At 38.1% G+C, this 132,803-nt stretch overlaps 5 protein-coding genes across 5 annotated transcripts; 3 read left to right on the top strand and 2 right to left on the bottom strand.

The window, feature by feature from the left end:
- Positions 1-50,069: 50,069 nt before the first annotated feature.
- Positions 50,070-62,314, bottom strand: zgc:63863 (uncharacterized protein LOC393372 homolog). Its single transcript, XM_033975045.2, has 10 exons — positions 62,111-62,314; positions 61,520-61,574; positions 60,893-61,023; positions 60,434-60,514; positions 60,164-60,350; positions 59,994-60,095; positions 58,946-59,087; positions 56,582-56,766; positions 55,788-55,894; positions 50,070-53,101 (listed from the first exon to the last, which is right to left on the bottom strand). Exons 1-10 carry the CDS (start codon positions 62,172-62,174, stop codon positions 52,923-52,925), a joined length of 1,233 nt encoding a protein of 410 aa, XP_033830936.1. The 5' UTR covers positions 62,175-62,314; the 3' UTR covers positions 50,070-52,922.
- A 396-nt stretch (positions 62,315-62,710) lies between these two features.
- Positions 62,711-70,854, top strand: dgat1a (diacylglycerol O-acyltransferase 1a). The gene is made up of 17 exons (XM_033975044.2): positions 62,711-63,174; positions 64,242-64,329; positions 65,948-65,988; positions 66,220-66,305; positions 66,714-66,766; positions 67,024-67,129; positions 67,224-67,352; positions 67,705-67,779; positions 67,855-67,958; positions 68,033-68,071; positions 68,140-68,181; positions 68,267-68,311; positions 68,378-68,490; positions 68,844-68,909; positions 68,988-69,075; positions 69,350-69,412; positions 69,486-70,854. Exons 1-17 carry the CDS (start codon positions 62,882-62,884, stop codon positions 69,630-69,632), a joined length of 1,578 nt encoding a protein of 525 aa, XP_033830935.1. The 5' UTR covers positions 62,711-62,881; the 3' UTR covers positions 69,633-70,854.
- Positions 70,855-70,880: 26 nt separating this feature from the next.
- Positions 70,881-72,455, bottom strand: cfap20 (cilia and flagella associated protein 20). Its single transcript, XM_033975047.2, has 6 exons — positions 72,318-72,455; positions 71,692-71,771; positions 71,504-71,615; positions 71,220-71,408; positions 71,038-71,151; positions 70,881-70,945 (listed from the first exon to the last, which is right to left on the bottom strand). The coding sequence occupies exons 1-6, from the start codon at positions 72,399-72,401 to the stop codon at positions 70,940-70,942; spliced, it is 585 nt and encodes a 194-aa protein (XP_033830938.1). The 5' UTR covers positions 72,402-72,455; the 3' UTR covers positions 70,881-70,939.
- Positions 72,456-75,345: 2,890 nt separating this feature from the next.
- Positions 75,346-79,365, top strand: LOC117379074 (G-protein coupled receptor 20). The gene is made up of 5 exons (XM_033975786.2): positions 75,346-75,433; positions 76,692-76,876; positions 77,292-77,548; positions 77,629-77,761; positions 78,778-79,365. The coding sequence occupies exons 1-5, from the start codon at positions 75,346-75,348 to the stop codon at positions 79,363-79,365; spliced, it is 1,251 nt and encodes a 416-aa protein (XP_033831677.2).
- A 1,752-nt stretch (positions 79,366-81,117) lies between these two features.
- On the top strand, positions 81,118-131,773 carry LOC117378444 (solute carrier family 45 member 4). The gene is made up of 15 exons (XM_033975043.2): positions 81,118-81,253; positions 82,097-82,185; positions 95,731-96,813; positions 119,294-119,482; positions 123,237-123,416; positions 123,795-123,985; positions 124,528-124,711; positions 125,051-125,530; positions 125,813-126,084; positions 126,774-126,935; positions 127,028-127,127; positions 127,237-127,317; positions 127,393-127,523; positions 127,964-128,032; positions 128,134-131,773. The coding sequence occupies exons 3-15, from the start codon at positions 96,504-96,506 to the stop codon at positions 128,467-128,469; spliced, it is 2,685 nt and encodes an 894-aa protein (XP_033830934.1). The 5' UTR covers positions 81,118-81,253; positions 82,097-82,185; positions 95,731-96,503; the 3' UTR covers positions 128,470-131,773.
- The last annotated feature ends 1,030 nt before the right edge of the window (positions 131,774-132,803 follow it).

The raw sequence follows: 132,803 nt of genomic DNA, 5'->3' as shown, positions 1-132,803 counted from the left end.
ACCTTCTATTATAAGGTGATTGATTTTCTCCTATTGCTACTAAAACTATTGATTTCCTTACATAGCCCCTGGCTTGCTAATGATACTAATTCTAACATTCAGTGGAGCTGAAAAAAGGCTTCCTGGCTTTTATAACCAACTGTCAATGTGCGCTTTAGTGGGACCCCAGTAAGTGTCTGTGAGTAGGTTAGCCAATAGGTGCTTTGATAAATGATCCTGGGCAAAGCAAAAGTATGGACAACATATAAAGTGAAGTTTTATTGTGATTATTCCAAACTAGAGCTAATAAGACCTTATAAGCTATTGAGACCAAGGCAGATACTCTAAAGGATTAGATCAAAATGCAAGAACTTACTGGCCAGCCATAGAGCCTACGGACTTAAATCATTCACATGCATGACATATAGGTTTCTGACACTTTCCAATTGAAGTTATAATCAGATAAACATCTATTTTGATTTGGTCTTATTGGTTACACACTTTTATTCTGTCTGTCAATGTGGTAAGAGTTTGGAAAGTGTACAGCAAATTGACATTTACTGAATACTGAAAAAGGTTCTTTATCATTTTTTCTGATTATTGAAAAAGTTATTCATCCAATGCTATAAACCAAGATCCCTACAAATCAAAATTTTATCTTACCCTTTACCCTCACTTTAAAGCAAAGAATTTCAATTTGTCTTAAATCAAACCCATTTGATCTGTATTCAAAGAGAGAGTACGAGCAAAGAGATTCTATTATTTATTGGCCCGTAGCATTTAAATATGTTAATTTGTGTTTCCCATGGTGCTTGGCCTTGTGACCTACAGCAGGTGGAGCCTTTAATAGTTTATACTGAGTCCACATGTAGCTTTCTGACCCTAAATCATTGATGAAGTAAGAAGCCTGTTAAACTTAGACCTACACAGTGAGCTCTGCCTTGACTTTCATAGACGTTAAAAAATATCGTAGACTGTGGATATCTCTACGATATGAATGATTATTATTAATGCAATTTTAATATGTCTAAAATACAGAGAAATAATTCAGCATCTTCTTTTTTGTAATGCATTAGTTATATATTGTGTTTTTCATTATCATGTTCTACAATTTTACTCTTTCAACCCCTCCTTATCATACTTAGTGCCAGGCTTTCTTTCTGATTCACCCCTTTAACCATCCTACACCTGACTCATCTATTCAAGAAAGATAGGTGAAGTGTTTTACCCAAAGGTACAACTACAGTGCCAATAGCAACGATCAAACTTCCAACCTTATTTTAGTCTTAAAATGACTAATATTTCAGACATGCCTTTGTGAAATGCCAATTGACTGAAATAGTACAGAGTCTGATAACATCCTGGCGACCCCTGAAGCTAAAAGAAACCGTTTTCACCTATGATAATAATGTGCTATAATTACAGTGTTTGGTCATTAAACTGAAATATTTTTAGCATTTTCCTATATCACCTTGTGCCCCTGGACATGTTTAGGCCTGAGAGAAAAAAAAATCAAATTTAGAATAAGTGTATTCATGCTGATGGTATCATTTTAATGGGCCCTTGAGGCCAAGTGACTTCTGTGTCTGTGCTTCGTGTGAGCACTGCATATGTATATAAGCTATAGGCCAATATCACGGTTCACAAATCTGATAGAGAATGTATAGGGCTTATGTGTAGGTCCAATACGAGAGCACCAGGCCTCTATAATATGCAAACACCTGCAGCTATGAGATTGTAGGTAAATCTCCCTCAGAAATAGAATCTCCTTCACTTAAACACAAACATAGAAAATTGCGTTTAAATCCGTTCAGTCACACTCCTGGGACACAAAAGCATCTGCTGTTTTTTAAAATTATGATTAGTGCTTATAAAATACATATGTAAGAAAGAAAAAAAAGAGAAAATTGGAAAGGAGCCGTAGAAAGAGTGTGTGATTTAATGGCTACATGTGGAGACGGAAAGTAAAGGGATAGAGAGGAGAAGACTTGGACTCCGTAGAAAGCCACATCCCTCTCACGGTATGAGATGGATCGCCGCTGCTTTTTGAAAACACTCAAGTGTCACAAACCAAAACAGGAATTTGTCAATATCAAAACACAAGTGCTATATTTGTTCACTCTATCACTTACAGTACACCAACTTATCCAAAGTATTTTTTCAAGGTAGTTCTATATAGTCTTCTTTCACCAACAAGTCTATCAATCCCAAGGTTCACAACAAACAGATCAATGTACCTCATGCAATTCTGCTAGAAAGAGTGCGAATTCTATTGAGTTATAGGAAAACACCTAACAGCAGTAACCTATGCTGCTCATTCTTGAGTTTATTCATGATCTTTCTAATGTATTTTGTTTTTGACATATACAATACACCTACATTTAATTTTATATTTAAAGTAATAGTCAATCTCGACACATTGCCATACCATATTAGCTCAGAATAGCCATTAGTTAGGTTTGCTTTGAATGAGGGAATCCGTAGAAAACAGGTTAACTCCACAAAAGGCCTGCTTTCTGACTTTTATGGTGAAAATCAATGAGAGCTGACCTTCACTACGGTAAAACCTTCTTTACAGGCGGCAGATCCTATTTGAACCTTTCTCCCATCTACAATCATCCGTTTACAGGAGGTTACAAAGGGTTAACCAGCCACAGGTATCTACTAGCAAGGGACCAACCCAATCTCAAGGTGTGACAGGCTTCCTCCAGTCTGTCAAATCACTAAATCGTCTACCTATTCACTCCACTAGACAAATTGAGTCTACCTACATGCATGTCTTGTATACTTCTTCTCATATGCGACTTCGATTTCCAATATGCCGCATGCAAACAAGTCTGTGTCCCCACTTCATTGTCTCTGAATAGACTTGATATGCATTGCACACGCTCACACAAGAACGCAGCTCCCCAAACACACATTTAGCCTGAGACGCCGTGATAGGTCTTTTAAGGAGCGTTTCACACCTCATCGCATTTCAATTAGTAGGTGGGACCCACACACACGCACACACACATAGCCTGACAGTCTGTCCGCTGGGTGAGGGAGATTCATTTGGATTCTCATCTTCCTGCAGACGGTGCCCTTTCTCCTGCCTGTTCCTCTACTTATCTCTGCACCTGTATATGCACCCGTCTTTCTCTCCACATAAGAGTGACTGACAGTGGGTTGACCTCCGGAGCTGTCAGGGGAGGCTGCGGTGAGCACAGCCTGAATAGAACAGCTCATCCCTGGGTAGGAGTCCGCCGAGCTCCTGGGAGTAGAGGGAATTCTCCAGCCACTACTGAAGCTGCTCCACTAGACAAGAACTGGACGCTATTGAGAGCAGCAACTATTGAAAATTCCATGTTTGATGCAAGTGACGCTTTGTGTGATGTTGTGTGCATGAAAGTTGGGAGAATAGGCAAGAGAATTTTATTTTAGAGCCCAATTTGTACACAAAGTAATTTAAAGTGCTTTATGGAACAAGAAGGGGTCTAAATTGTGGCCATACTTTGACAATTTCACCTGGTCAAGGAAGCTAAGCAGGGTTTGGCATGGGTGGTACTTGGACAGGAGACTGTGAATACCAGGTGGTGTAGTAGGGCAGCAGTGTCTCTCATCCAAACTGTTGCTGTGTCCTTTGGCAAGACACTTCACTCACTTGGCCTAGTTTGTTGTGTGATTGAGTGATTGTTGGTATTGCATTCTACTCCAGAGCAGCTGTGGCTATGATAGTATCTCATCACTGTTAAGGGGAATTAATGAATAATGCTCAAAATTGTAATACAACTTTGAGCATCTAAAGAGCTAAGACAAATACATTATTGTTAGTGTTAGGATGGGGGTCAGGCATCTTAATAGCATGCACTTTCCTCACCTTTGGAGTTATAAACTGTCAGGGCCCCAAATTTCAGTCATCCCCAATCTGGACCTGAAGTAATCTACACAGGCCCAGAATTCTTCACTTTACTTCCAACATTTAGGACTAACACCAACAACCAACTTGCCTAGAGCTATGGCCAGCATTGCTCCTCTATAATTGTTTCAGCCGTGTGTAATATTTTTCCAGTCACCACCCCCAACTCCCCCCTTTTGCATTGGGACAGTAACATGAGTGACTGACAAACAGGAGATCAGAGGAGGCAGAGGTCGCGCGGAGGTCATGCTGAGCTGTCGTACGGCCAGAGTGTAAGAGGCGAGGAAGAGATTAGCTATAAATTGGATCCGTCGATTTGAGGCCAGATGTCTGTTCGTCACCTGTAAGACGCACTGCGGATCACACTGGAGGGGACAGGTGTTTGGGACCAACAGGAAATGGATTCAACTATTGGGGTTTTCTGACTGGTGCCTGGAATCATTTGTACTCTATAGCGAACCAAAACATCAAGTGCTCTGGACTTTTTACATGCTGCCACAGGAAATGACTGGTATCTGCATTGCATGAACGTTTACTTAATTACATTTAAATTACTCTATTACTATTACTCCATTCTTACAGATCTGATTTGTTGTGATAACTGAAGCGGAAGAGGAATGCTTTCATTTTCAATCATCTATCATCAATCATGTTTATTTAAAAAAAAAAACAAGATAAAGTTACACATTAAGACAAGGGTTATTATTGCTCCACAGAGAAAAGCAAAAGGAGACCACCCAAAGTTTGTTATAAAAATGTGAAGAAAAATTAGAACATGTAAATTTAGATGTACACTCATGACATGTTAGTACCCTATGAACCATCTCATACTCTGAGGACCTCAGGGACCGGCCTCCTGCTGGTGCCCAGAGTCAGGACTAATTAGGAGTCAGCGTTTCAGTTTTATGCAGCTAAAAGCTGAAACAGTCTTCTGGAGAATGTAAGAGAGGCCTCTACTTTGGCAATGTTGAAATCCAGGGTCTAAAAGGTTCCGTTTAGCTGTGCGTATGACTGAAAGGTTCTTCTCTTTTAATGTTCAAATTATGATGATTGTTTATGTTTAGATTGGTTTTATTATCTTTCTTATTCTATAAAACACTTTGAATTACTTTGTGTGCAAATTGTGCTATACAAATAAACTTGCCTTGCCGCTAAAAATACACAAAAATGAAATATTATCAGGTGACATATGATATTAGTTTTATCTTCTTTTTTTAGTCATCTGTTCACCATCATCACTTACACCCCCATCCCTTCCTCACTCACACTCTTGCTCTCTCCCCTCCTCCCTCTGATCACATCACATCATCTTTTACAGGACTCTGAGTGCTCCTCTACATTACTCCCTCGTCTGGATGCAGTCAATGCAGACTTCCTCTAAGCTGTTTCTCAGACCAGGATCTCATCTCCTGAATCTTGAGTCCAATGTTTCATGTGAACTCATCCTCTGTTGCTTCTCACACCCACACAGATTTATTGTTTTCTAGCTAGAGTAAAAAAATAAAAAAAATAATAGCCTTTATGATTTTTCCTCTGTAATCTCTCTCTTTCTCTAATGTGTCTTTTATTGCAACACAGCAAACCCCTTAGGCAGTGTACTCAGGTTTTCCACTATCTCCCATACAACAGCACAATATAACCACATGCATACAGTTAAGGAGACCTCCGACGCCAACAACTAAAAGCGATAATTTTGTGTCATTTGTCAGTTCCCACACAAAACAATAACTATACCCATTGTTTATTAGATAGAAACTGTACTTGTGTGCTATAGCCTATGGCAAAGGATTTACAATATATAAAAAAGTAAAGCTAGACATACAAACAAGAAAAAAGACATGGCTAGGAGAGTGTGTATGTGTACCCTGTTGCCAGTCCCATTAAAGTTGTATAGAGAAAGGCTTTTAGGATGGCGACCAACATACGCAGAGCAACTTTAGCTAATAATTTTTTCAGAAGCTAGGGCTTTGTGCATGTCAGGCAGGCGTCCCTAATGTGTCTTTGAGCTAGAGAGGGACTGACTGTGGGAGGTCCTCGCTACTTAGGACACAAGCAAGTACATAAGCTACAGAGTCTCAGTTAATCATCAATTAGTATTTATTTATGGTGCATTTGATCCACCTCAAAGTTCAGAAAAATCACAACTGAAATTTACGTCAAAATAGGAAAAAAGTTGCAGATGTTATCAATAGACCAATTACGATCAATTAGAAATTCAGTGCTGATTTACAATTTTAGTAATGTAATGCATTTCACTGGAAAATCTTCACCACCAGTCAGATACAGGTTACCTTTGTTATGTTATTTAGTTTCTTCATTAAAGGTGCACTATGTAACTTTTCTGGTGAAGAGTCTACCACATCCATAGACATTGTATTTGATTTTCCGAGAGTGTATCATAGTATGGCGTTAAACTCATCTAAATCCATGGAGATAAGAATGTGATATCACAAGGCCAAGTCATAGGTTACATCTAGTAAGGTGAGTAGGAAGTAGTACAAGTGGGTTTGTCAAGGTATTTTTAAACAGTATAAACATCTGTAATTGAATAATTGTAAGATAGGTAAGTTTACTGGTATCCTGTTCATTCATTCATCAACAACAACATTCAGGTAAAGTAAAAACACCCCCCTCCTCCAGTTTTCATAGTGACCACTGACCCTTGCAGATCAGAAAAAACAAATACAAGCTCTAGTTTCTATGAAAAGAGCTGACGCAGTTGTTTAATCACAAATGCATCCACTATTATAAATAACATTTGATTTTGCGAGTATAGAAAGAGCACAGTGCAACAGTTCAAATTTAAGTTTTTTTTTTTCAGTGAACTTGTCTGCACATTCATTTTTTTTTACAAGAATCAACGCTCACCATCAAATAATACATATATTTAAATGAACAAACTCGGCATAATGATTTAAAAATCAATTTAAAATACTATTGAAGGTGACTTTGTCCAAAATCCTTGTCAGAGAGATAAAGAGAAAGACAAAACAGAGGAAAGAGAGGAGAGAGAGATTAGCAGTGCAGCCGACAGAGGACAGACTGAAGTCATTCAAGCTTTTCTTCTCTACAATAATCCCCGTTTGTCCAAATGCAGCTGAAGGAGAGACACGAAAGTCCAGTCCTCCACAAGCACAAAGTTATGGAGCAGAAGAGAATTCAAAATAACAAAGATACAATTGTAGTATATTGTAGTATGCCCAAGTTTACCTCTGGGCTGTGAGGAATGTGTATTTCTGAAAAAAAAAAAAAAAAAAAAAAAAAAAAAATCCAACAGACTCACCATCTTTGGCAGGCATGGGCCTCTTCGGTTCCATCAGGCCCCAGGAACCATCATGTAAGAGATTTACAGACATTTTTTTTCTACTAGGGAGAAACACTTTCAATTAGATTATGAATGATTTCACCTTTTATTTCCTAAAGATAGTTTGGGGACGTTTATGCTTTTGGGTTAGTGATTTCAGCACCGGTTTCTACGGCCCTCTATGAGGTTGGCGTGTTGCTGTTTGTTCTGCTTGGCCGGCTCATCAGGTTCATCTTTCTGTTGTTACTTTGTTTTTGGGCATGGGAGTTGTTTGTTTTTTTTTTGTTTGTTTGTTTGGGGGTTTTTTTGTGTCATTTTAAAGTAAATTAAAACTTAAAAAATAAAACCACTTGTATTTTGTAATCCTTTTGACTCCTGTGTCCTCTTTAACATATTTGATCCACCTGGGTCATAATAAATGAGAACTTCACACATCAATAATTATTAAGAGATATTTGTGATTTTGCAAATAAGACTGTGTGGGGTTTTTTCTGTGAAAAATTGGATTGTAAAACTCTTAATGGAGCCAGCTTTTGTAGGACAAGACAATGGTCTGAATGAATTCAGACAAGAAAACTGCAGACAGGCAAAAAAAAAATTGATTAAACAATCTCAGCTAATGAAATACTTTCTCCACAGCATGAAGAGTCTATGTGAATTGTCAATATTGCTTACACATTGATCTGTAAATGTCTGGTCAATATCTTTAATTTGTGCAAACTATGGTTCACATAATGTGAAGTGGAGAAGCTAAACAAACAAAAGTTAGATTTTTGTTCCGCTGTTGTGAAGCTTTGACCAATCAAATTCAAGTTATTGTTATGACGTTCTCCATTTTCCGATCACTTTCAGCAAGAGCCATCCCAGACTGATCTGTAGAACTCAATTCAGAGTGACACACATATCAATCTGCCATGAGCCAGGTTACCCCAGATCCACCTACCCTGGAATAAGTGTACAGATACAGACAAATTGTTACATTTACTTTACAGTGGACTAATAGTGGCAAACGGTTAACTCTTTTGAATTAATTTTGTCACCCCTGGTTTGTTTTAACAACCCAGATGCTCACCCTTGGTTTATAAAACTGTGCATACATGAAACTGTACATTGGAAACACATCTTTATCAACAGATGTGAAAACTGTGCTGTGTTGCTGGAGGTTGTAATTGCTCCAGTGCAGAATGGCTTGGTACACAGCTGTCTCAGTTTTCACGCTTCATTGTCCTCAATGAAACTGATCAGTCCCTGCACTGTTGGAACTCATCGCAGACCACACCTCCTCAAAGTGACTCAGGATGAACCACCGAGTCCCTTGTTTTGGTTGAAACAACTACATCCTGTCAGCAGCCAGCAGTAGCTCCTGGATGGTCTTCCTGCTCAGGGTGATGGATTTGGTGTAGATCCATTCAAGCATCAGGGACATGATCTTGGGAGAGAGTCCACCAAGTGTAAAGTCTCTGTCATCGTGAGACCCCCAGTGTTCAAATATGGCTCTAAAAAAACTGAAACTTGTGTTTGAAAACATTTTGTTTGCCTGATATACTCAGATTTTATAGCATGTGTTTACAGAAACAAGGGTTGTGAACTGTCCAAGCCATCTTATGTGCTTCACTATATCGGGAGAGCATTGAACATGGTCAAATTGTGACAGGGTCAGAGTGTTAATAGTTGCAGTCCTTAGAGGAATCTCAGTCAGAACAGTGAACTTGCAGCAGGCCATAATGTTATGCCTGATTGGTCTATGCAGTGTACATGCAGTTACTGTTGTACTCCAGTTGAACTAATATAGAATACAGATTACATTCCCATGGTAAACTTGGGCTCCTGAATGCCACGTTACCAATTACATCGTCAGTGATGACTACTGGCTCTAGGCGCAACAGCACACAGCTAGTTCCGGTCAGAGGGACAGTCAGCTTGGCCATTTCTGCTTTAATGTAATCCTGAAATCAAAAATTACTTAGATATCAGGCAGTGGACAAGGAGCTGTGGGTGAATGTTACAATGTGTTAAACACTTTACAAATATGGCGAAAACTTCACTGGAGGACACTGTTTTTAAGAAGGCATGACTTTGTTTGTTGGTGCTGATGCTAATTTTGGCGCCTAATAAATAGTTAAATAACACCACAAACTGAAATCATCTACACCTATAAATAATCATGGTCTTTACTACATTTTTTTTTGTTTGTTATTGTATTACATTTAACATTTTAAGAACAGCATTATTAAGATGTGAATAAAATTGCATTGTGTTCAGTTGAAAGGCTTTAAATATTTTAAATGATCTGTAAGGTAAACCTTAAAAAATCTAAGTATTCAGTAATATTATCTAAATTTCTGAGGGCCCTATTTGTCACCCTGACTGTGATGAAAGCAGCACTACCACACACAGTCGAGTAACTTTAAAACATTTTAATATTTAGGACAAACAATGTAGAAGTTCTTGCTGGAAAAGCTGGAAATGTCAACTCCGTCAGTTCATTCTGATACTGGGATGATTCGTTCAAACAATACTGGAGTCTGAGCCTGGAGTGAGGTCATCGTGGCAGCTCACAGATGTCATGTGAAGTTCAAATAAATAAATAGATAATATTTATACTGACTATTTTAATTCAGATCATGTAGTAAGCACTACCAATAAGCGCTGTTGCCAAATTGATGTTAATTGTTACAAATTGAATTTGACAATTTGTAAAAAACAAAATCACTGATATACATATTTGTGTACAGTATTCATTCAATTCACTGTATTTGTACCTACCCCATATAACTTCATAAATTCATCATTTTTCTTGTTGATAATATTTTACAGAATGTCAAATTCTGTTCAAATAATAAATGACTCTAATTTTAGAAACCAATAATTTTTAAGAAATCAAAGCTTCTTTGAAATATCTTATTGTACTTTATCTTAATCGAAGTAAGAGGCACATCTACATCTAAGCACTGCTCTTGTGCTCTTACAGATACCATCCTTCCTTTGCTTGAGGCCGTTCACAGTGGGGAGCCCTAGATCTAATTACCTTGTCGACTGAGTAAAAACCCTATCCAAAAATCTCTCTCTACTACTTTCAGAGTGCTAAAGAGAGAAACCTGCAACTGTTGAGCCACTAAACAGCAGGAAAATACATTCTGTTGATGAATGGCGGCTAAATCCAGCTCCCTGTGATTAACTCAATGTGATGAGGTGCTCATTTAAAAAACAACAGAGGAAAAAGAATGACTGTAATCAAAAGGATTTCAGCAAACTATTCAAAAAGTCAGTGCAATGAGGTTCATCTGGTCTTATGATAATTTATTTTAATAGATTCTTTTTTCAGACCAAGGTTTAGTTTGTTTTCATACCTGACAGTTTGGACTATGCACTGGCGCTCATCCTCAGAGTGGTCATGTGATGTTGCTGTAAGTGTCCGGTCATCTGATTTAAACCGGTTCTGGTCTTCCTACAGGTGGAGGGAGGACAACAGCGCCATCTGCAGTCTGACTTCTTGAGGACAGTGTCTCAGGTGTGTGAGAGTAAAAAGGCCCCCTTGTCCTGGTTTATAGGAAGAGGATTAAGGAGGCAATCGAAATACGGTACAGGCCCATGGGAAGACAGTGCCAAAAATCAGCTGACCAAACACGTCACAGCAACAATGGTTTAAAAAAAAATCTATTAATTGAGGTCAGTGTTGCAAAATGTTGAAAATTGTGGCCTCTGCTCTTTCTCCAGGGCAAAACAAAGCAGGTTCATCAAAATGCTGAGTTGAACATTAAAAAAGTGGATAATACAATGGATATATATGCTTTTTTGTCTAAAAGTCAGTTTTAAGTCAGTTAGCTTTTTAAAGAGCATCACCATATCTGTGGTCCTCAAATGATGGGGACCCAAAATTAAGATGTGGGTCTTTTTTTTAGAATTCACCGTCGACAGTTTGTTTCAATAGTTGGTCTAATGATGAATGTTTGAATCAACCGTGATTAAGCGTCTTGTACCTGATTTTTTCCCCATGTATTTGAGAAAAACATGGATCGCCCCAAAAAGATGTTGCTGCTCCTACACGTTGAGAGGAACCAGCTGAGGTGGCTCGGGCATCTGCTCAGGATGCCTCCTGGACGCCTCCCTAGGGAGGTGTTCTGGGCATGTCCCACCGGGAGGAGGCCCCGGGGAAGACCCAGGACACGCTGGAGGGACTATGTCTTTCGGCTGGCCTGGGAACGCCTTGGGGTCCCACCGGAGGAGCTGGAGGACGTGTCCGGGGTGAGGGAAGTCTGGGAGTCCCTGCTTAGACTGCTGCCCCCGCAACCCGGCCCCGGATAAGTGGAAGAAAATGGATGGATGGATGGATGGATCGCCCCAGTACAGATATATTGTAAAGGTAAAAATAACTAATCTGCGTGCCGCGTCTGCATCTAATTAAAAAGCCTTTTATTGTCTGATAATTGCAAAGTGTGTTGTGAAAAAGTTGTGAAAAGTACTTATAAGATGCAATTAAAGACTCTCTATCTGTAAGTTAAAAAAGAAAAAAATGTGTGTTTTGCCACATCTACATTAAACATCAGTATCATTCAGCTTGTTCTCATGTACTGTTCATCCTGTTTTATGACTATGCTCACACTTAAAAAACTGAAAAAAAATTCACAAAAATAACCAGTACAGCCACAAAAATGATTGGCCTCCCAACTCCCAACCTCTCGCAGCTAAACCTTTAACCTTAATACTTTTGTCCTGATATTATGCCTGTAATGTGATGACTGGAACCAGATTTCATTTTTTTTTAAAGAACCAAATCTTTTTCTTTCTGATTTGTATGCATTTTATACTGATTAACCCTGAACCATCACAAGAATCAGCACAGAAGCAGAGCAAGCAACACGAGTGAGAGCTTTGTGAACCAAAAACATATTTGGCATCATAATAACAGTTAGATTTTTGAATTATTATTATTGTAGTGTAGTGTTTTATTTAGATTATTCATAATTTCACAGGGTAAACACTCTCCCAATCTCAATTTGAACCATTTTAAACACCTCTGAGCCTTGGTCGTTTCTCTCTGTGATTAGTCTGTATTTAAAATTAGTTCTCACATTGGCTTCTATCATATAAATATACAGTAAAAGAGCCAGTATTTTGAATGGCTCTTTGAAATTAACAGATCCAAAAGATTCAGATCCCCTAAAAAAAACAAAAGTCCCATCAAAAGCTAAAAGGTAAGAACTATTGATGGTTTAAAGCCTTTTTCCATTTTTTTCCATATGGGTTCAAGAATCAACTTTCTCCAAATATTTTATCAGAGCAAATGCAAATTCACTGTGACATATTTGGCACATAATAATCACACTGTAATCTTCAGCCTGATTTTTAATGTTCTGTGTAATAAAATACAAACTGCCTCATAATGTAAAGCCTTCACCTGTTGCACGGTTCACAACACGCTACAATAGATTCATTATTACAGACCTTATTGTTACACACTGAGCAAATTAAAAAGCCCATTTTGAATAATATTGGCCTTTTAGATTGCACCAAGCGAAAATTATAATTACTTCAGCAGCAGGCAGAGGAGGACGGACAGAAATGACTTTCCCAGAGTGACCTCAGTGGGATTTGGTGCACCCACTCTTTCAGTTTGGGATTTGGTTTTCGGGGATTTGAGCTGAAGTTCATCTCTGCCGCTAACGGGATATTCAGACAGATTATAGCGCTGGTATTTCACTTTAACACTTCCCAGTACACATGGATGAATGGAGTGTAATGCTATTTATATTACAGAGCAAATTTAAAACTATTGACATATGCAAAATAGGCTTGGCTTTTACCTTAACCGTGTTAAAATAGTTTCACCTTCTCATTTACCCTCTCAAGTTGTATTAAGAGTGATTCATATTTGAGTCATCTTTGTTCTTCTGCATTCAAGATGCCACTTTTCAATTTCACAGGAGTCGTATTACATGTTTTTAGTGCTAGCTGTTTTTGACAACTTTGCAGCAATCAACCCCATACTGGATCTATCTTGACGACTTTACATAGCTTTTTCACTGACAAGCAGAGACGGGTATGAAGTGAACACACAAAATCACCTAAAAATTATGTAATATTGATCATTTAGGAGGTTTATTCTTTATTCCCTTGTTTACATAGCAACTAGAACCAATATGAAAGGTTTCTATTCTGCACTCCTCTCTTTTAATGTTGTTGCGTTGTGATTTTAATGTATTTCTTATTCTGTAAAGTACTTTGAATTACTGACCCACAGGTTGGTGGTGTAATTCCAGCTCCCACAGACGAATGCTGTCGTTGTGTCCTTGGCCAAGACACTTAACCCACCTCGCCCTCAGTGTCTGTGTACACTGCTGTATGAATGTGTGTGGGAATGGGGGAGTGGTTCTTTGATGTAAAGCGCTTTGAGTGCTTTGAAGGTGGAAAATCTGTCTAAAAAGGTGACCATTTACCACTTACTTTGTATATGAATTGCGCTATCCAAATAAGCTTGCTTTACCTTGCCTTGCCAATATGTGCTATGTGTCAATAGGAGAAATAGAACAGAACATGACAACACAGAGAGGTGTAGCCGTGCAGCCCAGAAAGTAAACAACCAACATTAACTCAAAAAACATAATAATAAGAAACAATATTAAACTTGAAATACACTTTACATCCAGGTTGCTGATTTATTTATGCAGTCAATAGCCTAGGTTAGTGCATATAGAGACTTAAACATTTGTGTGGCAATGAAAGACTCCATAAAACATACATAGTTGAGTTGATGTAGTGTACGATTTTAATAACTGTATTTACTGGTGGCACGTTTTTGATAGTAGTAGAAATGCAGTCATAGCAATAAAGCGTAAATTGAGTCATCCGTCTTTTGTCTCAGCCTCGTGGGACCGTGCGGGGTTAAAGCAAGCGTATCAATGATTAACTCGAAATTTGACTAAACAACCTTCACTGTAGTGCTCAGTCATTTTGCCTAAATATGACAGACAATCAGCAATGCGTTTCAACATTTGTGAGAGAGAAACAAAGAAACTGGCAGGCACAAAGCCGAGCTCAGATACGGACACTAATGAAGACGTATGCTGCCAATACAAACTGTGGGCTTCTACTGTCTGGTGATAATATCTTTGACAATAGACGTCAGGGGATTCAAATTGGCTCTAAAATATGACTTGATAAATGCAAGACCAAAAAAATAAATCAAATGTGCCAGTTACAATTTATTCAAACGGTAAATGCTTTATTGCGCAATCCGTCATGTCTATCAATCTATCAGCCATCGCGTCCGACTGGTTCATAACTTATAGATGAGAATGTTTTTAAAGCAGTCAATGATCGGATAATGGTCAGTTATGTACTCCTATGCAAAATGGGACTATAAAAAACTAATGCTTAAATGTAGCCCTCATTCTTTGTTATAGAATTACTTACCTTTCTCTGAATTTGAAGTGATTTGCATTTAAATTCCTCTTGCATTTTTTCAAGCATGGAACGGAAGGATGAAATTAATTTTACATAAAAGTGCATGATCATAAACTAAATTTTTCATGGCAAAAAATATTCATAATGGTTTGTTATCACATGTCTTCTATGCAACGATCCATATACAGAATTACAATATGAAGCAAAAATAGAAATGAATTTATAGATAATCCCTTTCCCATTTTAGTTACAGTTGTACTTGGTCAGATGTTGCACAGGAGTGTTGTTTTTGGTTGCGTTGGTGACAAACACAAACTGTTCTTGTATCCTTGAGCAAGACACTTTCAAATTGGCATAAAACTTTCCATATCACCACAGACTGTATAAAGAAGTGGACTACGTGAGCATAACATCACCCATCAAATTAAGCTGATCGAGGCTAGCAATGATAAAGGCAAATTTGGAGCTAACTTCCACATATGGAATTCCAACTCCGAGTGTCATAGCAACCAAAGAGCCAATCAGGAGCGAGGCTGTTGAAGTTAATGGCCTTTCCTGCCCGCACCGCTTGTTTAGTGCTTAGCAACGCTGTCAATCAAAACCATTGCTAAAGCTAGCGGGAGTAGCTTCAAGGAAAGAAAGTGCCTGATTTGTCTGTTGTTACTGTCCATATCTTGATTCACGGACAAAAAAGTGAAATAAAAACACTAGGATCATGCAATGTGAACATTTTAAGACCAAAATGACAAGTGTCGCTGCAGCAGTTACGGAAACACAGGCAACAATTTTTCAGTATAAAGTGAATTAGAGCCAAAGTCAATGGAGCAGGAAGTGCACCCATGACCACTTCTTATTTGAAACTCAGCGGCTAGCAGGTTAGCTTTGTACTTTTATATATACAGTCTATGCATACCACATATATTTTGAAAGACAAATTGCCAAGGAGGTTCCCAATCATTTTCAGAAAGCTAAAAATAACGGTATTTGTAATTTTTTTATGTAATTCACCCATTCACCAAAAGGCTTCGTGTTCCCTTTTACATAAAACACTGTGAACATCATGTGTAAGCAAAAACCACCAGAAAAGTGCTGTTAAAGCTGTTATCATTGAAAGCTGCAGGTGCGTAATTGTCCTTTGTGTTACATCAGACGCTGTGACATTGAACATTAATACTGCCTGACTTACACCTGCTATTCCTGTCTGCAGCTGACGGCAGGTTCACCAGCCCAAACCCCAATTTAGATGCTAATATTTGATCCACACTTAACCCCCATAACCTCCACTCTTTCAAAACACTGCATAAAGAACAGGAGCTAAAAGGCTTGAAATCACAATATTAATGTATTTTTTAATAGTTCTGACTAGTTTAGTTAACTACAAACCCAACCTTTTCTCTTTAAAATGCTTGAATAAAATGAATAATAATGTATGTTTTCCAAGGTGTTTTTGAACAGTTAGAACATTCATAATTTCTTCAGTTACAGATGTTTTGACTGTTCAAGATGGATTTGTATGACTTTATAATACATGTACAGAAAGCATACTAGAAATGTATTTAACCTGCATAACACGGGGGTGGGAATAAATAAGTATTACTTCATCCCACTCCCTTTCGAGCAAAGAGACTTTAGTCTAAGGACATTTTGTACATGTGATACATTCAAAGTGTATTCATGCATTATGAATTGTTATTATTGATAGTAATAATAATAATAATAATAATAATAATAATAATAATAATAATAATAATAATAATGTATTTTTCTTGGACAAGTATGGAAATGGAGCATGGAGCCAATGCTCGAAATAAACAAATCACCACCATCATGGATACATTTATTGCCATACAGTGGAAGATTCCAGGCAAAGTAATAACACTCATATAGAAAAAAGCAGGTGACAGACACTGCACTAGAAAAAGTTACATGCACTTTAGTTTTTGGAGTGAATGGTAAATGTTTACTTTTATTCTGTTCAAGGACTTTCTAGTACTTGTATATAAATGGGCTATGGTACAAAATGAAGGTAGGAGGAGTGTGAAAAGTAGGTCTGTGTTGGTGCATTGCCTCTTCAGAAAAGCTGATAAGGCAGAACGCAGTGTGCTTTATACATATTCACATTTTCTATTCACATCAGTGGGAACTCTCCACAACTGTTGATTCACTTTGAAGAATCGCCCATTGGTTTTTCACATGTGCATTCCCTTAGCTGCATAATTAGACTTTTGTACACTTTATTTCCTGTAGCGCTTCTGGTAAAAGTAATGGTAGAAGTGTGCATGCAATCGTAGTAAGATGCTTGAGCGGCGCCCAATAGAAAATTACATGTTGAGTTTGCAGGGCTTGTTTTTCATTAACCTTTATTTGTCCGGGTGTAACTGCGTGCTGTTTTTCATTATGTGTCTTTTCACACCTTCGGCGCTCTTGGAAACGAGATAAGAACCGCATTTCAAATGTTCATTTACTGTTTTGGTTGGTGGGTTCTGAAGAGCTCAAGTTGAATCCTCTGACTTGTAAACAGGACACTTGGAGCTTTAATTGAAGCTTCTCACAAAATAATGAAGAAAATTTAGGAAACTTACTGTAACACATTTTTTTTTTTTTTTTTTTTTTTTTTTAGAATTTTAGAATTAGTAGTAATTGTGGTTCAATTACAGAGCAGCAGCAACAGGAGTAGCTGTTACTTGCTTACTTGGATAAAGATTCTGAAAAAATTTAAATTATTTCAGTGTTTTTGTTGTTTGTCTAAAATTTTGATATTTCATTTTTGTCACAAGAGGGCTTCATAAATATATACTGATTGATGATTTTTATTATTTTTTTCACTACTACTCCACTGCATTTTATTGTTGGGTGTAATAATCACAAATGAAATTCAATAAATTGCACAGTCCTAGTGTATACAAATAAAACAAATATACTGGCTCGAAATCTTGCTAGCTTTCATAATAATCATGTGGTAAGGTAAAACTTTGCACAAATGCAGAAATAATGTATTAAATCCACATTGCCCTTTTATTCTGCTGTACAGCTGTTATTTATATGCACAGTAGGCTCTATGGGCAATTCTAATGTGATTAATTCACTGGTCTGTAAGTCCCGCCCACAGACTTACTGTTGCTAAGCATAAAAGTCACTATTCCTAAAGGTATCTACAAAGAGGAGACAACAGGAAAAAAACTGCACATATGATTTATACAGTTATTGTATTATTAAATGATGGTTTAGTATGTTATCGGGAACTCCAGTCCATAATATTACTCTATTTAATGTTTTCACCAGATTTGTTGTGACCAAAAATGTGTTAAAAGTCATCTCAATTTTTGATATTTCTACACATATTCAAGTAATTTACAGCTCAACAACAGTATTAACATTACAATTACACAAAGTCATGTGTTTAGTTGTCACCACATTTTATATAATTTTATATTTTTCATCCATCAGGTATAAGGGGCCTTTCTGAGTCTTATCTTACAGCACAATATGGCAGATTCCAGCTAAAGATGATCACATGCATGTCAACTTTTCTTTATAGCCTCATATAAAAACCTGCTGAGTCATATTAAAACATAGCTGTACCTCAAAGGAAACAGTCACAGTTATGGTTTGATCAATAAAATATAAAATGAAGCCATGTCATTTTTTTTTTATCATGCTTTCTCTGTGTTACATTTAATATTTTAAAAAGCTACATACAAGAAGAGCACGCAAGAGACATTTTCAAAGATGGTCTCTGCTGATTTGACTGCGGCTCAGGGCTAAAGCATTGCAGTAAGTGACAGTGTTGTGCAGATTCAGCAGAGTGCATAGTGCTAGTGTATGAGTATAGATATAGGCCCATAGCAGGTGCACTCTTTCTTCCCCTCTCTCACAGGTGTGGACAGTCCCAGTGTCTCCAGGGGGACAGGTTGCAGAGTCTTCCTCATCTTCATTGCTTCACACAAATCAATGGCCGCAGCAGAAGCTCTCTTCCAGTGTCCTTTCTCAAATGTCCTCTTCCCCTCATTTCTGCACCTCAAGCATTGTGTAAATTAAACATGCTATGTTGCTCTTATGTGTTTTTCTGCTTAAAAGTTTAAAGGGCCTATTTTATGATCTGTTATAATGTTGTTTCCTCATCACACTCATGCCTGGAGTTGTGTTTTGTTCCATCCACACGTTTAACACACAAACTGTGGATATTCCTTCTCTCAAACAGAAAACACTCTGCTCCACTTTGTGATGTCATGTGGTAATACAGGAAATGCTCCACTGTGTTTTTAAGCACCATACACCTTCACTACAAGCATTTGGATGATTGTAACCCTGAAACTCCCAATCTCCATTGAACTAAAGATAAAATGTAGGTGTTAACTGAAAACTACCACTACATGACATCACAGGGTGGAACAGAGCATTTTGAGCTTTGGAGATGTAGACAGACTAATAATGGGCGACAGTAGCTCAGTGGTTAGAGTGTTGGTCCCCCAACCCGAAGGTCGGAGGATCAAGTCCAGCTCGGACCAAGTCCTTAGGCAAGACACTTGGTGTGTGCGCGAATGATAGGTGGTGGTCGGAGGGGCCGATGGCACAGACTGGCAGCCTCGCTTCCGTCAGTCTGCCCTCAGGGTAGCTGTGGCTACAATAGTAGCTTACCATCACCAAGTGTGGAAATGAATGAATAATGACCATAGTGTAGTGCTTTGAGAGGCTTTGACAAGCCTGTAAATTGCATTACAAGTGTAAGCCATTATTATTACTCAAACATGTGTGAATGAAACAAAACACAACTCCAGGTATATTTTTGATAATGTAACAGCATTATAACATGGCTTAAAGCTTACAAGTTTCAAAGAACCAAATAGTCTTTATCTCTTCTCACTTTGCATTGTAAAACACTAATGATATCCTTATATGTATCTGACAAGGATCACGTTGACTTTCTGACCTTCTGCCCATTATCTTATCTTTCTCAGGTAAATGATTATTTGTAAAATTCAATTAATTTGTGTTAATCTTGTATCATCAAATTTTTCCACAAGAAAGTTATAAATAAGCTGTGGACTTTTGAATAGCAGTATAAGGTTTTGATTGTATCTTTTTTTGGGTGAGTGTCTATCCCAAGGAATTGCTCCAATGCTGCAATGACACAGTTATGGGGCCCAGACAAGGACCCAAACCCTAGTTCAGGAGTAAATGCTGTGCTTGAGATTCACACTTAAAATATGCCTTTTCTTCTTTGCCTGATTGTACACTTTTCTCACAGAAACGATTAAACCAATTAAACTAACAAAATAAAATGGACGCCATGAACGTGTAAAAAATTAAACAACAACAAAATAGTTGAGAAAACACGCAGTTTTGTAATAAAGACCATATTACACTTACAAAAACCTAAAACTTGGTGCACCTGGAAAAATATGGATTGGTCACAAACACAGCAACAATACCTGTGTACTCCTCCTCTAACCAATTTCTGCGTAATGATTTTTCAGCATGTCCCCGTCCCTAAGCTATAGCTAACTAACTGCTCCCCGGACTCGGAGGAAACTGTAACTCTGGCTTTAACTGGCACAAAACAGCTGACACCACGACACTTCCACACAGCGCTATATTAAAGATCCACCTGGGAACCAATGTGCTTACGGACACACCTCCGCAGCCCGTAATGACCAGCGCTAGTGTCATCAACAATGCAAAAAAATCTGTCCACATCAACAATTTTACTATATGCAATTTTATATCTATATAGCAAGTATATGTGGGTGTTAACTTGATACGGTTTTCCAATGCAACTTAAACCACATCCAGGTGGAGTGTATGTGTTTGCGTGGATCGATAAAGCTCGTTGTAATATGGCGGCTAGGAGGCTGTGACAGTATTGCTTTAAATCCTCAAGAGAACACATATGAGGAAGTGCCCAGGTAATATGGATTGACAAAAACATTCCATACTAAAGCTTTAATTAATTAAAATCTTAGAATAGATACAGACTCTAAAAATGTTTATGGTAGAGACATGAAAAGGTTGACATGTTTTAGGTCATGTTTGTTAATATTAAAATTCAGCGTCGTCAGAAAATAAGCTCCAGTTGCTCAGCAAGTTTAATTTGGTTATGGGGTGTTATGATTTAAAATCATAATTAAGTAAGGAAGCTTTTTAATAAACAAATATGCTGAGGAGTAACTGCAAGACACATGCACCCAGATGCCTGGTGTACCAAAAAGCACAAACGAAAAGCAGTTCATTTAGTTGTCCCAAAGAAGGATGTGCAGCTGATGGTAAAAAATGTATTCCCTTGGCCAAGTAAATCAAACTGTCTCTTCTTTACAATCTACTTTACAATGACCTGAAACCATTTGACTACACATTTTTCAACCAATAATACTACTGAATAAATAATACAATAATCAATTCTTGCCTAAATGGAGATTATTTTTAGTTGCTAATTGATATTTCAATTATGTTTTAACAGCCTATGTTCCACCACAATCGGCACACAAGTTCATGCTTCTCTTGGTATATGGGGTTTATAATATCTTAACAATACTGCAGCTATACTGCAACTTTGATCTTACATTTTGTTCTGTTGAAATAACTTTGGATATGACTTTGCAGTTTTGTTACGTTTAACTGAATGCAAAATATAGTTTGAGTCATTGTGGGAGCATGTTTTATCCCTGATCATGTTATTTCGACACATCTTTACAATCTATTTTTCTAAATGACTTTACAGTGACCCCAATAGCACCTCCATTATAAAATCTGCTTTACCATTTCAAGTCAGACTCTTCAAGATAAAATACCTTTGTCTCCCAATGGTCTGAAATATCAACCATCATGCAACGCTGTTTTACATTTTGTCCTGAGCTGTTCTGTCCTCAGTTTTTATATACATAATAAATGATATGAGCCATTAGTGTAAAGCATAAAACCTGTTACGTCTTTGCTCTTAGTCATTCAGGAGATGTAAAAAGCTTTGTATTTTTGGTACTACGGTTGTAAAAATAAAAAATACTCTGGACTCCAAAAAAAGTAATTTGGTACTTGAGTACTTAAAAATTCTTTCCACTGGTTTGGGAGCAAGCAGTCAGCTGGTTCATAAACTACTTACTACTATAAGTACTGTTACTACTACTACTACTACTACTACTACTACTACTACTACTACTACTACTACTACTACTACTACTACTACTACTACTTACAACCATGCTAGTGTTACTAATACTACAACTGTTTGAATTTCCAAAGTACTACTTACTACAACTTTCACTAATAGTACATATAATAGGCCTGCCATAACCACCTTCAAGTGTTCAAAGCCCTTCAGTTCCAAGCCTGAAAAAGAAGTAAGTCAGGTTATGTCAAGGAGACCAACAGGCATACAAATCGCTGCGCAAAAAAGGAAGATAGTTTTATTTACTGCAACAAACTTCAGAACAAAAAGGTTGAAACCACTAGGTGCTCTTCATAATAAAAAAAACATTCATTGTGTTTTAAGTGTGGACATTAAGAGCACATTTGAGCTCCTTCATCCCTCTATGACAGCTCTTTGGACAGAGCAAATGAATGATGCAAGCTTTTGAAATTACCAACCAAATGATGATGATGTGTGCACTCGGAGCGCCCACTGCCTCCCTCCTGCCTCTCCTCGGGCAGACTTACTCATGTTTGTGCTAAAAGGTGAATCATCCACAACAGAGTTATTAAGGGAAAACCATTAGGAGCCTGTTGGACTGTCTCTGCTTTAGACTGCAGCCTATTGTTGCTTTTATCTCTCATCGAATATACATGAAGTTACTATTAGTGGAGCGTGGGGGAGGGCTGGGGGAGTCCTGTGCTGATTGTTTCCTTGAACATAAATGGACTAAATACATTTGTGTTGGATGTGATGATATAGACCCTTTAAGGAGTGACGTGTTTGGAGCAGTTGCTCACACAGCCAGGTACAGATATGAGGCACTTTTTAGATTGTTTAGATTTGACAGTTTTAGATTGTAGAAAAAGATGGTAGCTGTTTATATGTATATCATAAGTTTTCCAACCAACACTAAGAGTCAATATCTAACTTACAACTCCATTTTCTAAAGTTCAAATATTTGTAGGATTTTTGTGCTTGATAAAACAAAACAAAAATTTCAATACCTTTTAGAAATAGGATTCTTGATACCTTGTAGTTATTCTTTTAGTAATATTTTGGCCTGAATATGGAAAGAATTATGTATTTGGATTCTAATTAAAGATTTTTTAATGGGGTGATCCCACATGAGGTGCATGCACTAATGTAGGCCAGTCATTTCACCCATGAAATTATTATATCAATACTAATAATACTAAAAGCTAGAATTTGAACTTCTCTTTCTTTTTCTCTCTCAAAAAACCCAAACAAACACTCTGATAAGAACACTAAATAGACAATTCTTAAAAAGATCTGGCAGAACTATCCTGGAAAGTTGTTTTCCACATCCAAAGACAAAAATATTGTTCACAAATGTTCACAATGTTCTCATACATAAGTGTATCTCACATATGTCCTGGAAATAATACATGCCAGAAGAACCATTACAGTCTGATGTACATTGGCCTATCAAAAATGCTATATTTCTTTGCACTTGTGTCATTCAGGGAAAATGTAAGGTGCTTTGTAACACATGTAAACACTTCATATAAGAAAATAGAGTGTGTGTCTCTAAACGTTATACATTGTCCACTGTGTATTTTGTCTGATGGTAAATAAATATGGGACAAAGCTATACTGTTGTAGAATAAGAAAAGAAAAAAAAGAAAAAAGAAAAAAGAAAAAAGAAAAAAGAAAAAAGAAAAAAGAAAAACAAAACAAAAAAGAAAAGAAAAGAAAAGCAAAACCCTAATCCTGATTCAAACTGTACAACACAAGGTTTGTTGAAATGCATTAAAACTTTTACTAAAAACAATTTTGCCTTGACATATAGAGGCATAATTTTCACTCTACCTCTGCCCACCCTACCTTGTCAGTATCAAAACTGTACTGATACACCACACTACTGATATTTTGGTTGATCTGCCCGTTGCATGAAAAATACTATACAGTATATACCATCCATTTAGATATCTGTATGCTCCAACAAGTAATCCTCAATTAAAAATGTATGAAGGGATGTGAGTGCTTTCAACCAACTGTTCTCTTTAACCTAGTGACACCGAACAAGTAGTCAATAAGTCAACCATGGAAAAATGCTTTAACATACCCCTTCAACCTTAGTCACAAAGTAAACCAGAAACATAAATTTGAGTAAACGCACTACAAATTACAACACAAATATCATATCTTATAAATAAGCAACAGTTTAACTTCATAAGTAAATGTCCGTTAAATTTTGAGATTGGCTGTTAGCTGTATGCGCTGTGCCGTTACAGAGCACTGGAGGTTGTTGCTGTTAAAAAATGCACATCTTGCTCTGTTGCTGCATGACACAAACTGGGTCAATTTGGTCTCACACACACACTCGCAGCAGGTACACACGAGATTACACACAAAAACCTCCATAGAGTTGCATTGGTGTGTTTTCTATTATAAGTGCCTCTATGTGCTTTTTATCCACTCAGCAATGCCCAGATGAGAGCAGCCAGCCACCTCTTTGGTTTGGTAATACTTTTACTGTGCTCCAGGCTGCATAGGCTGGTATGGCAAGCACTGCTATTTACTAAAAGAGGGCAAGAATAATGGATTGTGAAAAAAGTGACAGAGTTAATTTGATACTAGACAATGTTCATCCATGGGTTTCCGAGTGTTACAAAATGAACACCATTGTTATATAATGACAAACACAAGGAGAACATGCAAACTTTGAACATCACGGTCCCATGCCACCCTGGAATTGAACCCAGGACCTTCTTGATGAAAATATACTATGTTTTGAATGATCCAAGGCCCATCGAGTCAAAAGATTTAATTTGGATAAAGTGCTGTGAGTCTATTTTGAATTCACAAATATAAAACGATGGATATATTGCATCTTTAATAATACACATTTGAACATTTTAATAATAACATAACTATTACTTCTGCATCTTTGGTTTGATGACATTTGCTGTGCCTCGGTGCATGAAGCCAGTGGTGACGCAGACTGCAGTGTACAATAAGAAACGGGCTGAACATAGGAACAATAGAGGCTATAATGAAGAGGAGAAGAAAATACAAGAAAGGAAATGAAAGTGTGCGAGAGGAAATGATAAAATGTTATTAAGTGCACATGCAAATAAAACATCTTTTTCCCCGTGTTCAAAGGCACTGATTGTTTGGCAAATGAGGATTGTGATTAACTGGTGTAACAGAAAGAGCTCATGGCAGTTTGGGAGTCCACTGTTTAATTAGATTACAAAGACTAAAGCCCTACAAGAGTCGGTGGACCATAAAAACCACTGTTGCATCATCTCAGCACATACGACACCCTTTTACTACTATTGCTTCAACTACTGTTCTGTTTTAATTACATGGGCCTGGAAATGTTACTGTTTGTTGAGCAGTGATAGAAGAGACTAATTAAGTTTAGCCACAAAATGAATTTATATTTCAGCAAAATTACCTGGCTTCTTCTGCTCCAATACAAGTACTACTGCTTATAATGCCACTAAAACAAGAAATGACTTTGATTGTAATGTTTACTTATCTGGTGGAGAGATGCTTTATTTCACAGTATAACATTTAACCAATCTAGACATGTCTCCAATTATCAGTGTTAATATAGCCTCGGTTGAAATAATGATTAATGATTTGAACCTACGGTTTAAAATTTGGTGCAACACCCCTGAAACCATGGCTCGGGGGCCCTGAAAGCAATTTTTGTTGGCCCTCAGGCTTGGCTCAAATGACCAAAAATATTACTTTTTACTGCAGTTTTTGAAATAAATGTGCTGTCATAACAAACATTTATGTGATATAGACTAAAAATAAATGTTCCTAGCCTTATTAAAGGTTTGGAGGGTCTACATCAAATGCAACATGAATGGTTCACTTCATAGTCACTTCATGTATTTGTAGCCCTTCTCTCTGTATAAGTTTCTACATGCAGGTTTGAGTTAAATAAATGGCCCCAAAACATGCATCCATCATTAATGTGAGTCGTTTGTTGCCTCTCCAGCGATCTGCTCCATGGAGTTAACGTCACACTGTGTAACATTCTTTGCAAATCAACAACATCTCTATGAGGACAACCAGGAGGCCCCCTACCTACCAGAAAAGTTACACATTGCACTTTTAGCGTCTAACTTCAGCTGCTATTAATCTGACTGTTTATTACTGTGTAGTCTGTTTATTTACCAATACAAATCGGTTGCATTTTTTACCCACTTTGCCGTCAACAAACAGAAACAAAGAGTTACAGCAGTCATCAGACAACTCATACAAACTAGAGTTGCATCATCTCAAGAAGAGCTACATACTGGACATGTAGAAAGAGAGAGAAAGACGGCGAGAGACAGAGAGAGGGGGTAAAAGACAGAGTGAGAGAAGAGAAAGCAAAAGAGAAGAGAGATTAGGAAGAGAGGGTGAGAGATAGAGGATGGACACAATGAGAAAGAACAAGAGGCTGAAAAAGAAAAAGAGGACAGGCAGAGAAGGGAGAGAGAGGAGGAAGAGAGAGCGGGAAAGAAAGAGAGAGATAGGAGAATGAGAGACAGAGGAGAAAGAGGGAGAGAGGACAGTCTGACAAGTGTAGAGGCAGTGGTGACACATGTAAACAAATACAGGAGACAAGGGAACTGCTAGAGTTGAACACGTTTGAGCGCGGCGTTACACCAGATTGCTGCACAAATATAAGAAATACAACAAGTCTCATACTCTCCTGTCTCTCCACTGCCACCTGTCAGCACCAGCCACAATAATCTGTTTTCAAATCAATCAATACAGAGTACCAGAGATTCACCATACAACCGGGAGAGCAACACAGCGATTGCCAAACACTACCTTTTGGCAGAGGGAAGGTCCAGTGAGAGCAGACCCACAAAAACAATGAGGGGGAGTAAACATTTAGACAGGGAAAGCTCTCCATTGAAAGAAACATTGCCAAAATTTGTCAAGATCATGGTGCCAAATCCAACAGCGTATTATCCCAAAAGTATATGAAAATAGGACACGTCAACTTGCAAAATGAACTTGAATAACTAGCATCAGTAAGCAGGGCGGTGAACATGTGCGACCACTGCAGCGTTGAAACAAAGAAATGAAGCAATTTTAGCTCCAGAAATCTGACTTGAATTTCAAATATAATCAAGGTTTGAGTATACAACATCTAATCACAGGACCAAATAGAGCCACAATTATGGCAAGTCACATTCTGGTATGCTTTGAACAAAAGGGAAGAAACACACATTTTTATTCATGTAAACTTACCCTGATGTCTTGTCCCTTAATGCTTATAATGTCAAAAATCAATGCCTAGATACTGATCAATACTAAAACAGTATAGGAACTATATACTGAGTATCGACTGTTCTGAAAATAAATAACATATATTTCCTGAAAACTTGTAGAAAGGTAATGATCTTAACCAGAAGACAAGTATTAAAACATTATAATATAAAATAAATAGATCTTATTTGTATTGAAAATTATATTCTATTTCTCAAACAGAGACAAATCTATTAATGTTTTTTCCTCCTTTGGGTTAATTATCATTTAGAGCTATACTTTGTCCATTGTTGAGTGTAATAGCTGACATAATTTTATACTTTGTTGTGCCTCATTTTAGACCAACAAAGTCCAGATTTAGATTTGGAAAAGCTTGGTGCTTGGAAAGCCAAATATTAAGTTAGGTGATACTTGGTGTGAACAATTTGAGAACAACTGTTCTATTGTTTTATATCAAGAGGGTTTTAATCATCATAGTGGTATTGAAATCAGAATTGAGTCTTTTCTTATCAAAATCAAGTTTGAAATTTTAGTACTGTGACAGCATGCCTAAATTAACATTGTTGTAATTTCTTCTTTTTTCAAAATACTGCAAAAATAATTCTAAAAAGAACTTCCAAAAACTTTTGAGTATTAAAATGGCCTCAGCCCAGTATGAGTAGACTTGTGAGCACCTGGGGATAAGGTATAAATGTCACTATATGTTACAGTGACATTTGTGTGCCATCATGTCTGGGGACAGGTTTGACGTTCCCAGTCTGAAACACTCTCACTCCCAATTACAGTCCGTCACTCAAAAGTCTCCTTCACGTCACTTAGCACCTGCTCAATCTTCATTTCTTACGCTTTAACTGAATCACCACTTTACAAATCCTTTCCTCTTTCTCCTCACAGGTCTCTCATTACTTGGGCCTGGAGCTGTCTGTTGAGTGATCACTAAAATTAATGGCTGTATTTCCACCAAATCGCCATGGAGATGAATGATGTCGTTAATCATCATATCGCCGCGCTGACAGATCATGTGATTAATCTGATTTTTCTTTTTGGGAGAGGCTAAAGTGGCGTGTTAAAGAAAAGCAAAAGCCCACACAATGGTAATTAGCAATTAGCACAGCCCCTCTGAGCGTCCCGTGGAGACGGGGCATAGCCAGCAGCGGAGTGACTTAATCAAACTGTCTCTCCGCACATCTGATTCACAGTTTGGCGAGGGTTTGGAGAGGATGTACAGAGGAAAATATGAAGTCCACTGTCTAATATGGATAGTGTAACGGTAAAGACTATTAAAGTGCACCATGCAATTTGTGTGGTGGAGAGTCCATCACCTACTTCCTACCTTCATTGAGATGTTATTGTATTGTCTAAAATGTTCCACCGTATGGCATTAAATGTATCTCAATGGAGCAAAGCAGTTAAACCTTGGTAACAAGTCGGGCCTGTGGTGAAGTGACCCTGCTCAGAGTAATTCAGAGTACCATATTCTTTTTGCAATAAAACGCCTGTTATTGAATAAATGCAAGATAGTTAAGTTTAATGCCATACAGTGGAACATTTCAGACAAAATATTAACAAGCAGGCCTGGGACTCCAACCAGAAAAATTACAAAGCATAAAACTTGATTGCTTGAATGGAAATAAATTACAGGAAAACCCCTTATAAACAGAAACCACGTCCAAAGTATTTCAAAATATAACATTTTTGCAAGAATATGGATCTATATACTGCAGTATTGTTGCAGATAACAGCTGATGCCATAGCCCTCTGCATTTCACCATCCATTAGCTGCTCTCTGCTAAACATGGCTGTAAAATGGCTTGTATTTTTTAATGTAGTACAAGCTGCTGTCAGTATCCAGGTCACTATTGTCTCCTCAAGTCTCTCTGATGGCTCATTTGACTCAGGCCAAGTGCCCATTACGACACAGGACAGCTTATCTGGCCAACACACATAAGTTTTATGCATTCTTGTCAGCAGTACAGTCATTATGTTGTGTTTCCTCTGCCTCACACCCCTCTTTAATCGAGCCTGACCCCATCTGGGATATCCTGATCGTTATAAGGTGCGTTTGATATTTTCATCATCAGAGTAAATGAGCCCGAATGGTCACTGTACCACACCAAGATGGCCAACGTCACATTAAATTAGTTCATAGAGGTGTTAGAGCAGTAGAGTGCCCTGAGCCTGATTCCATCTATGAATGAGGGCTCTTGGCTAATAAATTATCCATGGCTCAAATTATAATATTCTTATTGTCCAAAATAGAAATCAACACTGTGTCCATTGGTATTAATTAACATAACAATGCCACATACAAAAATAACATGCATAACTTATTCACTTTTTGTATTATTGAAGGTGCATGTTCTGGTGGCTACTTGCTTTTCTCATGAAGATGAGGCAAGAAAAATTATCAAGTAAGTGACATCACCAAGCCAAGGTACTGGTCAGATCTGTGTACAGGCAAGGTATTTTCCCTAAAGCAACAAAAACACTTCTAACTGAATAAATGCAAAAAAGTAAAAAATGGTGATGGACCCTGCACCAGAAAGGTTATTTGGATATATACAAAGAGTTTTGGAAAATGGTTAATATGCCCTCTATGTATGTATATTTCTATTATCTGTGGAGTTGGAATATATTTTTTGACTGTTTCCACATAGATCATGGAAGCAGGAAATCAATCCATATTATATTATAAAGATATAGACCTGTGCATGGATAAGCCCTATAACAGAGTATGATGCGTTTACCATCACATTAACAGCAGTTATGTAATGTGACCTGCATTGCACTGTTCATCTGATTATCTTGGTTAGATAAAGTCAAAATGAGTGCCCCAAAATTTTCCCTTTTTTAACAACAACAAAACTGTTTAATACAATGTGAAAACCTGCTCTTTGGATTTATTGGCCTGTCTTAAGATATTAAATCTGTTCTTAAAGGTTAATGTTGGAGCGGCCGTGTTGTCGGCTGTTAAATTGTGCAGTCACCTGGGTTACCATCCCTTTAAGGGCCTTGGAAATCTCTTCACTGTGTTCACTGGACCTGAATAAATTTTAATGTCGACTCTTGTCTCCAGAGTTTGGTCTGTTTTTTGTGAAGAAGCTAAAATATACAAGGTTAAAGTCACTTTATTGTGTAAGGAAAGTGGTTCTATAAATGTGACCAGGTAGAGAATTATCATGCCTTCGATAAAACACAGGGAATGACAGGTGGAACAACACAATCAAATGGAAAATACATAAACCAGCATTCTATATTTGTAGTTTGTTTCAGTTGTGCTGTGAGGAATGAAGAAAAATCCTCTCCTACAATTTGAATGGATGAAAATTAATTCCACAGTCAAACTTAAAGCTTCCATCTGTAAATTTATTAGATCTTTTGTCACCAGATGGCAGAAGTGAAATGTGCTCTTCTCTCACCTGGCCTTTGTTCAGACTCACCTGTGCTCTCTGTTCTTCTTCTGTCAGACCAAAGGTGGCACACTATCAGACTGCAGTAACGTAGATAGCATCTAGTGGTGATATGTGAGAATACAACAGGGGCAGGTCGGCCAGTCTAATTACAGATGAAGACTTTAAAGGAAAATGAGTTGTAGTTTACTTTACAACAGAGTAGTAGCATAGGCTGGACTGGGATAGATGTGTGTGTTTTTTTAAATTAAGCAATAAAATAAAACATTAAACAATACAATAATAATAACATGGAAACAAGACACAAACACCTAAAACATAAAACAACAAAGATCACAACCCCATAACCACACCCCTTTTCTCCAAACACACAAACTCCTTAAACATAGCATAAAAAAGACAACATAAAAAAATAGAAAAATCAATAATAGTGGTAGTACATCATGGCCAATGTACTGCTGCCTTGTTTTCTTCTTAACTTTTTTTTAATAACACTGACAAATGTGTTTTGACGCCTTGTTTCTATTGTTATAAAGGACAATAGAATTAGGTTTAGATGATTCATATTTCTATGTAATACAGTAGAATTACAGATGTCCTGTTTCCATTAGCAATTATATGTAATTACCATAATTACACCTTTTAGTTACCATAATATTTGCATTTTATTACTGTGATGTAAAATGCTACTGAGCCCTGTTAATTGAACAAAATGAAACGGAGTCATCTTTTAGTTATCGAGCCAACTTAAGCTCACACTACCTCCTTCTCATTTGTATGTGTCACCTGTTCCACCTCCCCTGCACTGAGTCTCCTCTAACAGTGCAAAAGTCTGGGGAAAGTGGCATCACATCTAAATGCTGATTAGAATCAAAACAACAGCCACATGTTCGCCGTCTCTGCTCTCTCTCTCTCTCCGCGATCTCAGATGAATTTCTACAGAGATCATTGCTTCATTAGTGCAGCTCTACTTGTTCAGATTGATTTAATTATCAAATCATCTATGCTGCTGTAGTGTTGCGTGTGCTTGTGTGTGTGTGCGTTTGTGTGTGTGGTTGTATGAGTCAGATTATGCAGTGATCTTGGGTGACATTGATCAGCATCGTCTAATTGGGAGCATCTAGCCGTGTAATTGATTCTGCTACACTTCACAACTAGATGAGTTTAGCAGCATCAACAGGCCCCAGTTCACACCGAGCGACAAAAGTACAATCAAACAGACTTACACAGACCGATCTGTGCCAAGCGGGAGTTGCAATGGCGTATGACTTTGAGACTAGCTAATTTGACTCTCTATCATGCTTTTCAATGAGTAAGTCTAGTTTTTGAGTGTGTATCGAATGCAATAATCTGTCTTAAAGTTCATTGTGGCCTACATTACTGAAGGGAACCGCATTAAATAATAATTAAAACAATAAAACTAGCAAACTAAAATAAATACACACAAGTAATAAAAACAGATAAATAAAAGTATATTTTTCTTGTATTATATAATTGATTTTCAAAGCCCTGCCTGATTAGATAGGGCCAAAAATGGGGTGATTGGCACTATAGTCTCAAGAAGCAAGAAAAGGGTTTGATTTTCACACCACATAAGATATTTCTGTGAGAAGTTTGTATGTTTTACCCATGTCTTGATATGTTTTCTACGGGTGTGACTCATTATGTGAACTGGTGACTCTGTGCGTCTTTTTATGATAAAGATGCATTTAAAATATTCTCTCGGAGCTGCCGCAAGTGAATAAACTACCACTTGTTAAAAATACTTACTTATAGAGACTCCAGTCATCTCCAGTCATCTCTTCTAAACAGAGTAATGAAGACTTTGCAAAATGTTTAAAGCATGTGTACAATGATTTTTCTACATAGCTAGAAAAAAAGCTCCTTGTATTGTTTAAGCAGTTGAATCCATTATTCAGTGTGTTAATGTAGCATTTAAGTAAACTAATTACTGCAATGAATTGATTTTTAAGGCAAAGCTGAACCCATTTGCATCAGATATTTATCATTGTGACACACAAGGCCAGAGTTTAAGGCAGAGCTGGGGCTGTTTCATTTCAGTGACCACAACCTCTCGCCGTATGGACCTTTTGTTCTGGTAGAAAACACACACTACATTACAGAGGTGTATGTGTCAGAGGTAATAGTCTACAATAAACCGAAGAACTGCAGACTGTGTCCACAAAACTGCAGCTTGAAGTTTATCCCACAATAGACCTGATATAATGTCAATACAGTAGATTTTACAGAGCACAAGTACACATGCAGCATGCAACTTTTCTGGTAAAGCGTCCAGAAACCTGCTTGTCTCTAAGAAGATATTCTTGCTTTGCATTAAGCATATCTATCTTGCAACAACAAAACATGTGCTGGGAGTGGGGTCGCCTTTCCACTGATACGACTTTTAACTTGGCCTGGTGGCATCACTTGCTTGTCTTCAAGGAGATAGAGTGGTAGAATGTCATTTCGTGGAACTTTGCAGGCAAACCAAAATATCTGCATGGAGACTAACAGGTGGAAGAACAAAATCAGAATTTAAACTTTCCATGAGATGTATTAGCTTTAACTGTTCCTATAAAGTCCACATATCCTGGTTCAGCACCTGATGGAAAGAAATGGACTGAGGTAAGTAATGCTTTTTAACTTCAATGAAAATTCAATATGATGCCATAACCTCTATTAGTCAGACAGATGAGACACAACACATTGAAGTGGTTGTGTTTAACATCTGCTTTTGAACCAAACAACCCACTGATCTTGTCCTCCTCGCTGTCCAAACGATTGCCTCATTGCCAATGATTTCCACTGCACCAACTTTCTGATGTGTCACTCCTGGCATTTGGAGTCAGATCAACCCCAAAACATCAAGAAATCACGGCCAAGTCAAGTGTAAAAAGAGCACAAAACAGGCTCCATTTTGATCACCCCACAGCGCTGGACAAGTGCTGACAGTTTGTGAACATGCAGTAAAAAGGTGTTTTGGACTGGACTTACACAGGGAAATGACGTGCATTGCTTTCTTCTCTCCCTCTATGCAGGTTCAGACAGTTTGTTGGAGGAACACAGTGCAGCTAGGACAGAAAATGCCTTTTCATGCTGCTGCCATCTCTTCGCACCTGGTCAATTTGAATGAAAAATGGCCTGGGCTGGAGCTAAGTACACTGGCAGGTCAGCACATCCAGAGGAAATGGTTTTAGGTGGTGCCAGCAGCTCCAGGATTAGTCATGCTCCTCTGCCTCTCCTCTGCCTCACACAGGGCCGGGACACACCTGCCTCCATCTGGACGCTCCCTCGATGCACGGAGGAAACCAGCAGAGGAAGGAGCATGGGGGCTCTTAAAATGTAAATGTTTTCTCAATGTAGTTTTAAACTCAAATTCACCAATTTCTGTCTCGTAAAAAAATTTGCAAAACACTGTAACTTGATGTGATTGACTTGAAGTTCAATATCAACGTGGACGTTTCTTTGGATAAACGGGATACAATCAGTTTTTATAGGGAGAGGAAAATCTGTCAGTTGAGATGTGATACAAATTAAACAAAAGTGAGTTTAAGAAGTGTAAATTGTCTTTTCATAATTTTACTTCATTGCAATATAAATTATAATTAGGGCATGACCTAATGACCTCCTTTAGGTATGCAAATAACACAGTATTAGACGGAGGAGGTGTCTTGCCCAAGGACACAATGCCAGTTATGGGAGATCAGCTAAGCTTAGAGTCAGTGAATATATGCCTAAAGAAAGATTTTTGTAATAGATTGGACAATAAGCTGTGTGAAATAGAAATGAAAAGAGGAGAAAGACATTCGGCAAACACTAATGGATCTGAAGAAGCAGGTCTAATTAACTCCTGCCCAGACTAAACCTATGACTAAAGCAGGGAATACCACAAGGATATACTGTCCTAGGCCAACCTATACCTGTGGGTGTAGGCTAGACCCTCTGGACCATAATACCCCTCATTTCTCAACCTCAACAGTGAATCGATCTCACAACTCTGAGGCCAGCACAGAGCCTAGCTTTAGTGCTGCAGCCAAACCATTCTGCAACACACAGTTGTATCTTTACCTACATTTTACAGCCCAACTTTGCAGAAACCCCACTGTGCTGCATTTCACTAAAATCAACAGTAGCCATGAATCATCCTGCTCTTAATAGATGCACAACTACAAGTGCACCCAGGACACTCTCTAGTTGTATGGACTCAACCTCAAAGTAACTGTTGCTGTGGAAGTATCTGAAGGAGGCAGTGGGCCGACACAGTGTTATTAAAGCAGGGTGTACCGGAGGATAAATGGACAGGAGTTAGTGCAGAGTGATATTAAACACAAGGGAGCTAGCAGCGCACATTCACTGCCCACTCTCATCGCTCCCCCGCAACACTTTCTACCCCTCATCTCCACCTACCACCTTCACTAATTAGCCCCAAATCCTCTTACAGTCTCCCTGCACCCCCATCCGCAGCCAAAAATCAGGTTGACCTTAATGAACAGATGAGGAGCAGAGCATCGCGGGAGTCGATAGCAAAAGGCTGCGTCAGCGTTTTGGCTCCGTTTGTTTACTGCGGACTCCCCCATGATGCAGAGGAGGAAAGTTGTCTTTTTTAACTCATCCCACCATTATATAGGTGGGATGATAGGAATTTGAAGTGATACTAAGAGATCAAGTAGGAGGGGAGTATCCCGATATTTATGGTGGGATGTAGTCAACGTTGCCAGGTGCGTATAAAGGGTGAGGGGAGGTGAACAGGAGAGGAGATGAAACATAGTAAAATTAGACAAAAAGTAAAGCGGTGGAAATAAGAAAAGACAGGCAAGTCAAATGCAAGTACAAAGTTTGTTTGGTGGTTATTATTACAATTAGAGGTGAGAGGTGTCTCCTTTTCACCATAGTTATACAACATTTTAAGACTACGCACTTTTCATACACCACACTGGACAATTACCTCTGTTAACGTAAGGCATTGCGTAAGACATTGTATTGACATGTAACCCTGAAAATAGGTTGAATTCACATTAAAAAAATTGAAGGATGTCACAATTTCAGATGGAGGGAGCTATATAACTCTGTGGGAGGCACACTGCCCATAGCACACACCATATAGATCTTACAGCCTAAAGTCACTTAAACTAAATGTGCACAATTGTAACTGAATTATACCACCATCTGTGAATATACAGTGAACAGACACAGAAAAAATTGAAGTTTGTGCCATTTTTGGGTTAACTGCATACAGTGTATTGAGTGGACTGTAAAATAAATGTTGACATGCATTTTCCTCTTTTGGTTTTATATATTATTAACTTAACTTATTAACTTAAAAGTGCTTACAAGAAACTTATAGTGCAGTTTAGAGTAGGTTTCATTTGTGGTCATCTTCCCAGTGTTTCAAGCCAGTTCCATCAATTGAAAATGGCTTCTGGAGGGGCAGAAATAATAGCTTGAAAACAAGTAGAAAATATGGCATTAAGCTTAGAAACCTAACTTTAAGATATAAAAGACCTCATAGCAATTCATTTCATTTTAATCCCCCATTGAAGCAGATAAAGGGTAGCCTCTGCAAGTGTACAACTCTAGTGTCGATTTCCTATAAGCAGACAATTGTGCAGCTAAAATCCACTTTTTTGGTCCAAACATTCTCATCTGCAGTTCATAGACAGTGAGCATCAGGTCTGTGTCAATTCGGTTCACCAGCAGTCGCCAATTACAGCGAGAAAACTGTTGCAGAACCAGCGAAAAACATCTCTTCTTCCAGCATTGTGCCTCAGTAGATAGGAAACACAGGGCAGCCATCTTTGTCAAGTCTGTCATCTGCGTGACATGAGAGAGACAAAAGCGTGCAATGGCTTTTTGTGGTAATTGGAACAACAGGGGATAGGGGCTACACCTCCCAAATCTGCAGCTATAGAGCGTGGGTATTGTTCGTTATGATCGCTATTGAAAACTAAGCATTTGTTCAAAGTGGGTGACTGCTGACACAGAAGGTATGGTGGTGGTGAGTTAGTAGTGGTTGGATACACCAAATATGAAACAAATATGACTGTATATTATATTTATTGGGGATGCACTGCAAGTAACTCAATTGTGAAAAGAGCTTGAACCACAAAAAAGTAGTATTTTATTTGAGCCCTTAGATTTCTTATTAATATTAACAGGAAAAAGTGACACAGCATTGCTCAAAAGGAGTAAGCAGAAACAAAGAGCTTGTTAGAGCCTACACCCTTTCATATTTTACATTTGTGCTCTGTGTAAACCCTGCCATTATGTTTAGGTTTAGTTAAGTTAAGTTTCCTGCATCGTCCCCATAGGGCAACTCGTCCTCCGTCATTTTCATATTTAATTCAATACAATTTGTATAGCACAGACTCATTGCCGTCTGTGGTCACTAATCGTTGTGTTATTTATTTTGATGAGAGTTTGAGTAGTGTAAAATTGGACACATAGGAGGCTTTGTTTGTGAAATGGGTTATTGATCAAAGATGTTTAAATCTCTTAATGTCTTCTGGGAGTTTTGTCTTATGCCTATAAAGAATGTTTGTCAAAGTCATCTTATATGCTAAGGTTATTGTCACTTTATACTGTTTTATGAGAAAGAAGGCAGACATTTGAAGAACTTTCTAAATCTGGAAGTCCGTCAGGGTGGCGATAGCTCTTAATTGTACTGCAAACTCATAGCTAAGTAATAGGATGGAAATTGCCAGGTAATTTTATCTTATTCATACTGAGTTATGGTTAGAATTTGGTTAAGGTTTACTCTATTTACCCTGAGAAAATGTGTCCTGTCTTCATGAATAATAACATGTAATTACACTGAAATCCACATTTACACTTGCTATGTTAATACCTTGTTATCACCATGCTAGTACCTTGCTACAATATAAAGTGCTAGCTAGCTATGATTTATAAATTATTGTTTTCTTTCACAGTAGAAACTCTGATGAAGAGGCGGAAGATGAGGTGTCTGATGGTTTTGCTGCTGCAGTGGAGATATGGACTGGATCTCCACCATGGCTCAGAGGAGTTAACGTACTTAATATGTAAAAGTAAAGTTGTGATTTGCATATTTAGGCCTTATTCTATCTCTTATTGTGGAAAGATGTTGGAGAATAACCATAATCCACACTTGCCATATACTGTGCTGTCCATATGTCCACTGTCCCACCTGCTGGCTCTTCCTCTCTGACTCACTCCCTATGCTTCTGTGTGTTCTCTTGCTTCATTCACTTCATTGCCCCCTCTGTTCATTGCAGTGACCCCCCTAAAGCCTGGCCACCGCGATAAGCTCCCACCTTTTCCTTCTCCGACACCTGCAGCTTTGTGTGCCCAGAGCTGAGGAGTATTACCTTTATTCTGTTACAAATACTTGAGCCCATTTTTAAAATAAATTATTATTACAACATACATACCCCTACCATCAGCAATCCACAGATCTGACCTGTATTGTGGTCTAGCCCAACTGCTATGGACCATGGAGACAGATAAGTTTAGTGGCATAATGTGGAACAGGCAAAGCAATGATATCTGTATTTTTTATACAGATTGATATCAGTCTGGTCTTCATGTTGTCTGTTGCGTCTCAAGCCAAACCAAACATCAAATCTGTTGTGTTTTTTGTTTTTGTTTTTTTGACACATGTGAAATGAAGGAGCTCAAATAAAATCTAATTTATCTTACCTCAAATAGTACCTTGCTCATTGATTCTGCAGAAATCAGCAATGTTTTTCAGCCTATGTGATAATTTTTTTCCTTTATTTTTTCCGATACGAATGGATCGTGCATGTTCCCGACTGGTTAACCCACCTGTAAATCACACCCAAACGGGGAGACTCACACCTCTGTAAAGTATTGAAGAAGTGTGTATTGTAGATCCCAGGCAAACACCTTTAAGAAATGTTATTCCTTTGGGTATAATATTCCACAGTATGACATAAAACTTATCTATCTCCATGTTGGAATGTTGGAGATGTGGTTTTAGCTTTCTATTTCCATGGAATCACACAGCCCCAGAAAGTTACATACTATCGCTTTATTAGTATTGACAGTGTTATTATTGTATTTAATGGTTGTTTCTATATATTTATTGAGCCAGTGCTAGTTTACTGAAGGAGCACTATCATTCTGAACAGAACTTTCAACCCCTGCACCCACTTTTGCTTGTGACATGAACCTTCTTTGACCTGTTCTTTTCATAAACAATACTAACATTGGAGAAGCAGAGATCCATCACTGCTGGAACTGTTTGCGTTTGTTGTGGGCGTCAGACGGGATTTGTGCTGAGCTGAAGAGGCTGAAAGATTCATGACCTGCAAAGCTCTGGTCAGGGCCATGCAGTCGATGCAGAGGCAGGTGAGTCGGCACATTTAGCCTCACTGTATACACACAAAGCACTGAGTTTGGGAAAGGCACAAGGAAAATGGTCAAATCAAAGTCAAAAGCCAAAATGAAATGTCACAATTGGTAGTTTTCAGATGTTATATGTTGTCATACATACTCAAAAATGGTGGGTAAGAGTTTTTCTATTAATTAGAATGTGGTTTTATTGGAAATATCTCAAAGGAAAACCCACAAGACCCACACAACAAATATATTTTAGCTGTTTCCCATCTCTATTAATTACAATAGGCCTATCATGTTGTAATGTTGTTTAACTGTATCTGAAAAATCACACTTGTTGACACTTGTTTGGATTCATATTGTGTATTTTACAAAGGTTCTCATAAAATTATATGACCCACTGTTCATTCACTCCACACACTCAGTCGCCACAGCTGCCCTGGGTTTGATTGGCAAAAACATGGCTGCTAATCTGTGCTAAAGGACTCTCTGATCATAGTCACACAGTTATAAATAAATGTGGTGAAAGCGTTCATCACCAAACTGTAACATAAGCTAAATACAATGACTGAGTACTTAATTTGGTGTAATTAACAGTGAAAAAAGTATGCATCTGATATCAAACATTGCAACATACAGATTTAGAGAAGGGGAGTGAGAAAAAGGTGTGTTAGGTCACTCACTCACTCACTCACAGGACTAGAGGGATTTGTGGCTAAAGTGACACTTGGACAAACAAGCACAGTGGGAGAAGTGTACTGTGCCTCGGTACTGTGTGACTGGACACACAGAGGAAATCCCAGGTTAATTTCCCTGTGGAGCGATGAACATTCACGTTTAGTGTCTGCTTAACTGAGCCCAGATGAGAAGATTAGGGGCCTTAATCAGTCAGGACAACTCAAATCAACAAACAATGTGTTACAATGGCTCTTTTATATCAATCAATTGACAATGGCACTTCTGTTTTTCTGTTTAAACAAATAATACTGTATATGTATGGATATAAGTCTGTGTAGTGCAATGCTCTGGTGTAAAACGAAAAAAAGAAAAGCATTTAATTTTGAAATATGAAACATCTTTGTAGCAAAACAGATGCATTCAATACTTTCTAATAACACTGACAGATTACAGGGCAAATTAACCTCTAATGTTTCAAAATGTAATCTAGCCACCAACTCGGGTTTAAAAGGCTCACTTTGTCACAATGGACTGAAGTTGGAATTGTGTTTAAACAAATGGGTTTACAGCCTTTTAAAAGATGCATTTTGAGGAAATGTTGAGTAAATATCCTCAAGACAAACTGAACCAAAACTCAATATGGCTTTAAAGAAAATCATATAAAACTGACGGATCCTTCCTTCCAGGCTCTTAAAGTATCTTACCTTCATTTTTATGTTGTTTTATTTCAAATTGCATTGAGATTGCTGTGTTTACTGAAAATAAAGTTGTCATAAAAAATAGTGTGATATAAATGTTTGGTCCCATTGCTAACCCTCTGTATCTTGTAGGATGGTTTCCAGTATACCAGTTGCATGCTAAAGAACTCAACATGTGTGAGTCTTGTGTGAGTTTGTCTGCACAAGAACACACAAATCCCTCATTGATAATTCAGAAGACTCCCTCAGCACAAGAGAGCGCCGTTATTTTATCTAAATACATTGAAATCCCTCTTTGTCTCCGCTCCTGCTGGATCAATACTCATTACAGCGTGGGTGAATTGATCTTTGAGTTGCTGTTTGCTGATTCTGGAGACTAGACTAACACCAGATGAGTCCCGGGTCGAGGAACAGGACGATAGGATCAGGTGTGCAACAAGAGGAGCGGAGGTCACCTGTAATGGGACCTCTTTCCTCTCGGGATGCTCCCAATCAAAGACAAGCTGTATGACTTTATTTGGGAAAGTGGAAGAAAGTGAATGAAAGAGAGAAGGAATGAGAATGCAGAACAGCAAATTGCCTTTAAAGGTGCACTATGTAACTTTTCTAGTGCAGGGTCTGTAACCTGCTTGTCACCATGGAGATGTTATAGTATGTATATTTGTCTGAATATTCCACATTATGGCATTACACTTATCTATCTTACATTTATTCCATTTCAGCTGTGTTATTGCTCAAAAATCCTTAGCCACAGATCTCACTGGTAACTTGTCACGGTGGAGTCACATGCTTGCCTTCATGGAGATTTAGGGCCGTATCTTGCCCCAGGTCTTAACACAGCAGTCGCGTTGGTGAGATAACCTGCTGGCAGATAGTGTCAGCTCTACTGCTGAGAGCGTGGGGCATGGAGCTCTAAACAAGAGGTGTTCTGTACCTAAATATCAGGTGGGGTGGAGCAAATTGAGGGCGTGGTGTGGCATAATCAGTGAATTGCAAAATTGTTAAAATAAATTTCACATTAGTCACTGTTTGGGACCAAATTCAGTGGACACGTTAAACAAGAATGTGAGCAGTCAGCAGTACACAGTGGTAGAAATTCATACCTATGGTGAGAGTGGGACAGGTCTGCTGTGGGATGGGGAGTGCATGAGAAAGACATGGGTCTGTTGCGTAATGGGAGGCAAAAGAATAGAGGAACGCAGAGAAAATTGAAAAGGTTGATGTGTGTGTGCGTGTGTGGGAGAGGGGTGCACGTGTGTGCGGTTTATTCGGAACACAGGCCTAGCCAGTTCTGTCACGGCCCATCCAAAATGCTATGGCACTGCTACTAGTGCGTAGGTTTTAGTAAATAAATGATAAACCACTATTGTAAAAGCTTGGCTAACACTAACACTCAACAAATAAATGTTTTAGCATATTTGCCTGTTCTGGTCAGTCACCTCTGTTCTAGTCATATTGTTTCCCTTTTAATCTGATTCATGTCTATTATAACACTGGTTTATTGTTATTGTTCACAACATGACAACAGTAAAGTACTGAATTCAGCTACATTCTTTAAAACAGCTTAAACTTCCTCCCTCCCGTACAGGATGTATAGATTGATATAGGGTTAGTACAATGACAGCATATCAATTTGGTCTTTAACTCATTAACAAGTCACAGTGGTCAATAATAATGTCTTACTGCCATTAAACAAATCGTTACACCATTGGCATTGCTGCATGTTTCTCCTTAACAACATACATGTTTTAATGGTACCCGGGACTTCAGACATAAACTCCATCTTGAGTTTCAGGGAGGATGCGATTGAAGCAGGATTTAAAGTCACATCCAAACAGTGACAGAGTAATCAAACAGACCGCTTTCACAGACGCACTTATTTATAGCATAATCTGACTTTAGAGATATGAGCTTATGGCTAATGGACAACACACAGTCCTGCAACAGCCAAGATTACCACCACATGGAGACTGCTTGGAGACTTTTTTTTACTTTGCAACAATATCTCTTTCTTTACATTTCCTCTTGTATTTAGGGCATTAACCCCTTAATGTGTAGTCTGTTTTGAAAAATATAAAAGTAAGATCTGTCTATTCAGCAGTTATTTTCAAGAATCAAAAGGCATTAGCGATATCTACCACATGTGTGTTGTAACTTGCTGCAGTAGTAAATGCTAATAAAAATGATGTGGAAACTTGCACAACACAGGTTTGCCAAAGGGGCAGAGAAATAATTTTTAATGTGGACAGTTTGGTCAGCAGTTTTATGCACTTCTACTTCACTTTCACTGTAAAACGCAACCACAATTATATTTGCATAGCTTAACATTGACATACTGGCATGTTAAAGCCCGAGCTTGTTAGATCACAGAAGCTAAGCAGGACTGGGCCTGGTGCCACAGTGAAGCACCAGTAGCAAAACTGTTGTGTCCTTATGCAAGACACTTCACCCACATTGCCTAGTATGAATGCGGTGTGCGTGAGTGATGATGGTGGTCAGAGGGGCCGATGATGCAGACTGACAGCCTCTACCCCAGGGCAGCTGTGGCTACAATAATAATTTAGCACCATTGAGTGTTGACTGAATGAATAAAATGACATATCTTATTTTTGGTTTATTTACACTTAAACACTTGTTATGGAATTTGAAGAAATGCAGGCTTTTGCTCAATGACAGGTGCAGTGAATAATGTTAAGCTCTCAGCGTTGACAAGTCTTATGTTACAGTCTTTTTGATAGATGAATTTTGGACAATTATTGCCTCCATGTTCCTACATGCCCCACTGTGGTCAGCCATTTGGGGTCTAATGAAGTGTGGACCTCATTTGGAAATTCACAAAGTCGATTACATCAGTCTTCTCCAGGCCAATGGTAACAGAGCCATTTGTTCACAATATTTTAGGGTTACATTCATGCTAACTAAGCAGCACTGTCCTTTAAAAGTTGTTCTATTGCTCTTCAAAACTTTGAGCAAAACTGCCTATGCAGCTTCGAGGCTGTGACTTCCAGTGAGCCTGAAGATTAACGGAAAACATGAAATACTGCAACAATTGTGAATCTCTACAGTAGAATATATATTTTTAATGGCTAATGATGTAATAATTGTAATAACTACCCTCCATTTAAAATAAAATTAATGCTTGTGAAGGTGTTAAACTACCCTACAAAAACAAAACATGAATTCATGTGGTACAAATCTTAGTTAATCATGTTAACATGTTAATCATGTTAATCATGTCAAACTTAGCTAATCAGAAATCACATGTTTTGCCCTATAATAAGGGTGTATCTATAAGATTTGGTAGTTTGTCAAATTAATGTTTTCTGTTTGTCTATTTTAGTAGAGACTAAACATACCAAAAATAATTGGTGCAACAACTGACCCTTGTGGTAACCCATCACTATTTACATGCAATTTCTTTTCAGCCCATCTGATGAATTCAAAGTTCAAGAAAGTCAAAGTTAACCAAGTAACTAAAATACTGCCAAGCCAGTATTTTGGCCCTAAAAGCTTCACCCTGTTATTTGATGGTGTAAGCAGATTTACCTCCTCGTAACATAAGTAATACTCCACACAACGCCGCACTTCTTCAACATGACACTTGCATCAGAATGAATGAGATCGTCTCCACCAATCACATTACAGCTTTATGGATCATCTGTCAGCTTGGCCATTACACTGCCAACTTCTTGACATTTAGCAACAAATTCATATTTCTTACACAGGGAAAAAAACATACACTCCAAGTCACCGCTGTAGAGAAAGTACTCCACTGCACGCTTGTTGACATTTGCCAGGCATTTTCAAATGGACGACACAAGATAGATCCTCAAGACTTAAGACAAATTGATCCATTCATGTCATAAAACTTGTTTCACTCCAGCCCAAAGGAGTGCCTCTATGGAGTACTATGTGCAAAAATGCAGACATATCCAATTTAAGCATAACATTTTCTTGTCGTGTCTTGCTAAAATCTGACCCCAAAGTGTTTGTGGGTAAATTAGATTATGTGGGGATGATATAATGGGTGTAAGCTACGAGAGGCCTGGACCACTCACAGCTAGTTTGAAAGATTAACAAGACGCCATGATATAGTTATGACATGTCTTAAATTAGTCAGAGGAGATGGGGCAAAAAGCGTAACCAAAAAGATGGCACAGCACAGAGATAGAGCTGTTCTGCAGAATGCACATACAACTGCACCAAGGGAAATAGAGGGATTTTAAAGTGAAAGTTTAATCACCAAATGGCATAAAGCATGTTGTTGTTTCTGTAAAAATGACACTCCAATCTTCTTGCGATTTTTAGTTTGTTGCCAGACTGGGAGAAGATGGGGTCAACAGGTCTATGATGTGCTGGGGGCTTTTCATGTAACAGTGAATACTTTTGCCTTGAGCTAGTTTGTAACTTTTGTTGAGATACAACTTCTCTGTCCTGTGTTTATTCAAGTACAGTTGTTTTCATTGCTATAAAATACATTGAAACACACAGTCTGCTGGAATCACCTGTTACATTTAATGCCATACTGTGAAACATTCAAGGCAAAGCAATGAAGATATGCAGAGTGGACCTTTAAGGCTTTAAGACCCAGAAAAAAGAACACACCTGGTCACTTAAAATTAGTTTAGACTGCTTGTTCAGACAGTAGGACTGTTACGGTATATTTATAAATCCAAAATAAAAAAAAACAAAACATCACAAACCCAAGATTAGCTACAATTATCCTATGGCGAGCCTCATATGAACAATGATAGCATTTACACAAAAAGAGGCAGAAACTTACCGATTACTGTATCAAATATGCCAACTCATAAACACATAATGCTAAACGCCACTGAACCTAAAATTGACCTGTTGTAGCTCAAATGACCAACAGTTTTCACACAACAAGTTACTTTTCCTTTCTCATACCATATCTTATAAACCTTTTAAGCACTGTCCCTGTCTGGCCATCTCTTACAGTAGACTGGCCCATTAAGCTACTGGGATACTTCCTAATTCCTCTGGTGTCCATGGAAACAGAGGTGAGGTCGTGAGAGGTCGTGGGCTCAGGGGGTGTCAGGTGGGCCAGAGGACGAGAGGTCATCCACGAAAGCTACAGGGGCTAAGTCTCCGGAGGTAAAAAAAAAAACATTCAACCGAAGGCACACATACTGCAATAAGTATATCAGGTATTAGTCTAGCTGTACAGACTGGCCCTGCTTTTAGCTAATGAGACCCTTGGGTTATCACCGATTCACTCATAATGATAGCTTCTTTACCGCGCTACAAGGTGAAAGCAATTTGACCCATTTCAAAGTTCACATTAGCAGAATAGCACCATTTTATCCCACAAAGAGTATCCATTGCTATTAAGATATTGATGTAAAGTTGTTTGTGACTGGCTAAGCGTCCTCTACATTGTCTTGTTTGACCTTACCTTCACTTGAATTGTGCTTTACGAAAGGATTTATGCGCAGTTCTAGTCTTCGCAAATAGCTTTTCTAGCCATTACTCAAGAACATGTGGATTTGAATACACTACATCTCATTCTGGTTGGTGACGTGTTCAAGGTAACAACTGAGGAAGGCGTCATGCGTGGAGAGCTTAGGGCCCCCCCGCATACAGAGGAGTCTTATGTTCACATGTACTGTACAAGGTTGGGTCGCATCAGCATGCAAGGGACATGCTGCACGTGTGTAGCCTGTAAAACACTTTGGGACATGTTCTGTGATCCATGACAGAGTGAAGGCTGGAGGAGAGAGAGGGGATGGAGAAGAAAGAGAGGGGAGAACAGAGAGAGAGTGAAGAGGGACAGAGAGAGAGGAAGAGAGGAGGGGGGGGGGGGGGAAAGAGAGGAGGGAGAAGAGAGACAGAGGACAGAGAGGAGAAAGAGGAGAGAGAGAAAGAAGAGGGAGAAGAGAGAGAGAGGATAGGTTAGAGAAAGAAGGGGAGCAAAAAGAGCTTCAGACAAAAGGAGAGCGGAGGCAGGCGTGACATTGTGTCCACATGGTCAGGTCCAGCTTTATAAGGCTCTGTGATTGATGAAGCATCACACTAAATTAAATGTTACACGGTCAAAGTGTCTTTGTTTTGCCAGCCCAGTCAATACAAGTGCACCTGTACCACCAAGAAAACAACAAGAATTGATTTTATAAATGTACCAATGACAGTTTATGTGATAAGAGTTCAGTTCATATTCCAGCATTTTTATAAACTGATTGTATGCTCTGGTAGAAGTGTGTACAAGGTCAACAAGGTTATACTTTTATCAATGCTGCAATGTTTGTTGGAGGTCAGTGTCAAAACACAAAAACTGTCAGTAAGGGGTCTTGAAGATATTCATAATGACAATAAAGAAACAAAAAGTTGTTCTCTGAGTTGAGTTGGTTTTGTTAGTATAGCATGTCTGGTTTGAGTCTCAGTCTGGACACCTATTTTTTTCCTCAAAACAATGCAATAATCACAATCATTGCAAAACAATGCCTTGGAGGTGGTAGTATGCCAATAATCCAGAAGCACAAGCAAAGTACTGTTTTAGGTAGTGCCAACTGAGTATTGTGACAGACAGGGCGTTTGCCAAATTATAACTATATAACAAATGACTATATGGTAGGAGGCAATGATTTTCTGTCTCAAACCAAGATGAGAAATGTCAGTGGATGCAGATTCATATAACGCATTTAAAAGAGAATTTTTATCTGTGCGTTTTGGATAACATTTACTGAACACTGAGAGACTCTGTGGCCTGGAGGGAGCAGACAGCGTGTTTCCCTTCACCATGTTTGAGTTTTAGGCTCAATCTTCTTCCACAACAAACCGCTAACAAGAATCCAGCAGCTTTTTGTCACGCCATTTGGTTTTGCTTTTTGTCTAAATTAGAGGCACACAAGGCATATTAATGTCATCAATTTCATTTAATCAGGGCATCAGTTTAATACAAACTGTGATGATCCCCAAATGTCACTTTTCTCTGGGTAATTACCATTGATTTTCATGAATATTTGAAACATTACTGTGCGCCGTATTAATTAACAGCTTGGCATCTTTCCAGTCACTCGCAGACCTCAGAGACCGAGATCAAGTTAATCAATTACAAACGCACAAAAAACATGAAGTTTGGGAGTTTGAACAAATGCCATATTCAAATGAGAAGCAAATATGTTTATGTTTTTTTGTTTTTTCAAGTGAGAAACAGCACTTTTACTCTTGTTATAAAGAAATAATACATTTTTTGATGGGTATCCAAATCCCTTCTGAAAAATGTAAAGGCGATAGATAGGGTTAAATAGGGTCAAACATACTACCTATACTCAGAAGGGTCAGAGTAAGAACAAGTAACTGCAATGGATTTTTGATAGTGGCTTTCAAGACATGCAAAGACCTACATTGCATTATTCATTCATTCCATTCTTTGGTGGTGGACAGTTGCCACAGCTGACCTGGGGTAGACTGAAGGAAGAGAGGCTGCCAACACTCACTCATACACACCACTTTGGGCAAGAGGGGTGAAGTGTCAATGACCGTATGCACTTGACTAGAGCAACTGCCTCCCCATTGTGGCACTTGGTATTCCCAGCGGTATCTGATCCAAGTACTAAACAGGCCCAACCCAGCTTAGCTTCAGAGATCAGGTGAGATTGGGCATTGTCAAGGTTATATTTTTGCCTCGGTGTTAGTAGTAGATATTTACTATATTCATCATAATTGTGAGATACAGGAGCATTGACACACCTTATAGAAATTACCCATGAACTACAAAGTCAATGGTATGTAAATAGACCACAGCTATTCCATTGCATGTCCATTGTACAAAACAAGGGAATCGTTGAGTTCATTGATTTGCTTCTAGTTCAGAGGTAAATTCACTGTTGAATGTCCGGTTCTGGCCGCTGTCATGATGCAAAAAAGGCAAATGATACACAAAATCAAAATCATGTCACACTGTATTACCTCAAAGAAACAGACACATTACAAACATATTCAATTTAAAACAATAAGACGACCTTTTAAATCACTTATTATTATATGAATGTGTATAAGTAGATTTCTTTGCGAGTAACAGATAGGTACTTGTGCTCTTGTTAGTGCAGTCTGTGGCTGTTTGAGTGTGAGTGTCACTGGGGAGAGTTCACGTCAGACAGAGCCCCGAGCAGCTGTTGTCCCCAGTGTGCCCGACAATCACACACACACACACGCACACACACACATATTTTCATTCTGCACACACACCTCCAGCCCTGTGCTTGACTTTAGAATGCTTCAGTCTGTGCCATGTGTTTTTAAATGAGAGCTCACAGCCACATCACACGGTGCAGGTTAATGAAGAAAAACACTGGCTCGTTGTTGAATTATTTTGGGATATTGAAATCTCCTGTTGCGTCAGTGGACAAGGAGTATGTAGGTTAGTTTTGTCCTTAAGACTTGAGTCAGACAGTGTAAATGTAGTGAACAAACTACTACTAAAAAAGATCTCGCATGTCTCTGTGATTTCAAACTAGAGCTGTACATTGAATGCTGGATAAACTGCACAGGACAAACTCAACACTGGTACAATTACATAAATTCATAAGGGGACAGGGTTTGTGGTTTGAATTCCACTCTCAACAAAAAAACGTCATGGGTAGTGCAGTCAGATCCACTGACCCACAGGTTGGCAGCGCGATTCCAGCTCCCACGGATGAATGCTGTGTGTGTGTCCTTGGGCAAGACACTTAACCTTCTCGTCCCCAGTGTCTGCGTATGCTAGTGAATGAATGTGTGTGTGAATTGTTGAGTGGTTCCTTGATGTAAAGTGCTTTGAGTGCCTTGACGATGGAAAAACAACATATAAAAATATAACCATTACATACCTAAACCTTGACCAAAACAAGTGTATCTATTGTAATCAAGTTGTTAAGCATGATTTTATTTTACATTAAGTACTTTTGCAACTAGTAACTATTTTAAACAGAACTCAAATACAAAATGAGATGAGCTATGGTTGAATGAGATAATATAGGCCCACTACAATTTGAATTTTTATGATTCATTTGCCACAAAGTATCAAGCCCATGCACCTCCCTGTTCTGTTCCTGTTTTGATGGCAAGCTTTAAGCCAAATTGCACACATTGTCGCTTAATGATTCCACTCTGAGCACATTGTTGCTCGTCTTATGCAACCGTTACAAAACACCAAATCAAAGGCTGCATTTACCAACACAAGCCGACATTCTCAAGTCTTGTGTGTTCAGATCTCCAGCCTTAAAATTAAGATTGTAACTTTAGCAGACAGACCGAAAGCATAGACCATGGCTAGCCACATCTGCTCTTGACTCGTACCCTCACCACAGCTCATTAGGCTCCCTGTGAATCTCCCGGGACTGGCCTTAAATTCAACTTTAAGCACCTCTCCTACCTCTGCACCACCGCCCACCAGATGTCTTTGGCTACAGTATGAGGCTTCGCTCTTGGATGCCCTGGTCTTTAACCCTCGCATGACCGGTCCATCCCATTCACCCACCGCTGCTTTTGCCCATGCCCTTCTCCCCCTGCCCCTCTCCCCTGGGGTCAGATGGACAGATGCACGGCATAAAAACACATTTCTGACCTCATTTCTCACAAGAGACTGGAGGGAAGAGGTAAGGCAACAGCTGTACAGTACAAACAAGGCACTGCACATGGGGGACTCTTTAAGGGCATTATGATGCATTGCTAATAATACAATTAATAATTATTGTAATTTAATAAATAAAATAAAAAATAAAAAAAAATCAGGGCTCAGGTCTCTCTCTACCATTGTGAGACAGCTTTGAAGATAACATCACATAGTCACAAACGACTGTCTAGTTTTGTGAAATAGCTTTTTGGCTTGTGAAATAGCTTTTTTACTTCTGAAATATAACAATCCCATTTTAAGACCAAGTGGATCAGTATAATTTATCCATTGTTATAGGATCATCATAATTTAAGATGTTTGCTCAGTCTTCAGTAGTAATTTACATGATATAACAAAATGACAGCAAACTGTGTTAAGTTTTAAACAAGTTTATTGCTCACAAAATAACTTTTTTTCCCTCCACACGTTACATTAAGGTGCAAAACGCTTGATATGTTTAAAACCACAATCTGCCACTTACACTGAAACATGCATTAAATGCCCAGTGACCTTAGCCCATTTATTTATAAAAGCATTTGGTGATGTGCAGTCTTTGGGGGATTTGAACCTGAGTTATCTCCCAAGAGCCTCTCAGCCCAGTGGGAGTTCACTGTGAGGCAAACTCATCGAAACACCAGAATTCCTATTGCGTTGTTCCAGTTTACAGAAAAAATGTTAGATGCCAAAGATGTGTTTTAAAATCCAGATTAAACAAAGTTTAGGTGACTGTCATTTGATACTTTTTACATATCACCTACTAACCAATCATTGGACAAATAAGCTGATGTCATAAAAGTTATATTTCCAAGTAAAAAATGTCTATGTTACTATTCTTGTGATATTAAAACTTCGTAACAACCAACAAGCTTTCAACAATTTTGATCAAGTTTGGTTTCCATCATTTTAATGTATTCATCAATCATGTTTGTGACAGGTGCAGATGTAAGAGTGAAAATATAAAGAAAATACACTAGAAATAGGTCCAAAGCCAAGTGCCGTGGGCTGAAATTAAATTCTCATTAAGATCTGGCAAACCCTTGCACCACTGGCTATAATGGCTATTGTGTATCTGTAACTAAAACTACATGCCCGCAAAAGCAACACAAGATAACTGTATAAAGTTCTCCCTGCAATTAAGATTATGATTCATTGTACACATCTCTTGACTTAAAATAAGCTCTCTACTAAAAGAGCAAGACAAGAATGTGTTCACAAAAAATCATTTTACCCTGAATTTAAAAGTCAAATAAATAATACAATGAAAATTTACATACACTTGATAGCCATTTGTAAGCCATAATTCAAGCACCAAACGAAAGATTATATGAGAAATACTTCCATAAATTGACCAGTAAACCTGTCTTATCATTGACTCATATGCTCAATCTAATTCTATATGAATTGAGCAACTGAGGGTGTATTGCTTTTTAAAAATACATGTTCATAAGTGAAAGATTTCCATAAGCTTTAGTTGCATATTGAGACAGTGGTCTGAAAAGTGTTGTGACATTTTAAAGATGTATTAAAAGATGCAGTGATGTAGTAAAAGCTGCTAAATATTTCAGAGTTTAAGTCACTACTGCCCAGACAAACTACAGTGTTTTTTACATATGCATGTGTCTGTATTATTCATATACCACTATCAGGTTAAGGCGCACACTTTAAGCTGACATCAAACTTTAGTGCAGAAAAAGCTTAAGTAGAAGTTGGCAGTCTATTCCTAAAATTTTACAAAAAAAGAGAATAACAATAACATCAATAACATTAAAATGGTTCAAATTATTCCCAACAAATTCAAATTATTTTTACATCAAAGGTGGGAAAATTCTTCACAATTGCTCTCAGCTGTTTGACATATATGTTCAGGGCTAAACTGGCGCAAAATATTTAAACAATATAAAAGTGACACCTGTGTTCAGCCAGAGAAATAACAAAAACTACCTATTAAAATAAGAATTTCAACACAGCCTGTACCTGTTGGAGATCGTTAAGCATTGGCATACGCATGCTAACTGTATTTACCAGTGTAGCTTGCTGACACCTAAAGCAATTAATTCCCATAGCTGGCAGGCAAGGTCTCTCCCATTTCTGTAAGCTTTTCTTCACTATAACTCCAGGCTTTCAGCAGAAAACGCTGCTCTTAAATAATTTGTATTCATGTGTCATCGCGCCGGCAGTACGAGCACTTTTGACTCTGAGATGTGGCGCCTGATCCCACAAAAGTGAAATGTAAAAATAACATGTGCAAATGCGAATTATCAGCCAAATAAACTGCTAACAAAGAAATAATACGGGGCGTGTAAAATGGCAATGGTCTACAAAATGGTAGGTCTGTTAGAAGCTGGGTTTCTATCAAAATTTGATGTAAATTAGTTTATAATTTAAAAGGTAAAATCATCTACTACCACATTGAGCATAGAAGATGTAAAATTGACTCCAATTAGCTTTTACTGGGCATGCCTACAAGCTAAATTCAATAGCATTGCAGCTTACAATCACAAATTCTTTTTAAAAACATAATAAAAATGTATTTGGATGTAGACAGAGGGAAGTGCCTCACTTATGGTGATGCTAGAAAGATATTTGGCATAACCAGTCAAAAAGATTTATCATTATATTGTGTAGTCTGATTCTTGTATCATAATTAAATAAAAGTAGTAATAAAAAGTAGACAGGACTGAAAATAAACTAGCAGCAAGGCCCACTTTACTGATAGAGTGCTCTCCATCTTCTTGTCCCTATGAAGTTATTGTTTCACCTGGAGTGTTCCACAGTATGGCAAAATTAAACAGATCTCTGTCCTTGGAAACACCACATGACACCACCAGGCCAAGTTACAAGTTAAATCTGTGGAGAGGCGGGCCCACTCACATTAAGAATGCATGTCCTTCTGCATATATTTTTAAATGCAAGATAAATAGGTGCCATACTGTACTGCAGAACATTCCATGCGAAACCATTACATCTCCATGGAGACAAGCAGACCCCCCCCACCAGAAAAGTTACATAGTGCACCTAAGATACTTCCAAATGTGCATTAAAATAAGGTGATGGAAACCCAGCTACTGACTGCTTTGCATTAAACACCAGCAGTGGCCCACCCTGTAGGCAGTCAGTTCACAACAAGTAGCAACAACCTGTTTGGCAGCTGAACGCGGGACCACCTGTGCACTGGCCTGGAGAGTTTGTTTGCATGTTTTTAAATTCATTTGTCACAACGCATAACAGTTAGAACAGTTGTAGTAACACCTCCGGTCCCCACTCCATCGCAGTTTGAGCCACAGCAAACACAGCCGCTCCGAGTGTCGCCGAAAGCCCCCACACGGCCATCTTCACCACCCTGTTGCCCTGCCCCCACAAGGAGGAGGGTTCCCGGGGCAGAAGAGCCATGTTGGAGCTCGAAGGGGCTATGGGGCATAAAACATAGAGGAGAAGGGGGGTGAGGGGAAAGAGAGGAAACATGTGCGAAGGTCAAGAGGATTCATCAAGACTGTGAGGTGAGAGTAACTATACAATGAAGACAATAGTGAGAACACAAAAGGAGCATAGGGATGAGGCATAAAAAGGTCAATTTAAGTCAAACTTAATATTAGCTTTTTTTATATAAAATATTGAATGCAACTGTAACCGTGACTATAATCACTTCCACCAACAAGGTTAAGTGTTGACAGCACCAAAGTATTCAGAATAATAATAATTTTTTATTATCCATTTTATTTTTACTTGAATATTTGATGGTAAATGGTCACATTTTTATATAGTGCTTTCCACCTTCAAGACACTCAAAGCTCTTTACATCAAGGAACCATTCACTCATTCACAACCCAGACACTGGGGGCAAGGTGGGTCTTGCCCAAGTACAAAATGACAACAGTCAATGGATCTGACCGCTCAACCAATTATGTTTACGTCAAGAGCGGGATTCGAACCGCCAATCTTTGGATCAGTGGACAAACACTACCAACTGAGCTACTGTCACACACACACACACACACACACACACACAAAATGTTTGAAAGGCCACATGTACATAGATCATTTCATACAACCACAGGTTTTATCTTTATTTTTTAATCTTACCATATCAAGTTAAAAGAGCACAACGTAACTTTTGTCACCTGCTTGTCTCTATGAAGTGGTTGTTGCTTTTCCTAAAATGTTCCACAGTTGGCACTAGACCAATTTTCCTCCATGGAGACAAGCAGATGAGCAGGCCAAGCAACAGGTCAGATCTGTAGAAATGCAACTCCTTCACAGTAAGTTGTAAGTAGTTTTTAGGTGTTTTTGACCAATAACAATACCTGTAATGACCTTTAAGTCAAATATAAAAGATGTTGTCGTCTGTACACCTGTAAACTGTCATACAGGAATGTGGTGGCTGTATCTTGTCAATCTGTCCTTGTTTCTCAAAATATTCAACAGTGGGAAAAAGCCCATCTGTTGCAACATCTGGACACTCAGCTAATGCAGGCAGGGAAAGCCCATAAACAAGGAAACATTAGGAGGAGGATTGGTGGATTATAGTTTGGGCTTTCTCTATTAGATGTGGAATAAACTGTACTGTCACTCACTCTGTCATTTCTATTGGCCCCATCAAAGCCATTTTGCTGGGCCATTGTCTGCCTCAATGAAGTCAGGAGGTACTTACATCAGTCTTCTGTCTGTCCATTACGCATTTCATTTCGGACGCGGCTAATTGAATTCACTAGGAAATGCAAGGAATAAGAAATGTGCATCGTTTTTAAAAATTGCACTCATTCTCCTGGAGGGAAATTCAACATTTTTAATATACTATGTGACAATAGCATAAGACAGTATCTATGAGAATACGGCATCCTTTTGTTCAGACACATTCAAATGTGCACTTGATTGGTTAGAACAGGCGCTGCAACATGTGTTTTCTTGTTATTGATTGGCCCACGGGGGGGCAGAGACAGTGGTGGAAGATGAATTTATTATTACCTTGTTTTGAAGTAAATTTGCCATTTACAAAAGCATAAAAACAGCTATTGTGGAAACACTCTTTTGTGAAGCTATTATGTCCTGACCACTGTTGGTTTTTACTGTTGCACAATTTATTAACTCACTAAGCAGTACTTCAAAGGATAAATTATAACTTGTTTTTCCCCACAACTGCTTACAACCCTACATATATATGTGGATCATTATAGAAGATAACATCTGGATTATTTTATTTTAACCCACTTTAATGTCAGGGCATTTGAAAAAGAAAACTGGACCCCCAACCTATCAAATATGTCCCATCATAAGTGACTGATGCTTAGACCTGAATCAGTTACTGACAAATAACAATGCTTATATGTGGTCTATTTCTAGCAAGGCTACATAAAAACATATATATAATGAAAAAAAACAAAACGCTAAAAGATACATTTAATGCCATACCAGGAAGCATTCCAGGCAGAGCAATTGGACCACCACCTCACCAAAAAAAAATGTAATTAGATATTAAAAAAGCCCTTTCAAATCTCTTAAATGAGGTTAGTTTAAAGTCATTAATTCACCTATGCCTATCACATATGTCTTTGGACAGCAATAGAAGGTCAGAAGGAATCTACACTCTTGCTTTAGCACTCCTAGACATTACATTATTTAGCATTTTAGAAATATGTGTAGATTTTAGGATGGTTCATTAGTGTGAATGTGAACATAAATGTCTTGGCCTGCAATTAGTATTACTACTATTACTGCAATAAGTTATCCTTACCTAAGAGCATTGGTATTATGTTGCAAATGTATACCCAAAACATACTGAGAAGGAAAATAAAGAAATAAAATGCAGTTGACCAAATAATATTGTTTTGAATTAGTGTCACTGAGGTATTTGTCACTTCTGGTGTTTACTTTTGTCCTGCCTTCATTTCACCTAATCCTAAAATTGTGCCACTATTCTGTGTTAAATAGGGAGCAGAGATGGCCCATTGGCTGACCAAAACTAGGTATTGGTGAAAGAAATATAACAGGGAGGATCATAAAAGAGGCTATTACATCCCTCAGTGCGATCTGAGAATGAAACACATTGGTGTGGACAAAGCCTACCAGACAGTGAGGGTGTGAGTGTAGTTTTGTTACCATGTCTGGAGAAAGAGCCTGGGTTTTTAGTGAGGCGCTGAAGGACAGAGTCTGGTCTTTGGTGCAGAGTGGAGAGCTGGAACGCCTGGAAGGTGCTGATGGACAGACTGGAGAAAGAAGAGAAAAATGAATGGTATGAAGAACAGGAACATCCGTGAGAAAGGGTTGAGTGTTGTTTTAAAGCACATGAAATTCAGTAGTAATGCTTTTCTTGTTTTTAAATTTGAGCTGAACTTTTATTTGCCCAAAGAAAGATTTGCCCAAGATTGTGTGATAATAACAATACCACTTATTCGGGTTTTATAGGAAGTGAACACTGTAAATTAGTTGTAGTTGTTGTACTTTTTCTTTCCTTTTCTTTTTCTACTTAGATCAGTACAATAACTAAAGTATAAACAGCAGCTGGTGTTGCTTGGAGCAACCAATGTATGGGGATTACTGTAAATATCTTAGATTGTCCAAAAGATGCACTATATAACTTTTTTGGTGGCGAGGTAAGCCTGCTCCTAGTAAAAATGGAGGCATTTCAAGGTATTTTTACACCTGTAACAGATCCAAGACATACAATTTTAATGCAATATTGTGGAATTTTCCAGGCAAAGCAATAACATATCCATGGATACAAGCAGGTGAAGTTACGTCACCATTAAGATTTGAATTTTATTTTAAACCAGTGTTAAAGGAAAGGATATAACCAAGTCCCACCATGAGACCAGCTGAGTAGAGAAGCATGCATTCAACATGTGGCTTATAATCTTGACAGGTTCAATTGATATTACAGAGATATCTTTCACCTTTTTCTGGACTGCAGAGCTGCCTTTTTGGCCAGAACAGACGGGGGGTAGTGGTCAAAGAGTTCTTGTGCCTGGGCAATGAGCAGCTCGTATGGGAGGTCCTGAGGGATACGGGATAGGAGGTGGTGGACCATGGCCATGTCGCACTCGGTGGTCTTCACTTCCTTCTCTCGGTGCAAAACGATCTGAGCAAAAAAGATGAAACATGGAGAAATGTAACCCTGGAGTTCCACACATAAATTAGCATAATCTTAATGTTTAATCAACACTTGGTTCAGTTGCTTTTATAGACTGTAAAGTAACGCTACTACTACCACTGATAGATAAAGACCATTCTTAAGATATTCAGGAAATGTAAAATATTCTGTTCAATTCTAGTCTTATTTATGTTTTTCTATTTTTTTTTTTTCCAGTACCGTTTAAATGCTAGTTTTATACAACACCTTTTTATCAATTTCTGACAACACCAGTGTTGTTTAATTTATACCAATCCTTATATTTATTGCAAAGGTAATACGTAAACAGTGTGATTAATGGTATGGTGGGGTAAATGTCAATTTTGTTCTTTTGTCACTTTTGTACATCCTTTTGTTCCCTATTCAGGTTTGAATCTACAATGGCTGAATCAACTAAATAACATTAATACTATCACACAAATCTATACTTACTTTTACATATATTGGACTGTTTATTATAGTTCAAATCTGAACCAGTATCTTACAGCACACTAGCCTGTTGTGCATGCTTTGGATAGGTTGAGGCAAAGACATGGAGAGAACATGCAAACTGCATCGAGGGCGACTTCACAGTGGGCCTCTTTACAATAGTGCAGCTCTGTCAAAAGTGTTTGTCTTCAGCTTATGGTTTTTGGAGAGGTTAGTAACAGACCAAAGAACATATTAAGTAAGTGTGGAAATGGATCAATGTCTGCCTGTGAAAAGATGAAACGCTGGATTTTATACATAAATTAGATTCCTGGATACGAGTGCATTTGTGGGCTTCTACAGAGGCACAAGTGGGGCTTAGCGGTGAATTAGGCAGATGAAGAGTTAACCCCCCATGCTGAGCGCTGTACTCTGTAGCCTGGGAGGAAACATGATCTACATTTGGCTTTGTTGTTTTTTCTCACACTTCAAACACAAGTCTCCCTCTGCCCAGCCCCTTCTCAGAGACGCACACATGCAAATGGACACTAAAGAGCTGACATACACAACAGCAGCAACAGCAACAGCAGCCAGGCTCCATAAAGATCAGACAAAGCCTTTGGAAAGGAAACAAGATAGGAAAACAAAAAGATCCTGTGCATCTTTATATACACAAAAACATACAACAAATAGGGGTGAACATTTGCAATCAAATAGACATTGAAATTTGAATAAAGTATCCTGTCTTATTGCTAACCTTGCAGTTTACACCTCTAGAAACATGTTCTGAAATCAATGTGATTCTTGTAGGTAGATATTATTTTATCTTATCTTTAATATTAATGCTCATGGTGGATATGTTTGAAATGTGGACATTGAACAGAATCCAACAATTAAAAACAAAGTGCAAATCTAATGTTATCAGAATCAAAATTGTTCAGCCCCAACAGGGAATGTGCAGCATGTATACATTGTAAGACGTACATCTTGTCTAGTGTAGACATTAAATGAATGATAGATCTATATCGGTGTGCTCTCTCAAAAGTAACTGCCCATATCTCTTGCAATAATAGACAAAAAACCTGAATACAACTAATGATCGCAGATTGCACCGAGAAGTAATTATTCGATTACTGGCCTCTTGTGGTTTCCCTTGGTATCTTTTAAGCCCTATTGCAATTTGTAATATTTATTTTCATTATTTTGGTCACTTAATAAAAATATTTGAAGCATTTGAAAATGTTATTGAAGTCCAACTGTTTGTTTTTGAGTTTTGTGACCAGACAACCCCTGTGCCAGAAACACAACCCCCATGATGTTATAAATAAAATACATCATGTTTTTCCTCAGCTGCAAATCCTTTTTAACGCTCTGCTTGGTACTTTTCTCATACAGCAATGCCCTTTTTATCCTTTCCTCTTCCCAGCACCTTCTCCTTTCATTTTCTTCATTAGGACTGGCTAATTAACTGGTTCAGAGACTTCTTGGTGCTCAGCGTGAAGTGTCCTGGATTACTGACACAACAAGCTCCTCTCTTCCCTTTCCCCTCTCTCTCTCTCTCTTATTCTCTCCCTTTCTCTCTCCCTCTCATCTGTCTCTCTCTCACTCTCCCTCCGCTCTCGTCTGTCTCCTCTCCCTTTCTCTCCCTCTCTTGTCTCTCATCTGTCACTCTTTCTTTCTCTCTCTTTCTCAGTAATTCTCTTTCCTGTGGCATCCTCACCGCAGCAGCGAGGTAGATGGGCATCAGTGGGTGAGAGGCCAAGAAGAAGTCGTAGAGTCTCAAGGTGTATTTGAACTCAGACAGGACGTGGCCATACCATGTGATCAGCCAGGACAGGGCGAATATGGTGCCCACCTCCGCTCTGTATAGGGAAGGGTATATAACATATTATATATTATAATATAATATTGCATTGTATTATAATATAATAATATTATAATATTACAATATTACAATATATAGCAGCAAATAGAAAGAAACTTACAAACATAAAAGATCCAGTAATTTGGTGTGTATCTGACAATTCCAACTGAAGGTTAACATAGGTTTCAATTAATACCTTGGCTACCATCTTCAGAGTGATCCAAAATGTAACTGTAGATGTTTAAGTTAAAGCTTTTTGTTTTATATTGTCATATATTGTATAAAACTACTGCAAGATCACTGTCTGATTGTCCTCTGCTGTCGTGAGTCCTCCCTCAAAACAGTCTTGTTTAAATTGTACACTTTTGGCAATTGCTCGTATAAATATTGCATGGGAACATTCAGACGGGAAAAGGGAGGTCTAGCTGAAAGGAGTGAAAACTGAAAACTTGTTGAGTGATTCTTTTTTATGCTGTGGTTTTACAATATAAGTGCAATATCTAGTTTTGGGGGCTTTTGTGTAGTTATATATAGAAGTAATGTAGTTTCAGTAATTTTTCAGAGGTGCATAAATTGTGAACAAGCAATGAGATGTCAAAAGGGCAAGGATATCCTCTGGTTGGGTAATTACACTGTTCCAGTACAATTTAGAAATAATTCATTATTATATAGGTATTATCACTATACTGCAAACTAGGATGTGTACTGGTAAATATTGGACAATTACATAACTCTTTATAAAAACCTCAATTGTGCAAAGCCATCTGTTATTAAAAGAAAAAAAGGAAGTAGTCCAGTCTTAAGGCAAGTTATAATCTTTACACTGTAGCTCCTTCTACTGGTCATTACCAGTACTTGCATGTCTATAACTGAGGTTTTCAGTTGGTTTTGAGGTTGTGTTTACCTTATCATAAAATCATGGAGCTCTGTGTCCACTTGCTCTAAAATAGGCATCAGATAGTTTAAAATATGCTTTGTACTGTCCATGGTGGGATCCATGAAGTCCCTAAAACAAATAAGCAAATGTGATTAAAAAATGTAAAATGCAAAAACAAAATAATGTGAAAATGTTACCTAAGATGGAAATTGGAGAGTTTGTCAAGCAAAGCGAGGGCCATCCTCTCCCCGACCACAAGCAGCAGGGTGACAGCTACGTCATGGTAACCTTGGTAATAGTGAAGCTGAGGATGACACTTTAAAACGTCTAATATAATGTCAATGAGCTGCTCTTGAAGAACTGCTCTCTCTGCAGCTGGCATTCCTGATTTGGGACAGGGAAACAGTATTGTAATAATATCCAACTTACAGTCAGTAAAAATGACAAATTTTATAATGATCGCAAACCTTTAGGAAACCGCTTCATGGACCGTCTGACATCAAGCAGCACTTGGTTGTGGTCTCTGTGATTCTCCCTCACATCTTTGCCTAAAAAGTGAATTAAATATTTTATATACAGTACTCAATTTTTTTTATAGAGTAACTGAGAAGCTAGTCAGAATGCAGGTTTTGATGGGATGATGACAAATACAAGAAAATAACACACTCAGTCTGAAGGAGCTAGAGTTGTTTTGGGGGTGTTTGCCTCCAATGCTGTACTGTTACTCTAGTTTCCCATTATGGAATTTATAAAACGTTGCTCATTTTATACACGTTATATTTATTTGCTTGTGTGATATAAAAACATGTATTGTCATAGTTGTTGAGCTTGTGATGTCAATTTACTGACATAAAGCTACCAATCATTAATTTCAGTAAGTCAACAATAAAGGGAAAATACACAGTTTTGCAGGGAACTGTACTCACCAGGTTTAGGAGGTAAATCAAATACATTGATGTTCAATAGTTTAGGCCAAACTTTCCTCCTTATTTCATCTGTGAGAAGTCCTCCTTTACTGACTGCTGCCCTCCTCAGAGTCTCAATATCCACTGGGTCACTGTAGAATTAAGTCAACAACAGGCTGAACACATTTGCAGACAAGACTTGTGACATTAAAATAGCAGTCTAAGCCACATGGCTTAGACTAATATTTCTCTAGATTCCTCCCCATTTATTCTGAGATACCTCCAGTGTCTGGATGCTCTTAATATTATTCCACTGGGCCCATGTGACTAATCTTCATGTGTGAAATTAGCTTAGCACAGTGTAGTGAGGGCGACTCTCCATGGACTGACCATAATTGTGGAAAGGCACACTGGATTAGCCAAGTGAGGGACCGTCCCAGTTGGGCCAAAATGTACTCACAAGCCCATAGCTCAAGAGTTAAGTGGGGCATTTGTGGATACTGGAAATATCTGACAGGAAAATTACAAAGTTTGTAGGCTGTTCGGGGTTTGTGTTTTACAAATCTTTGCAAATGACTGCATATATGTTACTTTGACATTGCGTGAGAAATTTAAGCAAAATATGATTACGATTTTCTGAATACTCACCAATTTAAAGCTTGATGAATTTCAGCTAACTTCTGTTTTTTTCCCATGTCTGTTTCTACAATGACAAAAAACAAAACAAAAACAAAACAAAAACATGAACACTTAAATATGAGGATATAGAAAGTGGATCATCTTAATGTTTAGAAATTGCAAAAGAGTCATTCATCAATTACCCATTATAAGCATGTAATAGTTGTAATAAAACGCATAAGTCTTTACACTCACTATCTGAATCAATACTAGCTCACATCTGTATTTGTGTTTCTCAACGTGGCTGCCATCTGCACAGCTTGCCACGCAAGCAACGTGCAGATAATAATGTAATAAGGTAATGTAAATATGGTAATAAAGTAATGTAAATATGGGGTCACAAAATTGTCACATTTAGACACAAGAAGTAAAGTGATCAAGTGCTAAATATAGGTTTGTGTTTTGTATTAGTGAGCAGCATTATAAGAAAGATTCAGACCAAAAAGCAATTATATGCTATTGATTTCTCTACACTTATAAATAAAACAAATAAAGCAAGTTACATTGACCCTAATTAGCCAGCATATATAGCTAAAAGAATCAGTAGAAAACCTGGTTTACCTCTTTTAAGAAAGCCATTCCCATGAACTTCAACGTGTTGTTTCTTGCGTTTTAGCCGTTTCATGGCCTCTGACAATTAAAAAACAATAAACAACATCTATACTTTTCCCTGGTTCTTAAAATAAATGAAAATAACTTGATAATTACATAAAATTGGGTGTCTGGGTGAAAACGTTTACCTCAACAGCTGTATCCGGAATGGTTAATCTAACCTGGGTTTAGTCTGCGCTTCTCTGATTGGTCAGAAAAAACACGTGACACAGTAGTAAAATCTGATTGGTTAGATTATAGTGCACTGCAACCTAACTTAAGTGTAGTTTTTGTTTATTTTGCTATTTTTATATCCTCGGTTTTGTTAAATGAATATAAACGGTTAGTCTATTTTTTATATACATATACGTCAATAAAAATAAAAAATTACAATTAATACTTTTTATGATTTTATTTTCAGATACAATTTTATGCAGATTTATTTAGAACACAGTAAAAAGGCAAAGTGATGGTTAGAAAAAGTATTTATAAGAATAAGAATAAGAACGTTAACGATAACCTTTTAATTGGTAGCTAATTGTACGACGTAAGGGCAAACCTGGCAACCCTAGGACAGCACCTTGAGCAGTGTAATAAACCATGGTAAATACGCCCACGTCGTTATCGCCACATCTACAGGACGCCGCGTCAAGTCCACCGCGTGTCTTTTCATTCATACTGAGACAATCGAGACGTTACATCTCCGCTGCGATGCCAAGGAGGTGAGATAAAGCCGCCGAAATGAGCGACACAGCCGAAATAACAACAACAACCGGGCCCGTAACCCGCAAGAGAAGGACGACCGTAGCGGGCAATGGGAAACAGGCGAACGGGGCTAAGTGGCAAGAAGCCGGGGAGAAGCCTCCGCAGAGAGCCGCCAAGGGGAAGATGGAGCAGGTGTCTAAACGGACCAGTCATAACAATAATGGAAAACTGGACAGGAGCATGGAAACAATAGGACAACATCATCAACACTTCTCAGACAGCTCCAAGAAAGAGAAAAGTGTGGTGGAGGACATCAATGAAAAACTCAGGTAAACGTGGTCCCCTGCACGCCTTCACTCTCAAATCAGTGTTTTATCAGTTCACTGGAGTCTTTCTGCATCTTACTACCTTATACAGATAATGGAGACTAACATTTTATACAGAAAATGTTGATTTAAGGAAAAAATCTTATAAACGCACAATTTTACCTAGGCCTATATTTCCAGAGCATGTAGGATAGTTATTGTTATGCCTGGGGTCCTGTTATATACAAGCTGGTTTATGCTTATTTAACTCAGTAATTCAACAGGCATATCAGTCATTATTTTAAAGTTGGAGTCTATATTTGGAAAAAATAATATTTATATGGACCTACAGTAGGCTAGGTTTTCTTCTGAATAGCTTTTCTGAACAATCCGTATTCTTCCAGTTCATTTAAATCAAATTATTTAAATTCTGAATGTTGAATCATGTGTTCAAATATTAACTGCAGCCAGACAGTTGATATGGCATAAGGATATCAATGCACTGATACGCCCACTTTACTGGATATTCCCATGTGGTTATGAGGATAGATCAAGTTGAAGTTGATTTGCAGTTAAATTAGCAGGCAGGTCTAGGTAGGTCTCTGGAAGCATATCTAAATAATTGTACCAATTTCCCAGAGACTTTGTTTTGGATAGTTAAATTTTGCCCAGCCCTGTTTTTGTTTTTTGTTTTTTTAATACACTACATTTCCTTATGCCATATTAAGTTACTTCTTTGCTTCTCACTCTAACTGCCCTACGTCACTACCAGCCTGTGTGTGCCTTTCTTATGAACAACTACAGTTTTCACAATGCAGTTTCTTCACCATGCGCAGCACCTTTTACCCATTTTGCACAATAAGTTGTCCTTGGCCTTTATTAACCAAGAAATTAGTCATCAAAATTGAGTAATAGCTTTATGTCATTTATGAAGAATTGGCATGTAGTAAAGCTGAATGACTGGCTTTCAGCCCAATTGCAGAAGCATGAAATTTTATTTGCAAATGGAGGTTTGTGAGGTTTCCAGACTGGAAAATCAAAAGCCCTCTTAAGGGCGATAAGAACAATATCAATATTGTGTTTTGTTGCAGTTGTCACACTCTTCAAGAGTCTCTGTTGAGCTCAGCCAGTGGCTACAGTAACTACAGGGGAATCCTGAACTGGTGTGTTGTCATGTTGGTGAGTAACAATAATTGGTAAAAACTGCATCACAGTACTGCTTTTGAGTGCAAACATCCTGTGTTTTGCGTCACTTCTGACTCGTAGTGATGCAATCATCCACAATATAGACCAGGGCGATATGGTCTAAATTTCTCAAATTTATGATTTGTAAAATGTATATTCAACTGTAGAATTGATTCAACTCAACTATACAAGTGATGCTGTTATAAAGGATACCACTCAGCAAATTATTTATTATAATATGTCACAAAATCTTGTAACTCAAAACAGTTGTGAGTGACACTTTTTAAAAAGTAATTATTCTATGAGTTCAAGTATTGCACAAAGTGAAAGTAAATACTCGTTTTTTCCATGTTTACTTGACAAAGTTGTACATAGTGACATTAAGTTCAGTATATGGAAAGCTTGATGAATATGCAAACAGAAATGCTATTATCTCATTTATCTGTAAATTATAAGTTACTGAAACATTGGCATTAGTCCCAGATGTGTCACAGTTTGCCATCTGCAGCTGGGGTTGTTTAAGGACAAGTTTGTCTTTTAAGAGATTGCACTTATTTTGGTTGGGAGTTTATGCACCATTAGCACAAATCCTGTTAAAATAAATCTTACTATGGCTCAAAATGAGTCTTCTGGCCCATATAACTGACAAATTATTCTCTCTTTAAAACACAGCAACTGCCACTTTTTCCACTTCCTACCACATGGGACAGGAGACCGTTCTTAAATCAGAGTGTTCAAAAAGGGTCTCTGGATTAGTTTATAAGAGGATTAACACTAAATTTGTGCTTTTTCCCCAACTGGTAGTTTAGGTCATGAAACTTATTGCTTGGTTTGTTATGGCTGCCCCATTTAAAATGCGTCGAGCAACAATTCATAATTTGTTTATACAGTGAAAGTTATACCCTTTATAGTAGAGAGTTATACAGTTAAATAAAAGTATGCTTGTTAAGGATGTTCGCAGACATTTTCATCTTTGCCTCAAATTGATCAAGAGGGTTTGGGCAGGGCTCAGTAAGGGGAAAATAAATCCTTGTAACTTGTATTGTAAATTACTGTTTCTTGAACTTGTATTGGGTTTTTCTATGGACTGCTGCATTTCATATCATTTGATCCAGTTTACCAGGCATCGATGAATATGGTTTCTATTATAAAATAACTATATGGCCACTTTTTATTTTATCATACAACTAATAATCAATAACTACCTAAAAAAAAGTTGGGAAAGAATGTTTGATTGAAGTTAGACCTCAACTGGTAAGAACCCATAGCCTTGTTATACATTTCGATCCTAGCTGTAGCCATACATTATATTTTGTGAAAGACTAGGGTCATGACCTGATTATCTTGTTCTATCGGCAAAATACCATATCTAAAAATGTATGTATAATTGTCATGTGTTTTTGCAAATCTCTGCCACATATTTATCTTGGGTTTGACTCAGACTTTGAGCTTTACTACACAATATAGTCATAAACACAGCAGTAAATTCTATTGCTATCATAACAAAAGAGATGGATGTTATTTATTATCATTATCATTACCTGCACATTTGTTCATTATTGTGGCTGAATAATGAAACTAAATTCATTTTCTCTTTTGGACTGTTTTTTAGGTGCTGAGTAATGCACGCCTCTTTTTGGAAAACATCATTAAGTGAGTAACAAAAGGATTCGCACGATCCACCCACAACCACATGCACATTAGTTGTCATTTAACTGTCATTCTTATGGTAGAAAGATGATAAAACATTTAAGCTTTTGTTTTCTCCATTGTGGCCACTTTAGGTTCCTTGATCACAGTCTTTTCTCTTTGTATTTATCTTTGAAAGCTTTATCTACATCCAGATTACAGGTCAATGATGTATCTTATCTTGTCTTTTTCTAGATATGGGATCCTGGTCGACCCAATTCAAGTGGTGTCGCTGTTCTTGAAGGATCCCTATAGTTGGCCCTCAGCCTGCCTCATTATTGGTATATGAATCATTAGGTCTATTAGGACACAGGTGATCTATCCAGTGATATTTTCTGTAGACACTGCAACTTTATTGTGGAAAACCAAATCATATTCATTACTTGTTTAATAAAAAGCTATGTAATACTATGATCTATTTTTTACTGTTCTTGTTGACTGTAGTAGTATGTTACGATGCTGTGATGCTAAACTAATCCATGGCTAAGGGTTTGGGTCAATCATTTATTATTTTATTTGGCAAAGTAAAGGCTTATAGTTAACAATATCTTCCATATCATCAGTTCACTTGCACATTGCTACAAATTCTAATCTTTAATTATAATGTACACAAATGTTTATAAGCACTAGACCAGATGAGTGCCCATAATAACAGAATGTTTACCAGTGTTTAAAATCTTCTGTTTCAGTGTCCAATGTGTTTATTTTGGCAGCTTTGTACATTGAGAGACGTTTGGCTGTGGTGAGTGTTGATTCAGGTCAGCTGAACTCTGCCATTTCTTGGTTAAAACAAGCCAGTGCCAGAAACATTAGTCAAATATTTGCCTGTAAAAATGTTTGGTTAGTCACTGTATAATATGGTCATTCTTTGAGGTTTTTTTTTTTTTTTTTTTTTACACAAACAGGCTTTCTACAGTTTGACAATCTTAGTTCTAGTATATGATAACCTGAGGCTGTGTTTATGCAGTTTTAACATAAATGTCTTGTATTTACTTTTAGGGCACAATTTCAGACACCACAGGACGAATACTGCATATGTTTAACCTGACAGCTCTTTTGGTGTTTCCATCATCGACTGTCCTGACTCTCACCTCTATGACTCCAGGTATAAATAAATGAGTGCGCTTTATGTCTCAATATTATCACAAACTAGGTTAGCTGGTTGAATAAATACATGTGCTTACTGTTTGCGTGTTTAGTGGGTGGAGTACTGTCCCTTGCCATCTACACTATTCTCTTTCTGAAGCTGTATTCATACCAGGACACAAACAGGTGGAACAGAGAGATTAGACTTGCCAAAGCCAAAAGACTCACAAGGTCTCATTCATGTAAGTATTTCAACCAAGCAGACTGTAGCATTCAAACGATACACTTGAAATGTAAAGCTATTAAACAGCCAGAAATGTGCAGATATATAGTTCAATAATATTTAAAAATGACGCACACTACACTACGTAACTTTTCTGGAGGAAGGTCCACCCTATGCTTGTCTCTATAGAGAAGTTATTTATTTTCTTCACAGAATGGCATTACGCATATATATTTCCATGTAATTCATGCAAGATAAGGTTAATGCCAAACTCTGGAACATTACAAGCTGAATAACTACAGGCTTGTGTGTCAAGTTTTGTGTGAGTAACGATGAGCCAAATCTGTTATTATAAACATATTTTGTTCCAGGTCCTTCTGTGGCCCAGTCCAATGGTTCCGCTGTGCACAGTATAGTCTCCTATCCTGGCAATCTCACACATAGAGGTAATTTAAAATATATATAATTATTTAAAAATGTTGAATTAATGAGCCTACTAAATATTTTGTGTTTCCTTTTAGATATGTATTACTTTGTATTTGCCCCAACCCTTTGCTACCAGCTTAACTTTCCACGATCACCACGGATACGGAAAAGATTTCTATTGAGGAGACTTTTTGAAATGGTACGAAGGATTCAGTGCATGAACTCTGCACTTTGGGTGGTCTGACTATAATTAACACCTCACTTTTCTTTTAGCTTTTTCTTATGCAACTTTTGGTGGGATTAATACAACAGGTATGGAGAAGCGTAAAAAACATTTATGTCAAAGTGTATGGCCTTAACATTGACGCTTATTTTTTCAGTGGGTGGTTCCAACTGTACAAAACTCTATGAAACCATTTAAGGTGAACATTTTATTTTGAAACAGTCAATAGTTTTTAATTAGATAATGTGATATTTGTCTAATATATGTATTACATATTTTTGCAGGAAATGGACTTTTCTCGAATGGTGGAACGATTGCTTAAGTTAGCTGTAAGTAGAAATGATGATCTTGCATATAATCTGCCCAGCCATCTGAATTATCTGCTCTTGTTGCAGGTCCCAAACCATTTGATCTGGTTGATCTTCTTCTACTGGTTTTTTCACTCCACTCTGAATTTTGTGGCCGAGCTGCTGCAGTTTGGGGACCGGGAGTTTTACAGAGACTGGTGGTAAATCCATTTATTAACACACTCAAGCCTTTGGTTAATCTGAGTCAAATTCTGAGGATTTTCCTATTAGCAAGCCTTACTGCCAGACTATTGTTTTGAGGATTTGTAAAAGAAATGCACAGTCTATTACAAGGGCTTCATTACCTCCTTCAGTACTTAATAATATGTAATGTGGACCTAGAAAAATGCAAAAGTAGGCTTTTTATTGAATAGGACAGGGATTGTCGTTTTTGAGGAAATAACATGAAATGTATCTAAACGTTCAAATGAAATCCATAAACCCTGCAGTGATATGACTTTATGTAGTTCATTAGCCTTTATGTAGACATTTAAAATGCATGTTTTTATTTCAGGAACTCGGAGACCGTAACATATTTCTGGGCCAACTGGAACATCCCAGTTCACAAGTGGTGCCTCAGGTATCAACAATACAAAGCTTGAATTCACCCTCATATTTAACAAAAGTAATGCTTATCACCCAACTTGTTATCTTGCAGACACTTTTATAAGCCAATGTTGAAGAAAGGGGTGAATAAGTTTTTGGCTCAAACTGCAGTCTTTCTTGTTTCTGCTTTCTTCCACGAGGTAAATAATCCACTCTCCCACTACCCACGTGATCTTCAGCATTGAGCAGAAATATCAAAGTTCAAACTTTATCCTATATGGACTTTTGTTTTTGGATAGAATATAGAGTACAATTTATATTGCAAGCACTCCATTTAGATAGTAAGTGTAGGTCGAAACCATAAATATTGTGCTACATTAAGACCAAGAGGAAATTTCGACACAAGACAAATTTTACTTGTACTTTATCAATGGCAGTTATGGTAACTTATACTAATACCTTTGTCCTTCTTAGTACTTGGTAAGTATCCCACTGAAGATGTTCAGACTATGGGCCTTTATGGGGATGATGTTTCAGGTAAGACTGTAAATTATCATTGTTTATCACTATAGACATTAAACAAACCTCATGTTTATTTTCAATCATGCAGGTTCCTCTTGCCTGGTTCGTGGGCCGTTACCTGAATGGTATCTACGGAAATGCTGCTGTCTGGATGTCGCTCATCATTGGTCAGCCCGTCGCAGTGCTGATGTATGTCCACGACTACTATGTCACTCACTATGGAGGCCCCACATGATAAAGAGCAAACAGTATAATGCCAACTACTGTATCAGAAGTTCACAGCAATCAAGTCTATGAAGCTGCCACACACTTTTGGGAGAAAAGTGTTATTTGCACATTAATGAATCACTTTTTAATAGAAAGTGACTTGATTGTACTTCGCCAATAACTTTAAGTGGCCTGTTTCCTATGTCTTTAAACATGGGCCAAATAAAAATAATTATATTACTTTTTTTTCTTTACTTTATACAACAAAATAAATGCAAAAGTTTAATTTAGTATTTAATAAAATAAGACTATGCACTGCCATGGAAATATATTGGTCACATAGAAACAGTGTTTTGAAAGAAAGCCTTTTGTATATCAAAATGATAGATTGTATTGTGTAAATAATACATTTCAAGTGCATCATTACTTTAGAAATTAAGTAAATAAAACATAAAAACTTCTAATTGAGATATTTGTAAATATTGTGTTTAGATGATGAACAAACAGACTTGTTCCTGTGTTCATCAAATGCAATATCAATGCAAGCTATGTAAGCTGGTGTAGCAGTCGTTAATGTAGATCTTGGCTTTATGCTTTTTTAAGTTGCCAAAATATTTCTAGTTTACACTGTATATTATCTGACAAAGTAAAGTTTGTGATGTTTTTGCACTATTCATATGCAGGCATAGACATAAGTTAATGACCAGAAGGCATTTAAATTATGATTTATAAATCCATATGTTTTTGAAGTAATATATATTTTTGTAGACCTTTTGAGAATATGTTTTAATTTAAGTGAAGAGAAAAGCTGATTTAGGAGGAAATTACATTGAGGAGCCATTTAGTTTTCATACGACATTTAAGTGCTATTGGGGTTTAGATTATATTGTTTGAGTACTAAACTCAGTGACTGCTGGAAGTAATTTTTAAATGAACATTGGACCAATAGAAACTATTAAAAAGATAGTCCATGTAACCACTGCTACTGACAGGAATAAATATGTCTACCGCTATAGCTTTACAAAAGCCTGCTTTTGACTATTTTGCCTTTGTTTTTGATTGTTTAAATGTATTAATAATGTATGTTTATTTGTACTATTAATTATGTCTCTTTCTGTGTACACAAATACAATGTATATTATTTCTATGATTTGATGTTGTATGGACTTTTTGTCCAGTACCACTTGTGCATCTACTTTGCATAAAATCCAAAGACAGTCACTTAATAGAATAAAGTTATAATAACCAATGCATCTACAAAATACTTTATTTCCACAGAGGAACACAAAACGGCTAAACTTCATTACAAGGTGGAAGCGGTTGTGTCTGGAAGCTTTACTGCTGCAAATAAGAAACAGTAACATAATTAAAACCCATTTAGATTGTCCAGTGTATCACACCTTTTGTCACCTCTTTGTTAAACAGGGCCTTACCTTTGCCTTCTGATTTCGAACAGGCACATACAGTTTAAACTCTGCTGGTAATTCGTCCTCGGAGTAAAGTCTGTCTGAGAAATATATTCTCCTTATGCGGCAGTTGGCATGGATCTAAAATACACATAATTAAGACGGTATAACAGTTTACATGATCTTGGCACAGTATCCAGTGTATTTACCTGTACCCTTAGTGTCTCGATGTAGTTGGTGCCGTACGCTCTCCTAGTGAAGTCTGACAGGTTGAACTGAATCTGGTTCCAGCCGTCGTCGAGCCGCATTGGCATCGTGCAGATAAATGGTTTCACTCGCGTTGTGCTCTGATAGTTACTCGCCCGGAACCTCCGTCGAACATTTTTGTCATCTAAGACCTGAAAAATAGAAAAAGATGCACAAAATTAAGCTGCTTGCTACTTTAAAAAGCAGCAGGAGGTTTGAGTGTCTATAAACTGTTAAAAAGCCACACCTGGACTTCAAAGGAAAAATATTTCTTTAGGTTTTTGATCATCATGATTAGATACGGGAGCTTGATACCCAGTGTCTTCTTTGGGTCAGCAGGACATGTTATGTAAGTAGTACTGCAGGAATAAAAAGAGAAATAAGTTATCAAAATATAATGCAACAAATAAATTAGAGAAACAAAACATATCCAACCTGACATTGGTCCCTTCCACCTCTAGCACCATGGAGTGGATGTCATTATCTGTTATTCTCTTTATGTGTCCATTTCGCACCTTAAAATATTAAAAACAAGAAACAAATGATATAATAAAATTGTTGCAAAGCACTTGTATTCAAGTCCATTAGTGCAAAAGCCTCTGTTATAATAAGTTATAATGCCCTTGTTGTGAGTTACTTAGTAACAGCACTGTCTGGCCCACCTTGATGTGGTCCCATTACAGCCACAATCAATCTATATTCTGGTTATTCTGGTCTAATCTAACTTGTGGGACATGCTGGAGATTAGAATCATATTTAGCTACTCTCGGGATACAAGTAGCTAACGTTATTACAACATTCATGCACAATATGTTGCTGTATTTTACCTTCCTAGAATATAATTTGAGGCAACACTACTAAAGTTTTATTAAGACCGCATCACCAAATGTGCAAACTGGCAAACTGGTAACGTTAGATGGAACAACAACGAGCAAAATACGTCCCAAACATGATCCTAATAAGGAGTAAGAGATCCTGACCAAAAGAGAAATTTCAAATCAGGAGTTGTAGCTCGTACTGATCGCTAACGATGCCAAGTGTCATTACAGTCATAAGCTTACCTTTTTGTCCCAAATCTGAAGGGGTTTGCTGCCGATGCTGTATAAAATAGACAAGAAGCCACTCTGGAATGTATTTTTAAACATTCTGGCTGGAAAACTGCTGTTTATCTACACTGTGTGTTTTATTATGCGTGCGCACAGTTGGTTGACAAATTTAGTTTCCGCCGTCACCAACGCAACCGCTTCCGCAGGATACTAAACAAACGTTCCGCTGTTTCAATACAAAGGTTCCCGCTACATCTGATCCACCACCAACTTTCATCCGCCACTCGTGTATATATTGTCGTATTTGTGCACGTCTTTTTCCGGTGAACAAATAGATTAAACCAAAACAAAGGTGGCTCTTTCAGTATTTTAGTGTTGCTAAGTTGCTGTTCCCCCCGGACCTATGAAAAGAGCACACCCCGTAACTACGGCAACCGAATGCAGAACGGGCGCTAAAAGGAAAAGTTGACAAAAAATGGGTAAATAATCTCAGATGACTGCAAAAAATATCCTTTTCATTCATTAGACGTTTCTCAGCATTTTTCTGCCTCCCATCACCCATATTACCCCATATTACTTCCTAATAAATGAGCTACATAATACAGTGTTATTAAAGCCGCAAGCGGCCCTCGTGGGTCGCGCTACGCACTTGGCCGACTCAGCTCTCACTGAGGATGGCTGCCACTGAACAAAGTCAACACGCACTGGAAGCGCTGACTGCTTCATCATTATGAAAACAACGTGCAAAATATGATTTTGACCCGCAGACTTTTTTGATCGGGATGACCTGAAGAGTATTTGTGCCAAATTTCACATTTTTCAATGAAACAGATAAGTTGTTTTTCCCAAAAATGAGAAGTTTTAGGGTCACTCCCTTTAGAATTACATTGATGCTTATGCACATCAGCATGGCAACATGGTTTAAAATACAATATGGTTTTCTTTTAGTTTTTTGATTGGGGTGACCAAATGGAATTTTGTGTAAAATCTTGGAAAACCACATTTCTGGCCATACATTGGCCTGTTCATTTCATATTCTGTAGGGGGCACTATCATGCCCAACTGTGTATTTTTCACAGTGAGTTTTTCAAATTTGAGCCCAGTCTGAGCAAATTTTGGAAATTTTGGAAACTGGATGATGTACAGATGATGTACAGTGATTTTGAGCCCTATTAGTCAAATACCCTCTGAGGAAAAATGTGATGCAAGTGAAAATGCAGACTCAGCAATTCGGACATTTTAATCCTAGATGGCCAGTTTGTCAGGGGGTGTAGCAATAATAACATTTTTAGTTTGACTTCATGTGACAAATGTGTGTACAAAATTGGCTCTGAGCACAACAGCTCCAGGCAACCTCAGTGTTACCGTCACTACTTGTCCTATTCTGTCTCTATGAGGTTTTTGCCAAGTTTGCCAAAATAAAAAAAATTAAAAATAGGCCTATAAGATAGGGGAGTGACTTGAGGCTGCATGTCTCTGGCAACATGTCAAAGACAAATGAGGTGAAAACGTTTGTGCTTAGAAAAGCAGGTGTTTCTGTGTCAATGCTAACATTGAAGTAACCCTACAAACTGAAATAATCTACATATAATACAAATGAATAGTCTTTACATTAATCAATTTGATTTTTGGGTTGTTTATTTAATATTTTATACTTTTAATAAAAGTTAGCATTAGTTTGAGACACAGTGAGCTATGTCTGGACGACTCCCATAGATGTAATGTATTTTGACTTTTGTGCCATTTTTTTTCTCTTGCATGAAACCATTATTAACATTAAACAAATTTTCACACACTTCTGAATTTTGTGCAAAATTTGGTGAGTCTTTGAATATGTTTAGGGGGTCAAACTTCTGCTCAAAGAGCAGAAGAAAAATAATTAAATAAATAAACAGTAAACTTTGAACAAAAAAAAATCAAAAACATATCCGTTATCACGGCAAACATATATATATCAGTCAGTCTCTCTCTCTCTCTCTCTCTCTCTCTCTCTCTCTCTCTCTCTCTCTCTCTCTCTCTCTCTCTCTCTCTCTCTCTCTCTCTCTCTCTCTATATATATATATATATATATATATATATATATATATATATATATATATATATATATATATATATATATATATATATATATATATATATATATATATATATATATATATATATATATAATATGTTTTTTTGAAAGCTTTCGACGTTCCCAATGTCACTGTGGGGTCAATGGTAGCATTTGCCATTCACTATCTCGTCTGGGTCGCCCATTGACCTCCCATTGACTTACTGCCTGTGATATGAGAGCTTGGATACTGCTTGATGCTAAAAGTGTGTTTGGGGGACATGAGCACTTGCCATTACTTGTTAGCAATAATAAATGCAAATGTGAATGCTTTGATAATGTTTGTAATGCTGGGGCAACTGAGAGAACAAAGTTTTTTTTAATTGCTTAGCAGCATCAAGATAGTAAACAACTTCACCCATGCACTCATCATTGCAAATCCAATAAGCTCTATTTCTGCAGGGACTCGGGCCTAGAAATGGATCATTCTCCAGTGCCTGGAGTCTGGTGTACATTCACAATATGAATGCAGCAAAAGCTGAAACTAAACATTGTAAATAATCTATGAAATGCCACCTTGTTTCATTGGATAGGTTGTCCTTCTATTTTAATGAAGAGGTTGTTTCTAAACTGTTGACATCAGACCTGTTGTTTGACATGGACACAGACACCAAAGCTCACTCCATAAGGCCCCCACTTGAGTTGTTTATGTCACTGTACTGTATGGGGTGCTGTTTTACTGTAAATACCTCTGGTCTGGACTAATAAAAATGTTACTGACCAGGTTTAAAAGTGGTCATTAAACAAAAGTGTTCCAACGTACTACATAGTTTCCTACAAAGGTTATTTTCATATATAGGCCTATATCTTAGACATGATTAAATACATTTCTTTAAAATACTGAGCCATGGCTATGTATCTAAATCTCTGTATGTACCCTAAAAATGCATGTTTGTTTTTCTGCACCCATAGGCCCCATCGGATACAAGCATGTATCTGAATAGGCCCATCCCAGACTTCCACAGAGTGTGCTCCGCCCCAGAAGACTCCTCATCCTTACTCCAGTTTCATCTGGACAGTCCATAAGAATACAGCGAATGGAAAGGACATGGTTTGTTAATGGTATTTTGGACTAAGAATGACCATGAATACTCTGCTTAGAAAGAAGTAGGCATATTCACCATAAGGTATGTCTCGCTTTTCTATGTTTCAGTGTTTACACATATTGTTGAAAGCTAACACCATTTACACACAACTTTGATATTATATTGTTTTCATGAGTCAATAGTTTGCAGCTCACTCTTTGAAAAAATAAATACATAAAATACTATGTAAAATGTATTGTCTGCAATAGGGTGGCATTATAGTTCTTATTGACTTGTAAGCTTATTTTTTTTTATTTTTCAATAAAACAGCATATTTTTAGCCACGATTTAGTACATGTTTTATCCTTCTGTCAGAGCAGTGGTGATGGAGGGTGGAAAGCAGGATGTGTTAGCAGAGAGTCATCTGTCATTTATAAGGGCATGAAACCAGTGCATCAGTGACATTTTAAGTTGAGCTGTATTAAGAAAAAAAATGTTACCGATATACAATGCAATATAGGCCTACACCATGTAATGTGCACCCGACACAGACTGGAATGTACAAACAAGGAACCGACTTGGTATTTAAGACTGTACGACATTAATAAGAATAAACAAGAAATAAGAAATATGGGGTTTCATCTTATGGGCAGTCTTTTCAAAGACAAGAACGTTTACACTAAGAACACATCTTAACTTAAGTGCTTTAATTTATAGTTGCTAATATAATTGTTGACGGTTAATGGCTATGGCTTGATGAAAAGCATACTGACCTATAAAGGCCTATATATTTTCTACCTCTAAGTATTTTTATTTTATTTTTTTAAGCATAACTTTTTAACTTTTTGCATGCCCTTATTTGTATTTATTCAGTGTGTTTTATGTTGCACTTTATCACCGAAGTAAGTTCCTAGTTTGTGAACTGTGTTCACAGACGATGGCAATAAAAGTTTTCTGATTCTGATATTATGTTTAATTGTACTTAAGGATATAGACAACATCTCAAGATTTAACATCTCCTGTTCCCCCAAACAGTTTGGATCTATTTATAGCTGACTGTATAGACACACATTCAACTCGTCTACCACTTAGAGTGTAAAGACCTCTCCTCCCACAGGATGTGTCAAATATATCAAATTTATGGGACAGTGTCGGGGGGAAGTGCAGTTACCCTGTTCAGATGGTATCTACCTGTTCATTTGAATTCATATTTTTTGCTAATTTCACACATCTTTCTTTTTTTCATTGGAGGCATAACTGTCAATGTAACATCTCCAAAATCAATGGAAAGCTTTGTGAACATCAGCGCCTCTTCTCTTGAACAGTCCAACTGCACTACTTGGGACCAACGTTGGGGGGCGCCATATCTCCACAGATTGGCGCACTTGGATTTGCAGTTGTATCATGACTTCTATGTACTTTGGGTTTCTCTTATGGTAAGAAAAAAAAAAAATACGATTGCAACACATTACACACATGGTAGGCTTCAGTTGTCTTCAGTCTGAACTCAATTTGGATATTTTGCTTTGGAGGAAGCCAAAAGCCGAATTGGGCTTAAGTTAAAGGTGCACTATGTCCCTTTTCTGGTGGGGATTGACACCTGCTTGTCTCCATGGAGATATTATGCTTTGCCCTGAATAATCCACAGTATGACATTAAACGTACCTATCCTTAATTGTTTCCATAATAAGTGTTTTATAGCTAGTTACATAATGCACTTTTAAACCTGAAAGGCAAGATGCTGAATTATCTTTGTTTTGTGTTTGTTAAATGAATAGCTAGCCAAATTATTATTATTATAAGGGTGTATAATTTCCATATGTAAGTTGCTTGTACCCCTCATCTTTGCAGGTGTGTAACAGTGTGATGCTGGTTCTTGGGGTGTCTCTAAACTCTCTGGCGCTGTACATCTTCTGTGGGATGTTTGGTCGCTCCTCAGCCTCTGTGGTGTACACTATAAACCTGGCTGTTGCTGATCTGTTGGTGGCACTGTCTCTGCCTGCTCGTATCGCTCTGTATCACAGCGGAGGCAACTGTTTGGTCTGTTCTTATATCCACACATTCAGCTACTTTGTCAACATGTACTGCAGTATTTTGTTTCTGACCAGGTTGGTTAAAAAATAAATAAATAACTTAAATTAAAACGTAAAACTTGAATTTTCATATAGTTTTTGTTGTACATTTTCAGTATTTGTATAGACCGGTACCTGGCTGTGGTCCATGCGTCAAGTACTCTTCATCGATGGAGGACGGCAGGAACTGCAAGGATTGTAAGCTGCACTGTGTGGCTCATAGCAATTGTGGTCACCTACTCCTTTCAGGTAAAAATTAATACATAGGCCTACTTGGAAATGGTTGCTCCAATCATTTGACTGTTTTGAAGAGCAATAGTAAAACTCTCTGAAAAACAGTTCCTGATATGATGAAATCCCTGTGATGTAACTTAGAAGGGTAAGTGAAAAGGGTCCATTGGGATCATCATGGGTACCCTCTTTACTGCTGTTTACACGGCCAATTACTATCCCTTTTCTTAATTCAGAGCCATCTTCTAAGCTCCTGTGCAGCACCCCAGAGAGATTTGATAGTCTGCTGCATAACTCCTTGTATGCCCAGGTCCTTCAAGAGTTTGAGTGTTGAACGGCTCACAAAGCCTCTGCAGCCACTCTCTACTGGGTAGACCTAGACCTTCCACCCACATTGTTCCGCATCAGCTGCCAGCTTAGAATATTTTAAGCTCTTCTTGTAAGCAACCAATACATAGGCTGGCTGGAGAAGGACATTCTCCAGGGTCCTTTCCATACCGCTGTTGGAGGTTAGTTGGGGATGGCAGAACGAAAGAGCATGGACTATGCTTTTCAGGCTACTGTACTATACATGGAGCATAAATGACAAATCAGATTATATCCAACAAATTTTTTTTTTTTTGCCAATTATGCATACATTATCTAACTTTTCTGTTGGTGGGTTCTGCCATCTGTTTGCCTTCATGGAGATGTAATTGCTTTATCTAGAATATGTATGACATTAAACCTGCATTTTTTTCATTCTTGAAAATGTTCTACCTCATAAAACATTACACTACACATAATTATTACACTAAGAGGGTTGCCTCTCTATAGAGCTGACCTGTACCATGACCTGGTGGTGTCACCTGCTTGTCTCCATCGAAACATAAATGTTTAATACCATACCATGGAACATTATATTATTATATCACCATGGAGGTAATCAGGCAGTGGACCCTCCACCAAAAAAGTTACACGTTCTTTCATTTTATTTTGTCCTAATAGTGAATTGGTGTCACTGTACTTAACCTTCATTTTATTTGCTTGTCCAGACATCAGCTCTTGGGTCCAGCTCCTCTTGTGTACTACTCCCAGCCCTATTCTACCTCACTGTTTTGGAGTTCTTGCTCCCCCTGCTGGCCGTGGTCGGATTTACTCTGCGTGTCGCCTGCTTCCTGTCATCCCGGCACAGACATATGTCTCAGAAGAGTCGAGCCAGAAGAACACGTGCTATTGGACTTCTGGCTACTGTCCTGGTGGTCTTCACAATCTGTTTCACACCTTTCCACATCCGTCAGATACTGGTCTACTTTCGGGTTCAGGTGGGAGAAGAGTCACCTGAACATGGAGTGAGGCATATTTTGGCCTATCACATCACAGTCACTCTGAGCAGTCTAAACAGCTGCTTGGATCCCGTAGTGTACTGCTTTGTGACAGACAGCTTTAAAAGGGTGTGGAGGGTGCGGTGCGGAGGGGGCGGGGCTATGTACGGAGAGGCGGGACAAACAAGTGGAGGAGAGCCTGACAGAATTTCAGTGAAAAAATGCTCAGGTACTGCACTAGCCATAGCACATAGTGTGGCCACGATCACACTGACGGGCCGGCCACTGTCTGCTGACAATATAGATCACAGTGCCTAAGCAACGAAATACAAGCAGACACTGGCCTGAGGTTGAAAATGTTATGAAGCCCTGATTTAAATAACCTAAAACACAGATCTCATCCTTGGTTTTGGACAGCACAAGTGAACACCAGCACCAATACATGCACTGTGCCCCTTTAAAGGACTACAGACAATGTCAAGTTTTGACAAAATGGAAACAGTACAAATAAGTAATGATAAGTAAATAATATAGCAAATAATAACAGCAACAACAACAACATTATTTTGGACTTTTGGTGAGACTTGTATCAGAAAATTATCTTAGTCTACCAAAGTTTTAATGATATGTTGTTATAATATAAACACTTCTGCATCAATGTTTGATCCTTTGTATCTTAGAATATGAATCTGTATATTTTATACATTTTATCTGTATAAAACCATGTTTTGCCAAACCCTGAAAGCGGGATAAGCTTTCTGTAAGGGCTTATTTAATAGAGTGTGTATTCGGTCCACTAGAGGTCAGTGTGTTCATCATAGTAATGGCTGCATGTTGTGAAGTGTCAGGTGCAACAGACCAAAATATTTGTACAAAGGTGTAGGACTTTCTCACATATTCAAACTTCAAAAACAAAGTGTTTCAGAAGCTTTGCCCCTGTCTGAGTGACCTCTGACTGTAGCCAAAGGCAACAATATCAAGCAGGTGCTGTTTTTTCTTTATGACACCTTTCACAGTATTCCTTTCTTCTTAACACAAAGAAGACACATGAGAAAGCCGTGTGTAATGTTTTGTAATGTGCTTTTTTTGTTACATAAATCCATAAGCAACCATTATAATCCCATGGCATGCAGGTTCATATAGCTGCAACCTGCAGGCTAAGATAAGTTGTTTTCAGCCTCCCCTGGAGTTTTTAAGCACTTTTTGTTAATCTACAATTATTAACTTTTAGAGGAAGTGTGTGCTGGATTCTAACTGAAAACTGTCAAAATGTATAATCGTGCTTGCATTGAAACTAAGATTATGGATTATGAAACAATAACACTTTTGTAGGTATGTCAATGCAAACTGTTGGAGCCAGGCAGTCTTTGTGTTTTATATTATGCATGCATAGTGTTGGAAGCTGTTTGCCATGGCATAATTATTTTCAGTTTTGTTTTGTTTTGTTTTATCTTATCAATACAGACAGTACAATACAATAATCCTGTATGCCACACTCTGTTTTGAGTCTCTTGTCCATAGCTTTAAGTGGCACATACCCATTTCTTTCATGAAATAAATGCCAACGTGTTTTTTCACCAAAGCAACATTGTTATTCTCTGTTCACTAGCACTTAGGGTGTTAACCACATCACCTGTGTTTAGTCTGTTTGAAGCTTGTCTGCTCCACCCACTGGGTGATTGCCAAAGAGCTTCTAAAGCTATCTGGCAGGTCTTCTGCTGTACAGGCAGACAAACAAACATATTCGTAAAGCCAAATGGTAATAATTTATTTAATTGTTCTGATTAAGTTTGGTAGGACAATACAGCTGTTTTTGAGTCTGCTGCATAATTCATAATTGCTTGTTTATGCAGACTACTACATAAAGAGTTATTACAAAATGCGCAATACACAATTACAAATAACTGGGCTGTATAATTAACAATACTCAAACAAAACAAAATAGCTAACTGAAAGGAAAGGAGCAGCCGTGCGTCAAACTAAACCACGCCCACATTTGCAAATGAAGCGTGACGTTGACGGAAGTGGGCGATTCATTTTTTTTCTTTTTTTCTCCCGACATCTATTTTTTTAAAGGCGTATTTAAAGCGCTGGTTTCAGATGCGGGAGCAGCTACAGACAACCTATGCAACAAAAGCCGAGCCGCTGTCCGGACCTGAGCGGACACGAAAACAAACGAAGACTGGGGCTGACACGACGCGGCGAGGTGAGCCTTTAAACCCCGGGACGACACGGGCAGCAGCGGGGTTATGTCAGTGGTCTGGGCGCTATTGGTCGTCTCTAGGCGGAACAGCATCTCAGGTTGCTGCTGCAGAGGGGGACGGAGGTGGAGAGGAGGAGCGGGGGTCGGCGTTTATGGTACTTTCAACAACGGGCTGTGTCAAAAACAAAAAGAGACTGATTCAGCTCCAAGATGCAGACAACCTCGAACTGCTCGCATCGCCTAATTAGCTTAAATTCTAATTATGAAGTGGCTATAATTAGCATAGTTGGCTAAAAGTGCAGCAAAAGCATAAACATTAGCTTTTAAAGGTGCGTTTATGTGTCAGTGTATTTTGGATTGGGTAAAGCCTGTTTTCTTCATTAATGCGCGTGTAATAAAACAGGAACAGAATAATCTCCTGTACCAAAACAGTGGTTCATAAAGTAAATAAAGGCAACATAAACAGCATTACTTTTATTTGTTTGGTTTTTAAAATTTTTTTTAGTATAGACTTAGATTGGCATGTCCACTGTTGGGAGAAGTACATCTGATACTTGCTGCAAGATCAGCAAGTATCACTATCAGATCTTACTTTTATTGCAGTAGTGCTTAGTAATGCATTTGTTTAAATAATTGTATCTACAATTATAGCTGCTTTTGATGAGGTCTACTACTGCAGATGTGTTGGTGAAGGCATACAATGTGATTTATTTTTGTTTTCCCACCATGATGAAAGAAGCGCATGTGCACATTTACTCTATTGATTTCATGTCTACTGTATCCTGACTTATGCCCTACTGTACATGTGTTAGTTTGATTTGCTAACTCTTTATTGTATCGGTCCAGGTGCAACTTCAGGACCAGTGACAGAGATTGTAGCTTGGACCAAAACTGCAACGTCTCAACGACATTTATGAATCTTTTAAGGCCTTTTGGTGAGTAAAAAATGCACTCTGTGACTTTTTTTGCCAAGGTTCCAAAGAAAACCATTACAAGAGGTTTAAATGGCCTGCAAATTGGCTTTCTCTATTTGTAGAAAACCGAAAAACACATTACTTAACTCTCCACATGGCTGCTGCAATGCCATCTAATTGTTTGAGTCAGCCTTTAAGGATCTGCAGCAATGCTTAAAATCACAACTGCGCTTAACTGCCATTCCTCCTAAAAATCCTCCTTACCTCATTGTTTAGTCTTGGCATTTTCAGACAAAACAAACAAAGTTACACCTGCAGAAATAATTAACAGTTCTCAATACACTAGTGCAAACATTGTCTAAACTAGTTTAAAACCCACAAACCAAGACAAATCATAGACCACACCAGAATCTGCCCAGGAATACCCTAGGAGTAATGTCGTGATCTCATCAAAGGGTAAAGCCTGTCTAAAGGTTTTGTCTAAATGACATTTTAAACCAGTTTGCCTAGTTAGGATTAACCAGCCTTTTTTCACCTTTTTGTTTCATGTAAGATAAACTGAAAGTGCACGACTTCCTCATGTTGAATAAGTAGCTGACTGTCAAATGATGCTGACTAAGCAGAGAGATTTACTGACACACTTGAAAGCAGCACGGCAGACAAAGACAGTCACATGCACGCTTCATATAGAGACGTTAGGGAAACAGATATATCCTTACATACCAACAATGAAAGCTGACATTTGACACTGCAGCAGCTTGCCTTGATAATGACTGCTTTTAAAATACTTGCAAAGCTCTTGGATTCAGCTCGTGTTTGGCACAATTTTGTTGTTGTTATTGTTCATATTACTACATTATTATAACGTATAACAGTAAATATTAATTGTAATTTTTCAAACTTCATTTTAAAGCCACAGTATGTAAGCCAAAAAATAGACGATAATAAAAGCATTTTTTTCTTTTTTGCACTGAAACTTGAATCCTTATTGTCAGCAGGATTGCATCTTCACAAACCTGACTTGTCACTGTTGTTACTTTGGCTAAAATCTTCCACAGTATGCCATAAAATTATCTATATCCATGTTATGATATCAGTGCTCTGAACTATGGCTTTAACTTTCTATTTCCATGGAATCGTGCAAATGAAAGTTCCAGAAAGTTGCATACTGCACCTTTTAAGGATTTCCTGTGTCCAGTTCTTAATATTATGTTATAAGAAATAATCAACACTTTTCTTATAGTCTTGCACAATTCAAGCCTGTGTATTGTGTGTACATTAGAAACAGCATCTATGTTAAACTTTTACCAGCAACAACAACAGGTACTCTTGGTTGCTTTGTCACAGTTTTGTAATAATCATAAAGGTATAACATGAACACACCATCACATCCCTTGACCTGTAGCCCCTTAGACCATCCCCATGCTGTTCCCAGGCTCATATTGAACTTGGCATGTTCTTACTCTGTTGTTGAATTCTGGGACGTGAGCCAACACTGGTGGAGAGTGGTGCAACCTATATGTTTGTTTAGCGGTTTCTTCATGGGCTGGAGAAGCTTGAGAGTCTCTATGTGAGCTGCTGTACGCTTTGCAAAACAAAATTCCCCTCTATATCCTTTGTTACATCCAAAACACAACACATTATAAGGTAATCCTACCATGCATCTTAGTTGCTTTCTTGGCATCTTTGTTTAGCACTTTCAACAGTGTATTCAACAGACGTACCATACGCTTTCTGGTCTTGAATTTGCAAAAGTTTACTTCCTACAAAATCTGATGTTTTTGTGTCTGAACAAGCAGTCTTTATATTTATCTAGAGAGCACAAGCATCTTTCTATTTGTCTTTTTAGTTGTTGCATCATTGCAGTGAATAGCCCCTCTTAACTTTTATAGAATCCGTCATGCACAGACCTCTTGCAGCTACAAATGAAGTTGTGTTTAACCTCATTTTTTTTTTCTTTTTTTTTAATCCACCGTAAAATTTTGAAATGTGATCTACTACAGTATGATATGAGTAGTTTGAAGCTGAAATTAGGGCAAAAAGCATGGTGCAAGAGGTGAAGCCAAGAATTTTACATACATTTATTGAAAAAATACAAGTTTTTGACTTAAGAATCATTATTTTTACGGTTCACAATTATTGATCCCATGGCCAATCAACAAATCCATATTTACTTCCATTCCCAATTACTAATGGATCACCAATCTTCTAGAAAGTGAGTGACTAGCTTTACAAGATCAAACTTTCTGAATGAAAAAGTCATGTAAATGGATAATCAACAGCCAGATAAAAAGCACTTCATATTTTGGTTTCATGTTTTGGAGTATAGATTGAACTGTGATTAAAATTTGAAACTTAAATAGCTGTAATTCTTATCTATTATTTATTATAATTATATTGCAGTTTGAATAATTGCAATCACTGATTAATGCATTGTCAACAATATAGTGTGTTTTTCGCCACTGCTTCTTTGTTTTTTTGTTCATCTTTGCTTCACATGGTAGTTTTTCTTTCAGCCAATCCGGGTTTGTCCGGTTTTGTTCAATAGCTGGTTCAAAACAATAATGTACTCTGACAGTGCAATGGTAATTAACAAGGGTTTTCCAAAACACAATTAAATGCCTATGTCAAAACCATAAAGGAGGAAGTGTGAACCACAAAAACATCACATGACCTAAACCTACAGAGCATGACTGGTCACAAAGCTTTATAAAATACATGATAATGCCACTAAGTCAAAGAGCACTAAAATTACAGTTTTGTTAAAAATGGTGTATGTGTGTATGTGTATTTGTGTAGAATGTGATTGTAGGTTATGGATGAAAACATGGTCTTTGGTAGCATAATATTTCGACCTGGCAACCATACAGTGCTCTTGCTAAAGTGGAACAATGTTTTATTCACACTTTACTTTCCCAGCAGAGATAAGTCTGCTGATAATATGTATCAGCATTGAGCTTGCAACATGTTTTGAATGAAAATAAACTTAACCTCGATTGCTCCATCCATTCAATTTGCCAGTGTTTTTCCTGTTGTTTAATGAAGTGCAAAGGTCAGTGGTCCTTACTGTCAGCAGGAAGCCGTCAGACTGTGTTAGGTTCAAGCCTCGAGCTGCTAAAGTGAGCTGGCATCTGACCTAGGCCTTTTCCACGATTGTTTTTGGAGGTGTGAACTTCCTTAAATAGATAGCTTTTCATATACAGATGTGGAAAGAAATGGGATATTGTTCTTTGACGTATTTTTGTTATGCAGTGGTGTACTGATGACAGGATATTCACATTTTGTTGGGTTAGTGATGCCCGTTAGCCAGAAGGTTATAATTTTATTGCGTAATGTGTGTAGTGTCACAATACTAAATATGAAACTTGATTTTGATACTCCACAAAAGGCTTGGTACTTGATACAGATTTTCATATCACAATAAAAATAACCCTCTTTTTACAGTAGAACCAAAATTACCATGTGGTCATGAGTTCTGCTATTGTGCAAGACTATTCAGGAAAGATCTTTTTAGTTGATTTTTTTTTCCCCCTTACTAATTCTTGTATCAATATTTTTCTGCGGATGTATTTTTTCTCAAACCTAATGAGTTTAATTGTTGATGCGGTGGGACTAGAGGGCGTAAAAGCCAGAACAAACTTGTCCTGGTCACACTTTGTAGCATTTAAGAACATGACTGATTTTAATGGTTTTTCAGAGAGCTGTGTCCTTCTTCTGGTTGGAATCATTCTGCAGTCATTTTATCCCAAAGACATCTGCCGTAAATCAAGTCCAATCTCTCACTCTGAAGATGTTGTTTTGGTTCGATTCCAGTCTGCAGTCTCATCCTACTGAGTCATCCTGGGCACAAAGGTCTGGAGATTGACTTTTGTCCCGCCTCCAAATTAAATTAGCAAATCACTGACTCTGAGCCAGGAGTGATTGGCAGAATGTCAGATTATGCTTGAGTGGCGTAATGCCTTTGGGGTAAAATAAACTGGAGCTTCCTGACACACTTACCTAAGTCAAAGTTGGGTGAGTTTGAGCTGGTCTGGGCTGGATCTATAGCTGCACTCATTCTGAACCCCTCTTCCAAAATCTGTACTGATTATGGTAGAGCCGATTCAATTTGTCGACAGAATCGTCAACGTCGACTAGGAAAATATGCCGACACAGAGCGCGCCGATGCGTCGCCTTCAGAGCAGAGTCTTAATGTGGCAGATATAACAGATACAGGCTCTGAACATCAGCACTGTTTTTCCACACAAAGCACAGCAGTGTACATGCAAAAGACACAAAGACACACACACACCATTCTCAGAGGCACACACAGAACACTGTCACAGAGTTTTCAGATCAGGAGTAAAGTTAACAGTGTGACTTAATATAAAGTGAAACGGGAAAGGGCTCCTCATGTTGTAAGAGTGAGACAGACTTCCCAGCACTGTGTGTCCTGCACTGTCTCCACTATATGCTGTCTGCTCTGTCTGCTCTCACGTTCCAAAACTTTGTCCAAACTTAAATTGTCCTTCAGGGAGACTCTATTTCTCAGTGGAGCTACACATGCAGGTGCTGTTAACATGCACACACGCCCACCGCAGACTGTAGTCTACAGGCACACAGCACCGAGGACTGTACAGGCAACGTCGACTATACATGTGATTAGTTTTGTTAGATTAATCAATAAGAAAATAAAGGTTAGTTGCAGCCATTATTGTGTAGAAAAGATCATTAACGTCCAACATTATAGTCCAGTATATTTGACCCATCCAACAACCAAAGCTGCTATGTTTAACTTTGGGATCCCCAGGTTAACCCAATCAAAACATTTTGTGATTGCCAGTATTGTAGAAATAAGAGTATGTTATCTTTCAAATACCTCTTTTTATCTTAACTATATAAAAGTTTATCATGTAAGTATGCATTGTATCTAAAGGGGTTTTCCATATTTTATTAAGAGGAAAGAACATGACAACATTGGCTGTAATGTCATTAAAGGCTAAGAATAAGGTCTTATAGTAGATTTTGTGTGTGTTTCACCTTGAGCTGATTTGTCCCATATATACAAATACAGAACAAACCATGAGTGTATAAAGATAAAACATGTTTGAAGCCGTATGTGAAATATTTGAAGACTTTTGTTTACAACACTTAAAAAGTAATCTGTCATGAAACACACCTCCCACATTCTTTTCTTTGGTCTGTCTGGTTTTGGGTTTTGTTATTGTTTCACAATGCTGACATTTAATACTTGATTTCTATACTCGATACTCAATATTGACACAATATTGATTTAAGGAAATATCTAAATTTTCCCAATAGAGGCTATACATTTATTTCATTTTTCGGCCATATCTATACTTGGTCATATCAAGTTTTAGTAGACCTATCAAATGGTACGAGGATATATCTTGTTTGGGGGTTTTTTCTTCTTTTTTTTACTCTAGTGACACAACAATCAACCTGTCATCAGAATACAAAAGACATGACTAGACTTTTTTTTTTTAAATAAATCATTGTAATAATAACTCATCATCATGTTCACCAAATCAGTCTATTAATGTGGTCAAAGGTCAATTTTCCATCCATCAAATGTTAGCATGAAAGCTGCATAGTCAGAGTAGTCATGTTTACATGTTTCTAGTAGGTTGCATATTTCCTGAATGTCACTGTACATTTGAGGCCCCTATGTTTAAAGTTAGTTTATGTTTTGGCATGTCGGTACAGAGAACTATAGTACTTATGGACATGTTTTATAAAGGTTATGTTTAAAAAACCCATCTCCTTTATTATAGAGCAAAAGAATACTTGTATATCTGTAATAGTGACCTCATGCTCTGTTTTCTTACAGTACAAATTAGCATCTATTTGCACTTGCTTTGCTTACGGGTCTGGTAGAGTTGTTCTTACAGTGACCAAATGTGCTTGCATAGGGCTAGTCCACGGCTGGGGTTGTCAGTTGGCTTTATCAGTGTCTTGCATGTGTCAGTTTGGGGAGCAGTAAAATGTATGTGTGTTTTTGTGTGTCAGTGGAATATTCCATCAGATGAGTGGGTGGAGACCAAACTTAATGTCTGCTGCAGCCTTGGACAGGTCTGTGCAAGCTGCTGTGGTAATGGCTCTCTGTCAGGGCCAAAGTAGTTGTTAAATATAAAGGGTACCAGCTTTTATAGACACATAACATGAGTAATGATGGATTTATTCAAGAATCAAGCCAAACATATGTTCAACTTTTCAGGACAGAGACAATATGTAGAGGAATTTAATTACGCCAATCATTGTTTGGTTAACTGAGAACAATGCAAATCAGTCAATATTGTAACTGACATGGTAAATTAAAAATACATATTGGATGTTGTATGTAGGCTTACACGTTTGATCAAATTCTGTGATGAAATTATAGGTGATGTGTTTCAGCTTTCTTTTATGGGTGACATTTTAAGGACTAATAAAAAAAAATGTTTTGAATTACTAATTGTTATAGCAACGTAGCTCATTTATTATCACCATAAAATCCATGGATAAGATTGAAAATCCATGGATAAGCTAGGCTAGGCTAATTGGGTCTGAGCTAACACTGTTTGTCAGCTTGGTTGATTTTCTTTAATTATTATTCTGACAAACAACACAGTTTTTTAATTCAGTAAAAAATCAGATGCTTTCATTTGATTTTGCAAATTGAATGTTTTGTTCACACTGCCTATTGCTATTGTAGTTACATAGCATACATTTTTAGAGCTTACATCAAAAGTTTTTAAAGTGGAAGAACCTAAACAACAAGATAGACCATTGTTTTCCTTCTTTGTGGTCACACTGACTTTAGGGAGAAAACAGACTTAAGTGTCCCTCCTAAATGGGACAGGCCTCTTGTGTGCAGAGGCAGGGTGTGTACGTGCGTCGTGTTGGTGGGGTACGGAGGGGGCGGAGGACGACTGTTGGCTTGTGGTTATGTGGTCAGAAGACACACACCGTAACTAAACTCCAGTGTAGAAGTAGGCCAAGCAACTGTCGGCAGCTTGTCAAAACTGCCGTCTATTTGGCGGGCTAATGTTTGGACCAGCTGATGAATAACAGCATTACATTTGATATTAGCAGATATCAAGGACAATATTAGAAACAGATAAGGCAGGTCTAGACATTTGTTTTGGTGATGTATAAACAACAGTGATACATGCAGTTTGTTTATGATCCAGTATAACATAAAAATAAATAAATAAATCTTGTGAGTGGGCACCCTGTTACCAGTGTTTTGGGGACACAGAATTTTACCCATTTAGGGTAACTGCCCTGTACTCTTCAGGGACCAAAAGGCAAATAAATCATTCAATATTGGTCAAAGTAATGTCCATTACAGGTAAAAACTCATGAGACTGAAACTTGTGAAGCTGCCATTAATATCTTTGTACTGTATGTGGGGCACTAGCTAACTACCTAACCCACGGGCACACTAAACTAAATATAAACACTAGACTAGGATATTTTTAGCAGATAAGCTAACTGCCTCAACACAGCAGGATGCTGTATTCAATATTTCTGGTTTATTTTTAGTTGTAATAGTTTCAGTACAGGATTCGATTACTTATATTATATCTGATGCAGAACAATTGTAGTGGTAATCAGGTTTATGACATCTAATTACTGTAAATAACACCATTAAACTAATTACCATGCAGCACATCTGTTACCATTTAATGGCACATGCAACTTGTTCTGCTAATTGACAAATATTGAAGTCTGAATTGACACCATTTTACTTCTGTATATGCTTTCATCCCAGCTGAAGATAAAGGTTAATGAGATGGCATTTCATAGGGAGCGGATGCTGCAGTCGTTGAGGTGGGGGGTTTTGATTGAAGGTTGATTCAGCCTCACAGGGGAGTCTAGGTAGGGGGTTTATTGAAACATTCATAAATACTATAGAGTGCAGTGAACAGCAGGTACATTGCATCACATCCGCGAGCAGCCGGTGGTGTGATATAAGCCCCCTGTTATGAGTAAGGGATTTGTCATTGACGCGAGTGCACGTTGATTCACATGTGCCCGCCCCCCACTCAGACATACAAGCACTGCACGCTCAGCATTGCCGCAGCACTGCACCACAATAACACAGGCCACCCCCTCTGCATCCCAAAGACCACCGCTACTTATCCCACCATCTGCCTAACTACAAGACAGAGAATATGCTTTCCTGGGAATTTTAGGAAAGGAGAGGTACATAATGTGTGTTAGGAGCTGCAATGGCTAACTCAAAACACTGAAAGTTATGTCTTAAAGCTTGACCTGTGCATCCTTAGTCCCAAGCCTGGATACATAAAAACAGTTTGTGTCAAAATTAAAGTGCAGCCCCCCCATACTTACGGTCGGACACATTTCGGGGAAGTACCTGTCCCTCGTAGTGTTGAACTCTAGATGTGAATCAATCTGAAAGTTGTTTGTCTGCATGTGTGAACCCTGCAATTAGCTGTGTTTGAATGTAGTGAAAGGATAAGCAGCAGTGGAATAACAACATGTCCTTACCTTCCAAATATTTTTTTTTTCCTGCATAATAAACACTAGAAACAGCCTGATAGCGTGTATAGCCTTAATTTAATGTGGTGTTCACAAATTACATAATGACCCCCCCTTTTGCCTGTGATTTGAGCCCATCTGTTTAACCTAAGGGATCCTCTTCTGGGTGATTGACCCTTATTCAGAGCTCAAGCTAACTACACTGGCACTATCAGCCCCTTTTAAACTCATCTCTGCTCAAACAAAAACATTTCTTTCCCTGAACGTCCTCCCTTTCTCCCACTGTCCCCTTCCCACCGCTCCCACACAAACACAAACATGCATAGGGCCTCGTTAGTATCCAAAACCCGATCCCAAAGTCATCACCCCTGTAACTTATATCCTAGTCTATATGGGTCAGTGCATGTTGTGAGTGTCCCTTCCACTGTCACGTGGCGATCCACTGCCACCTAAAACAATGCCATTTAATATAGTTTGAGATGGTGACAATAGGATATTGGCAAGTAGTTTGTAGAGTGTTTGTCCACTGGTCCGAAGGTTGGCGGTTCAAGTCTCGCTCTCGACATAAACATCATTGGTTGAGCTGTCACATCCACTGACCCACAGGTTGGTGGTGCAGTTCTAGCTCCCACAGATGAATGCTGTCATTGTGTTCTTGGGCAAGGCACTTAGCCCACCTCGCCCCCAATGTCTGTGTACACTGGTGTATGAATGTGTGGGCGAATAGGTGAATGGTTCCTTGATGTAAAGCACTTTTTAGTGCCTTGAAGGTGGAAAAGTGCTACATAAAAATGTGATCATGACCATTTAAGTGCTTAACTCTGTTGTGTTAAGCATCACAATTTAACAATAATGTGACAACATAAATCTTTTATAAGGTTAATTTCTTTTGTGCTTTGTCTCTGAACAAATAAATACATTCAAATTCAAAATAACATAATACTACTTGAACATGGCAAACAACAACAACACCGTGTTTTTCTATTGCCTTTAAGAGGTAAATAAAGTCCTCTGCTTCTTCTGAAAGGCCACATTTCATTGCGATGCTGTCATTGCTGTCACTCACTCAGAGCCTTAAGAAACTATGCAATTGCAGAAGTCGGTGTGTTTGAGCAGACAGTTGCAGACAGTTTAATTGAAAAATAGTGAATGATGACCATCTTGGCATGAGTGAAAAAACAACAACATTTCAACAAAAATAATATTTTCTGATAATAAATGTCTTGACACTTGAAATTGACCGACCCTTAAAAGTTGCATTCCTCTTCTTGGAAAGTTGTGTTACTCAAAAACAACTTCTTTGAAAGCTGTTAAAGCATTGCTGTTCTTAAACCTAGCTCATCTACAATTTATTTAGTTTGTCGTTTAGTTTGTTTACATTTTGACCTTGTGCGTGACTGCTACCATTCAAACCTCAGGAAAGTGGATGCAGCCTGCCCTGGTTCTCCACTGTCCCATGCAGGTAATCTCTTGACCAGGAATAAACGCCCACCAAAATAGAGCGGTCTACTTATGTGTGTATCTGTGAGATACAGAAGACACATGCATCTTAACTTGTCCTCGACCTTGAACTTTGCAGGAGTCTTCTTTCAAGCTTAGTCTTGGTCTCAGTCTTCAGTCCATACTTTTTCCATCTACTGCGTCCAAGTCCCAAGGAGGTCTCAATATTTACAGTCAAGTAGTCACAGGTAGGATGTATTATAGGAAATGTACAAAAATAGTCCTCACTCAAAGTCCGAACTAGGACAAAATCAGTTACGTGGGACAGTTTAAGCATGGGAACAACACTATAGTAGGGCTACTGTGTTTGAACATTGCTGAAGGAGGGAAACATTTGGTTAAACTACAACCAAATGGTCACTCAAAAATACACTTAAGAAGAGATGTACTCAGCTCAGAAAAATATTTGACCTGTCTTAAAATTTAGTAGACCTAGATAAATCATTGGAATCTTTTAGTTATGAAGGTAATTATAAACCCATATCCCAACTCCATGTATACAACTAGAGCTAAGACCCAGCAGGCACCTACATGATCTAATGTACCCTAAATCCAGGTCTAACATACTTCACGAGTTACTAATACCACATTTGGACACCTCCAGGACTTGCTAACCCCAGATCTTAGGTCCTGTCCTTATCTTTCCTCTGCTCCCCATGTCTCCTCACATGAGCCCGCTCGTGTTTATGTCACTCCAATAACTGGAAGTGTAACTCTATAGGCTCTGTAGGTCAGGTTACACACAAACATCAGGCACAATGGGGCAGTTGACAATGTGGACTACAACCGTACAAAATCAGATAGCATTCACTCAACTTTCAGGGTTGTGTCTGGGATTCTGGGTTGACAATTAATGGCAGATGCAAGTGTGATAAAAAAAAAAAAAAGATTACTATTTGTTCATAACACGAAAGTATTTAAAGGTGCTGCACTTGATTTTTCAAAACAGAAGCAGTTTATTTTAATGGTTTGCGGTGATCCAGTTATTCCTTACTTTCCTAACACATTCCTAGCATAACTTTCAGATGCCAGGGCAAAGTTTTGATAATAACAACTAGTATGCTAACAGTACATACAAAAAAAGGTTGCAGATGACACTCAGCGGAGCTCATTTTGACCAAGAGCTGCTTTTACAATATATCTAGGGCAAAACACATGGGGAAAAATCCAGTACAGTACTTTAACATCCAAAAGCATATATTGTTGTCTCTAAACCTACAAAACTATCTCCACCCTGCTCGTGGAGATAATGTCATCATGTAACCACATCTTGTAAAACCCATGTTTGCTTATGTCAGTTTGGGGCTGTTTTGGGTCAGAAATACATGCAGTGGTTTGTGGCTGGGCTGTAATCAAAAGCTAATTAGACCCTAGTAATTTTGTGTGTGTGTGTGTGTGCACTTTAAGGGGGGCTGTGTTATGTAATCTACTGCAGTGTGAGCTGACAAAAGGAGGGGGAGCTTGGCTGCTGGCCCAGATCAAATATTCATGACCATCTTGTGCGCTTCCTGAATATTAATAGACATGAGAGAAGAATCAAAATAGAAATATATATTTCCCATTTGCTGGTTTGTTTTTCTTCAGTGTATGTGCAATAATTCATATTCATATTTACTTAGGGATTTTTGGACTACCTGAATATGAAAGTTTTAGAACATATGGTTAAATGTTTTAGTTGAGCTTTGAGTATCAGATAATGGTGAAATGACTGTAAATATGACTTTATAATGCCCTTATTTGGAAGTTTACAACAAGATTTTTCCCATCTCCAAAACAACATTCACAATAGGTATATATGTATTTATCTCTATAATCAGTATCTGCATATTTTAACTGCAGTACTCCTTTCACCTCTTAATTAAAGCCAGCAATGTGTTTTAAAGCTTTAATTGAAAAATAGCGCAAATGCTGACGATTTCCTGCATTCCTGTTCTTAATGTAATCCCGGTTCATCTTTCCTGTTATGTTTGTTTACATTTTGACCATGTTTCTGACTGCGACCATTCAAACCTAAGCCTGCCCTGGTTTTCCACTGTCCCATGCAGGTAATCTCTTGACCAGGCATAAATACCCACCAGAACAGAGCAGGCTACTTGTGTGTATCTGTGAGATACAGGAGACACATGCATCTAGTTTGATCCTTCTCCTTTTACTTGCTTCATAATGTGCAGTATCAGTGTGTACCTGCATATTTTAACTGCAGTACTTCTTTCACCTCTTAATTAAGAAGCTTGATGGGAGATTTGCTGTTAATGTTATTCACGTGTCGGGCATTAGCTAGTATACGATGTGTAGAAACATGCTGTCTCCAATGGTTATAATCCACCAGGGCTACTGCAAAGAAACAGAGGAATTCCAGTTGAAATGCTATACTGAGCGTCTGTATGCAGTGTTTTGTATGGGTCCACTTGTTCACTCAAGGTCTCCACACACTAGTCTTCTGTTCTGCAGCTTAGTACAGTTTTGAAAAGCTTTAAAACACATTGCTGGCTTTCATCTTGCCGTCTGGTTTTTCAAAGAGTGGTGTCCAAATGCGTGTGTGTGAAAGAGAGTGAATCATGTGCTCAACCAATTACTGTCGTTACAAATGGGGCCTTTTCATAGTGGAGTATACTAACACATGTGTCTGCATCCAGAGATGCAGCGCATGCTAAAGATCAACAAGAAAGGGCTGCTTGCAGAATTGAAATATTACATTGTATCGTATGTCTGTTTGTCTCTTAAAAGTGGACTTGTTGAAAATGGATTTCAAACCAACAAAGACTTTTGCGCAAAGATTTGTAACTATAAACAAGAGGTATGAGAGTTACAGTCAGGGTTACAAGCTAGTTTTCAGATTTCAACCAAGACCTCACATTAGTAGAGAATGTTTCTTGAGTAAAATATGCTTGGCTAATGTAATCTGACCCACAGCAAATAATTAAGATTTCTCTCTGTAAAAGAGGCAAGATCGCTAGCAGAGGAATATATTTTAATACAAAGCAGAGGGTCCAAACCTATACAATAACTGTGCTGATGTTGCGTTGTGCGTAAAGTTTAGCTTCCATCTCCAGTAATGTTGAGCTGGGTGAACTTCAATATATCCTAAAAAGATTGAAGTACGGTATACATTATAGACATTATCAAAAAAGCAAAAACTGTAGCTTTTTCCACATCACACATCACTTTCTTTAATTTAACCTTCTGCAAAAAGTGCTGTAAGACAAACATATAGGAAAATCCACTTAACACTACATAACAGACATTTTTGTAACCGGAAAGCCAAAATAGGCACTTCAAAACACATACATTATAAGTCGTCGTCTTCCAGCATTTGCGTCATATTGTCAGGACACTTAAAAGATTCAGTATACATCTTGGTGCCATGCTTTTAGCCCCACTGACGTACACCACGCCTGCTATGTGGTCCAAACTGCTTTTATATATGGCATATAGAAAGTAGCCATCTGAAACTTTAATTGCAGTGACTCACTTGTTTTTTTTCTCTTTTTTCCTCCCCATGTCTTCTATATACCACTGGACATCTCTTCTGTGAACCAATGGCATCACTGCGCGATCCTACTGTCGTCCCGTCTCCAGACTGATCAGCCAATCGATGGGGATTTTCAGAGAAGCTCCGCCCACCTGCACCATCCACCCCGCTCCACCTCCCCCCTCCTCCCTCCACGCCCTCTTCGAGCCCTGTTTAGTAAAAATGACTCTTGAACTCACCGAATGGTCTTCTATATGGATTTTTACCGCTTCTAATAGACAGTAAACCAAACCGAGGGTGGACCTCAAATGACAGAAAAGCCATAATTTTTCACTTTTACACCTAACCACATACTGCATACATGCACCATACAGCCATTATACAGATTTGAACATACACAAAACCAAAATCTAAGCTGACTTTCCAGGAGCTTGCTCAAATGCACACTATTGGAATGTACTGTGCAATCTTCCTGTGAAAATTCGACCGCTTCTCTCGTTTTTGGGGGACTTATGTTAAAAAAAGCTCTTTATTTCTTGAAGATTAGTCTGTTACATTAGCTAATTTTGAATCAATGCGGATCTGCACAAAGTAGTTTTATTATTGTTTATACTTGTGTCCACAGCCTTCTAGTTTAGCAAATTTAGACAATTTAATTACCTCACAGGACAGGGCATACGTTTGTAAAGCTCTGATTTTGTTTGTTTGTTCTTATACCAGTCAATTAGCTTGAACTCCTGTTACCTAGTGTTAGTATTGAAGAGCTTGCATTTGAAACTTCCTGCTACTTCGAAGACTTAATAACTTGACATAGCTTGTAGTATTGCCGTTTTTCATCGAGAAATAGGTCAGGAGGGCGCGTTTGATTTTTTCCGAGTGCATGCCCTCCAGGATGCCTCCACAGAACACAGAGGCTGAAGCCATGCAGGTCGGGTCTCTGGTGGTCAATGGTAACAAAAACCCAACGGTGGTGAACGTGGCCGAGGAAAAGGGCGGAGCAGGTGCAGCGCGAGAGGCGGAAGGATCGGGTGTAAACGCTGCAGCAGTGGGGGAAGGGGAGTCAGAGAGTGAAGGGTCCATAGAGGGCATCCCGGTGAAGAGATGGGTGATGCACGGAGCGGTTATGTTCGGCCGGGAATTCTGCTACGCCATGGAGACGGCGCTGGTCACACCTGTGCTGCTGCAGATAGGTGAGTAATGCTAATGTTATTATTTTTTTAGAGGTGGAGGTATGGAGATACATGTATTGGGTGTCAGGTATGATTCAGAAAAAATACTAGAACTGGTTTTACTGTGGTTATAGATAGGCATGTCACAATAAGAATTTTTTATATTTTGTTGACAAAAATATAGACAAATTAGATAGAACAAATTTATGCCACTGATGCAGTAACCCTAAAGTAGAATTATCCCCCCAAAATATTCTTAAAAAAACCCCAAGGGCAATAAATAAATATCAGAATGAAACACTTTGTTAGGTAGTTTGTATTAGTTTGTATATATAATGAGTCATAGAAGTTATTTATTCAACCCTCCAATGGTCAAATCTGATCATAGAACAGGAAAAATAAGATCCTAACTAGTACTAAGAAAAAATCCCAACGATAACTATTGACCCAAAAATGATTATTCCATCTAACATATATTGAACAATAAGTCGATATAGTCTTTATCATGACAGGCCGCCAAGTTGCAAGTGGGCAATATATTAAATTAATGATATTGCAAAGTTGCTTTTAAGACATGCAGAATGGGAATATTGTGCGCATTGGGTTTTTTACTTCTTAAAAATCTCAAATTGCTGTAAAAAGAGCATAAGTGACTTATAGTGGTGCTAAGGAGGGGATGGGAAAGTCAAATATATGTAGTCAAAACAAATATACCGCATCATATTTTCACATAGTTTGCTATTTTAATTGGCTTGGTTACACACACACACACAGACGTGAAAATTCTAAATTCTGCTTACTGGTAACACACACTCTTCACTGATGGTGTCCCTTCAATCCGAGGTAAGTTTGTTTTTCTGTCTTAATTTGAAAGCAAAACAACACATACCCCTTACTATGAATATCTGCTGTTTTTTATGTTTTTTACTTCTTGGATGCTGTTGTTGCTATTTAAACCAAAACACCTGCTTGATAAAGAGGCTTGATGTTGTAAGATGTCCCCTTAAGTCAGTGACATAACCAACTTGAGCCTCTTGTTATCCCAATGCTGCCGTGACATTTAAACTGACGTTGTGACAGCTCAGAATCCTGGCTTGTTCTTTCAACCACCTACTGTGAATCTTGCCAACTCTGTTTTGCTCTCACAATCGGACAGCCCAGCGGTCCCACTGATGGAAGTGCCATCTTTGACAAGCTCTGACAAGTCGTTTTATTTGGGTGGACAATGTGTGAACTTAAGATTGAAAAGATATTTGTGTAGGAAAGGCAAAATGTATAACTGTGTTTTCTAAGCCAATGTCACCTCTCTTATGCAGTAGCTTTCCTTTCTTTCTTCTTCAACCGTGATTGTCTTTGCGTGCACTCATTTGACTCTTATAAGTAACTCATCATGGATGCCAGAAGATTTCATTAATTTAAGTGCAACCAACACCACACAATATAATTTAGTCAGGACTCACATTACAACCTCCTGCATGAAACTTTCATTATGATTCATTTGGTCAGTGGTTAGATGTTTTGCCCACAGACCCAAACACAACTGTTTCTTTAGACCTCTAGCTGGTGCATACTGTTGTGTCCTTGGGCGAGACACTTCACCCACATAAATGTATGAAAGATATAAGTGATTAGTGGTAGTTGCAGAGACTGTTGGCATTGATTGGTTGTCAGGTTTCCATCAGTCAGCCCCAGGGCAGCTATGACAACAGAACTGAATACTGGCTTCTAAATTATACGGTAATGCGTAAATTTTTCATGCTCTGCTAACAGGGCAACTGTAAACAGTCATAGGGTTTTGTCTTGTTTTAAAAAATGAAATAAAGATCGCATTGTTATACTCTTCTTCATTATAATTATGTTCGCTGCATGAATGGTCCCATGTGCTAGCATCAACTCACTAGCCCTTTTTGTTCTAAATTTACTCCTGATTAAGCTCCCCTAACCCACTTTTTGTATCACTGCGTCTGAGCCGCTCTTAGATTTTTGAACCACAAAGATCTACAACTGTGTGTGAGAAGTCTAAAAGACTGAATGAGCAGAGCAGACAGTACCCAGACTGTGACTTTGGAGTGCCATGGTATTTGGGATGGTTAATCCTCACGGGTCATTCTTTTCTTGTCGAGCTAATGGGCCTCCATTTACTCTGGCCTTTACATAGACAGCACTGCAATTGTATTATTTTAAAATGGCTGCTAAGTAGTCCTTCCACTAGGTTTGATTTGATGGGTATTGTCCTGGTGGACAGGCAAGTCAATACACAAAAGATATAATGAACAATATTTTAACGAAATAATCAAACATATAATATTTGTTTAAGAGGTTTAATTATTTCAAAATGACAAAAGCCAAAAGACGCTATTAACTAACAGACTATTTACATATATTACAGTAATAGTGAAAGGCGATTGAAGTAATTGAAGTGTAGATAACTGATTATTGCACTGATTAAATTACACCTATAAATGTGCATTCCATCATGAGTGGATTCACCTCTCCATAGATGTGGCCTTTATATATATATATATATATATTTTTTTTTTTTTACATGGACATTAATACATTTAATGTTATATTGTAGAAGAGTCAAGGTATTTACTACGGCAAGCAGGTGGCAGACCCCTACACTTGAAGTTCCATAATTCACCTTTAAATGCAGTTTCTTTCATAATACTATAAATATCCACATCCTTTTCTGTTTGTGTGGATGTACCAATTAAAAGGCTAATAATTCAACAGCTTGGCTCTTGTTGAGGGAGTCCATTGTGTGTGTAACCCCAGCAGACAGGGTCAGCCGAGTGTGGCGGTCCGTGTGTGAGTCGTATTTACACAATCTCCACTCCTGCCTTACAAGGCTGTAGTCCGTTGCACTGTCCTCTGCCTGCCTCTGCTAACGTCTGCTGAGAGGACACGTGTTGGCAGCACTATGGAACATTTAGTGTTTATAAACAAAAATTACCAAAAACTCTTATATTGTTTGATTTTTAAACTTTCTTTTGGTTAAATCAACAATTTTGTGAAGCTCTGTGAGTCAACTGCTCTTGTGATTTTAGGCTTTACAAAAATAATTGAACTGCAGTTGAGAGACTGTTACCCAAACATTAGGGTTAGGGCTACTGGTTAGGCAACCTAGAACCGTTTCAAACTTTGTGAGTGGGGGACCTGTGCAAGATGCTTTTGGGGGCCAGTTTGAAAAATAAGAGTCCATCCATAATATAAAGTTGTTCAAAAAGCAATACTAGTTACATTGGAAAAAATACTCATCTTGGGACAGTTTATTTGTGATGGCGGCCTTTAAGGTTACACAAGTGGGTGGTAGGGCCTTATTCATGGATTTCAGCTTTGTGAAATGGCGCCATTTTGAGGGTAGGTGAACATTGAAAAGACATGATATTTTGTTTTGAATCTTTACTTGCTATGACGATTAGGTGATACTTGATATATGGCAAGCATAATATTCTGGGATCACTATTTTTAGGAACCAAAATACATTTAAGCAACAGTATTTCTTTGTTAACCACTAGCTGCACAAACCTATTATGAAATACACCCAATTTTAATCATCAAAACTGTGAATTTGTCAAACATACTACATAAACAAGTTCTGCTTCTATAAAAATGCAACAAAATTATAGTGGTGTCACAAAATAATTTAATGAAACATACCACAAAAACCCTTGGTGATATATTGATAATGATACAGTATCTACAAATGTAGTGTCACGATGTCTGGCACAGGAAGCTGCTCTGAGGGAACTGACAACCACAATTTCTGTTACCAAGCTACTTGCATTTAACAGATCACTGTGGGAAGGGTCTACAACATAAGTCAAAGTAAAATAAACACGACTGCATTGATTTGTGCGCTGACGGTTGGAGCAGTTATATTTGTATTCTGATTGGCCGTGCTGCTGATGCCTCTAAAAGCTTTGTGTGCGAAGGGCTAATGGAGCAGAAAACAGCCTCAAGGCCACCTGTCTGCCTCTGCTACAAAAAGACGGGTTCAAGCAGTTTACTGTCCATTCAAGTACTGACAGTGGCTAGACCTGTTTTAACCAGTGTAGACCATTTAGCACAAGTTGTTGTCTTAAATAATGGGATCTTTTTCTTTCTGCCAGCATCATAGAAATAATTGTATCAGTAGGTAAAGATTTTGTTCTTTATAATTCATCACTTTGCACTTAATATGCCCGCAAACAGCAATATATTTTGCTGATCTGTAGTCAGTGGACAGGATAAGACGAGGCAAGGCAAGTTTATTTGTATAGCGCAATTGGTACCAAAGTAATTCAAAGCGATTTACATAATAAGAAAGACATTAAAATCAAATCATAACATAAATAATCACACATACCATAAATTTTGGACTATGAGCTGCTACTTTTTTCCCACGCTTTGAACCCTGCGGCATATACAACAGTGTGGCAAATTTTACTGGCTAAGGACCACTGGGGGCACTCTCTACCACTAAATGCAAAAGTGAGACAGATGTGGGGAAAAATTATGTGCTGCATATCTCCGACATGTTAGTGCCATATGAACCATCTTGCAATTTGAGGACTTCCGGGATCGGCCTCCTGCTGGTGCCCAGAGTCAGGACTAAACATGGGGAATCAGCGTTTCAGTTTTATGCAGCTAAAACTTGGAACAGTCTTCCTGAAGATGTGAGACAGGCCTCTACTTTGACAATGTTTAAATCCAGGCTCAAAACGGTTCTGTTTAGCTGTGCATACGACTGAAAGATTTTTATTCTGCACTCTTCTCTTTTAATGTTAATTTTATGATGATTATTTGTGATTATTTATCTTTTGATTTGTGTGATTTTAATGTCTTTCTTATTCTGTAAAGCACTTTGAATTACCTTGTGTACGAATTGTGCTATACAAATAAACTTGCCTTGCCTTGCAGGATACACTAGTTTTGATTTTGAACATTTTTCACATCATGCACACAACCTCATCATGGAAAACACATGAAGAAATGCATATGATGCAGCTTTTAAGTTAAAGGCAATGGATCTGGCCTCAAAGAAGGAAATGGAGCCACTGCACATAAGCTTGGCATCGATGGTGCACCGTTGAAGGCGGCAGCGGGAAGAACTTAATATAACATGACGACAAAAAGCTTTCAGAGCTTTTTGTCATTTTTTAAAAGCAGATGGCCTTTGCTGCTGCTGTTTTATTTTCTAAACCTGCAGGCACAGTTTGAAAAAAGCGTCTCTAAAATTAAAACTCAAAAACATGTCTGTATGTATATATCTGTGTAAATATCTCATGTTACAACGTATTTGTAATATGTGGCTTATTCAGGTGTGGTCTATATATGTATAAAATGTATTTTCTTTTAAAATTTTGCTGGTGCGGCCTATGTTCAGGAATGCTCAATAGTCTGAAATTTATTGTAATTATCATAAAAAGAGAAGAGTGCAGAATAAAGAAACTTTCAGTCATCAGCTAAACAGGACCATTTTGAGGCTAGATTTAAACATTGTCAAAGTAGAGGCCCATAACACATTGCTACTTAGTTGCAGAGGAGAGTTACGACGATAATTCATATCTTCTGTTTTATAGATGCCATATTGTGATTTTTTTGTCATTCAAATGACCAATTTCATTTTCAAATTTCTTGTGAGTTAATTGCTATGGCAACTGCTGCGATTTTTCCATCACTGAAAACCCATGTGTAGAAAGACAGACTATGAAGGTTTTGCCGCTGAAGGTGAATTAGGAAAATACATGTTTTTTTATTTCATTTATGCAGATAGATTATCAACTGTGTAATCACAGTTGATAATCTGTATAAACCTTCCATAAGAACATTAACAAAACAGTTGCAACCCTATCCCCAAGTCAGTTCATATAAACATAATTCCTCCTTGCTCCTCCCGTGACAGTAATGCTTGTAAATTAGTGAACAGTTCCTCTGTCTCCCTGGTCTGTAGTGGTATCACACTGTCCTAAACGCTGTCCGTGTCACTTTCAAACTCTGGGGACATTGTTATATAAGGCGTCTGCTCTCACCTCCTGCTTTGCTCTCCTCGTGTCTTTCTGTTCACACATTTTCCACTCGTTTTGTATTTCATCTGTTCGTTACTGAGTCTATTTCATTGTATATCACTTATCTGCCTCTCAGTCACATTAAGGCATTAGCTGATGCTCATGCTGCGCGATAAAACGTATCTAGGTGACAGGAAGAGGAAATCAAAGGCAAAATCGAATCTACTCAACAAGCCTTTGATACTGATAGCACATTGTAATAGTCGCTCCAACATCTTCAACAGCCTAGACTCTGCAAAAAACTCATGTCTGTTGTGCGATTTGCATTTTTTTTTTTTTCAATGTATTGTTCATTATAATATTAGTCTAATAATAGAATGTCCATTGACTTGCTTTTCAAAATTCTTGAACTGGTTCGCCTCGTCTTTTCATAATCACATTTCACTGTAGCAAGTAGCAGATTTTAATTTACTTTGACCTGGATAAGCAGAAGTAAATACGAGAAAGTGGGCTGAGATAAGGGCTGCGTGAAAACAAAAATATTTCTGAGCACTCAAGCTTCAAATGCAAGACAATACAAGATTAATCACATGATGCATGAATCTGAAATACATCTCTGACTATGTTAATGGTGAGGGGACATCATTATAACACGGTTGTTTTTTTTTAACCCGTATATAATTGGTTGCATGCTATTCTTTCTTAATTCTGTTTTATAAAAGGAAATGTGAGAGTTGATCCCCAGAGCTTAGTTTATTCATCTGTGCCTGGCATGTTACAAATGCATTTCCTGAATATTCTAGCTGGGGAAACCTTTAGTTTAATCTTTCACCAAAGCAGATTACTACGATCCTGGAGAAAATGTTCAATTCAGGTTTTATAGTGTAATTATTGCATGTGCCCAGAGTGTATGCTTTTCTAGATTAGCTAGCTTTATATTTCCAGTGTGTCATTAAACTGTATCACTATAAAGGCCCATAGCGAATCAATGGTTGTCCAGTTTTATTGACTATAATGACTATAGTATACATATAACCATAATATATTCACCTATTCGCTGAACAAAAAATGTAGTAATACACCTGTAGTAATATAACTTTTTACTTTGTGTTTTGCTTGGCTAAAAGGTCACATGCTGAGACTTTAATCAAGACGAAGACCATTAATTTGGCATTGTGGTTATTTTGGCATTTCCTAGAAGAACTCACCAGCTTTAAGCATGCAACCCATGTCATCTATTTGCAGCCAAGTCCTGATCTTGGGTAGTTTTAGCCCTGGGTACAGCGCGGCAGGTAGGAGACCTAATCCATGAGTGATCCTATCATGTACCGCTCTAATCTCACAGCTGACCTTGCACAGTAACACAGCGTTATATAAACCACTGTAGATGACACACACTGACTAATCACCATAATCTGATCCAGTCACTCCTGGGTGTCCTGATGGAGGAGGCACAGCACGGATCAAAATGTGCTGCAGAAGTGACAGGACATGGACAATTTGGTTTATAACTTTTTTCAATGCACTCAGGTGCTCAGGGAAAATATTTGGGCCATTTAGCATGTTTACAAGAATTGTTATAAGGACTTTGGAATAATCCTTCAGTAGACATGTTGTTTCTTGGAAATAGCATCATTTACCAATTTATGTTTTATCTTATTACATTAGTGCTATTACAATGGACAGCAAATTGTAGTCATTTATATAGTCTGCCCACTGTTACTCTTAAGGTTAAGGTACACTTTATTGTCCCTGCAGGGAAATTTGTCCTCTGCATTTGACCCAAATTTTAGTGTCGTTTGGGCAACCTGTCAGGGGCAACCTGTCGGGGGCAACAGTGCCGCTCCCAGGAACCCATCTCCTTGATCTTGAGCTAGGCTTGGTCAGGACTACTTTAGCTGGAGGATTTTGCCTATTGTGCATGTTCTGAGTTGACGGGGGAAACTGCCCACGAGTCGAACCAGGAACCTTCTCGCTGTGAGAATGCGATCTACCATCAGTTCATTTTCTACCATTTCTTTATACAAGATGAAACTTGAGTTTATCCCCCTACAGTTAGCATGTTTTCAGCCTGGCAGCCTCAGACAGCTCTTATCACTGTGCTCTTGTGCCTGTATCCCCTGTGAAAGAGGAACGTGTTGGAGACAAAAAAAAAAGTTATTTAAAGAGCCACTATTCTTAGGCTGTTTATATAACTGTTCATTTATTAATGTTTTGTGTGGACATTTGCACAGACACAAAGGGTTTTAGAGATAATTAATAAGTTGTGTGTTGACATATACCAATACTCAGGATGCATGGTAGACAAGTCAAAGTAAACCAAAAATGATTTTAGTCGATGTGGAAAGTAAGTATGATTTGAGTATGATTACATGACCACAACATATTCAATTACAAGGTCTAAATACTGTTAAACGAACAAAAATCTTCCCCAACTGTTTCAAACTACCAGGCCGTGAAAGGAGTTTATTATCTCAATGGCATTTTTCATGTTAAATAAATATGGTATTTAGGGCTGCAACTATCAATTATTTTCTTATAGATTAATCTAATGATAAGTTTTTTTTCATTTAATTGCCGAATCACCTGTACAGTTCACAGTGCCGTGGTACCAGGTGCCGTGTGTCTGTACAGTCCGCGGTACCACGCGCCTGTAGAACTACAGCCTGCAGTGGGTGTGTGCACACGTTAACAGCACCTGCATGTGTAGCTTCACTGAGCAAAAATGTTTTGGAACTTGAGAGCAGACAGAGCAGATAGTGCAGACAGCATAGCACACGCAGCGCTGTGAAGTCTGTCTCACTTTTACAACATGAGCAGACCTTTTTCTTTTCACTTTATATTCAGCCAGAGTCTTAACATAACTCCTGAGCTGAAAACTGTGTGACGATGGTCTGTGTGTGTCTTTGATGATGGTCTGTGTGTGTGTGTCTCGCACGTGCACTGCTGTGCTTTGTAGGAAATACAGCGCTGATGTTCAGTGCATGTCCCTGTTATATCTGTCACATTCATTAAAGACGTGGCCATAAAGGTGACCCATCAATAGGGATGGGACATTATTAAATTTTAGACTCACGATTATCGTGGCCAAAATAATCGCGATTAACGATATTATCGCGATAATTATTAACCTGTTAACGTTCCGACGGCCCGGGCTTACTTTACAACGTTACAGCAATGTACATACACTTCTGCGTCACCCACACAAACAATCTACACATCAAATGAAAGCTGCGGCGCTCGTCTTTCTGGATATGCAAACCATTTTCACCTGCAATCACCACAGTGTGTTTTACAGAAAAGTCACAAAGTGTGAATCTGGACTTCATTTACAATTGAGCGCTCTTGGTTCTGTCAAACATCAACATATTTACACAAAGTTGGTCTCATTTGTTCCGTAAAGGTCCAGAGAATATAATCCAGTCAAGAAATTATGTCCACAAAATAAGATCCTCCATGTCCAATCTGCTGCAGGAAAGTACTCCAAATATGAAATCTGCTCCGTCACTTCTTTGCATTCCTTTTGTCGATTTCAGGCATAATAAACTTCTCACAGCGCCAACTTTGTTTGGTGCTAAACACACGTGTCAGCTTGTGATTGACACCAGTGTTGGCCAATAAGGTGGGGGTTGTGGGTTACTGAGGCCGCAGACAGCGAATCAGTGCTACAGATGACTGAAGGTTTACACCCCACTCTTCCCCTTGTAGAATCAACCAATTACATCACACACATTTCAGAATCAGAATCAGAATCAGAATCAGAATCACTTTTATTGATCCCCGAAGGGAAATTCTCTTAGTTACCAGATGCCACAACCACAAGATAGAATTTAAGAATAAAAATAAAAAGTAATTTAAATAAGAATAAAATTTGTGCAATAAGAATAGGTGTCATGCAATAAGAAATAAAGTGTCAGTGTTTCTAAAGTGTCAGTGTTAAACAAAATAAATAAATAGATCACCTCACAAAAATCACACACTATTTACATCTATGTACAAAGTGGAATATTGGAGTATTGAAGTGTTTGGTTACAGAACGGAGTTTAACAGTTTGATGGCGACAGGCAGGAAAGATTTCCTGTGTCTCTCAGTGGAGCAGCGTGGCAGTAACAGTCTGTGGCTGAACGAGCTCTTCAGATTGGCCAGCACCTTTTAGACTCACGATTATCGTGGCCAAAATAATCGCGATTAACGATATTATCGCGATAATTATTAACCTGTTAACGTTCTGACGGCCCGGGTGATGTTTTTTTTTTTAGTGATTTTAGTGATGTTTTCCCCTTACAGCCAATGAGCAGCGGCACATGATGTATGACAGGCCATGGTTTTCTGTAAACAGACGTACCCGGAAGAAAATGTGTACTCCTCAATGCCATGTTGTTGAAATGGACCGGTCCTTGTCGCGCCGGAAGTGACGCAAGTGCCCATTGACGAACACTTAGAACGATGCAATTAAGGCACTTTGGTGAATTGGGAAACGAGTGGATGCAGAAATCTGTGCATAATGGCGCATTTTACGCACTGTTGTTTTGCATTTTAAACATGACGAAACGGACAAAACAAAGTGAGTACATGATTGAGGACACTTTGGATGTTTGTACAAGTTAAACTAGAGGCATCTTGGACCTGGAGCGGTTCATGGCAAAGAGTAAAGATCCCACAGTGGACTCAGGAGTAAAGGACCTTATTTTTTGATGGATTGGATGCTGTTCTCGATCGGTAAGTGTGGTTTATTCTACTATTGACTTAATTGTAGGTAAAATATACCATGTATAATCGTTAGCATTGCTTCTGTGCACATAGTGTGCATTCGGACCATGCACTCTGGCACATTTGTATTCAGCTGTATGAATTAGACTTAATTTGTCTATTGTTTAAAAGGTGTTGTTTTATTCTGCAGTTTTCATTATTGTAGGTAAAAATCTAAGATGTGCACACATTAGCGTCTCATCTGTGTGCACGGGTGACACTAGAACTAACATCTAAACGTTGTATTGGATCTGGAAACATGAGGCAGTGTGGTGCCGTAAAGGCGATTATAATCGTGCGCGATGATCGTGATTACTAAAAAATGCCACGAACGATTAATTGCGGACCCTTTTTATCGCGATTAATGATATTATCGTATATCGTCCCATCCCTACCCATCAACACGCTGTACATGCATCAACATATTTTCCTAGTCGACGTCGTTGATTATTTCGACAAATCATTGCTGGTCCGTATGGTATGGTGTGTTTCTGTTTGCTCAGGGACAGTGTACTGTGTTATATTGATGGAAAAAGGAAAGATGTCTTGTTCCAAGTAGACGCGATGGATGCTATATTCCAGTTGTGGTCCCTGAAGGTTAAATAAAATAAATAATACATGTTTTACCACACATCAAATTTAAAACTTGTAGTATTTAAAATTATTATTTCCACATCTTCTGTATTTTCCAATATTTCACATCTAACTCCTAAACCAGTGCATATTGTGTTGTGAGAATGCCGAGTCAGCGGATACCTGTTATTCATGTGTGGATGGGGAGCGTGTTTTCCCAGGCTGCTGCAGATAAACCAGCCTTGTGTGTTAGAGACGTCAGGAATGCTGCAGTGTGTGTCCTTGTTGTGCAGTTGTTTGTCAGCACATAGCTCTCCACTCGGCACTCCTGGGACGTGAAGTCATCGAAAACAAACACCCAAGGCTCTCAGGTGACTACCTGTGGCTTGGCAACATAAGGGCTGTTCATTTGAGTATAATGAGTTATATTTCAATACATTAGAATGCAGGAGGATTAAGAGTCTTCATATAAGGTAGGCAATATTGAGGGCAAAGAAGTAACAAAGCAAAGGAGATTAAGTCAAAGAGGTCAAATGGAGATATGAACAGATAGTGAATATTGGAAGAAGAATATTGAGATTGGTTAGGCAAATGTGCGATGAATTCCTTTTTTTATTTTTGTTTTATACATTTCCACACTCATCCAAGTAGTTTCTTCTTCTTAAAAATGTTGTCCAGTTGACAATATTCACAGAATGGACCCTGCCTGGAGAACTGAGGGGTTACAGACATCTTTCTATGGAATGTTGCTGTGATAAGATTGTGTTTATGAAGCAAAGTACTATTTTGTTGTTGCAGTATCATAAGTGGCCAGTAGATGAACTGGAAAGGTGCAGTTTTCCTTCTCGCCTCTCCCACAAATGTCCAGATGCAGTGAGCTGTTTGTCTTCAGTCACAGGTGGCTCAGTCGTTGGCATTATCCCAGATGTTGACTTAGTGTGATTCCCATGACCTCCAGAAGCTATCAGATAAACTCAATCTGAACAGCACTACAGCCTGGTGAAAACACATGCCACCCATTGACTTCTGAATCCACACGAGTCAGTAGGACGAAGCACTCGGCTCAGTCACACACTGTCAACAACATTTTGTATCATGAAGGTCACCCCAAAAGGCATGGACTAATGCTATGAGGTCATTTTACCCAAACCAGCTGCCAGTGCCATTCCATAGCACTAAAGAGCTGTTTGTGTGTGTGCGTGCATTTTCATAATTGTATAATTGTATGTAAAAATGAATTAAATTATAATTCACTGACTGAAAACAGGACGATAAGATAAATAAAATAAAAAAAGCAGTTTGAGTGATCATTGCTAACATACTGCCTCTGTGCTAGTTCCTTTCAAAGGGACAGTCTGCCCAACCATTTCCAGTGTAATGTAATCCCGAAGTCCTTTCTAAAAGCATCTAAGGGTGTCCTTTAGTGACATTTTTTTCCACATTTGTAAAGTGTTTTACAGTAAAAACCTCATAGACATTACATTACTCCGGAAATGGTTGAGCCGGTTCCTCTGATTGGAACGAGGCGAGTGCTGTTGTGCACACAGAGCCAAATGCAAAGGCTGCCATTATTTGTGCAAAATAATGATCTTTGCAGAGTGAAGGCTGCATAAAACCTTGTAGTTTAACATAAGACCTCTTCTGAAATATATGTCATTCTTGTATTATTTGAGTTCATAGTTCACTCTTTTTTTCTGCTATGATTGACAGTACACTTAGTTGTTTATGTTATTTTATTCTTAATTTGTCTGGACTTCTGACTGCTACATAATATTTATGGTATGCTACCAGTTAAAGTAGTATTTGGATAAATGTATAAATATTTTCAATTTAAAATGTCATTAGACAACTTGCCTATCCCTTTGAGATTTTCCTTTTGGTGACTTGGTCTGTGGTGTAAGTGTGGAGTAAATGTTGAGTGCAGCTCATGTTGACCCAGTATTTTTAATGGAGCCATAATGGCCGCCTTAGGGTTATTTGTGTGTGAGAGGAAAACAGCTGTGGTCTGTCACTGCAGTGTGGAGTCTGTGGAAATGGATGGATACTCAGACTCTAGACAACAGTGCCAACATGAATCAAGATGACAGAAATGACTAATTATTAGTGTGGTGCTTCAATGCCTCCTTCATATCAGTATAGGCTTGTCATTTTGAATTGATTGTTGAATTTTAAGTAAAATATCTTTTTATATGGCCCCAAACCTTTTTATTTTAATGTTGCCCAGTAGTGTTGTCCATTAAAGTGAAAGCATTCAATAAATGCAATGAGTCAGATTTGGAACAATTAGAATGCACTCTTTAGTGAGGAAGTTGAATTAGCTTGCAAGTTGAGCTCAGTTTAACAGCTTTCAAAGATCATGTGACTGTTTACCCAAGAAATCAATACCTTCCTGTAATTATTTGGGAAATGAAAATATAAACATAATAGTGTTTGTAATATTTTATGTTTAACACTTAAAGTCAGAACACGTTTACTGATCTATTAAAAATAAGTTGAACTGAAAGCGACTTTTCCATAAATCCATATTTCAAATGACCTATTGGAAAAAAAAAGGTAATAATTGACAATTTCACAACATAATCAAATGCAGAATTGAGTCCAATGGGAGTGACAGTTGTGACCCACTGTGCTGGAGTTATGTAAGGCCACAGATGATTGGTTTTTATCGACCTGTTTTTGGAGGCGTCACTCGATGTCAGTGGGAGCTCTATTGTCAGATAGGTCAATGCTAGTCATAACCTGTACCACTGCAGTCAGTCACATCTGATTCATTAAGATGCTGTGAGCAGCGAAGGGCAAACAGAGGACATTGTACATTTAAATATACACTTGAGCAAAGATAATAATTGTAACATGCAGTCCTGCTGGTTTAAAATTGCCAATAGAATCACAACTGAACCTTAGAGGCCATTAGCTGTTGTTGGATCTGGGAACTCAAAGTGAGGTGTTCATTCTACTTCATGAATTATTGACCTGACAGCCAAAACTCAAAATGTAGACAAACGGCTTTATTTGTAATTGTGAATAAATCAATAAAATTATTATCAGTTATATGACCATAATTTCTGAGGACACAGCTAGAAGTAAAAGGTTAAGGAGTTTCTTTGCCCTTTTTCCGTCACAATCTTACAGTAAGAACTTATGCCTCTGTGGTTAGTCATTTGCATATATATCTTACATTAAAAAAAAAGTTTTTTACGGACACAACCCCCTATATCTAGTAGAGTTGGCACAAAAGCCTATTATACTTGAAGGCAAAAAAAATAACAAAAAAATAGCAGTAACAGTGCCTTTCCACATTCTTTATGCGGCATTTTCAAGATTTATTAACTTACCTGGCAACAGAACAACATTCCACTCTAGTAAACATAGACAATTCTACACTTAATATTGCTGCTTTTTATTACCCTTTCACTTTAGATACTTTGTCTCTTTTCAATTTCAGCTCTAGCATTTGTTGTGACTTTGCAGTAACATTTTAAGTACAGTTCGTTCTTTCTTAACCCCATGTATGCCACAATAAGTACCATATAATACCAAAATAATCCCAAATCCTCTTAAACTTCTCTCCCCTCTCATATTGGCGTGTCGGTGTGGTGCAGTAACATGTGCTGACTTTACTGCAGTGTTACATAACAGGAGACAGCAGTGGTCTGTGTGTGCATGTGTGTGTATGAGTGTGTGTGCATGGAGCCAAGCGTTCACAATGCAATTTTAATGGCACCTTTTACACAGGGAGCCAGAACTGGTGGGGGGTTTAACGCGACAAAGCACCTGATGCCAAAGTGTTGAACGAAGCTAAATCTGGTTTTCGTCTTTGGAGCAAACAGTGGTGAGAGAAGCACTTTGTGATTGATGGTGAATTAAAAGGTTCTCAGAAGTTCAACAATGAGTCACGATGCCTGTTAGAAAAAAACAAAACAATTCTTAAAGTTTTAGACTGAAAAGCAGGTTTGGTTCAGCACATTGTGGCAAAATTAGGTATTGGGTGATATAGCAAAAAAGTCATACCACGATTTTCTTTGAGTCATGATTTGCGTTTTCCTATTATCCTAAGAGGTAACTAAAACCATCTGTCCTTTCTAAAGGTTCATTCTTCACTGTAATTGGTTAAATTCATGTGTCACTCACTCAGAGCATGACAGAGTCTGACCAATAGGAGCGGGGGATGGGGAAATTGTCAGTTTTTGTAACATAGGGCTGCAATAAACAAAAGAAACGCTGAATAACAATATGATGATATCACCAAAATAGCATATTGTCACAGGGATGAGATCACAGTTTGATTTTTTTATCGCCATATTGCACAGACATATATGCAATTCTCATTTTCCAGATTCTGAAAAGCCTGAGACTAAAGATGGCTGCCTGCCCTTATCCCTGGAAAAGTGGTAGAAAACAGATGGACACATTTACATTTATTTACATACATACATGTCCTGGCTGCTCTGGACAAAAAGCTAATAAACAAATGGTTGTTTGGGTCACTGGTCTAGTTGTAATGACTTTACAAACAAAACAAAAAAAAGCTTCGTTGTTTGTATCTCAGAAATGGTCCGTCCAGAGTTATCACTGCCAAGTATTAATATGCCCCTTGGTCAAAGAGCAAAGAGCAGGAACAGACCTTCTGACATGTCAGGTCAAACTAGTCAAGGGCTAAAACACGACACATCAATCTTCCTCTTACATACAATACACACTTGGAAAACTATTTAACATAAACAACATGATCATATTTAGAACAAAATAAGTAAATAAATGTAGGTATACAGGTTTTAAATATAATCATCTACACCTAGGATAAACTAGGATTATACTAGGATATACTGCATTGAGCTGAATAAGTCCTACATATAGAATTAATGAGACAAGCATGTAAACAAAGGCAAGGCAGTTTCAGGTTAAAACTACTCCCTCTAGGGCAGGACTTAATTAGGTGCAGTATAAATCTCTCAGAAATACTTTTTTATTTTTCTTTAATAATTATATAAATATATCTATCGAAATCACACCAACCACAGAAAATTACCAATGACCAGCTTTACATCCATCATCAAAATCACATAATTTCTCCGTTTAGTTAAGTGCCCTGTAACTCAAAACACATATTGTGTTGATGTAATTTTAATTAACACACCAGAACAGAAAAAAAGGCTTTTAGCTGTTTTGCTTCCTAAAAATGGAATACATTTTAAGGACATGCAAAATTGGATACTTTAGGGGTCACAAATGCATTTTTATAATCTGGTGATAAACATTTATACACCTGCATTTGTTTTCAATGTTTCAAATGGACTTATGTACTTGACTTATGATTTAATTTAATTCGTACACTCAGACTTCCCTTTTCATAAGAGTTGCATATCTCTGCTCTGTGGCATCAAACCAGCATCCAGCTTATCAATAATACAATATAACGTTTTATTTTTTTCCCTTCAGACGCCATCTGCCACCTCTTCCCCTCAGTGCCCTCTCTCGTCTCGAGTCACCTGACCTGAACCCAGTCCTTGTTTTGTTTATTTAAAAACACCTGCTTCCTTGCATCCTTTCCTTCAACACTTCCTCCTCCACTTTCTCCCTCTGTGACTTTTGAACTCACTCTCACTTTCTCATCATTTTCCTCATGTTTTTTGTTGTACTTTTCTCACGCCGCCTCAGGATACAACAGATTGTTTTGTTTTTATGAATGGGAACTTCATGGGGATGTTTAATTTATTGGTGTGAAAGGATAAACCAGCTATTGAAATGCTTAAATGAGGAAAAACAAAACAGCAGACTCCCCTGAAACTGAGATTCCAAATCAGAGTGAGACTTTCTTGACCCTAACCCTAGCCACCATTTATAGTTCTTGTTCAAGCTAACTCTTTTATTGTATGTTGTTTTTTTTGTTTTGTTTTTACTTCCTAAAATTCTATTATGAAACACAAGCCTGTTCAGTCATTTTGCAAAAAGCTGCTTTTGATTTTGATAAGCTTTGTTTGCCCTTTGCTAATTCTTAATCTAGATCATTTCAGAGTTCTGTATATTTCATTTCATAGAATAAAACAGAGGCCACTTTCAAAACATTTTTCTCAGATTAAAGCCATTTCGGGAAACGTTCTTAACAAACACAAAAGTTCAAAAAGTCAACAAACACAACACTACTCCTTGTTCCCAAACAAGAGGAAGGCTGTGCAGAGAAGGTGGAGAATGAACCCTACAAATATCAACTGATCTTAAACTTTACTTTGAAGTGGGAAATGGAGTATTTGATGTATATAGAAAACATTTATTTGCAGTAGAAAGACATTTTGTGCTGCGATTTTCAACGGGTATGTGATCTCTATGAGTGTTCTTGTTTGAAGTTCAAATTCGTATTGCATCCAGACTTGATGAATAAACACTAGTGAAGTCACACGCTGCAGTCTGTGTTTAGTTGTGGGTGGGTCATAGACTGTAGAGAGAGGGGACTGTAAGGTCACCCGCTAAAGAAGATGGGGGTTGTTGAAAGTATTTTGACAGCTAAAACTGCAAGGCAACACCCACACTTGTGTCAAGACTTTAAATCACTCCTGTTTGTTGTTGTCTGCTACTGATGTATGACCTTTTACCTCAAAATTGGCATATTTACATTATTGCGTTCTTTACATACAGTACTTTATTAAGGCAATACATTTTGATATTAAGAAAAAAAAAATAACTGAGGCATTTGAATAAAGACAAATTTTGTTATTTATTTTCCAAATAAAGTTTTTTTGTAGTATGTAATTATGTTCTCCAATTTGAATGTTACTGTTGTTAAAGGTTTTTTTTGCTTTTTCCATATGTCTTCAGCAACATCAGAGACATCAAACCATCCATCGGTGAGGAGCATAGACTGTATATATAAACACTGCTAACCTGCCAGCCACCACATACCAAATAGGAAGCAAGGGTGCACACTTTACATCGGAAAACTGTCATCCCTCTGTCCGTAAATGCAGGTGCCAGGCTCGGTATTAAAATGTTCGTATTGACCCGCTCTACCTGATCCTCATATTTTTATTTCACTATTGTGTCCATAGCTGAAGATATAAACATCAATACGAGACAAATCAGGCGCTTTCTGTCCCCTGAGGTTGCTCCCACTAGCATTAGCAACAGTCAAATGATTGAGTGCCCACTCCCTGCTAAACCAGCTGTGTGGCCCGGAAGAGATGTTACTGTCCACAGCCTCTCTCTCTGGATTGGCTCTTTGGTTGCTATGATATTTTCCCCTATAACTGCTAGTCCCAGTGAGCTTCATTTGGAGCCGAACGCTATGGGTGATGTCACACTCATTTAGTCCACTTCTGTATACAGTCTATGGTGAGGAGGCGTAACATTGAGTATGGTTGAAGCATAGGTAGATTTGTGCAAGAAACAACTTTGTCCTTAAAGTGCAAAGTGATTTGATCCTTGGCAGGCATAATAATCATAGTCTTAAGTTGTCTCTATACATTCTTATATGTTAAATTCCATGTGTATTTTTTTGCAGTCAAGGTGTTTTTATTCATGTCAAGTTTGATTTTTAATAAGAGGAAAAGGATGGCTGAATCCCCACCTGTTTTATCTAACCACTAGAGATCAAACATAGTACAACACATGACTACTATTCTTGCCCTTTCACTTTGAGATCTTTCTTACCCACCATCTCACTGGCCCTCTTCTTCTATGGCCCCTCTTTTTGTTAATTCATTCTTTATCAGTCTGTTCTCACACTCTTTCCCTCCTTTTCCTCCACTCTGAGTCCTTTTCTTTTTCTCTCTTTCTCAAATACTTCCTGCCCGCTGGGTCTCTCAGCATTGTTCTTAGATGTGTGTGTTGTAGCCCACGCTGCTCTGTGGGAATTTGAGTTTTTTATTATTTTGCATAGGTGACTTTGTGGGAACAGGGCATTGCTTTATTTACTATGCATTTTCTGCCTTTACTGTGTGTGGGAAGTATTTATTCGTGTCTGTTTTCCTGTTTTGATGTTGACAAACGTACTAGACAGTCAGATCCCTATCAGTGCCCCTTGTCTCCAGTTTTATCACCTTGTTTTTGAGTTATGCATCTAAATACATATGTTTACTATTTGTCTTGGCAAGAAAAAAAAATACATCCAAGTCCGCCGCCAGGAACAAAGCATCAATTTTTAGTAGGAACACAGGAAGGATTTTGAGACTTTGAGAGTGACGGCCATATTTGGAGACAGGAAGACAAGGTGATGGAGTCGCCGTAGTAACTGGGTTCCCAAGACCTGTCTGAGGTCCGACACCGGGGTCGAGACCTCTTCAAACCTGTCGCATGGGAAACACAAGGCACCATGTGGACAGGTCATCAGGAACAAAGCCGGAGTGATGTGTGTGCGAGACATGCTATTTATAGTTGAAGCTATTGTTGTATTCAGATGTGTGCGTTACTATAAAAGAGCATGGTTCGCATTTTAAACTAATAATTTACGTGAATACTTTTACTACTACTGTTACTACTGCTACTTTTTACCTCTTCAGATGCATGGGTATTTGACAAGACTATATAATAGTTTGCAAATATGTTAAAACTTTTAGCTACTACCAGGTAGCTAAAATAAACTACTGGATTTGGCTGAACTCAGTGCCTTCATGGTACATTTTTTTATTTTTACAGTTCTACAGAGTGACTTTTTAAACAAGTCCACACAATACGTTTTAGCCTTATATAAGTCAATTAGTGTTTTTATGTATCAGACTTGTATCCAATGCGTGATTTCACTGCATAAGGTGCAGACCAGCCTCTCTATTGGCCCCTGTGTAAAATGAGTGCATTGGCCTTTCCCAGGTGAAGTGTCGTGCCTGGGTCGCATTCAGTAACTGAGCGCCCTAAGCTGTCAACAGATCTGAGCAGGAGGTCACGAAATGCAAGACCTAAAAACTGTATAATTAGCTGAAGAGACACATTGGCTATAGATCATCTTTTTATTATCTTTAAGCAGTGTAAGGTAATCTATAACCTTCTCCTTATACAAATCACCTGCCTTTTCTGTTCCACTTATAGCCACTCCTGCAGTTTTAGCCTTAAGACAATTCCTCACAAACATGTCCTTTCCCATAGGCCTGAATGCCATGCATTGACCTATTTAACTTAAAGTATGTTAAAGTTTGACCTCATTTTGGCAGACAGTCCCTAAAACTTTCAAATTGCATTAAAACAAGGTAGAATCGATATTGTGAATGCATTACTTTGTTGTTGTGGTGCTGTTTGGGCCTAAGACACTCTGCCAAATGCTGCTGTGCTATTAAGTTGCTTGGGCATATTGTCAGTTGGCAGTGATAAAGCTTAGTAGATTCAATTGTCATTCTTTCTTACTGAAGGTAATTTGTATAAGGGAAAACTATTGGAATGTGGAACTCTCATTAAATTATGCCTCAACTGTATGAACTTTTTTTTTTGTACTTGCAAAGTAATACAAGTGAGTAATGTCGCATATGTAAACATATTGGGAATAACAACACTTTTTTGCGCTATTTTTTGTTTGCTTGTTTGTTTTTATCTCTGGGTACAAGCTGTCAGAATACCTGTGGAATGAGGCTCTGCAATACATTGGCCCATGTTTAGGTTAATTACAGCTAGGTGTATTTCTTGTGTAACAAACATGTTGCTGCACATGCAACATACTGTTCAGGTGATTCACGCTGCACAAACTCTCCCATTTACTATTGACACAAATGCATAATAAGAATTCAACAGGACTGACACAATAATCACATAACCCAGAAAATTGCCTCATATGAGGTTGAGTCAGACTCAGGACACTCACAGATATGATCTGGAGTGGATAAAGAGTAGATAGAGACCATTCAAGGGCATTCAAGGTCACAGAGCTCTATGCTCCGTGAAGGTTTTTGGATGAAATACATTTTTGGGAAACTTTGATTTACAGCTCAATGTACTTTGACCTAAAACCACAGATACCTGTTCTTAGACACATTCAGTCATTTTGTAGGACAATTGAGTCTCTAATCAAACATTATAAATCATTTTCAAAGCTGTCATCTTTGTTTTAAAAAAGGCAGTACAACACAAGATGTTACTTCATAATACTATTTAAGTAAAAGTAAAAGTATGTAGATGTAAAACTTATACAAATACTGTATACTGAACATATTTGAAAGCTCATTGCACTGATTAGCTGGCACACTGATTGTTTTTTTTTTCTTATTCATTTGTCCGTCCTTCTCAACACATAATCTTGTCAAATAGTTGCAATGCTACAGAGCAGGTTTCCCATTACATTTAGCCCCATTTGTTAATATAGTGGGATTTGGTTGTCTATTATTCATCTTGTATAGCCACCATTAGACCAATTGCTTGTAATGCACTTGCAGGCTTTTTACCACTGGCATGTCAAAAGTTCTAAAGTGAGTAGACACTAATGACTGGAGATTCTGTATTTTCTATTGAGTATTTGCCTTTTACGTACAAAAGCATAGTGTTTATCCATTTACCCACTCAAGCACAAAACTCCTGCGAGACAGCCTACTTTCAGTGGTGAAGAAACCCTATCTCCTGAGTCTTCTAGTCTTTCTCCAGCTCAGACGATTCACTGTCTTGGTCTTTTGTGCTGTAATCCGGTGTAAGCGCTTTCACAAACAGGCTACAGGCAGAAGGTACACTGCCCGTCTGTGAGCTGATCTCATAGATTAGAATAGATGTGACAAATGAATTGCCCTGGGGGATGAATAAAGGTTTTGGATTTGCATCAGAGCAGGTGCCGATAAAGTTCATGTTTTGAGTAACTGAGAAAAACAAATAGGTATATGTAAACAATAACTATTTACGGTGTAAGTGTTAAGTGTATTGTGAAAGTAGCTCTTGTTCCCCCTAGTGGTTGAGTATTTTTATTGTATTATTGAGCTGCTGTGTTATTTCCTATGTGGTGATATAAAGTCATAGTGTCGCACAAATCAATGTGTTCTGTACGCCATTTGAACATTATCATACCTGTCCATTTTTACATGACGTCAGAGGATATTTAAACTTGGTGAAAAGTAACCCAGAACACTCCTGGGTTACTCTTGGCAGAAGTAAACCAGGAAGTCCAGTGACCAACAAAAAAGTAACCCAGAAGTAAACCAGGAAATCTGGTGACCAGACAAAACTGGTCTGACTTATAATAATCAGTATGTTTCCATAGTAATTCTTTATGCTGTTGTGTGTTTTTCCAGGCCTTCCAGAACAATACTACAGCCTTACGTGGTTCTTGAGTCCCGTTTTGGGCCTCATGTTCACCCCTCTGATTGGCTCAGCCAGTGACCGCTGCACCCTGAGGTGGGGCAGGAGACGACCCTTCATCCTGGCACTTTGTATAGGCACTCTCATCGGGGTGGCTCTCTTTCTCAATGGATCATTAATAGGTATTGTATAGCTTACACAATGCATACTTTGTGTTCATGTAACCCCCTATTCACACAAACTTACTTAATGTCCCTTTTCACTACATCCATACACTCCTTTCATTCTCCAGTGTTAAAGTCACACCGTGTAACATTCTGGAGATGGCACGTCATCTGCATGGTTCCATAGAATGAGAAGTTTAAAACCATAGTTGTAAATATTCTTCATTGAGATATATTATGTTTTATGCCATGCTGTGGAACATTATAGCCAAAGGAACAACATTTCCATTAAAACTAGGAGAAGGAGAATTTCTTCCAGGCCAAGTAAGAGTCAGGTTGGGGAGATGCAAGCCTGCTCACAGTAAGGACACATGTTTTTTAGTGCAATTTAACCATCTGTTTTTTGGAGTTACAAAGTTACTGTAAAGTTGCATGGTGGTGCTTTAACCTTAGTCTCCGTTATATACTGTCCAGAATTGTACATGCCCAATTAAACTTCTGGCCCTTCTAACTTGATCTCTAAGACACCCAATAGTTTAAGATGGTACCATTTACCATCCTGTAAACTGTCTAGACTTCACACATTTTCTTGTGGTGTTCTCGCCTGAGTTTACAAAAGCCTCTTTTCCACTGGCACGGTTCGCTTGGGGCCACCTTGGAGCGGGTCTGTTTGGTGTGGCCCCCTCCAGCCAATTTGCGTTTCCATGCTTTTAGCACAGCTCCGGGCTCATGGACGGGTTTCTGCTGTGGAGAACTCTGATATCACCCAAGCATAACTAATATTAATTTGGTAAATAAAATCTAAATTTTACCTGAATTATACTCAGAATTGTGTAGCTGATCTCAACAATTCACAAAAAGACGTTTAGTAATTTCAATTTGTTGGCACTGTGAGACAAAGACAAAGCTTCTTCCAGTTTATTGTCAGCTTTTTCTGCATTTATTTCATTTCTTTGCGCCTCTGTGCCACATTTTAGTGTCTTTTTATGTAATGCATTGTGTTTAGCTCATGTTAGATTCAATATGCACTGGAAATATTATATTATTGATCTTTATACACAAGTGCTGTGCATCCATAAACAGGAAACAGCTGTGGCATTCGTGCTAGGTTTTGTTTTCAAGTTGCTATAACTGGAATGACAGAGGTTTATCACAAGATCAAGTCAGCATTTGGAGAGAAATTATTTTATGTTTATATTTGCTTTTTTGCCATCTTGTTTTCGCCTGACTGTGCTCTCTCTCTCTTCCTGGCCCTTTTTGGAGCTAGTTCCCTCCAGGGAACTCAAATGGAGCAGTACGGTTCACTTTAGACTGTGGAGGCACTTGCAGCCTGAACCTATCCAGTGGAAACGAGGCAAAACTATATAAAAACACACTGGTATTCTCATTCCTATCACAGTTTAAGAGCACTGGAAAGACTTTTATGGCTGTACTCTCAGTAAGAGGATTATGTAACAACGACCACATTAATCTTGGAAAGCAGCATTAAAAGAGGCACATTTTGGCCAAGCTTTTAATAATATGATTAGTAAGTCTGCATCTAAATGATCTGACATTATGGGTTATAACAGCATCCCAATACAATATAAACTAGCAAACATCAGAGGTTTGTCATCTCTGTACCCAAAATATTTACCCAGTACGCACTTGTCATGGGTCATAACATTTGTAATTACGGTAACTGGAACGTCTATTGCCAAAAGCTGTCCCTGTCCAATGGATAAACAGATGTTAGCTCATTACATCATTCAGAGTCACACTAAGGTCATTTGCATACAATCACATTCATTGATTAGCTGTAGGCTATGCTACACAAATAAAGATCTATGCTGGGTCTATGTCAGCTGTTTTTTGCCTCTTGCATAATCAGTTATGTATAAATATGCAAATACATTGTTAACCAGGGTCACATTGGAAAAAGTTAAACAGTAAAGAATATAATGATAAGCTTTGAGAAGAAATGGATATAAAATAAACATTATAGGAATTTGACTACTTTCTTTGTTATTAAATTTACTAGCTGTGCAATATTTGTGGTACAGTTAAGATCTCTTAATTATGAGATATTGACAATTCATCCTTTATAAACACTTCATATTTTTGCTTTGCCAGATTTTTGGTGTTTCAAATGCCAGTCTACACCCATTTAGCCAAGTCCCCTACTTTTAAGGTTTCGTGATGTTATTCAATTATTTCTCTGCCTTGGGGACTTCACACATTCCCAAACCACACCCAAACTGCACCCTGTATTGATTCAACAATAATTAAAACCTGCCATCACATCCTCACCACATAGACCGAACTGCCAGAACACTGGATGTGTCCTGCTGTTAGTTATGGACATGTTGCACAACAGTCATTCTTGGCCTATGAATAAATAGAACAAAGTCAAATTAATTTTGAATGGTGATATAAATAACAATAAACAGGCTGTGTGAGTTTCTGTTAGCTGTATTCTTTGTGCAGTGGTCTGTGCAAAGGTCAAAATTTAGCAAAACAAACCAGTTTACCTGTGATAGGAAAAGAGGAAATGCATATTCATCAATGTAGAGGGTAGTGTATAATTAATCAAAAGGCTTAACTAGATTAGATGCTAGATGAAAATGACCCTAAATCAATGGCTAAATCAAATATATTTGCATTATTAAATTATGTTCTCATAAACTTGTATACAGATATTATAAATAAATATTACACTAAAATGAAATCTACCAAAGCTCCTTCCACACATAGGTCATCTTTTATCACACAGTAGTGATTTTCTAATAATATATATCATTATTTTAAAAAATTACACTAATACTAATGTCAATTTTGTCTCAATAAATTTTGCAACTTAGCCAAAGCGTGTTGCCACTGTGATAGGATAAACATACCTGACAATTAAGTTTTAAATGTAGTAGTAGTTTAAAATTTCTTGTGTTTGAGAACACCATATTATACATGCATTATACTATACACAAATCATGAGAAAATCTTCTATAGTAATCTTAAGAGCCTGCGCCTACGTGTGGTGTGTGTGTTGACATGGGAACCCAGGAGCAGGCAGTTCACAGGGATTTGCTTCCTGTTTGCGTCCTGCTTTCGACCAATCACGTTCAACTTCCTGTCAGCCTGCCTGGCTACCAAGCAGTACCACCCCATTGTCCAAAACCATAGTACACACTGAAGCTGACTCACCCTTTGACTTTTTCTATGAACGTTTCCGAACATTAATGCATTTTGTTCTCATGTCATATTTGGGTCATTCATATCATGTCAAAGCACTAAGCAGCTTATAGGAGGTCAGAGATGATGTGAGGCACATGTGGTTGATGCAGTGCACTGTGGGTAATGTATAGTGATGTGTCCATGCAAAGAGAAACCAAGCTAATCACTTATTGATCATATTTGCAGTTCACTGAGAGTTCATCCAGTCCTACAATAACCAGCATTGTTTTAGCAGCTTAACAGAATTATAAATACAAGCAGATTATTCACACACTGAACAAGAATGAATAACACTGAGATTATGGCTAATTTGATACTAAAAAGGCTTAATAGTTTTGGTTCATTGGTAAACCATTGATTTCACAGTAAAATTTTGACTTGTAGCTTGATGTTCTACTGTGTTTATTCATGTTGTATGCCTCTGTCTTCTTCTTATTTACTACTTATTATTGTAAAATGATACATAATAAACAGTTATACCATTATTGAGATACAGAAGTACATATATGTTACATATTGTTGTAAATTATTATAAAACTGTTTTTCTTCCTGTCTATTGCAGGTCTGGCATTGGGCGATGAACAGGGCAGTCAGCCTATAGGGATTGTCCTGACCGTTTTAGGGGTGGTGGTTTTAGACTTTTGTGCGGATGCGACGGAGGGTCCAATCAGAGCATACCTGCTGGACGTGGCTGACACTGAAGAACAAGACATGGCCCTGAACATCCACGCTGCATCGGCTGGTACGAAAAATGCAACCAAGAAAATATAATAGAAAAAGTTATTAACTCTTTTGTTTTCTGTCCATATGAAGGAAAAAGTTTTATGACATGAAAATGTGGTTCCTAAATATGAATGTATTTTACTCTTTAATAAAAATAAAAATGGCTGCATATATTACGTTGTTTCCCATGTAGTCCTGCGTCAACTTTATCTAATTGTTTAAATGATGGTAGTTACAAACAAAGTTTAATCTACCATACAGTTTGCCAATGTAGTCATAGTTTATTTTCTTCTTTTATTATCAGTTTTCTACAAAAAAAAAAAAGTCAATGGAATGGGTGCCAAAATAAAGTACGTATAGCAGATTTTCATTGAATGACTTTATATGTGTCCATTAGGTCTTGGTGGTGCAGTGGGATATGCTCTGGGAGGTCTGAACTGGACCCACACGTTTTTGGGAGCAGCCTTTAAATCGCAGGAGCAGATTCTGTTCTTCTTTGCAGCGATCCTCTTCACCGGGTCTGTGGTACTGCACTTGTTCAGCATCGAGGAGCAGCAGTACATGCCCCAGCATGACCGTCTTGATCAGGTTAGTTCATTATGCACCTTGTATAATATTTTTTTTTAAATAAGTTATTAATTAATACAATGATGGCAGCTTAGACCTCTGCCAAGGGACTAGGGCCGATCATGCAATGTAATAGAGATTGTGCCTAGTATTACTTCATACTCACCATCTCCTAGCTCAACAACCCCTGAAACCCCTTTCTCTTAAATGCCCTAAAACATATCTGAGGACTTCGGGGACCGGCCTGCTGCTGGTGCTTACAATCGGAACAAAACATGGGGAATTAGTGTTTCAGTTTTATGGAGCTAAAACCTGGAACAATCTTCCTGAAGATGTGAGACAGGCCTCTACTTTGATGGTTCTCTTTACCTGTTCATATGACTAAAAGGTTTTTAGTCGTTCTCTTTTACTGTTAATTTTATGATTATATTTGGATTTGTTAGTGTTGTGATTTTAATGTCTTTCATATTCTGTAAAGCACTTTGAATTACTTTGTGTATGAATTGTGCTATTTGTGCTTTGTGTATGGATTGTGCTATACAAATAAAATTGCCTTCCTTCAGGAGAGTCCAGATCCCGCCCAGTCTCAATCATTGCCCAATGGGAAGGCAGGATTACTCGCCCCAAAACTGGAGATGATTGGAGAAGATGAAACGATGGACAGTTTTGACCTCTATGACCCTTATGGAGATGACCAATCCGATCATGATATGGACATGGACTTCCTGGAAGTGGAGCTTGTGAGGAGTAAGTGAATTATTGCTTTTCAGTTTGATGAATTAACAAATACATAAACAAACAAATAAATATATTGAATGGATTGGTTAGTTAATATGGAAATTAGCTTTGTGCCTCTTGCCTTAAAGGTGCACCTGGTAAATTTTCTGTTGGAGTGTTCACCACCTGCTTGTCTCCATAAAGATTTTATTTCTTTGCTCTGAATTTTCCACAGCATGGCATTAAGTTTATTTATCTACAGGGAGGCATAGAGGTAGAAGTAGTAGTTTAATATCATTCCTTTGAACATGCTAAGTAAAGCGGTCACATTCTCCAGCTTGCATATCTAATCTACTCCTCTCTCCTCAGGTAAAAGTGACAGTGTTTTGGCCATGGCTGATGCAACCCTGGACCACATAGAACATGACTCTTGGTTTTTGTGCCACTTGGAGCCGTCCATTTTTGCCGATCGCCTGTCTCCGTACAACAGCTCCTCTCCTCCCGCCTCTACCTCCGTCTTCCCTCCCCACCACGCTACGCCTCCCCCGGGTAACGCTAACATCCGTCGCAGCAGCAGCGCAGGAAGTCAAGACCTACTCCGCCCACACATCAACCACCATCACCAACAAACTCATCAAACACACATACCCAAAATATCCCGGTTATCAATGTTTTTGCAAGAAATGGAGAATGATGACGGACAAGAGGCGTTGCTAAATAATCAACTGAATGAGCAGCGTACGTTAAATGGCAGACTGTTAGCGGGTGTAGCTAATGGTGATGGATCAGGTGGCGATGCTAACAAGCTCAGCACGAAAGGTCAAGCTCACCGTGCTGGGATGGTCAAAGGTGAGAATGGCAAGGATTGGATTTTAAATCATAAAAAAATTGAAGATTACACATAGTATGTATATTTTCTGTATATTTTTTGAGAGTATTACAGTAATATGTAGTCTTTATATTTATTAAACTATTATTTATTATTTTATTTTAACATATAGTACACAACAATGAACAACACTGACATATAGAAATTGACATACCAAGAACAATAATTATAAATAGTAAGATGATAATAAAAGTACACAGAACTACTAAAAGCTAATTCTTTACCATCTTGTGTATTTTTAGCTGCCAGTACCGGAGCTGCAGTTCGTCACTCTCGATATCGCCACACCTTTTACAGGCAGCCATCTTGCACTTTCTCGTACTATGGTCGCGTGGGGAGTCATCGCTACCGTTACCGTAGAGCCAACGCCGCTTTCCTGATCAAACCGTCTCGCAGCATGAACGACTTGTACGAAGTGGAGGCCCGACATCGTAGAAGAAACAGGCAGAGGAACAGACATCGTAGTGGAAATACGAACTCTTCCAGTGGGGACACAGAGAGTGAAGAGGGAGAGGTATGTCCACACAACTTAGCAACAAAGAAATATAGTCCAGTAATTTCAACCCTAACTACTACTGTGCCATCGCTGTCTCAGAAGTATTTATATAGTTTTACTTACAATTACCATTTTTTATCTGGGTTGCCTGTTTTTATTCTTTGGCTGTTCTTGAACTTTGTGTTGCAACTCTGTAATTTCCCCATTGTGGGATAAATATCTTATTATATTACTTTGGATTTCACTTCACACCGGTTCAAGTTTGAAACCAGTTTAGTCCTGGTGTATACTTGGTTTGGTCCTGCTCTAGTATTGGTTCAGTTCCTGATTTAGACCCTGGTTTAGTTCCTGGTTTATTTGTTATTCCAATTTATTTTTCAGATGTATTTTTAGACAACAGTGTATGAGAGACACCATTGTCTTCTCTATTAATTGGCACCGCTGCTGTCATTATTGGAAAGACTGCTATTGCACGGGCTACACTTGCACGGGCCACTACTTGTAATAGGCTAGCAGAGAAGGACTTAATTATCTCCTGGTCCAAACAAAGCCTAACTTAAAAATTAAGCCTAAACCATAACTGAAAACAGGAATCTGTCTATAAATTAAACCCAATACCTACATGAATAGCAAATGACTCCTGGTTCCTATGTAGTCTCTTGGACATTTTAGCCTTACATGTTTTGGCTCTCGTCCTTCTCTCTTAGGTTGAGACCACAGTGCGCCTCTTGTGGCTGTCCATGCTGAAGATGCCTCCAGAGTTACTGCGTCTGTGTGCGTGCCACCTCCTCACCTGGTTTTCCATCATCGCCGAAGCTGTTTTCTTTACCGATTTCATGGGACAAGTCATCTACCATGGAGATCCCACTGTACGCCAGTCAATTTGCAGTTTTAATCATTCAACATTTTGATTGGTTTTAGTTAGTAATTTTAAACTTAATATTTGATTTAAATTTTCTAGGCTCCTGCAAACACCACTGAGTTTGACAATTACCAAAATGGTGTTCAAATGGGGTGCTGGGGGCTGGTTATATATGCTCTAACTGCAGCTACATGTTCAGGTAACAATAACTATTATTATTTATAGCATACATCATATGTTGATTTTTGTTTTATTTATTTATTTATTTATTTTATTAATGTGTATGTAATGTGTCCTTTTTCATCCAGCAATTCTTCAAAAATACTTGGACAACTTTGACTTGAGCATAAAGGTTATCTACATCCTGGGAACACTTGCATTTTCTATAGGTACATGGACAAACATCATACAAACATTGTTCACATAGAAACTAAAACATAAACAAATAATTTCTTATTTTATAGGCACGGCGGTCATGGCGTTATTTCCAAATGTGTACGTTGCCATGGTCATGATCAGCAGCATGGGCATTATCTCCATGAGTATTTGCTACTGTCCCTATGCTCTGTTAGGACAATACCATGAAATCAAAGAGGTATGTGTTTTAACTTTCTTAAATCAAATTAGTCTTTAAATGTACCCATACACCACCTTGTCAATGCCCAATCTTGTCTAACCTCAGAAGCAGGCTCGGGCTAGTTAGGGCCTAAAATACCAAGTGATGTAATAGGCCTGCAGTGGCTTTTGGGCAAACTATTAAGCAAGACACTTCACCAACCCTGCCTATGTATGAATGTGGTGTGTGTGAAGGAGTCAGTGGCTCAGATTGAGCAGCCTTGCTTCTGTTACTCTACCCCAGGGCAGCTATGACTTCAGTTGTAGCTGACTACCACCGAGTATGAACTGAATGAATAAATAATGCACAAATCTGTAAATTGTAAATTGTAAAGTGTCTCAAAAAGACTAATATTTTATAATTGTTATGTAATTGATTAATGTAGATTTTTATTTATTTATCTTATTTTTTTTTAACAGTACATCCATCACAGCCCTGGTAACTCAAGAAGAGGCTTTGGTATCGACTGTGCAATCTTATCCTGCCAGGTATAGACCTTTTTAAATAATCACAAATATGCTGAACATTTCCTTTTGTATTTACACTATAAATGTGCTTTATTTTAACTCACTCATTCATTACACTTCAGGTGTACATCAGTCAGATCTTGGTGGCTTCAGCGTTGGGAGCAGTTGTGGAAGCTGTGGGCAGTGTACGTGTCATTCCCATGGTGGCCTCCGGGGGCTCTCTGCTTGGTTTCTTCACAGCCTGGCTCTTGGTGATCTATCCTTCTCCAAACAGCAGTGATGCAGATTCTACCAAAGCATCAGAGAAAAAAGCCTTGACAACACCAGAAAACTCCAATGATAACTCTGTCGCTGTGGTAATCGTCAAAGAGAAACCAAGCTTCTGGAAACTCAACAAAGAGGGGAAGGCAGCTACCACCACCTCTTCAAGTCACACAGAGAATGAGTCTGTACTGTGACGGGTTGAAAAGACGTTCATTGACTTTTAAAAGCCTCCGTCCACATTGCAACAAGACAGAGAGGAGATTTTGTTCCTGGTTCTAGGAAGATGGTTTTATTTCCTAGAACCAGGAACGGGACCAGCATCACACCAGACCAATATTTGAAAGTTAAAATCATTCACTGTCGGCCATCTTTGAAATTCCTTCCACTTCTCCTTGAATGGACTACGGACTGATTAGCTAGAAGTCATTATTAATTTATTGGTGGTGCTTCTATATAAGGAGTTTGTGTCGTGTCTCTCAGGACCTCTAGGAGGTGATACTGAGCCACCGCCTGGAAAAAACAAGATATCTTCAGGGGACTAAAACACACAATCAAAACCAGTAAAGGACACTGAAAATGAACATTTAAAAGCTGCAGATGCAGGAAACCGTTCTTCCTTGCTGTGGAGTTGATTGAATGTCAGCCATTTTCGATGTTTGCTGACGTGGTTGAGAATAAACAACAAAACTGCGTCGTGGGACTCTTGACCACTGCAGTAGCTTTAAGACATTTGGAAGTGGCATTTTTCAAAAGCCTGGATTCGGATCATTGCTGATGCTTGATCCAAAATGTTTTAATATTGCCCTTCCTTATGTTTCTGTCAGGGCAAGTTGATTCAGCTCAAGTAGCCTATACACAAATCAGGCATAACTTAATGACCACTTCATCCTACAAAAGGTGTTCAAAACTTTTAAGCAAGTTTGACAAGGGCCAAACGATGGCTAGATTGCAGTGGCCAGTGTCACTCAAAAGTGGTCCGAGCAAGAATCACTGAGGATGTAAGGAAGTAGTGAAGGCTGACCAAGCTGATTTGAATCGAACGAAGTATAGTTCTTGTATTTGAGAGATGATCTTAACGTTATGCCTGATTGGTGAACATTCAGTTATATTAAAATGTATATTGGGTAATTTCCAGGACAAATGAGCATAGATGCAATATGTGCAGTATACAGGGCATTACAATCTTAAATATTTTTTGACATACATAGACAGATCAAGGTTTATTTTAATTACGTAATTTAGACAAGACTTAATGCTGCATGTCGTACCAAACAAGTGAGGAGACGATCTTCCTCCTCCAGCTTTGATTTAACTTACAGAAGATGCTGTTTAAGCACAACTAGCTGAGCCATTGAGTGTTTAAAAATATGTTATTTTTGAAGTGGCTTCCATCTTTGTTGTGCTCAATGTAAAGTAATGCCTCGATTGTCAGGAATATGTAGCCTATAAGTACGACAGGGTTGACTTTTAAGTGTGAGTTGGTTCCACTGTATTTTGGGCCAAATTTAATCAGGAAAGAAGTCATGTTGTATGGCTTGTGTTGTGCGTGAATGAAGGTTTACAAAAGGATAGAAAGAGAGCTTGGTGGAGGCACAGGGTTTATTATATGCTAGTTATAGCAGTTACAAAAAATATGGAAATGTTGGTTTTTACATGGAGGAATACTTGCGTTGAATTAGGTATTTCAATATTTGGGCTTTTTAAAAAATACTATTGTTTGGGTGGCTGAAAACTGCCACAGGGTTTATTTAGAATTTGGGAGGTTGTTGTATTTGAAACATTCATAGTGATTGTGTTTTGTGTTTTGACAAATCAGACCATTCGTTGCAATAACAGCCTTTTAAAAAAAAAAAGAAAAAAAAGAAAAAAAAAGGTGAAAAATTAAGATCAGAATTATATGGGTTGACAAGGGTTTGCAAATTTGTATTTGGTAAAGGCTATGAGTTTTAACATGCAAATACGTTGCAGTGGTGAATGTTAGCTGAAATTAATCTTAATTTTACTGTTGGTGGTTTTAAGGATAATTCATTTAACAGAGAAGTTCTCAAAAGTTGTGATTCCTATTTTTAACATTCAGGTACATTCAGTTAATCTCAATGCAGATTACAGCAATATTTTGGCTTTGAAATTATCAAGATCTTTGTGGTTTTCAAGGGAATCATAATCCCTGGAGTAAAAACAGACAAGGACAAACTCGTATAATAAACCTATAGAGATTTTGGTGGTTTTGCATGTGGCAACAGCAATATGCATGTGACACCAAAGTATGTAGAAAAGTCACTTGAGCTTCTTGTCCTGATTGGTTGTTAGGGATGTGTGTGCTGCAAAATGCATGGCTGGATGTTTTTGTCTTTTGTTTAAAATTGTTGAAGTCTTGACTTAAAGTAGTCTCAGTACACTCTTAAAATCGCATGTGACTTCTGATGTTTTTGCACAGCTCACCTCAGTTGTTAGAAAGACACTCCCTGTTTCTAAGGCAACAACCGCCATACTTGAAGTGTTCCCATGCAGTTGTACACGTCTCGTCCCAAGCATTTTTCTACGTAAAAATACAAAATAGACTTTATACATAGACTGGGGAATGTCCTGACAGCATTGGCCTCTCGCTTGGCATGCTGGGAAGTTGAGTTCTTGGTTCTTGATTCCATCTTTATGAATGAATGTGAAGTGATTGAAAAAACCAGGAGGGTTGCACCAAGTTTGCACATGTTAAAAAGTTACAATAGCATTGTCTTGCAAAAGGAAGAACTGTGGATATTTATTTTTTGAGCTTTCTTGTCTGTATAAGAGACACTTTCCAAATGAATAATGAAACCTGATCCAATTTGCTGTTCTGGAGGTTGTTACTAAAAGGTGTGTTTAACTGTCATCTCAGTGTTTGTTGTTTAAAATCAAAACCGGTTTACACTTTTTTTCTTGATGGCTGCAATACAGAAAAGATATTTGTATTAATCTTTACACTCTAATTTGTGATTTTTCGTTCAAGGCAGGGCCATAAAACCACAAGAGTTTGCACTTTTCCCGTGGAGGCCATTTTGGCTCCAACAGGCATCCGAAACAGGTGCTCCTAGTGCCAGCTCAAATGATCTCTGAATGTTGAGTTTGTTGTCACTAATGGCAACGCAGGGGCAATGTAATGTTAAATAAATCCACCTCAGCCTGGTTTAGTTTTGCCTTCAATGAGATGAGAAAGTTGCCTATATTATTCTTCGAACTTGAGAGGTCGAATCAAGATTACTTAAAGAATGGGAAAGCACGTATGCGCAGTGTACTATAATATATATGCCTTGTTATTTTGAAAAAGAAGATGTAAATATACTTACTCCTCTTTTAGTTTCTTCTTTTTTGCTGCTATAAAAAGATGATTATTTTTGTTAGTTTTGTTTTCTATATAAAGACTGTATATATCTCTATGTATGTAAATATGCTTGAGCCTTCATATGTAGGACTCTGGATGAACACTGTATTGAACGCACCTTTAAAATCTGTTCAACTAAACTAATATGACTCCTGTTTTATTTATTCTTGTAGTCTTGAAATGCTTAAATTTGTTTCAATTATGTGGTTGTTTAGGTGAAAAGTTTGATTTTTACAATTTTAAGCTACAGGAGGCAGGACAACATTAATGAATACATTTTGGTTATGGCTATGGTTATATCAGGATGCAGTTATTGACTCACTTATCAATAAAATATCTATGTCCAACTTGATATGGTAGTTTCTGCTAAAATATACTACTATTTTGTCACAATTTATATGCACTTCACATCATTATAATGCCTTTAAAGAGCTAACTAAAGCCAACTTTAGTGTGAAAAGTGAGAAAAAAGGATGCTGCACATTACAACTACCAGAGGAACACCAAATATATAAGGTTTATGGATGCACTGAACCTGAAGTTAGTGCAAGAGTATGCAAAAGTCAGGGTCGAATTGGCAGGTGATTAAGGCCATAAAAAAGAAGTGGCTGAAGAAGGAACTTTGCGCACTGACCCCAGTTGCCCAGACTCGCTGATGCGCACTTTCACGTCTGTTTTTACGTCTGAAATCAGCAGGTTCAAAGCCGCAGTCCCGTGATGTTCTGGGGTCAGACCCCTGAGAAAAGAGGAACTGGTGTTTTGCAGAATCAGATTTCCTCTCATGCAGACACTCAACAGGCGTGTGCTCCGTCTGGGTCTTTTTGTGCAGAAACTGGAGAGGAAACACGAAACCTGTCATATGGCAGCGGCTGCTAGAGATGATGTTATGTGTCAGGGATGTACTTAAGCAGACAGCTGGATAAAGTTACAGCCCGGGAACATTATGTGAAGTGACCGGTAATAACCTGCCCCTCTGAAGGATTATAGTATAACACTCGATATAAGGATTCATATTTCTGCTCTCATGCTCTTAGGTGTTCAAAGGACTCAAGATTTATTATATAATCTGATTCCATAGTTACAAGTAACAGTAATAATAGTAATAAAATGCTGATTCTACACATTTCAAAACATATGTGACAAACCGCAGTGTAATAATAGGCAATATTA

The sequence above is a fragment of the Periophthalmus magnuspinnatus genome, chromosome 11, assembly GCF_009829125.3.
Source record: "Periophthalmus magnuspinnatus isolate fPerMag1 chromosome 11, fPerMag1.2.pri, whole genome shotgun sequence".
Classification (NCBI taxonomy): domain Eukaryota; kingdom Metazoa; phylum Chordata; class Actinopteri; order Gobiiformes; family Gobiidae; genus Periophthalmus; species Periophthalmus magnuspinnatus.
This window is presented reverse-complemented; position numbering and strand designations above follow the sequence as displayed.

What these genes read in the sequence shown, in the direction of transcription:
- LOC117378444 (XM_033975043.2), top strand. Translation starts at nt 96,504, where the DNA reads ATGCCCTCCAGGATGCCTCCACAGAACACAGAGGCTGAAGCCATGCAG. An exon ending in AGCATGACCGTCTTGATCAG is followed by an intron (nt 123,986 to 124,527) that starts GTTAGTTCATTA and finishes GCCTTCCTTCAG; the next exon opens with GAGAGTCCAGATCCCGCCCA. An exon ending in AATACCATGAAATCAAAGAG is followed by an intron (nt 127,524 to 127,963) that starts GTATGTGTTTTA and finishes TTTTTTTAACAG; the next exon opens with TACATCCATCACAGCCCTGG.
- zgc:63863 (XM_033975045.2), bottom strand. Translation starts at nt 62,174, where the DNA reads ATGAAACGGCTAAAACGCAAGAAACAACACGTTGAAGTTCATGGGAAT. An exon ending in CATGAAGCGGTTTCCTAAAG is followed by an intron (nt 60,351 to 60,433) that starts GTTTGCGATCAT and finishes GTCCCAAATCAG; the next exon opens with GAATGCCAGCTGCAGAGAGA. An exon ending in AGGCTCTTTCTCCAGACATG is followed by an intron (nt 53,102 to 55,787) that starts GTAACAAAACTA and finishes TATGCCCCATAG; the next exon opens with CCCCTTCGAGCTCCAACATG.
- dgat1a (XM_033975044.2), top strand. Translation starts at nt 62,882, where the DNA reads ATGAGCGACACAGCCGAAATAACAACAACAACCGGGCCCGTAACCCGC. An exon ending in ACTCACAAGGTCTCATTCAT is followed by an intron (nt 67,353 to 67,704) that starts GTAAGTATTTCA and finishes ATTTTGTTCCAG; the next exon opens with GTCCTTCTGTGGCCCAGTCC. An exon ending in TGAGGAGACTTTTTGAAATG is followed by an intron (nt 67,959 to 68,032) that starts GTACGAAGGATT and finishes CTTTTCTTTTAG; the next exon opens with CTTTTTCTTATGCAACTTTT.
- cfap20 (XM_033975047.2), bottom strand. Translation starts at nt 72,401, where the DNA reads ATGTTTAAAAATACATTCCAGAGTGGCTTCTTGTCTATTTTATACAGC. An exon ending in TTCAGATTTGGGACAAAAAG is followed by an intron (nt 71,772 to 72,317) that starts GTAAGCTTATGA and finishes TAATATTTTAAG; the next exon opens with GTGCGAAATGGACACATAAA. An exon ending in TCGAGACACTAAGGGTACAG is followed by an intron (nt 71,152 to 71,219) that starts GTAAATACACTG and finishes TGTGTATTTTAG; the next exon opens with ATCCATGCCAACTGCCGCAT.
- LOC117379074 (XM_033975786.2), top strand. Translation starts at nt 75,346, where the DNA reads ATGTATCTGAATAGGCCCATCCCAGACTTCCACAGAGTGTGCTCCGCC. An exon ending in ACTCCAGTTTCATCTGGACA is followed by an intron (nt 75,434 to 76,691) that starts GTCCATAAGAAT and finishes TTTTCATTGGAG; the next exon opens with GCATAACTGTCAATGTAACA. An exon ending in TGGTCACCTACTCCTTTCAG is followed by an intron (nt 77,762 to 78,777) that starts GTAAAAATTAAT and finishes TTGCTTGTCCAG; the next exon opens with ACATCAGCTCTTGGGTCCAG.